General features: G+C 38.2%; 7 protein-coding genes and 1 pseudogene across 7 annotated transcripts; 5 read left to right on the top strand and 3 right to left on the bottom strand.

Annotated features, from left to right (window-relative positions):
- Positions 1–24,281: 24,281 nt before the first annotated feature.
- Positions 24,282–61,856, top strand: LOC128226340 (neuronal acetylcholine receptor subunit alpha-10-like). The gene is made up of 9 exons (XM_052936222.1): positions 24,282–24,368; positions 45,723–45,865; positions 46,151–46,195; positions 49,080–49,186; positions 49,371–49,510; positions 58,333–58,446; positions 58,580–58,861; positions 59,090–59,292; positions 61,440–61,856. Exons 1-9 carry the CDS (start codon positions 24,329–24,331, stop codon positions 61,854–61,856), a joined length of 1,491 nt encoding a protein of 496 aa, XP_052792182.1. The 5' UTR covers positions 24,282–24,328.
- A 4,021-nt stretch (positions 61,857–65,877) lies between these two features.
- On the bottom strand, positions 65,878–67,512 carry LOC128226339 (uncharacterized). The gene has a single exon (XM_052936221.1). It carries the CDS (start codon positions 67,510–67,512, stop codon positions 65,878–65,880), a length of 1,635 nt encoding a protein of 544 aa, XP_052792181.1.
- A 1,624-nt stretch (positions 67,513–69,136) lies between these two features.
- On the top strand, positions 69,137–78,481 carry LOC128226338 (neuronal acetylcholine receptor subunit alpha-7-like). The gene is made up of 8 exons (XM_052936220.1): positions 69,137–69,298; positions 69,528–69,572; positions 71,410–71,516; positions 71,707–71,846; positions 75,272–75,385; positions 75,535–75,816; positions 76,045–76,247; positions 78,065–78,481. The coding sequence occupies exons 1-8, from the start codon at positions 69,137–69,139 to the stop codon at positions 78,479–78,481; spliced, it is 1,470 nt and encodes a 489-aa protein (XP_052792180.1).
- Positions 78,482–79,046: 565 nt separating this feature from the next.
- Positions 79,047–81,714, top strand: LOC128226337 (putative nuclease HARBI1; annotated as a pseudogene).
- Positions 81,715–88,923: 7,209 nt separating this feature from the next.
- LOC128226336 (neuronal acetylcholine receptor subunit alpha-10-like) lies at positions 88,924–101,607 on the top strand. Its single transcript, XM_052936218.1, has 8 exons — positions 88,924–89,073; positions 89,373–89,417; positions 95,633–95,739; positions 95,982–96,121; positions 98,910–99,023; positions 100,119–100,400; positions 100,587–100,780; positions 101,218–101,607. Exons 1-8 carry the CDS (start codon positions 88,924–88,926, stop codon positions 101,605–101,607), a joined length of 1,422 nt encoding a protein of 473 aa, XP_052792178.1.
- Positions 101,608–112,105: 10,498 nt separating this feature from the next.
- LOC128226335 (neuronal acetylcholine receptor subunit alpha-7-like) lies at positions 112,106–124,815 on the top strand. Its single transcript, XM_052936217.1, has 8 exons — positions 112,106–112,213; positions 112,422–112,466; positions 119,495–119,601; positions 119,828–119,967; positions 121,338–121,451; positions 122,965–123,246; positions 123,430–123,623; positions 124,088–124,815. Exons 1-8 carry the CDS (start codon positions 112,106–112,108, stop codon positions 124,499–124,501), a joined length of 1,404 nt encoding a protein of 467 aa, XP_052792177.1. The 3' UTR covers positions 124,502–124,815.
- Positions 124,816–125,165: 350 nt separating this feature from the next.
- On the bottom strand, positions 125,166–129,123 carry LOC128228161 (uncharacterized). The gene is made up of 5 exons (XM_052939316.1): positions 129,089–129,123; positions 128,265–128,342; positions 126,515–126,595; positions 126,124–126,236; positions 125,166–125,581 (listed from the first exon to the last, which is right to left on the bottom strand). The coding sequence occupies exons 2-5, from the start codon at positions 128,338–128,340 to the stop codon at positions 125,369–125,371; spliced, it is 483 nt and encodes a 160-aa protein (XP_052795276.1). The 5' UTR covers positions 128,341–128,342; positions 129,089–129,123; the 3' UTR covers positions 125,166–125,368.
- Positions 129,124–130,506: 1,383 nt separating this feature from the next.
- LOC128228964 (neuronal acetylcholine receptor subunit beta-3-like) lies at positions 130,507–139,532 on the bottom strand. The gene is made up of 7 exons (XM_052940563.1): positions 139,393–139,532; positions 135,740–135,865; positions 134,222–134,355; positions 133,742–133,786; positions 132,416–132,525; positions 131,742–132,289; positions 130,507–131,474 (listed from the first exon to the last, which is right to left on the bottom strand). The coding sequence occupies exons 1-7, from the start codon at positions 139,445–139,447 to the stop codon at positions 130,639–130,641; spliced, it is 1,854 nt and encodes a 617-aa protein (XP_052796523.1). The 5' UTR covers positions 139,448–139,532; the 3' UTR covers positions 130,507–130,638.
- Positions 139,533–144,179: the final 4,647 nt, after the last annotated feature.

Here is a 144,179-nt window from a genome sequence, read left to right as displayed (position 1 = left end):
TGCACAGATTTGATTTGATTTTTCCAAACAAGAAGCGTAGAAACTTATTGCGTATTTTTTGTTTTCGTTGCTGCCAGTAGCAACGTTATCTTAAGAGCGCTTTCTAAAAAACAGTACATTGACAAGCATGTTTACAATGCAAAGCACTACCGAAATAATATCGCCAAAAGGAAAATATATAACGGTAGGGAAAAAATACGGTGTCAATAAAAATAATATCGGTTGCAAAAACAGGGTCGGTCAGGAGAGGAAGCAAACTATGTGTTTTTTCCTTTGCGATATGGAAAACGAAATAATAAGATTAATTGTATTTATCGAAATCAAAATCAAAGCTTCTCTGAAAAACAAATCAACTGAGCTAAGCACGAAATCGTTTCGCCCAATGCACGCTGTTGGGGTCGTTGTAAAGTAGTTAACCTCACCGTCTTTGATTTCTATTAAATAACTTATACCTACCTACTTAAGGTGAGTCTTCAAGCATGCATCGGTCTTGTTTGGACTGAACAAGAGCCTAAGCCACAGATGAACTCAGTAGTGCAACTGACACACTTTCTTATCGGAATCGAAACTTCGCATTGACTGCGACCTTACTAATCGCATTTAAAAGTTACAGACGATTACAAATCGTACTGTCAACATAACGTTTTAACCCAGTCTCAATATAAATATACGCTCTTCATGGCTGAATTGAGGGCATGACTTAAATCGGATTTACCCAGTCTCATCACCTGAAAGAAGCTTTAAAACAGAAAAAAGGAATGCTCGAATTGGACGTATTTTAAAGTCTCGTTCACTGACCAAGAAATTCATCATGCTGCAATTATTATTCGACTAGATTGTTCAAGGGTTAACTCATTTTACTAGATGCGGTATAATAGATTTATATAAACTAAGTTGAAATAATGAAATAAAAAACACAAACCCTTCAACTTCACCGGCGTCTGAATTCGTAGGTATCTGTTTTATGTATCCCACGTAAAACATATATTTGGTTTTTGTGCCTGATATATGTGTTATTTAAATACGGTCTATAGACAGCCATTAATGTCTTTGCATGGTATTTATTGTCTTGAGCTTTGGAATAATTTTATCAATTGACAACGGTTATGGTAACTTTCGAAGAACACCGTTTTCACTAGAGAGTTTAACCAATTTTGAGAACACCATTACTGTCAACAAGCAGTTCAGATGTGTTCTATACGTTCATTAGATCTCTTTGTAAAATCTTTTCAGCTTGGTTATGGTTGCGTGGAAGCCATATAAAGTAATTCACATCATCGGGCTGCAAAAAATCATTGTCCGGACATGAACTGTTACATTTATAATCGGATGGTATCAAACATATCAATTTTACTTTTAACTTTGGTATAAATTAATTTTCTGGCAACTATTCTCTGATAATTGGTTGACTCACATACATATATATTGCAATTTTGTCTGTATTTCTAACTATGAAATATCACGACCGAAGCTCCGGTTGTTTGAAATGCGGAAAGTGACTTGAAGCGGGCACACCATTCGATATAAGCAAATACGAAAATCGTAGATATTCAATAAATATATTTTATATTTATATCTATATTTCCTCGGATGGAATAACACAAATTAACTCCCACTCCATCAGCCATTGGATATAATGACTCAATTACACAAATACATGCATGCATGACAAATGTGATGCGTGATATGATGAAACAATATATACTGTATAAATAAATAATGGTCACTGAACGATAAACAATTGTTTTACCCGTCATAAATTAGTACTTCATATGACAGTTTTGTCGTCATTACAAAACCAGGTAACATTAATTCAGTGTTTTCAGTTGTTTTATTAGCTTCAGTGTTCAAGTTATTCACCCAAAGTTGATAGTTCGTATTGTATCACATTGATGTATAAAGATTAGATTATCTTTACACAGGAGCTGTGTGTCTCTCCTTATGGTTGGTTTACTGTATTGAGGTATGGGTTGGTGTAGCCGCCACGCAGGAAGGGATGGTATACGGGGTAGGGCGACTTCTTGTGATATGACCCCCTTGATAGCGGATTGTAGTACTGGGCGTATGTGCTCTTCTTTGGAAAGGTACCCCGGAACAGCGGATGAAAGATGCTCCCACTTCGCTTGGTCATTGAAGCCATGTCCAGTTTGCACACAGTACATGATTCTTCGTCCCCAAATATGTAGCATACAGAACAAGGGTCAGGTTTCTGGAAGTCAGAATCGAGCAGCAGTCCCTCCAGCTCTGCTGGTAACGCGGAGGCCGTTACCACGATACATAACACCAAGGCCGCCGTGGCTGCTTTTATGTTAGAACTGTTCATCTCTATCTGGAATCAGAGTGAAGAATGGAGTAGTAATTCATGACACTAAATCAGATTACACATATAGTGTGTGTTAAGATATATAAGAACTTGTCAGTTCAACGTCACACCAATATAAAAAAGAATACATTTGCATTTTCGAAAATTCTTCCCTAAGGCAAGCGGATAGGGCGTTGTTATCCCATATATCGTCTTGGCTTGATGTTAATCTAGTATGTTTAAATAACAACGCAAAGTAAAATTGATGCGATACGAGGGGCATTCAATAAACTATGCCACAAATGGCCTCCCGATGAAACCACGTAACACTTGTGAATAAGTTGATTACGAATGTTTATTTAAAATTCATGTGAATGTTTTTATCAATCCGCTTAACATAGGACCATCCACCATATCATGCCTTAATGTTCGAAAAAGCGATGTTTATCGCTAGATGGATTCCACACTTTTTGACACCAGAGCAATAGGCCAAGCGTTTCGAATGTGCCAAAATTATTTTTTAAAAATGTGATCATAGCTAAATGTCTAAGTTTGTCACTGATATGAACATTGGGTTTAGTATGTGCAAGGTCGGTCAGTTTGTCACTGATATGAACATTGGGTTTAGTATGTGCAAGGTCGGTCAGTTTGTCACTGATATGGACATTGAGTTTAGTATGTGCAAGGTCGGTCAGTTTGTCACTGATATGAACATTGGGTTTAGTATTTGCAAGGTCGGTCATTGCAAAGAGGAAAACAGGCGCCAAGAAGGTTGTATATGCTATTGTTTTTCAGTACATTGGCCCTGTTGTATAAATCACTTCGAAGAGGGCAGAACAATCACAGGTAAGTGTTAAAAAAACAAAATACTTACATATGTTTAAATACAATCAGCCAAAAAGCGTCAATTTGTACAATCTTTCTTAGGACAAGAAAATGGTAACTCTGTTTTAACACCTACCTTATTTCCCTGACCTAAGGCCCGGTACCATTTCTTATTTTAACAAAGGCTCTCAGGTTAGCGCTGTGCTACTAAAAGTTCCCCGTGGTTCTGCATTATTTCAATGCCTGAACAGTGTGTCGAAGGGAGATGGGCGTGTAAAGCAGTACTTAAAAGATGGTAAATGTGCAGTTTAAATACTTTGAAAGACTGACGTGAACAAATTTCCGATGCAGTTAACAATTTTAATCATACAAACACTCGTCACATCATTTATCGAATGCCCCTTGTTATAACAATTGATATATTAACTGGCACATAAGCGAAAACACCATAACCATATTGCTGAATAGATACCGCCAGTGTCTAGACGTATTTGTGAGGATTTCATTCCAGTAATACTATCGTGTTTCATAGGATAGCAAATGATATTTAATAAAAACGTTTAGAATGGAACCATTTAGTTCAAGCGTTCGCCAACAATTCAATAAAATTCGCAGATCAAAAAAGTATCAATATTCTAGTGTTTCAACATGTCATTGGCTTCATTTGGCAAGAGAGAACGATTCCCGACCAATTTAGAAAACTCTCTCTTAAGTCATTGGAAATGTCTCTAATAATTGTCTTATAGAATGTCATGCTTCTTTAAACTTTCAAAATCATCAAAACCTTGCATGTCAGACAACATTGGGTTAACGAAAAAAATGCTTATTGAAAATGCAATTCATCTTGTCCAATGTAAGATGAGAAATGTGTGAGATATCACCAAGGCAAAATCATAAATTACATTACCATTTCTACTGGGAGGCTAACTTTTAGAGAACATTTTCAGTTATCGTAAATAAGCTTTGCCACTACAAAAAGCAAACCACAGCACAATGGAAACGTATATACATATCTAAATGAGAAACCCGATGTACCTCTTTACACATGTGTACGGCCAAGTTAATGACAACGGCGCATTATCTATGTCGATTCATTAAAATTCACCGAAACTCGCTTGAATAAAAAACTAGCAAATGGTATCATTTATGTGTAATAATTGGCCGATGACTAAGTGAAATTAAAGATATAATGATTTGCCACGATCAAGCGATCACTTATATTTGGTATTTTGTTTGCAATAGAAATATGATAGTCGATGGATATTTGACCCTTTGATCATTCAGGCATTGACGGATAAACGTTAATGTTCGGAAATGTTTCAATAATGACTTTGTTTTGATGAGTTACCTGATCATGCTATAACAGTATTCACACATTTTCCTGAGAGTGTTATGAACGGCTGAACGATAGTGTTTCACTTTACATTAAAAGTGCATCACGCTCAAGTCTTCAAAAGTAAAAACCGGTATTTCATTCGAGAGACAATTTATACGGCTGATATGAGGTGAAGTGTTTTATGACGTGTCATTCCTGTAAATATAACTGTTCTTTTGAATGTTCAGGGTGGTGAGATTATTAATTTAAAACTAAAATCAAAACTTATTCTATACAAATATAAAATAACGACCAATCAGTCTGAATCATATTGATACACTCATCAATTTTGCATGTGACGGTAATGGCTTAAGAATCTTAAGTCTGACCAACAATAAATATCTCTTGTCAAATATCAAGGTTTGCTACAATACACATTTTGTGAGTTATGGCAACCTCAAATCAGTTGTATCATAAGATAGTGAATCATAAATGGCTTCAATGAAAATCGAAAACATACAATAGAGCTCAACGATATATATCAGCTTGGAAGAGGCTAAAATACGACATTTTAGAATAGCGTCACTTTTTGAAAACATAATTTTCCGATCAGAGTTATCTTTCATCATATTCCTTAGTGTGCCCTTTGTGTAACACCACTTGTATTGTAATGATGGTGTTGATTTCTTTTAACTGCTTTGCCCTTTTTAAGGCCAGGAATGAAAATTATATTTACAAAAAGACCATGCAAGTTTGGTGTATGGTATGACAATTGACTATGACACAAGCGTGTAACAAGCGTAGCCTGGCCCTTGACCTTGTCTTGTCCAGTATACTCGTACGACATATCTGTTTCTTGATCTACATCATTTCAGATAAATGTGTATAATTATGCTTGGAAATGGTTTCAATTACAGCTCTAGCTGATACCGATTCGTTTATTGTTCAAGTGATGTAGGGTACAATAACAGGCTAATATCTGCACTGTCAGCTTCAGATGTATTACAATATCAAATTTGCGAGTGATGTCCGTAACTGAGCAACACTGGCATGTAATGTAAGAATCCAATAAGATGGATAGTCACGACTTGAGTCCAGTATGCTTGTCATTCTGTTGTTTTATGATATCGAGGCAAACTTTACTGGAATAATGAGATAGGGGACACTTAGTGCAAATTCGAGTATGCGACCCTCTATAACATTCGAAACTAGAACAGGTATGCAATCAAAAGTCAAATTTAGTCTTTAAAAACCGCTTGATCGACCCACATCGATTTGGAAGAAGTAATCGGAGACAAATGGGTTTTAACAGTGAATTCAAATCATACCTGAAGTACTGTACGTTGTATTCATTTATGATTCAATCGTTTTATAAACAAAATGATATTTCTAAAGGTGTAATGTCTTTACGTAGATAAAATAAGAGGTGATAAAGACAGTCGGTAGTCGCCCGAAATGATAGAGCAACAGCAAAAATAAACAACAACAAAGGACCAAGATGCGGAAGGCTGTCCAACTTTTATCTACACATGTTAAGTGTTCATTTCTAATTCGAACAATTAATTAAAATGACTTCAAATATGCTTAAAGTATATAATTGGTGTAAGAAACACAACTCATACGAGAATTCTGGTTGTGTGTGTAGTAGAAATATCCTCCCAAGGTTTTTCTCTTCCGCTTTCCTCAGATAGCACACCAGTACTGACATATGGAAAGATGAGATGCACAATACATCCTTAGATTTAACCAGACTCAGGGGAAACACGTTTATTAAGAAGATTTAACTATTTTAATAACTCAAAGGGACGCCAGAATAACATGGTTTCTTGTCATACCAGGTAGTGTTAATTTATATTCCTCTAAGCCAAATGCCTTCTTTCGCTAATTGTGTTTGGAGTAATAGGATTTCACATTGAATACGTCAAAATCCCAATTACAACACAAACTAAACTAAAACTTATAATAAAATAAACATGCATACACGTTTGAAGTTGACATCGTCAAAATAGTTGACATATTAATTTAATTGATAAATTTCGAGCAACCGCAATGGTGTCGTCATGTAATTCAATAAAATTATATTATAAATGCTGTATATTTTTCAAGTTCAAATATATAAGAATACAATTGTAGGTAAATGTAATTATTTTAACTAACGCATATACTATAATTATTGTTCTGAATTTACATTTCTAATAAGTGAGTCTCCTATAATATAAAACAATAATCTAACGGTGATGATATATAATGTTAACATATAACCATATTTAGAATGTATAATTAATTTTAAACATATAATATTTAAGAGATATTAAACTGTGGTGTATTCTCTTTAATACATATATTATGTTTGATATTAATTATATATTCTAAATAGGGTACCGTGTTATCATTATATATTCTCTATAATGCCATCGAGCTTCTCTAATGTATTGCCTGTATTATTTACCTCAATAAGTCCATGTTGTTCATGAATTTTGGAGAATAAACGCTATTGACTACGACTAACAATATGGCATAATAGCGTTCCTAAAATATTTACATGTTGATAAATCATAAAGAATTGGGAGTTTCAGGCGAAAAACCTCGGTGGGCATAATTTAACAATTTAACGAACAATTTAAGTCCAAGCCTAGAGTCAGTCTCAGAAAAGCATTTTTTTAAATTACAAAGAATCATCTTTATTTCATTCGTTTTACTTCATAAATGTGAAACATTGTATGTATGTAGTAGTAATAGTAATTTAATTTAACTAGAAAGAAAGTTACAATGAAAAGAAGATTTGCGGGTTTACCACTGGAATCTGTACTCAGACTTAAGTTTTAAATTAAGCATGGTTCCAGGCGTTTAAATGAATATTTTTCATCCCCCACCCCTTACAACAAGAGGAAGATTTGTCTTCTAAGAGTGTAATCTAAATGTGACATTGTAATAAAAATTGGAAATATACCAGCCTTTAACAGCACATTAACGTGGTACATATGTATCTAGTTTTATGTTTATACAAAATCTTCCTATACAAAGTCTACCGGGAACAGAATCGATGTGCATCTCATAAGGATTACTATCCTTTATCATTACTCAAACTAAGCCATAGTAAGATATTTGTCAACTATAAGCATAATCAAGAAACTGAAACAGTCCAAGAATATATTTTCGTATAATCGCAATTTGCGAGTTGGATCTAAGAAATAACTATTACTTCATTTATATTATCATTTATATTCTTCTCAGTATTATTTGGTCTTTGTTGAATTCGTTGTTAGTGATTGTATGTTGAATCAAATATACAGTGTTTACATCTTAGTTTTAAAATTTGAATTTGCTTATTTGTTTAAATGAATACTGATATCGTATTCTACGTACCTGAAACCAAATGTCTATCTAAAATGATTGTATTTAAAATCCAGTTTGTTAAAATCACTTTTAGTCATTGCATGAGCGCTAGCCATTGGTCACGCACCAAGTGTAAAACAGAGAACTAACAATTATATCATCCAATTTACCAAGCACTTACCACAAGTAAGAATTATGTGTCACCTTTTCCGTTCAGCTGTCAATTGGTTAATGGTACTGCAAACCAGTGAATGAAATCCTTGTATAGTTGTGTCTTTATATACTTTTCGGAACGCGTCCAATAGTAGTTCATCGCATCAGAGCCGCGCTGTCATCGACTTATACTACTAACGGCCGATATTCACGCGGGGGCTTGCCGGGACACACCCTGCTGCCTCATCATAATACCCCCGGGTATTTCGAAATGGTCAAGACTATTTGCAGTTGATTGACCTATCAACTTTTGTTGACAATTAAGGGGCACAAGGGAATTATACAATTACAGACTGTGAGGAATGGCAATAGCAATTATATTGGTAAAACCATTAGGATTTTGACCAACCCAGCTTTCCTCACCGGATTATTATTGTGTTATTGTTTGGCACACTGCAAATACAGCCATTCTTCTTTTATAGAATCACAAATTGCCACAGGGAATTTGAGTTTAGATTAGTCTCATGTGCGATATTCATGCTAAAGAAATCTCTTGTAAATGCATTGTTTAAAATTGGAACTCCTATTCTTTATCGATTGTATGGAGAAACAAGGAAACACTGTATATTTATGGAAAATGTTAACTAATTTATTAAATATACATGAAATGAATTTTGCTTGCTGGTTGTATTGGCGTATTCCCTTTGTTGACAAGTGTATGCAAGTGTATTTCTATTTGTATTGGAAAATAATGGTCGTTGATTCTATTATCGTATAATGCTTCTAGTTTTATTCAACAACACTCTCTTAGGGACAACATGATGTAAACTAATATTATGACTGCAAACGGGAAATATTTAAATAACGTACCGGTTTTTACTTTCAAATAAGGTACTTTGTTGAAGGGACTGTAACCCAGATTTGCACCAAAAAAAAGTTTTTTTTCTGTAACAAATCTCAGGACAATTATCTAATAGAATGTGTTACGCTTTGATATCATAATTGTAAAAAAGGTACCAAAATGTAAAAAGATAATTGTGTCGGAGACCGGGTTCGAACCCGTGTCGCCAAAATTGCAGTCCAGCGTCGTATCCACTGAGCTACGACGACTTACTCAAATTGGGTGATATAATTAAGCTATACACCTAAAATATCACGTGATAACACCGACAAGCCAATCACGCTTAAGGAATAAATTCTACCTGGTAGACATACCCAGTAATATTTTTTAATGGAATAATACGAAATAATTGCTAAACTTATTTACAATTGTGCTTACTATGTGGTACTTCAGTTAGTAAGTTTCAATGCATTGTACACATCGATGCCAAGTTTATGTCTGTTTCCGACAATTGTCTTTTTTTTTCGCTATTTTATCATACGAACTACAGCCCCTTTAATGGTATAACTTGTATAATTGTGATAGCATATGAAAGGAAAACGGATATCTGGTCTTTAACCTATCTGTGCACATATTGCCGTAATAATATGATGTAATAATATGATAATAAGATGTCCAATGTCTAACTTCACACAGCTTTATATATCATTTCATTTTTGTTTCGTTGTAGAGGCTTAATACATCTTCTTGAGAGCGTAACCATGTGCCGAGGCCCGCAAAATAGTTGGCAGCTTTAAAGAAATTTAAGAGCCTATGCAGATGGTTACAGTGAAAACAGTGTTGTAACGCTAATATTACATAACATAAAATATACAGAGCCATAACTTTGTTAGGAACCGTTTGGAAATGAGAAGAAATGCATAAATAATAAGTTACCAAACAACAAGTTACACTTCGTCATCTGATGTCAAAATGTTTTACAAAACATTCAAAACAATGTGGATGTCATCTTTCGGTTGTTAAAATCGTGTGTTCTTTAGAAAAAGTTGGATTTATACATATGCATCAACTAACGTTGGTTATCTGATTTGGATAATTTTACTTTGGCAGTATGTTTTTGTTAAAATCTAAACCAGACGTTGACAACTTATATATGCAGATCTTGCTCAACCGTGAAATGTGTATGAATGGGGCGTGGCGAGTTTAATGCAATATAATGTTGGGGTTACTTGTTCCAATTAGTTAGTCACAAATAAGATATGTTATTGAAAGTGTGTTTTTTTAACAGATGATTTTCTTCTTGGACGAGCTAATCAAAACGATTCAACACGATAGTGAAATCTTTTGCCTGGGCTCGCAAATGTGAAACAAAAAGCCGGGCGTTAATGGAGCCAATATATGTTTTCTAGCGTTAAAACCGCTGATTGCTTCATAACATACTTATTGTGTTCAAGTTTATAAAGCCTAACTAGTTAAATATGACAACGTGTCAATATGGTATCATTCAAAAACACAGTTGGTGTGCCCATTGACGGGAATTACTGTATAAATCATATAATAAGTGTACGAATTTCACAATGTCAACACAAAATAATGGAGCGCGATCAATGCTTAAAACTAGAGATTTCGTTCAATGTTACCAGTCTGTTCAAACATGTTATTAAATATTTAATGAGTTCTTGTGGTCGACACCATATTTAAACAAGATCAGCTTAACGAATAAAGAATATGATTTATCGAATCAAACAGTGTATTGCTGTATATAGCATATATTTAAACAAATCGATTTTGCAATCGTTTTATTCGACATGCTTAATAATATATACTTCTTATAGGTTGCATCCGTGATTTCTAATGTGTGTTTTTTAAACAAAACAATCAAAACAATAATTATAAACCCTCTTTAGAGGCTCAAGACTAGGGCCTCAAGGACAACGACCTCAGACGCCAGGGCTAACAAGCAGTATTTTGATAAATATAAGAATTTGGGGACTTAACCATTTCATGTCAACACAACGTCACACTTGTCCACTTGTACCATAACATTGTGCCTCATGCCACAATCTGTTTAAGTAATTTGAAATACTCAATGACCAGATACATACATCACTTATAAACGAATAAATCCGACCGGAGCAGCATGAGTGAGTTCCAATTTTAGATGAAGCTATATTGCAGTCAATAAAAGACAGACATTTGAATAGCTCGCCTTATCAAATTCAAGGCTTAACATTATGTATTCATATAATCTCATAATAGATGCATCATTGCACAAACCAGGAGTAAGAATAGAATATAAAAGAAATGTCGATTAATAATTGTAGTAAATACAACGTAATATCAATTTACATAATTAATAAACCAACTTTGTTTCCTTGTTTCCTGGTATCTGCAGCTTTTAAGCTTACTCTTCGAATAATTTTACGGCCTGCGCGGTAAAACGGTTCCAATATTATGTAGATAGATTATAAGTATCTTTATGGCTGAGAGTGTAAAATAGGTTCATCCTGACCCGAGCGTAGGCTGTTTTGCGGAAGATGCTTTTTCTCCCAACTTAATTATTTTTACAAAATTAAGTAAAATATATTTTTTACTGGGACCCTTTGTGCTTAGTGAAAAGAAATGCGTATGGATATGTGATAATTCGTGGATGTCATGGATATGCGCACACTGATTCAGATTATGTTAATAGTTAAATCGGTCTTTAAATAGTTCTATGGAGATTGAAGCATTATTTCTTATTAGGTACGTGAACACTTTTTTATGGTGACATTTTAATCGAGACATAAGTTATAAGCATTCTGAATATTGCCACAGGATAAACTTTCTAAGATGCTTCAGACGCCATTCTTCAACAAGGGAGGTAATTGCAATGTGATGACCATTAAAAAGGAGTTCCATACGGGTATTGGTTTTATCTTTGCCCGTGGGCGAGATAAGAATTTCTAGCATGATTACATTTTTGGATTTAATTATCTGAGGTGGTAGAATGATGGTTCTCATAGAATTAAGATTTAAATAGAAAGAACGATTTGAAAAACGTATTGTTATTCTGCGTGGCTTTCAATGGGCGTCTGCTATCCATGATGCTGCATGGCTTTCAATGGGCGTCTACTATCCATGATGCTGCGTGGCTTTCAATGGGCGTGTGCTATCCATGATGCTGCGTGGCTTTCAATGGGTGCCTGTTATCCATGATGCTGTGTGGTTTTCAATGGGCGTCTGCTATCCATGATGCTGTGTGGCTTTCAATGAGCGTCTACTATCCATGATGCTGCGTGGCATTCAATGGGCGTCTGCTATCCATGATGCTGTGTGGCTTTCAATGGGCGTCTGTTATCCATGATGCTGCTTGGCTTTCAATGGGCGTCTGCTATCCATGATGCTGCGTGGCTTTCAATGGGCGTCTGCTATCCATGATGCTGTGTGGCTTTCAATGGGCGTCTGTTATCCATGATGCTGCTTGGCTTTCAATGGGCGTCTGCTATCCATGATGCTGCGTGGCTTTCAATGGGCGTCTGCTATCCATGATGCTGCGTGGCTTTCAATGGGCGTCTGCTATTCATGATGCTGCGTGACTTTCAATGGGCGTCTGCTATCCATGATGCTGCGTGGCTTTCAATGGGCGTCTGTTATCCAAGATGCTGCGAGGCTTTTAATGGGCGTCTGCTATCCATGATGCTGCGTGGCTTTCAATGGGCGTCTGTTATCAATGATGCTACGTGGATTTCAATGAGCGTCTGTTATCCATAATGCTACATGACTTTCAATGGGCGTCTGTTTTCCATCATTATGTGTGGCTTTCAATGCACGTCTGTTATCCATGATGTTAAGTGACTTTCAATGGGCGTCTGTTGTCCATAATGCTACGTGTCTTTCAATGAGCGTCTGTTATCCATGATGCTACGTGGCTTTCAATAGGCGTCTGTTATCCTTGCTGCTACGTGGAGTTCAATGGGTGTCTGTTATCCATGATGCTGTGTGGCTTTCAATGGGCGTCTGATATCCATGATGCTTTGCGGCTTTCAATGGGCGTCTGCTATCCATGATGCTGTGTGGCTTTCAATGGGCGTCTGTTATCCATGATGCTGCGTGGCTTTCAATGGTCGTCTGCTATCCATGATGCTGTGTGGCTTTCAATGGGCGTCTGCTATCCATGATGCTGTGTGGCTTTCAATGGGCGTCTGCTATCCATGATGCTGTGTGGCTTTCAATGGGCGTCTGCTATCAATGATGCTGCGTGGCTTTCAATGGGTGTCTGTTATCCATGATGCTGTGTGGCTTTCAATGGGCGTCTGATATCCATGATGCTTTGCGGCTTTCAATGGGCGTCTGCTATCCATGATGCTGTGTGGCTTTCAATGGGCGTCTGTTATCCATGATGCTGCGTGGCTTTCAATGGTCGTCTGCTATCCATGATGCTGCGTGGCTTTCAATGGGCGTCTGCTATCAATGATGCTGCGTGGCTTTCAATGGGCGTCTGCTATCCATGATGCTGTGTGGCTTTCAATGGGCGTCTGCTATCAATGATGCTGCGTGGCTTTCAATGGTCGTCTGCTATCCATGATGCTGCGTGGCTTTCAATGGGCGTCTGCTATCAATGATGCTGCGTGGCTTTCAATGGGCGTCTGCTATCCATGATGCTGTGTGGCTTTCAATGGGCGTCTGCTATCCATGATGCTGTGTGGCTTTCAATGGGCGTCTGCTATCCATGATGCTGTGTGGCTTTCAATGGGCGTCTGCTATCAATGATGCTGCGTGGCTTTCAATGGGCGTCTGTTATCGATGATGCTACGTGGCTTTCAATGGGCGTCTGTTTTCCATGATGCTGCGTGGCTTTCAATGGGCGTCTGTTATCCATCATGCTGTGTGGCTTTCAATAGCGTCTGTTATCCATGATGCTGCGTGGCTTTCAATAGGCGTCTGCTATCCATGATGCTGTTTGGCTTTCAATGGGCGTCTGCTATCCATGATGCTGCGTTGCTTTCAATGGGCTTATATTATCCATGATGCTGTGTGGCTTTCAATGTTATCAATGATGTTACGTGGCTTTCAATGAGCTTCTGTTATCCATGATGCTGTGTGGCTTTCAATGGGCGTCTGTTCTCCATGATGCTACATGATTTTCAATGGGCGTCTGTTATCCATGATGCTATGTGCCTTTCAATGGCCGTCTGTTATCCATGATGCTACGTGGCTTTCAATAGGCGTCTGTTTTCCATGCTGCTACTTGAATTTCAATGAGCGTCTGTTATCTTTGATGCTACGTGGCTTTCAATGGGCGTCTGTTTTCCTTGCTGCTAAGTGGATTTCAATGGGCGTCTGTTATCCATGATGCTACGTGGCTTTCAATGGGCGTCTGTTATCCATGATGCTACGTGACTTTCAATGGGCGTCTTTTATTCATGATGCTGTGTGGCTTTCAATGGGCGTCTGTTATCCATGATGCTACGTGGCTTTCAATGGGCGTCTTTTATCCATGATGCTACGTGGCTTTCAATGGGCGTCTGTTATCCATGATGCTGTGTGGCTTTCAATGGGCGTCTTTTATCCATGATGCTACGTGACTTTCAATGGGCGTCTGTTATCCATGATGCTACGTGGCTTTCAATGGGCGTCTTTTATTCATGATGCTGTGTGGCTTTCAATGGGCGTCTGTTATCCATGATGCTGTGTGGCTTTCAATGGGCGTCTTTTATCCATGATGCTACGTGACTTTCAATGGGCGTCTGTTCTCCATGATGCTATGTGGATTTCAATGATCGTCTGTTCTCCATGATGCTGTGTTGCTTTCAATGGGCGTCTGTTATCCATGATGCTATGTGACTTTCAATGACCGTCTGCTATCCATGATGCTATGTGGCTTTCAATGAGCGGATGTTTTCCATGATGCTTCGTGGCCTTCAATAGGTGTCTGTTATCTATGATGCTACGTGGCTTTCAATGAGCATCTGTTATCCATGATGCTACGTGGCTTTCAATAGGCGTCTGTTTTACATGATGCTACGTGACTTTCAATGAGCGTCTGTTATCCATGATGCTGCGTGGCTTTCAATGGGCGTCTGCTATCTATGATGTTGTGTGGCTTTCAATGGGCGTCTGCTATCCATGATGCTGCGTGGCTTTCAATAGGCGTCTGCTATCCTTGCTGCTACGTGGATTTCAATGGGCGTCTGTTATCCATGATGCTACGTGGCTTTCAATGGGCGTCTGTTATCCATGATGCTACGCGGATATCAATGAGCGTCTGTTTTCCATGATGCTACGTGGCTTTCATTAGGCGTCTGTTTTCCATGATGCTACGTGACTTTCAATGAGCGTCTATTATCCATGATGCTGTGTTGCTTTCAATGGGCATCTGTTATCCATGATGCGACATGGCTTTCAATGAGCGTCTGTTATTCATGATCCTACGTGTCTTTCAATGGGCGTCTGTTATCCATGATGCTACGTGGCTTTCAATAGGCGTCTGTTATCCATGATGCTACGTGACTTTCAATGAGCGTCTGTTATCCATTATGCTACGTGGCTTTCAATGAGCGTGTGTTATCCATGCTGCTATGTGGATTTCAATGAGCGTCTGTTATCCATGATGCTACGTAGCTTTCAGTGGGCTTCTGTTATCCATGATGCTACGTTGCTTTCAATGGGCGTCTATTTTCCATGATGCTGCGTGGCTTTCAATGAGCGTCTGTTCACCATGATGCTGCGTGGCTTTCAATGGGCGTGTGTTATCCATGATGCTACGTGGCTTTCAATGGGCGTCTATATTCCTTGATGCTACTTGGCTTTCAATGGGCGTCTGTTATCCATGATGCTACATAACTTTCAATGAGCGTCTGCTATCCATGATGCTGTATGGCTTTCAATGATCGTCTGTTCTCCATGATGCTACGTGGATTTCAATGAGCGTCTGTTCTCCATGATGCTGTGTTGCTTTCAATAGGCGTCTGTTATCCATGATGATACGTGACTTTCAATAACTGTCTGCTATTCATGATGCTATGTGGCTTTCAATGAGCGGATGTTTTCCATGATGCTTCGTGGCATTCAATAGGTGTCTGTTATCTATGATGCTACGTGGCTTTCAATGGGCATCTGTTATCCATGATGCTACGTGGCTTTCAATAGGCGTCTGTTTTACATGATGCTACGTGACTTTCAATGAGCGTCTGTTATCCATGATGCTGCGTGGCTTTTAATGGGCGCGTGTTATCCATGTTGCTACGTGGCTTTCAATGGGCGTCTATTTTCCATGAACCTACGTGGCTTTCAATGGGCGTCTATTATCCATGATGCTACGTGGCTTTCAATGGGCGTCTATTATCCATGATGCTACGTGGCTTTCAATGGGCGTCTATTTTCTATGATGCTACGTGACTTTAAATGGGCGTCTGTTCGCCATGATGCTTCACGGCTTTCAATGGGCGTCTGTTATCCACGATGCTGTGTGGCTTTCAATGGGCATCTGTTATCCATGATGCTACGCGGCTTTCAATGGGCGTTGGTTATCCATGATGCTTCGTGGTTTTCAATGAGCGTCTGTTCTGCATGATGCTACGTGGCTTTCAATGGGCGTCTGTTATCCATGATGCTACGTGGCTTTCAAGGAGCGTTTATCTTCCAGGACGCTATATAGCATTCAATGGGCGTCTGTTATTCATGATGCTACGTTGATTTCAATGAGCGTCTGTTCTCCATGATACTACTTGGCTTCTAATAAGCTTCTCTTATCCATGATGATACGTGACTTTCAGTGGGCGTCTGTTCTCCATGATGTTATGTGGCTCTCAATGGGCGTCTGATATCCATGATGCTAGGTGGCTTTCACTGAGCGTCTGTTATCCATGATTCTGTGTGGATTTTAATGAGTGTCTGTTCTCCATGTTGCTACGTGGCTTCCACTGGGCATCTGTTATCCATGATGCTTCGTGGCTTTCAATGGGCGTCTGTTATCCATGATGCTACGTGGGTTTCAATGGGCGTCTGTTATCCATGATGCTACGTGGCTATCAATGAGAGTCTGTTCACCATGATGCTGCGTGGCTTTCAATGAGCGTGTGTTATCCGTGATTCTGCGTGGCTCAATGGGCGTCCATTTTCTATGATGCTACGCGGCTTTCAATGGGCGTCTGTTTTCCATGATGCTACGTGACTTTCAATGGGCGTCTGTTATCCATGATGCTGCGTGGCTTTTAACGGGCATCTAATATCCATGATGCTGCGTGGCTTTCAATGGGCGTCTGATATCCATGATGCTACGTGGCTTTCAATAAGCGTCTGTTATCCATGATGTTACGTGGCTTTCAATGGGCGTCTGCTATCCATGATGCTGCGTGACTTTCAATGGGCGTCTGCTATCCATGATGTTGTGTGGCTTTCAATGGGCGTCTGCTATCCATGATGCTGCGTGGCTTTCAATGGGCGTCTGATTTCCATGATGCTACGTGGCTTTCAATGGGCGTCTGCTATCCATGATGCTGTGTGGCTTTCAATGGGCGTCTGCTATCCATGATGTTGTGTGGCTTTCAATGGGCGTCTGCTATCCATGATGCTGCGTGGCTTTCAATGGGCGTCTGTTATCCATGATGCTACGTGGCTTTCAATGAGCGTCTGTTCACCATGATGCTGCGTGGCTTTCAATGGGCGTGTGTTATCCATGATGCTACGTGGCTTTCAATGGGCGTCTATTTTCCTTGATGCTACGCGGCTTTCAATGGGCGTCTGTTATCCATGATGCTGCGTGGCTTTCAATGAGCGTCTGTTCTTCATGATGCTGGTTGGCTTTCAATGGGCGTCTGTTTTCTATGATCCTATCTATATGTAAAAGCTTCCGAAGACATTCTCACAGTTTCTCAGCGATTTATCAACGACATGGCATTTGTATGATATCTGTCTTTATTACCTCAATACAAGGAAAACCAGTTTCGCCAAACAATGTCAATTTTTGTATTTTAAATAGAATTGGAATAAACACATTTGGTAGAGCGTCCCCCAAGGAACATCTCGTTGTCTCAATGAATATTTTCCCTTTGAAAATTGGATGGAATGGATCACACCTTCATGAACAATTAATGTTTCGATTTCTGTCAAGAGACAAATGTTTACATTCGCCTACGGTACTTAGGTTTATACTAATTGGGAAACAAAAACCGTACGTGTCTATTTGGAATCAGCCATACATTTGGGTTAACCAACAAGTTGATTTTGCGATGTTTTACATGGTATTCAACATACGGATTATGTATTATCAGGACTGCCATAGTCAAATTTGTTAGAGATACCTTGATGTTTAAGATACATATATTAACAGATCTTTATATTTGTCTTTCAGAAATAGTTTTCATGATCAAGAATAATAATATTAGAATTCCAAAAGAATGAAGACTATGTGAAGTACGTCAAAATGCATGTTTTGAAAATGAATCCAACTTTTAACGTATTTATAATTTTAAGATCAAATTACGATATCGATATCTACAACACATATGTTATATTGATATGAATTATTTAAATCAGTTTGAGTTTTAAAGACTTCATATTACCTTGCTATTGTTAAAAATGTCTTCGGATATGTATGTTGTTATGCATTCAATAAAAGAAGAGCAAGAACGGGTTAATGAAATTATGAAATCGTCATAATCATTACTGAATAATTATTAAAAACCTAAATTTACTGCACTGTTGCAACGGCAATGCTGTATTTTTATACGGAGTAGGTTTGCAATAGGTTGGTGACATTACTGCCAAAAAAGGTTTGACATTGTCCTTGTCATAATTTCAGTTCATTTGTAAAAACATCGGTCAGCTGTTATGAGAAACGTTTTTAAAAGAGATCTTTCGAATGCTCAAAATGTATACAATTTAAAAAACACACAGCCATATCCGTCTTGGAATCTCAATCAAATCAGCGTTCACGGAAGACACCAGTAACCATTACTGGTGCTCTTCGTGTGTCGACAAACACACAGGAGAAGATGTGGTATTCAGAAACCTACAAAGATTTCAGCGAGCATTTTGATATGAATATTAATCATCAATAAAATAACAATGGCAAAGGTTTCCTTTTGATTGTTTCAAATTTATATATCATGAACATGTACATTTTTTGTTGACATGTTTTTATTAAGGTGTTACGATCTGGTGTATTCAATTAACATTCTTAACACAGTTGTACAGAACAGTGGCTGGGCAGAGACTTGGATGGTTGTCTGTAGGTAAGGATTGACCCAATCATAGGAACAACCATGTCTTTGTGCATTACTGTTTCTGATAGTGTAATCTAGTAGTTTTTTAAATAACATGATAAATTAAGTACCCCTTACCAATACTTTTCAAAGATTTTTTCCTAGCAAGCTTAAGTAAAACAAAATATTATTAATAACATTTTACCAACTACAAATTATAATGCCATGTTGTTATTCTATTACACATAATGCTTCTTACATCTTTGCTGATTATAATGATTTATTTTTTATTTTTCTTCATTTATGCTCTTGAGAGAACTTGCCATTTTATATTAGAATGTCAACATGCGGAACCATGCGGCACGGTGAGGACTGGCCGTACAGTCGGGTAAACTAGTTGATGATACCAGTGTAAATATTGCTGTATTCCATCTTACTTTTTGTAATTGTCTGCATGAACATGATGAGAAACGGCTTTTTTTAAATATTTTTTTCCAAGGTCACCAGTTCAGTGTCGTGTTGTGTTATGTTATGTAGGTTTATTATTCATGTCGAAAAGAGACCAAAAACGGCTAACATGTGCGTATGTTTGAAGATTCGTAGGCACATGACATTGAGAAGTTTTGTGGCCTTTTCGTTAACAAACCTCAATGGTTGAAGTGACCTTCGTGCTTTCTTATCAGCGAGCTTATTTTTCGAATCGTTTTTTGACATATATTTCAGAACAAATAGGCTAACCTGAGATATAACCCTAGTTCAATTTAGATTAATGAGTTTAATTTTGATATTTATTTTCTGCCTCTCGCTATGTGTTCTACTGAACATTCGGGATCTTATGATGTTTTACTGTACGATCAAAAATGCCCCCATGACTATTATTAAAGTAGCAATCACGTCGCGATCACGCTCACTGAAGTTGTAAAGGTGTGACTTGAAACCCAATTGACCGTTAAGGATTTTGTGATGCGTCAATATTACTATATTTACGTCGTGTTGTATTTTTCAATACAGTTATATAAGGTATATATTTCCAAGCCCTTGTGTGTCGGAGTCACACATCATTCGGGGAAATTGCTTCAAACTCGCACTGATGGTCAGTCACAATATGCAGAAAATTGTAACGGAAGGATTTTGGGCAATAATTTTTTAACCCGAATGTATGACCTTTTTGAAAGTTAATGGAGAATTTGCTTTCAACTTTCGACTGATGGCCTGTCATTCTTTATAGATGGAGAGTTTATGTGTCCTGTTTTCTCTTTATGGAGTATTATATTGCGAACAAATCTTATGTGTAAAATGCTCATACACAGGATTAATTGCGCTGACTTTCTTTCAAAGCGGCATGCATTTGGCAAATGAACTCTTGTGAAATATTTGTTATCACTAATTTGCTGGTTGAATCTTGAAAAGTTATTTACAATGACCAGACCATTGCCGTTTCAAGGCGGCATCCCAAGACATCTTGTACTTGAAACAAGAATTCTGGGAGATGGTATTGACAGTCTGAACATTCGATTATCTAGTTTATGGTGTACATTGTGCCTCAAGCTCAGTAACATGTTAGCACTTATTTCGAATAAAGCTGGTCAAATAACCTTCAATCATCTATCGTTTTTCTGAACAAATATGATATATAACACGAGACGTTTGTTTTATATGTGTTTCGGATTGGATAGAATCTGTTCAACTGGTAACAGGATAGCGTTGATTGTGATCGACATGAGCTGCCTTGTAATATGGTTCGCGTTATGGATGAATCTAGGGACACGAATAGAGTACACATACATTAGTTTACACCCTCACTGGTTTGTCTGTTTGTCTGTGTTGTTTGTACGTTGTTTAGCTCTCGTTTAATGTGAAATAGGCGGTACTCTTGTGCCTATACACAAGGTTAGTGTTATTGTTTGTCTACTGGGCTTGCTTATGTAGTTTCCAATGTAGTGTTGAAATACCAACATCAGAAAAAAATTCAAATCTTCTTCTTTAACCGTATTTCAATTGCAAAAGGTGTATCTTAAGTATATCTACAGATAAACATATATACAAAGGATTTTCTTGGCAATAAATAATATAAGTTTCATAGTTATCATAGTTGAATTCCGCTTTATAAACAGAGCAAATGCCCGGCTATGTTGTCTGCAGTTATGAATACTTTTCATGACAGCACTTTCATTCTTTGTTTGTTCTTTGCCATTTGCAACAAAACGTTTATACAGCTTTCGCTCCCCGAGGGTATTTACTGAGATAGTTTATTGACCTTCTGTAGGGCTGAGAGACTTATCATTGCCATGTTTTATTCGTGGCAATATTTCCAGACAGCAGTTGTTAATAAGGCGTTACGGACGTGGATGGATTATGGAACCATAGTAATTGAATGAAATACGAGGACGCCTCCTGTCGGCATACAAGGGTTTGATGTTAGGGAAACAATGCCGAACCAAATAATCTCCACTAATCCTTTTGTTCTGGTGAGGTTCCATTTCAGACATCGAAAGGCCCATTTAAGGTTGCTTTGATGGCTACTTTGTTTTAAATGTTAAAATGTTTGTTAAGACATCTTTAATTCATTGATGTGAACATTGACATTAATAAGATATTAAAATGAGAGGTTAACATTCCGAAGCCAGTGATACCATAGCAAGTACCAAAGTTTATTTAATTTATTTATGAATAAACAATATTCTTGCGCGAATCATCGTTTGTTAGTTCATCGTTTCAAGTCGTGTGGTCTTTGACACTTGCAAAATGAGAAGTGTGATAGATTTAGAGAATGAGAGATTAGTGCCGTGGATCGAGGAAGTTTGGCTCGCAAGGCGTAGAAGGCACTTACCTGTTATTGTATTTACCCAATCATATATATTTTGTATAATACCTGATCATTACTTTTAGTTTCACTGATTGGTTTTAACAATGTTTACAGACTATTCATATAGTTTTTTTTGGTTTTTAGTCCGTAAGTGTTTGTGTTAAAATATACAAGACGGGTATATAGGGTAAATTGACTATTGGGATTGTGTGAAGGTCTAATTGCCAATTGTTGTCGTGGAAATTTACATGGATACGTGGATACAAAAAAAAATGTAATTGCATTTCAAGCATAATAAAAACACCATCACTTAAGCACATAAGTAATTTGTTCATATATCATGGCAATGGGAGGATGCTCTTTGACATGACACAAATGCTACAGTGGATTCTCTCCCTTAGTCAGCAAACATGGTTCTTCAGTAACATGGCAGAAGGGCGCACACTCATGAGCTGATCAACGCCAAACATTTTTTAGAACCAGTCTAAACAAGACTTGTTTGAATTGAAATTTGTTTGTTTTACAAAATAAGATGTCTCTCCATTTCAAAGCAGCTTCCTATTTAAGTTCGAAGCTATAAAAATACAATCTTATATAAGAAATAGTATATACTACTTGTGACCTCCTGACTTAAAAGTTACCCTGGAGTGGACCTGAGGCTTCGGCTTCGGTCCGTTCAGTATTTTGAGGCTGTCTGGTTGGTAAGGATTATATCTTTAAGTTACAAAAATATATCCATTCAAATAGATACAGTCATCAAAAGTGTTGAACATTTAGAACACATTTAACCATTCACATGCCAGCAGCACTTCTGTATTCAATTGCAAATGCTTTTTGAGATTGATTTTATCAAACTCTTTCTCAGCTCTCACCTGAACATGTAACAAAGGATATATGTATAATGCTTATTTAGTTGTAATTTGCGGGTTTTGGCCCTTCGAACTGACTTCAGGCGAGTTCTTCGTTAGCCATCCGATTTAACACCAGCATAAATCATAACTCTTCTAGTTGCCGGGGACCGTTTCTAGGCGGTGACCCAAACATGTATTGATAAAGATTTTTCTTCATCTATTTGTATGATGTCAGTGTGTGTCTCTCGTTCAGTATATGTTACGTTTTAGCCTCGTGCATTTAGAGGGTATTTGTTGGATAGTTGACTTCCGGTCTTGCCCCAGTAGTTTCCATTGTAGTTTAGCAACCGTAAATATTTTAATAATGAAGAAAACTCAATTCAACTCCGGACAGTGGTCAATACAGCAGACCATAATCATGAGGGTATAGAAAACCTTGGTCTATCATTTTAAAAGCAAGTATACACGCACATTGGATTGTCTCAAGGTTTGTAAGAACTACCATCCCCGTCCAGAGATGAGTACTCACCACCATCCCCGTCCAGAGATGAGTACTCACCACCATCCCCGTCCAGAGATGAGTACTCACCACCATCCCCGTCCAGAGATGAGTACTCACCACCATCCCCGTCCAGAGATGAGTACTCAAAGCGGTTCAATAATCGATTTGGTAACCTCAAACAGAATTACTACAGAACAATTTGAATGTTACTCAAAACTACGTGCTTTTATTCAATATCCCATAGTCATGACTTTGTATAATGGCACGAACATTTCATATCAACCATAAACGGGACACACATAAACACATCTGCCATTTATGTTCTCACATGAACATATCTCCGCGTTTGTTCACTTTCAACATGTTTGCTATACGTATGTTCGAATTTGTCAGCAAGTTTGATATGAAAGAGAGAAAGCAGTTTTCAATGTTTTCAGAGGTGTTGGATGTTCATGAATGTTTCCCCTAGTATAATCTACTGTACCTTATCAGGAATGTGCGTCAGTGCTAGTGTTCTACGTACAGTGAGTTCAAAGAAGAGGAAAAGGCACTAGATATAATTATGAGTCCCCGAATAGTATTATTTAAATGAAAAAATGACTGTAAGCAATATTATATTTAGATCAAGTTTTAACCGAGTTACCAGAACCAAGAAAATGGTGCACGCAAGTAACGACACGAAAGAAGTATGCACTTATGGTATATGTAGCGATGATGTAAGCAGTGACAGTATTGCTTAGAGTAGAGCATTTTTTCCTATTAAAACATTCCAGACGTTTTATGTATGAATGTGAAACTTTGAGATTGTTAGCCTATCAATATCAGATTACTACAAGCAGTATTTCCTGTTTAGTGGAAGCATTGCTACTCACGTATGGTTTAGCGTTCGGTATCGTTTTATGAAGATAATATTGATATCTAATATTCTAAATAGGAAGTACTATTAAAAATGATTATCCAATTACAGAAAGGAAAAATACACCGAGGTGCGTTTATTGACGTTCACTATTAAAAGTACTGGCTCTCACCGGGCTCAACCCTATCAGGTTATATTTATGCTTGACGGTTGGAATCATATTGATGATGGCCGGTGTATAATTAATCTGTTTTCCATATCAATTTGCTTGATTATTTAAATCATTGAGGATTTGCTGCTGCTTTCATTTTGAGGCACTCATGTATATCTCTTGACGCAGTTTCACTTTTCAGAATGGCTCTATTGGTTGTGATACTAGTGGTTGTTATATTAGGTAAGTACCTGTTTTTTTGTTCTATTTGTACAATGGACACTTTGTTTTAAGGTGCACTTCAGTGTACATGAATTTTGTTCGTTAAAGATGCACTCTTCCTCCCAAATAAGATTTACCTTAATTAATATTATTGTTTTAATTTTCAAAAACAAATGAATAAATGTCGAAAACAATAGTTCTTATGAAGGATAATTTGAAAGAAATGAGCATAAAACACGTCATTTCTACCTTATAAGACTATAGTAGACCACAGTTAATATTTTAGCATTCACCAATCATTTTATATTTTTGCGCTATCTGCTATTAAATACACGGTTACAATCTTGTTATCAGTAATTAATACTTTCCATAAATGCATTATTTAGTAAGTAGTTAAAGGTTTATCTGTCAAAATTGTTGTCTGTTATAAATGTGTATGTATTGATTTTGAATAAGAGTGTCACTTTAAGTATTTGAATAACTACTAATATTCAAAAACAGTATGGGGATAAATGACAAAAACGACGCCTCGCAATTTAAAATCTATATTATTTTTTAAATAGAACTTTAAACAATACATAGCGCATATGATTTTTCGAAACAAATTCAAGATATTGCCATACCCATCTTTTTGTCGTTGGCGTCGTTGCGCAAATTATTTGGTCATAGCGAGATATCCAAATGCAACTTGCTGTTCTTTAGTCATAGCGAGATATCCAAATGCAACTTGCTGTTCTTTAGTCATAGCAAGATATCCAAATGCAACTTGCTGTTCTTTAGTCATAGCGAGATATCCAAATGACACTTATCATACTATGGTCATAGCGATATATCAAATTGCAACTTGGTGTTTTTCGGCCATAGCGAAATTTCTAAATGCAACTTGCTGTTCTTTGGTCATAACGAGATATTCAGATGCAACTTGGTATACTTTGGTCATAGCGAGATATCCAATTGCAACTTGCTGTTCTTTGGTCATAGCGAGATATCTAAATGCAGCTTGGTTTACTTTGGTCATAACGAGGTATTCAAATGCAACTTGGTATACTTTGGTCATAGCGAGATATTCAATTGCAACTTGCTGTTCTTTGGTCATAGCGAGATATCTAAATGCAACTTGGTTTACTTTGGTCATAGCGAGATATCTAAATGCAACTTGGTTTACTTTGGTCATAGCGAGATATTTTAAATGCAACTTAATATACTTTGGTCATAGCGAGATATTTTAAATGCAATCTGGTACACTTTGGTCATAGCGAAATATTGAAATGCAACTTGGCATACTTTGGTCATAACGAGATATTCAAATGCAACTTGGCATACTTTGGTCATAACGAGATATTCAAATGCAACTTGGCATACTTTGGTCATAGCGAGATATTCAAATGCAATTTGGCATACTTTGGTTATAGCGAGATATTCAAATGCAACTTGGCATACTTTGGTCATAGCGAGATATTCAAATGCAATTTGGCATACTTTGGTCATAGCGAGATATTCAAATGCAATTTGGCATACTTTGGTCATAGCGAAATATTGAAATGCAACTTGGCATACTTTGGTCATAGCGAGATTTAAAATGCAATTTGGCATACTTTGGTTATAGCGAGATATTCAAATGCAATTTGGCATACTTTGGTCATAGCGAGATATTCAAATGCAGCTGGGCATACTTTGGTCATAGCGAGATTTAAAATGCAACTGGGTGTTCTTTGGTCATAGCTAGATAATTAAATGCAACTTGGCATACTTTGGTCATAGCTAGATAATCTAATGCAGCTGGGTGTACTTTGGTCATAGCGAGATATTCAAATGCAATTTGGCATACTTTGGTCATAGTGAAATATTCAATTTTAACTTGGTGTACTTTGGTCATAGCGAGATATTCAAATGCAATTTGTTAAACATGTTAGCTGTGTGAAGTTAGCTAAACATACGACATTGGACATTGGACATTCAAAATCGAGTGTTGTGCTGGCACGAAATTGGACATTGGACATTCAAAATCGAATGTTGTGCTGGCACGACATTGGACATTGGACATTCAAAAGTGAAAGTCGTGCTAGCACGACATTGGACATTGGACATTCAAAATCGAATGTTGTGCTGGCACGACATTGGACATTGGACATTCAAAAGTGAAAGTCGTGCTAGCACGACATTGGACATTGGACATTCAAAATCGAATGTTGTGCTGGCACGACATTGGACATTGGACATTTAGAAGTGAAAGTCGTGCTAGCACGACATTGGACATTGGACATTCAAAATCGAATGTTGTGCTGGCACGACATTGGACATTGGACATTAAAATGTGAAAGTCGTGCTAGCACGACAATGGACATTGGACATTCATAATCGAATGTTGTGCTGGCACGACATTGGACATTGGACATTCAAAAGTGAAAGTCGTGCTAGCACGACATTGGACATTGGACATTCAAAATCGAATGTTGTGCTGGCACGACATTGGACATTGGACATTCAAAATCGAATGTTGTGCTGGCACGACATTGGACATTGGACATTCAAAATCGAATATTGTGCTGGCACGACATTGGACATTGGACATTCAAAAGTGAAAGTCGTGCTAGCACGACATTGGACATTGGACATTCAAAATCGAATGTTGTGCTGGCACGACATTGGACGTTGGACATTTAAAAGTGAAAGTCGTGCTAGCACGACATTGGACATTGGACATTCAAAATCGAATGTTGTGCTGGCACGACATTGGACATTGGACATTCAAAAGTGAAAGTCGTGCTAGCAGGACATTGGACATTGGACATTCAAAATCGAATGTTGTGCTGGTACGACATTGGACATTGGACATTCAAAAACGATTGTCGTGCCGGCACGACATTGGACATTGGACATTCATAACCGAATGTTGTGCTGGCACGACATTAGACATAAGACATTCAAAAGTGAAAGTCGTGCTAGCACGACATTGGACATTGGACATTCAAAATCGAATGTTGTGCTGGCACGACATTGGACATTGGACATTCAAAAATGAAAGTCGTGTATCAACTTGCAGGAGTCACGATGCACAGAGAGACGCACTATTGTGCAGTACTTCAATCAGAAACTTTTGGAAACGTGTGGAATGACGGGCTGGTCGGACAGCTAGGTCCATTACCACACGACCTGCACACTTGGACACCGTCTCACGCTATTTTTTGTCAAGTGTAGAAGCATTCAAGTTTATTTTTTTTCTCAAGAATCACATTATGTAGCCTATTAGTATCTTCCATGGCCGAGAGTGTAAGATGGGTTCAGCCCAACCCGAGCGTAGGGTCTTTTGCGGAAACGAGGTTAACCTGTTTCCGCAGAACACCCTGTGCGAGGGTTGGTATGAACCTATCTTACACGAGCGACTATGGTAGATGTTTTTCTCTCTCACCGCAGTTAAACAAAATAATGTAAAAATGTATTTTATCGCTGGAACTTTTATGTGCGTAGTGAAAATAATGTGCGCATAGATATATGATAATTCCTGGTTGTCATAGATATTCGCGCAGTGATTCAGATTATGTTAATAGTCAAATCGTTCTTTAAATAGTTCTGGATGCAGCAAAGTGAAGGCAATAAAAAAGAGTTCCATACGGGTACTTGTTTATCTTTGCCCGTTGGGAAGATAAGAATTTCACGCATGGACAAATGTTTGAATCTACTGTTCCAATGGTTTATGCATTGACAAGTTTAGCTGTGTGTATGTTGCCTTAAGTAACATCCATTGTTATTGAGAGTTGTATTAAAACAATCCTTTCGATTGATATACATACATATTCCCATGTAAATGCAGACACATTCATTAATGTAATATAATTATTCTAAAGCTCTGTAGATAAACACATACTGAAGTGCACATTTGTTGGGTTTATATAATTATTTGCGCTTCGTTTCCTTTCAACCCTTTTACCATTGTCAGTTCTGCCCAAGATGCCATTTCCAATGGCTCTGGTGTCACATTTTACATGTATAAATTGTATATTCTGTAAAACCTATAAGAACTTATGTCGTATGTGATGAAGACGTCATTTTGAATTCTTTAATGTCGATGCGATTGATTATAAAACGCTTTGTGTAATTCTGTCGACTTATAAATATCAAAAAGGTTTATCGAACACAATTATTTCATATAAACTTTATCAAATGAAGACGACGTAGCATGTTCGACTAACTGAGTCGATAAAAAAACAAGTCGACGGGCAGGAATAGGTTACTTTATCGACTCATTGACAATATTTTTTTGTGTTTACGTAAAACCAGATAAAAAAGATGTACGGACGATTACATTTATACTTGTAGGAATCATCAATGCATGTCTATATTTTCCATATGTCATTATATACTGTGGATATAATTATCTTCACTTCCTTTATAAATGGTACTAGATGTGTAGCAGTGGTGTGTAAACAATTAAGCTTATTAAAAATATGCCATTTTGAAAGCATTATCACTGTTTGTCTACATATAATCCACGACCATTCATAAGTATATTCATTTGAATCTTTCTCTGCATATGTGACATCTTATATATCTGAAGCATGCTTAAGTTTCAAATATTTCGATGGAATCGTCATGACAATGCTCTCTTGGTGCTAATAAATTTTATAATGGTTCATTGCTTTGTGATCTCTGACCCTTTTCAAATAATTTCAAGACAATATCTCAAACAAACAAAAAATCCGAATATTGCATGCCATCAAAATTAATTTAAAGTCGGTAAAAAAAACATTCATTCATAAAACATGTCAAACATTGATTTGAATGTGCTAACTGCTAGCACGACTTTCACTTTTGAATGTCCAATGTCCAATGTCGTGCCAGCACAACATTCGATTTTGAATGTCCAATGTCCAATGTCGTGCTAGCACGACTTTCACATTTGAATGTCCAATGTCCAATGTCGTACCAGCACAACATTCGATTTTGAATGTCCAATGTCCAATGTCGTGCTAGCACGACTTTCACTTTTGAATGTCCAATGTCCAATGTCGTGCCAGCACAACATTCACTTTTGAATGTCCAATGTCCAATGTCGTGCCAGCACAACATTCGATTTTGAATGTCCAATGTCCAATGTCGTGCTAGCACGACTTTCACTTTTGAATGTCCAATGTCCAATGTCGTGCTAGCACAACATTCACTTTTGAATGTCCAATGTCCAATGTCGTGCCAGCACAACATTCGATTTTGAATGTCCAATGTCCAATGTCGTGCTAGCACGACTTTCACTTTTCAATGTCCAATGTCCAATGTCGTGCCAGCACAACATTCGATTTTGAATGTCCAATGTCCAATGTCGTATGTTTAGCTAACTTCACACAGCTAAACATGTTCCAAATATATTACGCACATACAAAGCAATGTGCATACATCAGCTTTAATGATTGTCGAATTATACTTCTTGTTCTCCTGAAACTCGGCCATGGTGTTCGCTCCACGGAATGTATGTGTTTTAGTGATATTATATTGTTGCAAACTAGTGTCGCTTCTGGCCATTTTATTTGTAATGCTTAGAACTCATCCATGAGGGCTGTATAAACCACTTTCTATATATACTATATGTAATATCCTACGTTTGTAGATCTACATTTTTTTAAAAGGTCGGGTGGAAAACCCTTGTAAATCAAAGATACGCAATCTTACAAGTTTACAAGTTTTTTGGTACACTTAGCACATACATACATGTGATATAAGTATATATGCAATAGGATACTTATTACTAAATAACCAAGCTTTGGGTTGTTGCCATCAGGGGGAAGAAATAGTGTGGAAAAGTGGTGACACATTTATCAAAAGGGAATACATGCTTCTATGATTATTTTATAGTATTATTATTTGAAATGCCGGGTGGGTTTTTATAATGATTCATTATAATAGCTAAAAATTTGCCTTATTGAGTTGTTTCATTGTTTCCATTCATAAGAGATTCGAGACTAAGACAATTTGTGTTTATGTGGAATCGACCTGGAATTTGTTTTTTTCGTAACTGATTAAAACAACTACATTTGAATAAGTACTGAAATTCGTATCCGATCTCTCCAGAATTACAAACATTGCAAATTCAATTGTTACGTTAAATATTAGCCCATCTAAGTTTTTCAATAGGAAGATGATTGTTACACATTCTAAAATTAACTAATTGTTGTACAAGGTAGGGTGACAATATGTCAAAATAATGTTCATGTTTATGTTCATGTTTGTTTACGGTACTTTAGACATTTATCCATACAAAGCTTAAACCACTTTCATCTAGAATAGACTTTACGAATGTTAACCAGTTTTAGAATTTTGAACATAGTCAGAGTACATGAATTTATAGAACAACGAAGAATGTTTATCAGTATTTGATATCATGTTATATCAAAAGCCAATAATTCGTTTCATGATAACAGTAGAAATGGGATATCTCCCGAGGTTCCATATGGCATATTATATGAGGAGTACTACGCTTAACAAGCAATATATTTTTATGAAGTCGGTATGCATGTTTTCTTTCAGGTTAACGTCTGAGTAACCCCATACTTTACATCCATAAATATGAATTGAGAGAATAGTTAAATCAAACAATTTAAGATGGCAATTCATAGATAAATCTAGATTTCTAGCTTTTCTGTATAGACTAAATAAGCTTGCCCGTTCAGCTACATGTTTTAGCAGATGTAAACTGTCTGTTTTTAGGAGAAGTTTTCCAAGAAATTTAAATGTATCGAACACCTCGATTTGGTGGTTATTTATGATAAAGTTTCTTTTTCTGCGGAAACGATGTCCAAATACCACCATCTTAGTTTAATCAAAATTTATATCTAATTTCCATTGTGTGCAATATTCGTTAAAAGTATTAAACACTGATGTGAGATATCCCTCTGTGTCACTACAGTGTCATCAGAATATAATATAACAATTAGATTTATATACATGTCGAAATTATCACCAGAAAGGACTAAACTTATGTCATTGTTTGTCAATAAATAATTCTCTAGATCATTTAAAAACAGAGAAAAGGTATCGGTGAAAGATTTTCACCTTGGCGTACAACTCTAGCACAGGGAAAAAGGTATGACATCTGATTATTGACAGAAATACAAGATTTGATACCACTATACATATTTTTTATAATTGTTAACATTTTTTCCATTTACACATTAATTTACTCCAGAGGCCGGTTTTCCATATGGAGTCAAAAGCTTTCTGAAAACCAATTAAACAACAGAACAAATTTCAGCTAATGTATGTAGCACAAAAATTTGGTCAACAGTAGTGTGTTTTTTTCTTAAGCTCGCTTGATTTTCATTGAGGAGATTATAGCATTCTAAGTAATACGTATTAATTTAGCCTATTGTTTAAAACATCAGTAAATTCTTTTCCAACACAACTTAAAATTGTTATGGATATAGTATTGAGGATCATCTTTATCTCCTTTGTTTTTATAAATTGGTATAATGGAGCCAATAAGCCAAGATTCAGGAATCCAACAAGTGTCAAAGACTATGTTAAATAACTTATTGTACAAAGGCATTAACAGATCACACGAAGCTTTAATACGAGGTATATCGTATATTCATTTGATATCCTTATCAAGACAAGTAGCCTTGCCAAAATTTAATTTATTTATACAAACAATAATTTCATCAATTGTAATTTCATTGTTAAGATTATGCTCACATTTGGAAATTCAGCTTCAACATGCTCATTTGCATCTACGTTATGAGCATTTTTAAAGTCTTTAAAGAAATCGAAAAATACATCAAGGTTAACATCATCAGTCTTATTTCTAGTGTTTAAACTGTTTATGTAATTCCAATCATCTTTAGGGGACTTATTACGCATATTTCTCTGCATGTCTCTTTAATGTGCTACTACAGATTTTCTAATGATTGCCTTGTATGCGCATCTATTAAATTGGTTTATACACTTGTAGGCCAAACTGTTACATTGTGATTAAAGACATACTTAATCGTATTTGTTTAATTGAAAATAAATGATTGATTCCTTTCACTCTGAAGAAGTTCACAATAACGTTCCCTGTCTATTACCGTCTTGTGTCGCTTAATAAATGAATAATTAATTGAAATGATATTTATCAATAAGATCTGACGCAATTTGTATTTGCCTTATGCATTTCAAAACATTCCAATTTATTTTTTATTAAAATTAAACATTGTATTAGGTGCGAAAATAACTAACGTTAGCTCACTTCTTCCATATTGATGTAAGATCAAATTATATACATTATTGAACGATATTGGTAAAAAAATCTATAACATTGTTAATAGCTGAGGCTAAATTCAGACGAGTGGAAATACGTAAAATTGCTAGTCTTGGTGGTGCACTCATACGCCCTAATCTCACAAAAATCACAATAGTTAATCTCACACAGGTCACAATACCTGGTTTCACACAGGTCACAATACCTAATCTCACACAGGTTACAATACATAATCTCACAAAGGTCAAAATACCTAATCCCACACAGGTCACTATACCTAGTCTCACACAGGTCAGAATACTTAATCTCACACAAGTCACAATACTTGATCTCACACAGGTCACACTACATAATCTCCCACAGGTCACAATACTTAATTACACACAGGTCACAATACCTAGTCTCACACAGGTCACAATACCTAATTTCACATAAGTCATAATACCTAATCCCACACAGGTTACAATACCTAGTCTCACACAGGTCGCAATACATAATCTCACACAGATCACAATACCTAGTCTCACACAGGTCACAATACCTTATATCACACAAGTCACAATGCCTAATCTCACACAGGTCACAATACCTAGTCTCACACAGGTCACAATACTCAAAATACCTAGTCTCACACAAGTCACAATACCTAATCTCACACAGGTCACAATACCTAGACTTACACAGGTCACAATACCTTATCTTACACCGATCACAATACTTAGTCTCACACAGGTCACAAAACCTAATCTCACACAAGTCAATATACCTAATCTCACACAAGTCACAATACCTAATCTCACACAGGTCACAATACCGAACCTCACACAGGTCACGATACCTAATCTCACACAGGTCACAATACCTAGTCTCACACAGGTCACAATACCTAATCTCACACAAGTCACAATACCTAATCTCACACAGGTTACAATACCTAGTCTGTCAGAGTCTGTTGATGCATGAGTAGTCTGTCAGAGTATGTTGATGCATGTGTTGTCTGTCAGAGTTTGTTGATGCATGAGTAGTCTGTCAGAGTATGTTCATGCATGAGTAGTCTGTCAGAGTATGTTGCTGCATGAGTAGTCTGTCAGAGTATGTTGCTGCATGTGTTGTCTGTCAGAGTATGTTGATGCATGAGTAGTTTGTCAGAGTATGTTCATGCATGAGTAGTCTGTCAGAGTATGTTCATGCATGAGTAGTCTGTCAGAGTATGTTCATGCATGAGTAGTCTGTCAAAGTATGTTCATGCATGAGTAGTCTGTCAGAGTATGTTGCTGCATGAGTAGTCTGTCAGAGTATGTTCATGCATGAGTAGTCTGTCAGAGTATGTTTATGCATGAGTAGTCTGTCAGAGTATGTTGCTGCATAAGGTGTCTGTCAGAGTATGTTGCTGCATGAGAAGTCTGTCAGAGAATGTTGATGCATGAGTAGTCTGTCAGAGTATGTTGATCCATGAGTAGTCTGTCAGAGTATGTTGATGCATGAGTAGTCTATCAGAGTATGTTCATGCATGAGTAGTCTTTCAGAGTATGTTCATGCATGAGTAGTATTTCAGAGTATGTTCATGCAAGAGTAGTCTTTCAGAGTATGTTGATCCATGAGTAGTCTGTCAGAGTATGTTAATGCATGAGTGGTCTGTCAGAGTAAGTTGATGCATGAGTAGTCTTTCAGAGTATGTTGATGCATGAGTAGTCTGTCAGAGTATGTTGATGCATGAGTAGTCTGTCAGAGTATGTTAATGCATGAGTGGTCTGTCAGAGTAAGTTGATGCATGAGTAGTCTTTCAGAGTATGTTGATGCATGAGTAGTCTTTCAGAGTATGTTGATCCATGAGTAGTCTGTCAGAGTATGTTAATGCATGAGTGGTCTGTCAGAGTATGTTGATGCATGTGTTGTCTGTCAGAGTTTGTTGATGCATGAGTAGTCTGTCAAAGTATGTTCATGCATGAGTAGTCTGTCAGAGTATGTTGCTGCATGAGTAGTCTGTCAGAGTATGTTGATGCATGAGTAGTGTGCCAGAGTATGTTGCTGCATGAGTAGTCTGTCAGAGTATGTTGATGCATGAAAAGTCTGTCAGAGTATGTTGATGCATGAGTAGTCTGTCAGAGTATGTTGCTGCATGTGTTGTCTGTCAGAGTATGTTGATGCATGAGTAGTCTGTCAGAGTATGTGCATGCATGAGTGGTCTGTCAGAGTATGTTCATGCATAAGTAGTCTGTCAGAGTATGTTGATGCATGAGTAGTCTTTCAGAGTATGTTGATGCATGAGTAGTATGTCAGAGTATGCTGATGGATTATTGTCTGTCAGAGTATGTTGATGCATGTTTTGTCTGTCAGAGTATGTGGCTGCATGAGCAGTCTGTCAGAGTATGTTGATGCCTGAGTAGTCTCTCGGAGTATGTTGATGCCTGAGTAGTCTGTCAGAGTATGTGGCTGCATGAGTAGACTGTCAGAATATGTTTCTGTATGAGTAGTCTGTCAGAGTATATTGCTGCATGAGTAGTCTGTCAGAGTATGCTGATGCATGAGTAGTCTGTCAGAGTATGTTGCTCCATGAGTAGTCTGTCAGAATATGTTGATGCATGAATAGTCTGTCAGAGTATGTTGCTGCATGAGTAGTCTGTCAGAGTATGTGGATGCATGAGTAGGCTGTCGGAGTACGTTGCTGCATGAGTAGTCTGTCAGAGTATGTTGATGCATGTGTTGTTTGTCAGAGTATGTGGATGCATATGTTGTCTGTCAGAGTATATGGATGCATGTGTTGTCTGTCAGAGTATATTGATGCATGAGTAGTCTGTCAGAGTATGTTGATGCATGAGTAGTCTGTCAGAGTATGTTGATGCATGAGTAGTCTGTCAGAATATGTGGATGCATGTGTTGTCTGTCAGAGTATGTTGATGCATGTGTAGTCTGTCAGAGTATATTGATGCATGAGTAGTCTGTCAGAGTATGTGGATGCATGAGTAGGCTGTCGGAGTATGTTGCTGCATGAGTAGTCTGTCAGAGTATGTTGATGCATGTGTTGTTTGTCAGAGTATGTGGATGCATGTGTTGTCTGTCAGAGTATATTGATGCATGAGTAGTCTGTCAGAGTATGTGGCTGCATGAGTAGGCTGTCGGAGTATGTTGATCCATGAGTAGTCTGTCAGAGTATGTTGATGCATGTGTTGTTTGTCAGAGTATGTGGATGCATGTGTTGTCTCTCAGAGTATGTTGCTGCATGAGTAGTCTGTCAGAGTATTTTGATGCATGAGTAGTCTGTCAGAGTATGTTGATGCATAAGTAGTCTGTCAGAGTTTTTTGCTGCATTAGTAGTCTGTCAGAGTATGTTGATGTATGAGTAGTCTGTCAGAGTATGTTGATGCATGAGTAGTCTGTCAAAGTATGTTGATGCATGAGTAGTCTGTCAGAGTATGTTGATGCATGAGTAGTTTGTCAGAGTATGTTGATGCATGAGTAGTCTTTCAGAGTATGTTGATGCATGAGTAGTCTGTCAGAGTATATTGATGCATGAGTAGTCTCTCAGAGTATGATGATGCATGAGTAGTCTGTCAGGTATGTTGATGCATGAGTAGTCTGTCAGAGTATGTTGATGCATGTGTAGTCTGTCAGAGTATGTTGATGCATGTGTTGTCTATCAGAGTATGTTGATGCATGTGTTGTCTGTCAGAGTATGTGGATGCATGAATAGTCTGTCAGAATATGTTGATGCATGTGTTGTCTGTCAGAGTATGTTGATGCATGAGTAGTCTGTCATAGTATGTTGATGCATGAGTAGTCTGTCAGAGTATGTTGATGCATGAGTAGTCTGTCAGAGTATATTGCTGCATGAGTAGTCTGTCAGAGTATGTTAATGCATGCGTGGTCTGTCAGAGTATATTGCTGCATGAGTAGTCTGTCAGAGTATGTTGATGCATGAGTAGTCTGTCAGAGTATATTGATGCATGAGTAGTCTCTCAGAGTATGTTGATGCATGAGTAGTCTGTCAGAGTATGTTGATGCATGAGAAGTCTGTTAGAGTATGTTGATGCATGTGTGGTCTGTCAAAGTATGTTCATGCATGGGTAGTCTGTCAGAGTATGTTTCTGCATGAGTAGTCTGTCAGAGTATGTTGCTGCATGAGTAGTCTGTCAGAGTATGTTTATGCATGAGTAGTCTGTCAGAGTATGTTGCTGCATAAGGTGTCTGTCAGAGTATGTTGCTGCATGAGAAGTCTGTCAGAGTATGTTGATGCATGAGTAGTCTGTCAGAGTATGTTGATGCATGAGTAGTCTGTCAGAGTATGTTGATGCATGAGTAGTCTGTCAGAGTATGTGGCTGCATGAGTAGTCTGTCAGAGTATGTTGATGCATGAGTAGTCTGTCAGAGTATGTGGCTGCATGAGTAGTCTGTCAGAGTATGTGGATGAATGTGTTGTCTGTCAGAGTATGTTGATGCATGTGTAGTCTGTCAGAGTATGTTGATGCATGTGTAGTCTGTCAGAGTATGTGGCTGCATGAGTAGTCTGTCAGAGTATGTTGCTGCATGAGTAGTCTGTCAGAGTATGTTGATCCATGAGTAGTCTGTCAGAGTATGTTTATGCATGAGTGGTCTGTCAGAGTATGTTGATGCATGAGTAGTCTTTCAGAGTATGTTGATGCATGAGTAGTCTGTCAGAGTATATTGATGCATGAGTAGTCTGTCAGAGTATGATGATGCATGAGTAGTCTGTCAGGTATGTTGATGCATGAGTAGTCTATCAGAGTATGTTGATGCATGTGTAGTCTGTCAGAGTATGTTGATGCATGTGTTGTCTATCAGAGTATGTTGATGCATGTGTTGTCTGTCAGAGTATGTGGATGCATGAATAGTCTGTCAGAATATGTTGATGCATGTGTTGTCTGTTAGAGTATGTTGATACATGAGTAGTCTGTCAGAGTATGTTGATGCATGAGTAGTCTGTCAGAGTATGTTGATGCATGAGTAGTCTGTCAGTGTATATTGCTGCATGAGTAGTCTGTCAGAGTATGTTGATGCATGTGTGGTCTGTCAGAGTATATTGCTGCATGAGTAGTCTGTCAGAGTATGTTGATGCATGAGTAGTCTGTCAGAGTATATTGATGCATGAGTAGTCTGTCAGAGTATGTTGATGCATGAGTAGTCTGTCAGAGTATGTTGATGCATGAGAAGTCTGTTAGAGTATGTTGATGCATGTGTGGTCTGTCAAAGTATGTTCATGCATGGGTAGTCTTTCAGAGTATGTTGATGCATGAGTAGTCTGTCAGAGTATGTTGATCCATGAGTAGTCTGTCAGAGTATGTTTCTGCATGAGTAGTCTGTCAGAGTATGTTGCTGCATGAGTAGTCTGTCAGAGTATGTTTATGCATGAGTAGTCTGTCAAAGTATGTTGCTGCATAAGGTGTCTGTCAGAGTATGTTGCTGCATGAGAAGTCTGTCAGAGTATGTTGATCCATGAGTAGTCTGTCAGAGTATGTTTCTGCATGAGTAGTCTGTCAGAGTATGTTGCTGCATGAGTAGTCTGTCAGAGTATGTTTATGCATGAGTAGTCTGTCAAAGTATGTTGCTGCATAAGGTGTCTGTCAGAGTATGTTGCTGCATGAGAAGTCTGTCAGAGTATGTTGATGCATGAGTAGTCTGTCAGAGTATGTTGATCCATGAGTAGTCTGTCAGAGTATGTTGATGCATGTGTAGTCTGTCAGAGTATGTGGCTGCATGAGTAGTCTGTCAGAGTATGTTGATGCATGAGTAGTCTGTCAGAGTATGTGGCTGCATGAGTAGTCTGTCAGAGTATGTGGATGAATGTGTTGTCTGTCAGAGTATGTTGATGCATGTGTAGTCTGTCAGAGTATGTTGATGCATGTGTAGTCTGTCAGAGTATGTGGCTGCATGAGTAGTCTGTCAGAGTATGATGCTGCATGAGTAGTCTGTCAGAGTATGTTGATCCATGAGTAGTCTGTCAGAGTATGTTTATGCATGAGTGGTCTGTCAGAGTATGTTGATGCATGAGTAGTCTATCAGAGTATGTTGATGCATGAGTAGTCTTTCAGAGTTTGTTGATCCATGAGTAGTCTGTCAGAGTATGTTAATGCATGAGTGGTCTGTCAGAGTATGTTGATGCATGTGTTGTCTGTCAGAGTTTGTTGATGCATGAGTAGTCTGTCAGAGTATGTTCATGCCTGAGTAGTCTGTCAGAGTATGTTGCTGCATGAGTAGTCTGTCAGAGTATGTTGATGCATCAGTAGTGTGCCAGAGTATGTTGCTGCATGAGTAGTCTGTCAGAGTATGTTGATGCATGAAAAGTCTCTCAGAGTATGTTGATGCATGAGTAGTCTGTAAGAGTATGTTGCTGCATGTGTTGTCTGTCAGAGTATGTTGATGCATGAGTAGTCTGTCAGAGTATGTGCATGCATGAGTGGTCTGTCAGAGTATGTTCATGCATAAGTAGTCTGTCAGAGTATGTTGATGCATGAGTAGTCTTTCAGAGTATGTTGATGCATGAGTAGTATGTCAGAGTATGCTGATGGATTATTGTCTGTCAGAGTATGTTGATGCATGTTTTGTCTGTCAGAGTATGTGGCTGCATGAGCAGTCTGTCAGAGTATGTTGATGCATGAGTAGTCTGTCAGAGTATGTTGATGCCTGAGTAGTCTGTCAGAGTATGTGGCTGCATGAGTAGACTGTCAGAATATGTTTCTGTATGAGTAGTCTGTCAGAGTATATTGCTGCATGAGTAGTCTGTCAGAGTATGCTGATGCATGAGTAGTCTGTCAGAGTATGTTGCTCCATGAGTAGTCTGTCAGAATATGTTGATGCATGAATAGTCTGTCAGAGTATGTTGCTGCATGAGTAGTCTGTCAGAGTATGTGGATGCATGAGTAGGCTGTCGGAGTACGTTGCTGCATGAGTAGTCTGTCAGAGTATGTTGATGCATGTGTTGTTTGTCAGAGTATGTGGATGCATATGTTGTCTGTCAGAGTATATGGATGCATGTGTTGTCTGTCAGAGTATATTGATGCATGAGTAGTCTGTCAGAGTATGTTGATGCATGAGTAGTCTGTCAGAGTATGTTGATGCATGAGTAGTCTGTCAGAGTATGTGGATGCATGTGTTGTCTGTCAGAGTATGTTGATGCATGTGTTGTCTGTCAGAGTATATTGATGCATGAGTAGTCTGTCAGAGTATGTGGATGCATGAGTAGGCTGTCGGAGTATGTTGCTGCATGAGTAGTCTGTCAGAGTATGTTGATGCATGTGTTGTTTGTCAGAGTATGTGGATGCATGTGTTGTCTGTCAGAGTATATTGATGCATGAGTAGTCTGTCAGAGTATGTGGCTGCATGAGTAGGCTGTCGGAGTATGTTGATCCATGAGTAGTCTGTCAGAGTATATTGATGCCTGTGTTGTTTGTCAGAGTATGTGGATGCATGTGTTGTCTGTCAGAGTATGTTGCTGCATGAGTAGTCTGTCAGAGTATTTTGATGCATGAGTAGTCTGTCAGAGTATGTTGATGCATAAGTAGTCTGTCAGAGTTTTTTGCTGCATTAGTAGTCTGTCAGAGTATGTTGATGTATGAGTAGTCTGTCAGAGTATGTTGATGCATGAGAAGTCTGTCAGAGTATGTTGATGCATGAGTAGTCTGTCAGAGTATGTTGATGCATGAGTAGTTTGTCAGAGTATGTTGATGCATGAGTAGTCTTTCAGAGTATGTTGATGCATGAGTAGTCTGTCAGAGTATATTGATGCATGAGTAGTCTGTCAGAGTATGATGATGCATGAGTAGTCTGTCAGGTATGTTGATGCATGAGTAGTCTATCAGAGTATGTTGATGCATGTGTAGTCTGTCAGAGTATGTTGATGCATGTGTTGTCTATCAGAGTATGTTGATGCATGTGTTGTCTGTCAGAGTATGTGGATGCATGAATAGTCTGTCAGAATATGTTGATGCATGTGTTGTCTGTCAGAGTATGTTGATGCATGAGTAGTCTGTCAGAGTATGTTGATGCATGAGTAGTCTGTCAGAGTATGTTGATGCATGAGTAGTCTGTCAGAGTATATTGCTGCATGAGTAGTCTGTCAGAGTATGTTAATGCATGTGTGGTCTGTCAGAGTATATTGCTGCATGAGTAGTCTGTCAGAGTATGTTGATGCATGAGTAGTCTGTCAGAGTATATTGATGCATGAGTAGTCTGTCAGAGTATGTTGATGCATGAGTAGTCTGTCAGAGTATGTTGATGCATGAGAAGTCTGTTAGAGTATGTTGATGCATGTGTGGTCTGTCAAAGTATGTTCATGCATGGGTAGTCTGTCAGAGTATGTTGATGCATGAGTAGTCTGTCAGAGTATGTTGCTGCATGAGTAGTCTGTCAGAGTATGTTTCTGCATGAGTAGTCTGTCAGAGTATGTTGCTGCATGAGTAGTCTGTCAGAGTATGTTTATGCATGAGTAGTCTGTCAGAGTATGTTGCTGCATAAGGTGTCTGTCAGAGTATGTTGCTGCATGAGAAGTCTGTCAGAGTATGTTGATGCATGAGTAGTCTGTCAGAGTATGTTGATCCATGAGTAGTCTGTCAGAGTATGTTGATGCATGTGTAGTCTGTCAGAGTATGTGGCTGCATGAGTAGTCTGTCAGAGTATGTTGATGCATGAGTAGTCTGTCAGAGTATGTGGCTGCATGAGTAGTCTGTCAGAGTATGTGGATGCATGTGTTGTCTGTCAGAGTATGTTGATGCATGTGTAGTCTGTCAGAGTATGTTGATGCATGTGTAGTCTGTCAGAGTATGTGGCTGCATGAGAAGTCTGTCAGAGTATGTTGCTGCATGAGAAGTCTGTCAGAGTATGTTGCTGCATGAGTAGTCTGTCAGAGTATGTTTATGCATGAGTGGTCTGTCAGAGTATGTTGATGCATGAGTATTCTTTCAGAGTATGTTGATGCATGAGTAGTCTGTCAGAGTATATTGATGCATGAGTAGTCTGTCAGAGTATGATGATGCATGAGTAGTCTGTCAGGTATGTTGATGCATGAGTAGTCTGTCAGAGTAGGTTGATGCATGTGTAGTCTGTCAGAGTATGTTGATGCATGTGTTGTCTATCAGAGTATGTTGATGCATGTGTTGTCTGTCAGAGTATGTGGATGCATGAATAGTCTGTCAGAATATGTTGATGCATGTGTTGTCTGTTAGAGTATGTTGATGCATGAGTAGTCTGTCAGAGTATGTTGATGCATGAGTAGTCTGTCAGAGTATGTTGATGCATGAGTAGTCTGTCAGAGTATATTGCTGCATGAGTAGTCTGTCAGAGTATGTTGATGCATGTGTGGTCTGTCAGAGTATATTGCTGCATGAGTAGTCTGTCAGAGTATGTTGATGCATGAGTAGTCTGTCAGAGTATATTGATGCATGAGTAGTCTGTCAGAGTATGTTGATGCATGAGTAGTCTGTCAGAGTATGTTGATGCATGAGAAGTCTGTTAGAGTATGTTGATGCATGTGTGGTCTGTCAAAGTATGTTCATGCATGGGTAGTCTTTCAGAGGTTGTTGATGCATGAGTAGTCTGTCAGAGTATGTTGCTGCATGAGTAGTCTGTCAGAGTATGTTTCTGCATGAGTAGTCTGTCAGAGTATGTTGCTGCATGAGTAGTCTGTCAGAGTATGTTTATGCATGAGTAGTCTGTCAGAGTATGTTGCTGCATAAGGTGTCTGTCAGAGTATGTTGCTGCATGAGAAGTCTGTCAGAGTATGTTGATGCATGAGTAGTCTGTCAGAGTATGTTGATCCATGAGTAGTCTGTCAGAGTATGTTGATGCATGTGTAGTCTGTCAGAGTATGTGGCTGCATGAGTAGTCTGTCAGAGTATGTTGATGCATGAGTAGTCTGTCAGAGTATGTGGCTGCATGAGTAGTCTGTCAGAGTATGTGGATGAATGTGTTGTCTGTCAGAGTATGTTGATGCATGTGTAGTCTGTCAGAGTATGTTGATGCATGTGTAGTCTGTCAGAGTATGTGGCTGCATGAGTAGTCTGTCAGAGTATGTTGCTGCATGAGTAGTCTGTCAGAGTATGTTGATCCATGAGTAGTCTGTCAGAGTATGTTTATGCATGAGTGGTCTGTCAGAGTATGTTGATGCATGAGTAGTCTATCAGAGTATGTTCATGCATGAGTAGTCTTTCAGAGTATGTTCATGCATGAGTAGTCTTTCAGAGTATGTTGTTGCAAGAGTAGTCTTTCAGAGTATGTTGATCCATGAGTAGATTGTCAGAGTATGTTAATGCATGAGTGGTCTGTCAGAGTAAGTTGATGCATGAGTAGTCTTTCAGAGTATGTTGATGCATGAGTAGTCTTTCAGAGTATGTTGATCCATGAGTAGTCTGTCAGAGTATGTTAATGCATGAGTGGTCTGTTAGAGTATGTTGATGCATAAGTAGTCTTTCAGAGTATGTGGATGCATGAGTAGTCTGTCAGAGTATGTGGCTGCATGTGTAGTCTGTCAGAATATATGGATGTATGAGTAGTCTGTCAGAGTATGTTGATGCATGTGTGGTCTGTCAGATTTTGTTGATGCATGTGTAGTCTGTCAGAGTATGTTGATGCATGTGTGGTCTGTCAGAATATGTGGATGCATGAGGAGTCTGTCAGAGTATTTCGATGCATGTGTGGTATGTCATGTGTTATGATGCATGTGTGGTCGGTCAGGTATTTTGATGCATGTGTGGTCTGTCAGGTATGTTGATGCATGTGTTGTCTTTCAGGTATGTTGAAGCATGTGTAGTCTGTCAGGTATGTTGATGCATGTGTCGTCTGTCAGATTTTTTGATGCATGTGTGGTCTGTCAGAGTATTTTGATGCATGTGTGGTCTGTCAAAATATTTTGATGCATGTGTGGTCTGTCAGAATATTTTTATGCATGTGTGGTCTGTCTGAATGTTTTGATGCATGTGTGGTCTGTCTGAATGTTTTGATGCATGAGTGGTCTGTCTGAATGTTTTGATGCATGTGTGGTCTGTCTGAATGTTTTAATGCATGAGTGGTCTGTCTGAATGTTTTGATGCATGAGTGGTCTGTAAGAATGTTTTGATACATGAGTGGTCTGTCTGAATGTTTTGATGCATGTGTGGTCTGTCTGAATGTTTTGATGCATGAGTGGTCTGTCTGAATGTTTTGATACATGTGTGGTCTGTCTGAATGTTTTGATGCATGAGTGGTCTGTCTGAATGTTTTGATGCATGTGTGGTCTGTCTGAATGTTTTGATGCATGAGTGGTCTGTCTGAATGTTTTGATGCATGAGTGGTCTGTCTGAATGTTTTGATGCATGAGTGGTCTGTCTGAATGTTTTGATGCATGAGTGGTCTGTCTGAATGTTTTGATGCATGAGTGGTCTGTCTGAATGTTTTGATGCATGTGTGGTCTGTAAGAATGTTTTGATACATGAGTGGTCTGTAAGAATGTTTTGATGCATGTGTGGTCTGTCTGAATGTTTTGATGCATGAGTGGTCTGTCTGAATGTTTTGATGCATGTGTGGTCTGTCTGAATGTTTTGATGCATGAGTGGTCTGTCTGAATGTTTTGATACATGAGTGGTCTGTAAGAATGTTTTGATACATGAGTGGTCTGTCTGAATGTTTTGATGCATGAGTGGTCTGTCTGAATGTTTTGATGCATGAGTGGTCTGTCTGAATGTTTTGATGCATGTGTGGTCTGTCTGAATGTTTTGATGCATGTGTGGTCTGTAAGAATGTTTTGATACATGAGTGGTCTGTAAGAATGTTTTGATGCATGTGTGGTCTGTCTGAATGTTTTGATGCATGAGTGGTCTGTCTGAATGTTTTGATGCATGTGTGGTCTGTCTGAATGTTTTGATGCATGAGTGGTGTGTCTGAATGTTTTGATGCATGTGTGGTCTGTAAGAATGTTTTGATGCATGAGTGGTCTGTCTGAATGTTTTGATGCATGAGTGGTCTGTAAGAATGTTTTTATGCATGTGTGGTCTGTCTGAATGTTTTGATGCATGTGTGGTCTGTAAGAATGTTTTTATGCATGTGTGGTCTGTCTGAATGTTTTGATGCATGAGTGGTCTGTCTGAATGTTTTGATGCATGTGTGGTCTGTCTGAATGTTTTGATGCATGAGTGGTCTGTCTGAATGTTTTGATGCATGTGTGGTCTGTAAGAATGTTTTGATGCATGAGTGGTCTGTCTGAATGTTTTGATGCATTTGTGGTCTGTCTGAATGTTTTGATGCATGAGTGGTCTGTCTGAATGTTTTGATACATGTGTGGTCTGTAAGAATGTTTTGATACATGTGTGGTCTGTCTGAATGTTTTGATGCATGAGTGGTCTGTCTGAATGTTTTGATGCATGAGTGGTCTGTCTGAATGTTTTGATGCATGTGTGGTCTGTCTGAATGTTTTGATGCATGAGTGGTCTGTCTGAATGTTTTGATGCATGAGTGGTCTGTCTGAATGTTTTGATGCATGAGTGGTCTGTCTGAATGTTTTGATGCATGTGTGGTCTGTCTGAATGTTTTGATACATGAGTGGTCTGTAAGAATGTTTTGATGCATGAGTGGTCTGTAAGAATGTTTTGATGCACGAGTGGTCTGTAAGAATGTTTTGATGCACGAGTGGTCTGTAAGAATGTTTTGATACATGCGTGGTCTGTTAATGGTTTTTGATGCAAATGCGGTTTGTCAGGTATTTCGATTCATGTGTTGTCCGTCAGGTATTTCGATTCATGTGTTGTCCGTCAGGTATTTCGATGCATGTGTTGTCCGTCAGGTATTTCGATGCATGTGTTGTCTGTCAGGTATTTCGATGCATGTGTTGTCCGTCAGGTGTTTCGATGCATGTGTTGTCCGTCAGGTATTTCGATGCATGTGTTGTCTGTCAGGTATTTCGATGCATGTGTTGTCCGTCAGGTATTTCGATGCATGTGTTGTCTGTCAGAGTTTTTCGATGCATGTGTGCTCTGTTAGGTATTTGGAAGCATTTTGTGCTTTAAAGAGAGTATTCTATCAAGTTTATGCAATTGAGTTTATCCCTGTAATTTTCAATTTATTATTTATTGCTGCTATTAAAACTACATAAGTGTTGTTAATCACTATATGACTGGATTGCTATGCGGCGTGTGAGTGTATGCCTATTTGTTTTGTTTTTACATGGCCAGTCCCGCCGACATGGTGTATTCCTCTAAAGGATCTGATGGATGAGTTGTTCGAGGGCTACTCACCCGAAGTGCTGCCTCGCTGTAACGCACTAGACACCGTCCAGGTTCAACTCGGACTAGCTGTCCGGCAGATTGTAGAACTGGTCAGTAGATCGTGTCATAGATATAATTTTTTTAGATTGGTGTTACCTTGTCTATGTCTGCTGAGGTGTATAATAAACGTTTACGCTACAGAAAAAAAATTCCTATTAAAATGACGACATATTAGGTCTACGAATCGTTATTTATAAAGTCATCGAAGTGCTGCGAACTGTTTATTATTTGTACAATATAATTATGTTTCTGATTTTTCATGTCATTTAAGACTTGAGTTTTGACGGCTATTTTTGCATGTTCGATAACTGTTTTCTGTTACGTTTGTTTTCCAGAATGAGCCTAGGCAGATCCTGGAGACGAACACGTGGGTCAGAATGGTGAGTTATCTCCAGCAGTATTGCAAAATAACAATTAACAATCTTTCCAATCATATCAATATGTTTATTTTTTCTGACAAGTTCCCGGTAATATATCATTTAATTGCGGTGCTGATTATTTACCATAGTGTTGCGTTTCAACTATACCATCAATTTTGCGTATGCTTTTACATGTACGTCGGTGTTGGAGTTGGTAAATCAAGTCTTTCCACCATTATTTTGATTTTGGTTTTTGAGTATTAATAATTATGTTATCATGCTACCATGTGTAAGGTTTTTGGTTTTTCGTCATTTATGAAATACAATTAACACCACAATTTTACATTATTTAGCCTCTGAAGGCAAGGTTTAACGGTCAAATAGCATGGTCTGCCAAATATTTAATCAGTTCGTTACGCCTTCATGACAACACTATAATGAAAACTTCAGGGACGAGCCTAGTTTTCAGAAAAACAGCAAGTATAAGCCCGTTTAAAGACACACAGACCTATGCCCAAAAGACACACAACAAGACACAACAAGATACGATACGCACAAAACCTCAACACTTATCATTATCAATCAATGTTGCGGTTATTACCTTGGAAATGTCAGTGCAAAAGGTGTATTGGCGGATAGGTAGTTTACGATATTCCAATTTCACTTTTTCCATGAAGGCCATTCACTTGTATGTTCAATCAGTCTTGAAACAAGCCAGGATTGTGGATCTGAACACTTAATTTTGCAACCGACTTTTTGATGCACAAAAGGCCATTGGAGTAGTGAAGTGAAAACATTGCCATTGAGAACTACCGAAATGAGCCAAACAGTTTAAACTTTATTATGAGTTTACAGTTAGTCAAAAGATGTAAACGCAACATACAAATATCAAACTTGACACACGACCACAGACAACACTCATTTCGCACTTAATAGCAAGTCACCTTGATCAGTATATTCCATGGCTGAGAGTGTAAGATCATCCCAACCCGAGCGTACGGTGTTTCCGCAGAACACACTGCGCGAGGGTTGGGATGAACCTATCTTACACGAACGGCTATGGTATATCCTTTTCTCCAACCCAGTCAAACAAAATAAAGTAAAAATGTTTTTTTTCCCTTGAACTCTTTTGTGCGTAGAGAAAATAAATGCGTATCGATATGTGAGAATTCATGGTTGTCATGGATATGCGCACAATGATTCAGATTATGTTAATAGTCAAATCGTTCTTTAAATAGTTCTGAGGAGAGTGCAGCATTATATATTGAACGAAGTGTGAAAATAAAATTATGGTGCCATTAGAAGCGATAAATAATTAATTAGGATTCTTAATATTGCATTAAGACAAGGTTTCAATAATGCTACAGACGACGGTCTTCAACAAGGGATGGAATTGTGTGAATACAATAAGTTCCATACGGGTACTTGTTTTATCTTTGCTCGTGGGCAAGATAAGAATATCTAGCATGATTAATATTTTGGATCTACTTATCTGAAGTGGGAGAAAAGGCAAGCATCCATGTCTTTTTCATTTTTACCCGGTAGCTCTTTAAATATATCCAGAGTCTGTGAAATGACATTGTCTACTGAATACACCTCTTTTCATCATAATCGCATGGAACCATGACAGTGTATGACCCATTCCTCTGAAGAAGGAACCATGACGGTGCATGACCCATTCCGCTGAAGAAGGAATCATGACGGTGCATGACCCATTCCGCTGTAAAAAAAATTATGACGGTACATGACCCATTCCGCTGTAGAAAGAATCAAGACGGTGCATGACCCATTCCGCTGTTGAAGGAATTATGACGGTGCATGACCCATTCCGCTGTTGAAGGAACCATGACGGTATATGACCCATTTCGCTGTAGAAGGAATTATGACGGTGCATGACCCATTCCGCTGTAGAAGGAACCATGACGGTGCATGACCCATTCCGCTGTAGAAGGACTCATGACGGTGCATGACCCATTCCGCTGTAGAAGTAACCATGACGGTGCATGACCCATTTCGCTGAAAAGGAACCATGACAATGCATGACCCATTCCGCTGTAGAAGGAACCATGACGGTGCATAAACCATTCCGCTGAAAAGGAACCATGACGGTGCATGACCCATTCCGCTGTAGAAGGAATCATGACGGTGCATGACCCATTCCGCTGTAGAAGGAATCATGACGGTGCATGACCCATTCCGCTGTAGAAGTAACCATGACGGTGCATGACCCATTTCGCTGAAAAGGAACCATGACGGTGCATGACCCATTCCGCTGTAGAAGGACTCATGACGGTGCAAGAACCATTCCGCTGTAGAAGGAATTATGACGGTGCATGACCCATTCCGCTTTAGAAGGAACCATGACGGTGCATGACCCATTCCGCTGTAGAAGGAACCATGACGGTGCATGACCCATTCCGCTGTAGAAGGAACCATGACGGTGCATGACCAATTCCGCTGTAGAAGGAATCATGACGGTGCATGAACCATTCAACCTTAGAAGAAAATAATAACAAAGAAGATAATAGAAGGTGCCATGACAATGCATGTACATTTTCACTGTAGAAGGTGGCATGACAATGCATGTACATTTCCACTGTAGAAGATAGCATGACAATGCATGCACATTTCCCTGTAGATGGTGGCATGACAATGCATGTACATTTCCACTGTTGATGGTAGCATGACCATGCATGTACATTCCACTGTAGATGGTGGCATGACAATACATGTACATTTCCACTGTGGATGGTGGCATGACAATGCGTGTCTGCTTTAGACACATGCTGACCGTAAACTACGCCATCAATTATATCACTACCATAATGACGCTAAGCCAACAGTCCCAAAATGTTACACCGCTATGATCAATATTCTTAATTTCACTTTTTGTTCCTACTTCAAGGTATGGAACGACTGCCAGTTGACTTGGAACGCGACGGAGACGGGGATCAAGAACATCGCCGTGCCCTACAAGAGAGTATGGATACCGGACATCACACTCTATGATAAGTTGGTACTTCTTAGGGGAAATTAGGAATTCTAATTATGAATAAATCATGTCAGATGTACTGTAGATTATTGTTCGTAGAACATTACTTGTTGTTTTTTTTTTGTAAATAATTTTCATATCGAACAGACGATATTCACCTGTAAATAATGTCAATTTTTCGTCCACTTCCTGACATTCCCAAAGTGCCGAGAACGCGCTGGGCGGCCTGCAACAATACCGACCTAACGTTTACCCAAACGGCGACGTCTACTACAACTTCCCGTCCGTCATCCGCAGTCTCTGTAAGGTGGACGTCACTTACTTCCCATTTGACATTCAAGTCTGTGAGTAGTTTACACAGTAGCGTCGGTTTGATATAACTTAACATAATAATAATTAATAATTATAAAAGAAGTCCAACTTCAGCATTAAAACATTGATTTTAACAGCGTTTCCTTTCATTTTAACATCAAATTTCTGATATAACATGGTCATTCTTTTATATCTAAGTCTAGTCAAATCGTCACAAGAATACTTCAGAAAATGAGAGAACCATAAACATTGGTGTTGTTACAGCTATTCTAAACATATATTTGTCTAGATCCATGTACGGGATTTGCCGCTTTCAATGACTACATGGAATTTTGAGCAGGCTGAAAATGCCGCATTACTCATCTTAGTCCAAGGCCAAGTAGTTCTCGGAGCTGATGGAGGTTGTGTTTATAACTTATGGTTGTTCTTGTTTAAATTTTAACGCTAGTGTTTGCCATCAGTAAATGTTGAATGTTCTTAAAAATCAATTTCAATGAACAAGGTATGCACAAATTAAAATGAAGACATCATTCCACGCCTTTATGAAAAGCCAAATAATCGCTTTTCCTTGAATTGTGAATCGTCCCAAAAGAGTTTCCAAATAAAACATTGTCGAAATTTGCATTGTTCAAACGTAATTTGGCTTACGATGTTCGAAATTTAAAGAATTAGACAAATTGAACGCATTTTTCTGCTAACATGACAAGGACATGACTGTTATAAAGTTTCAAAACTGTTCAGATCGTGGTGCGGACGAATACGTCTTCGAAAAGGATCGAATAGAGAATCAGGCTAACAGTCCACTGTGACGTCAGAGGTCACATGTACAATTGTCTAACATCGGAACTTTTTAGGCACCAGCCATGTTGGATTTAAGGAAAAAACAGATAGGAAAGCATTTGGCATAAACATGACATTACGGACAAAAAGCCTAGCAGAATAAAAACATTTATAAAAAATAGTTATCGATTTAATGATGTCGTATATCGCTGGCCAATCAAGTTTGCAAAAAAAGGTTGAAACACAACAGGAATTTTATAAGTTCAAGAATCAAGTGAAGCTATTTAGCAATAGCAGTTACTGAGCTAGGCCGTCAATGGAATGATTTACATAGTAATGATGATTAATTTACCACTAACCGTGAGTAACATGGAATAAATGACAGGAAGTTTTAAATGCAATACAATTTCGTGGCATCTCATTGCATCATTGCAACATAATTCAAATAAGAATATTTTATAGAACGTAGAACAAATAATATGCACATACTTATTAATAAGGTTTCTTACTTAATGAAGCCAAATATATGAATATGTGCAAAAGCAGCTTAAATATAAACATATATAAAGTGATCCGGGATAAAGGGGCGCCTTGTTGAAAGAATTACTCAATGGCAACATGATTTTCGTTATTATTTACTGGGTAAGTACATTTTAACTACATACAGTGTAGTGTTTCTTAGTTTTGTGCCGCGCTGCATCAATAGAACAAATGATAAAAACAGAATATTTTGTAGGTAGTAACCATTGATTATGCAAGTATATATCAGCAATACATACTAAGATGTAACGTAACTCCCTCAAATGTCCTTGTAAATGCGCAGAACGCGTGTCTTAGAGAACCCTGCGCGCTAAAAAACCATTTCCTCATTCAGCATTTTTCATAATATTCTAATAGACCAGTCAATTGTAAATGGCGGCCGTAGGAATGCTATTCGTCGGACAAAAATGCTTTTCGTGGAGATTTAGGTAAAGATAATCATTGTTTGTGTCACAGAATCGGAAAATAGACCCAGAAAAAAAAACCTGGCACGTTTAATAGGACATTTTAAGTATGTAGATATTGTGATTTACGCCATAATCGTATACATATTCAAACCACCTTTACACAACTTTGTTCACAGTTGTTGGTCCATAGCGGGCTTTATATACATGATGGTTTTCTACCAGCATTGATTGGCCATAGACCTTGTGGTCGGATACCAGCGTCCGTTGATTTCCGTGACCGGTCGGTAAAATTCACTTAGTCACTCTTGTTGGCATCATGTTACGGGAGAGTGTGATCTAGTATTGTGGGGAAAACCGTAGAAAACACACTTGTCCGGCTTGGTGACCACCAACCAATGCAGCCTCATTGTAGAGGCCCTTCACCAAGATTGTTTAAATAAAGGCCATGTGGTCTAAAGTGGCCCGTCCCGTGCAGTCCCTGGTTTCCTGTATAATTATGTAGTGAAAACTTTGAAAAATCTTCTCTGAAACCAGACCCTTGATATTTGGAATGCTGTCTCATGCAGTGGCCCACCAGCAATTTTGTTCAAAATATGTCCCTAGGGTTGAAGATGGCCACTTCTTGGGGTCCCTGGTTTTATTTATACTTAAAGAGTAAACACTTTGAAAATCTCCTCTGAAACCGTAAGGTTCAGACCATTAATATGTGGTATGCAGTCTTATGTAGTTGTCATTTATCCATATTTTTTAAAATATTCCCCTGGGCTCAAAAATGGCCCCGTCCCTTGGGTCACAAGTTTTCTATTTACTGATATAGTAAAACAAGTTTGAAAATCTGAAGGACCAAGACCCTTGACATTTGGTATGCAGCCTCATGCAGGGCAATCTCATTAAAATAAGATACCAATACACGCTCAACGACATAAAGCTATGTTACATAACGTAATGAAATGAAATGAACGTCATTATATGTTTTTAATGATTGCATGTAGTGGCCCTTTACCAAGATTGTTCAAATTATGTCCCTGGGATCAAAGCCGGCTAAGCCCCGGGTTTACCAGGATTTCTATATACTCATATAGAAATTACCTCGTCTTCTTTGATTTAAACATATTTTATTCAACATATCTATATATCTATATATACATATAATTCACGTTAAATATAATTTAAGTATTTGCATTAATATATTGAATCGGATTGAAACGAAAGCATAGCTTATAAAGTTTCTCTCCGTGAGAATTAAGTTACACGTTATGCAGAGTAATGAGAAGGTTAGACAATTTTAATTACATGTATATATGTTGTTAATGAAAACATGCAGAATATTATCTTAAGAGAACGAAAGAATGCGTTTGAAATAGTGTATGAAAATGATGATTTCGGTAACAAAAAGAAGAAAAGAGAGCATGGATGAAAACAAAAGTAGACAGAGCGAGAATATATGTAAGTTTGATGATAGTTAGATTGATGATAGTTGGGTACCTGTACCGTTTGATAGAAAGGGTCAAGTCTGGGAATATAGCATAATCAGAAGCGTTTCGAGTTTTGTAAGACCCTCGATATTTTGTATGTATACTCATGTAGCCTCGTGTCCTTTACCAAGTGTGTTTAAATTATGCCCGTGTGGTACCAGGTTTTCTGTATACTTATGTAGTAAAGTTTTGAAAATCTTCTCTGAAACAACATGTCCCAGACCATTGTTTTTTGGGTATGAAACCTCATGTTGTGGCTTTTACCAAAAATGTTCAAATAATGTCCCTGGAGTCAATGCTGACCACGCCCCTTCGCTGGAATTCATAATTCCCTTCTTATGTTTTGTCAAGTATCTTAGTTAAATTTAAAGAAAAATACTAGGGCTTTTAACATGATGGTATGCAAATGATAATAAAGGTTCTAAGATATCATTAAATTAATTTATCATATGACCAGTGAGGTACTTAACTTTAACAATGACTTAAGTTAGCCAATGACTAACGATGTTTCATGAATATCGGGAGTCCCAGCTTTTCTATATACTCGCTTAGATTAATCTTTGAAAATCTCCTCTAAACCGCAAGACCAAGACCCTTGATATTGGTATGTAGCCTCATGTAGTGCTTAGAATTATTTCCTTAGCAACCAATGACGTTCTCAGCAACCACTCTCTCCCTTATCAACCAATAACCTCCTAATAAACCAGTTGAATTACTTAGCGACTGCTTACTCCCTAAGCAACCAAAGACTACCTTAACAACCAATGACTTTCTAAGCAACCACCTTCTTCCTTACAGCTACCTACATACATAGCAGGCAATCACTACCTTAGTAACAAATGATAATCTTCGCATATACCTACATTTGTAGCAACCAATTACTTCCTCAGAAACCAATGCCTTCCTTAGCCACCATATAATTACCGAGCATTCACTTACTTCCTTAGTAGCCAATATATTCCTTACCAAGTAATGACTTCCTTGACAACCCTTACTTTTATTCAAAGGACTTCCTTTGTATCCATGCCTTTCGTACCAAGTACGTTCATTCATAGCAATCAATGACTTTCTTAAAAGATTTTATTAGCATCCAATGTCTCCCTTAGCAAGCAGTGACAGCTAAGGAAACAGATAAATTATCCGTGACCAATGACTTATTTTGCAACCAAAGACTTCCTTAGTAGCATAAGACTTTCTTAGCGACAAATAGCTTCCTTAACAGCCAATGTCTTCCTAAGCAAGCAGTGACTAACTTAGGAACCGGATTATTCTCTAGCATCCACTTACTTCCTTCGTAACCAATGACTTCCTTGGACACCGAAGACTTCCTCGGCAATATAAGACTTTCTTAGCAATAATGCCTTCCTTATCAACCAATGACTTCCTTAGCAAGCCGTGACTACCTTAGGAACCAGATAATTTCCTATTATTCACTTACTTCCTTTATAACCAAGACTTCCTAAGCAAGCAATGACTTTTTAGAAGTCAATGACTTCATAAGCAACCAGTAACTTCTTTGCAACGACTTACATCCAAAGCAACCAATTACTTCCTTAGCAACATTCGTCTTCCTAAGCAACCAATTCCTTCTTTAGCAACCATTTACGTTTTTTAGAAACCATCTACTTTCGTAGCAACCAAGGAACTTCCTTACCAACTACCTTTATCCATAGCAAACGATGCCCTTAGTATCCTTCTTGAGCAACCACTTCCTTTCTTAGCAACAACGTTGAAGACAGGCATTTGCCAAAAAAATATTAACAATCATCACGTATCTTGTAGTCATGGCAACCTTTAAATTCATTTCATTTTCATACAGGTTGTTATTTTCTTACATTCATGTTTTTACGCGAGATTTATGACATGCTGGGTTATAAATAACCTTTTATTTTCCTTCTGTCAAGCTGAATAATGTGACACACATTTGATACATTTATATCGTTGCCATTGCAACCAGCCAATACAAGGAAATTACTAAATGTTATACTGATATTTACATTTCTGATTTTATTAATCTTGGTGTTTGAAAAGTGGTGTTATTGTTATACTCATCTATAATATGTCTTTTATCGTTTTACTTATTAAGACTTAATAAGCTAAATATAGTTTTGCAAAGGCAATCGCTTATTACATGCAAATTTTGCAAGTTTTTGGATATAATCTTAAACGATTTGATTAAACATATACGTTTTGTTTAGGGAAAATCATTTTTTCTACAAACAACTTCAGCAATAATTCCATTCAAAATGCACAGCTTATCACTAAAGTCGACATATCCCCATGTATTTGAAGTTACAGTAAATGCTCTTTTCAATCGCGTCTAAAGGTTTTTCGGTGCTTTGATTAGATAGCATACGTTAGACAGGTTTTATGAACTAACACGTTTTAATTCTTTGAGGAAAATTATTCTATTTTTACGAGCAACTTTAGCAATAATACCTTTTAAAATGCAGAACTTATCAGATGGTCGTTTTCCCGCGGTGAGGACAAACATGTGGTCAGTTAATGTATGTAGAAACTATGTTTAGAATACCGGTCAGTTAATGTAGTTGAATCTTTTTTTAGATTATCGGAACTTGTCTGTTTTGTGAATGAGAATATGATTGTGCTTTTTAAAGTTTATTGATAAATTTAATGTTATTAATGTTTTATGTAAGTACCTGTGTAGAAATAGTATTAGTGCTGTTATGAATGCTTCGTACTATTTGGATGTTAAACAGGTTTAAACCGAACTACTTTGCTTCACCAAACGTATGCATGACTCACTGTCGTATCAGGGCATGTGTGCTTATATAAATTGAAAGCCTAATGTCTAAATCTATGCCAAGAATACACGGGAACGAAGCTTTTATGCAAAAAATGAAAACATCTTCTTAGGAATGTAAACGCCTAAAAAATCATAGAATGAATAGTATTTTGTTATTGTATGGCAGGCAAATCATAATATATAAAGCATTAGCAACACGAAACCTGAGATACAACTAGTTTGACACTCGGCAATCATTTTTGTTTCTTATCTCAGAAAAGTAATTTAACAATACACCATTACAAATAAGCGTGCTTCATGGTCACGCCAGGTTATAATAACAAACCCTGCAGGCGATGGGACACTTGCGGTCGGTAATAATTTCTGGAACATCTTGGGCTAAACTCAGAGTGAATATCATTATGTTAACTTCCTACCAGAGCCTCCATTATTTTGACCAACATTAATCTGATAGATATAACGACCAAAAAGTAGTTATATCCTGCTAAAAATAAAACGCCTGGATACAGAAATACAGCGCGGAAATAGCCGAATAAGCAAGAACTCATACTCGGACTGCAATACAACCTAATCTATTTTTATGGTTTCGACGTCATTCTGCTAAACATAAGAGCGCTATTGAGACAAAAAAATGGGTTAAAACGACATGAATAGAAGTAGTTCTTTGGAGTTTGTGGTCTTAAGACTACCTGCGCGCATGCGCAGATAGTCTAAAAACCATAGCTCTGGCTGCAGTATTTGTGTTGTTGCCCTTTGTTAGATTTCATTCTTTTGTCCTGTGCCAGTATTCAATATTGATATTATCCTTATCTTTAACTTAAAAAGTCTTTGAGATTTTTACTTCAAACTTCATACACAGTGAGATCTCATTGAATTGAGGAGGAGAGCAGTGAATATGAACCATAAATATTTTTTTAGTTTAATATCGTCTTTTGTTAATTTTGTAACTTTTGTCCTGCGCATAACTTAAAAAGTCTTTGAGGTATTGACTTCAAACTTCATATACAGATAGATCTCATGAAGAAGAAGTGCAGTGAGCATGAACCATAACTCTGGCTGCATACTTTTGTTAATTTGCATACTTCTTTTTGTCCGGAGCATAATTTTAAAAGTTGTTGAGATGTTGACTACAAACTTTATGGAGGAGACGTGTTGTGCTTATAAACCATAATTAATACGGTTTGGGATATAGCAGTCTGTGGCTGCCTTTGTTATATATAGTTTTACTTCACTCCACAACTTTATATGTGTTTGAGGTATTGACTTCAACTGTACAAAAGAATCATTAATTTGTGTTTGGTCTACTCAATTAAAAACTGTGCTATGCTTTTTAAAACTAAAAAGAAAAGGTTTATGCCTTATTGTTCCAATGTTATAGGCCTTATCCGGCAATGAACATTCAATGAGCATACGTCACTCCGAATGATACTTATTATTACAAGAATTTGGTGTAGTGGGGATATTGATCACATCCACTGATAGCTCTAGTTTTTTTAATATTGAACCTTGAAAACATTCAATGTTACTTCTTGAAGAGTTTGTGTTTGGTCCATTTTTCGCACTGTGGAGATTCTCTACCGTAATATCTGTTTTTAGCTCGCCTATTTGAAGAATAAGGAGGGCTGTACTACTCGCCCCTTGTCGGCGTCGGTTACTTAATATTTCACACAGTTGTCCAGGGCCATCACATAATGAGGTTAGATAACTCCATGTTATCCTATATACAAATGATGGCCCCTGATTGACTAAGGAACTTTGGTTAAAGTTTTAGAGCAGGTTGGGATAATTATTAAAAAACTTCTATACCCTTCATTCAATTGACTTAATACTTCACACAGTTGTCCAGGACCATCACATAATGAGGTTACATAACTCCATATTTTCATTAATACAAGTTATGGCCCCTGACTGACTTAGGAACTTAGGTTAAAGTTTTAGGTCAGGTTAAAGTTTGAGGGCAAGTTGTGATTTTCACTTATAACTCCAATACCCTTCATTCAATTCACATAATACTTCACACAGTTGTTCAGGACCATCACATAATGAGGTTAAATTACTCCATATTATCCTTTATACAAATTATGGCCTCTGATTGACTATGGAACTTAGGTTAAAGTTTTAAGGCAGGTTGGGATATTTATCAATAACTTCTTTACCCTTCATTCAATTAACTTATTTAATTTTATTGTTTTATTACTTTTGACAGGCACATACATCATTACTGTATTCACTTGTAAGTAAAAGCGGCGAAGTCGAGCGCGCTGTCTTACGACAGCTCTTGTTATTGCTATTACCACGTTCTTACAAGTAAAGTATGTAGTAATAGTGGTGGAGTAATACAGTTCGTGCTGTATTAGTCTTTATAAGATTTTGGAACAAAATATCGTGCAACTAAATGAATGGTTTCACCAATAGTCATCTTGTGCAAACATTAACTGTTTGATAATCTGCCTGTCCAGCCGTGCTTTCGAGTTTTTTGAAAACGGAGTTAAACTGACAATCATTGATAGAAATGTTTTGATGAAGAAAATCTCTGAATGTACGAATGATTCTCGCACTAATAATCAGATTTCCGACATCCTATAATATCTCTAGTCACAGAGTCAATGATGCTGATGATGTCTACAATCATGGCAGATTTAATGTGAATTTCCTCTGAGCGAACGCTTCAAAGTAATTTGTTACAGCAGCTCTTTGAGCTCTTATGACGTCAGTTGAAATAGCATGTCATTTTATTGGGTGTTCAAAATGAGAGGCTACAAGGAGTAGCCCACTACGGGTCAAATGTTAACCCGGGGCTCTTTTTCCGAGAGACGTACATCGTTGATCGGAACCAAAGTTGTATCTTGGTGAAGCATTTATACCCTAAATTTATCTTATTTCAGGTAAACTGCAGTTTGGTTCATGGTCATACCATGGCTGGGATCTCAACCTGACAGAGAAGAGCTCGTCGGCCGACACCTCTATGTTTATTGCTAACGGCGAGTGGGAAATTTTAGGTAAAAGTGATATTCTATTAATAACGAGGATAAGTATTTTGTATGGCGTTTTATTTATAGAAAAATAAGTTTAACGTAACACATTGGTCTTCCTTAAGAACATAAATAAATCATATTCCGTATATGTATCTAGGTGTACCTACTGAGAGGAAGGAGATACTTTACGTGTGCTGTCCTGAGCCGTACCCCGACATTCGGTTCTATATACAGATGCGCCGGAAGCCGCTGTTTTATTTGCTGAACCTGATTTTCCCGTGCTCGCTCATCTCCACGATAGCGATTCTGGGCTTTCTGTTGCCGCCGGACTCCGGCGAAAAGGTGTCCCTCGAGATCACCGTGCTCCTCTCCCTGGCCGTCTTCCTTCTCGTGGTTTCTGAGACCATGCCGGCCGACTCCGAGACCTTCCCTTATATAGGTCAGTCTTCCATTGTTGTATGTGTTATTTTTCACTACTGATGGTATAGATCTTAGTACATGTTCTGTATCTTTTAAACTCTTTGAAATAAATAATTTCCGATCGCATTTGAAACATTTTTCGAATTACGAATAGCGTTCTGCTTACCTTTGTTTTTTAACCCCTCAATTAGAACTTTATTTAGAAGCTAATTTACAATGGCTATCCAATGAGACTGTTTATGTACAGGCGTGTATTTTGCGTGCGCGATGGGTCTGGTGTCGCTGTCGTGCCTGATGACGGTCACTGTGCTGAACCTGCACTTCAAAGGCGAGTTCGGGAAGCGGATGCCGCCCTGGGTCCGCCTCGTCTTCCTCAATGGGTTCGGCAGGATTCTCCTTGTCAAGTCAACCGACAAGCTCACACAATACGACAAGATAAAGGCACAGAAGGTAACATTGCTGGTAGTTATGCTCCTTTCGAAGATGAGCATATGTCGGTAGGCCAAGTCTTTTCCGGACAACGATTTGAAATGGTTTAGACCTAGGACCTCGAAGTATTATTGGTATTTTGCCTTTAGCTATTTAAGGATTGCATTTTATTAGTTGGTCCGAGTTGAAGGTCATGACCAATGTGTTCATAGTAACTCGACAACGGAATTACCTAGGACTGTGAAAATTCACTGGTAGCTTGTACTCGATCAGTCGATAACCTCTTTTGTTTTTGGACTGGGTAGATCATAGATCAAGGCCACAGTCAATATTGATGACCTAATTATTGATTATAATTGCTTAACAAGCTGCTATGCGTAAAATACATATTGTATGTCTTACCTTAAAGTGCTTCCTCCAGATATACTTTGACTCGATGACTTTTTAAAGATGCATTTAAACGAAGGTCACAGCGGTATTATTTCACATGATACATGTATGCTAGTATTTGAAGAAAACAATCTCTGCCAGATAAACTGTATATTGACCTTAACTCTCTGCGACATTAGTTCCAAACATTTATGACACTCATGCCATTTGTTCGACAGAGGTGAGCATTACGTAGATTTCCCCAAGTCCTACTCTGAGTGCAATGGTTAATGTTTACATTTTGCTTAAATTATTTCTCCGTGGATGGTCTCTTTTGTGAGGATATAGAGTTATCCTTAAGACCGCTTCCAGTACAATAACGATTCCCGCCGATGTTGCATCATACATGTATGATATTTTGTTCGTAAAATTTTCGATTCATTATGTTTTCATATCTAAAAGACTATTCGACCGCATATAGTTTGTAGTGAAGATGTATTCTATTTTTATTTTGTGTCACCTTCTGATTTGTTCAATGATTCATTGATTATGAGACTAAATGAAGACAAAGTTTTAAACGACGAATTTCCTATGAGGTCCTCTATGCCAGATTGCTGTCTTTGAATGACTATATCGTACCTCTTACGAGTTTTCACTGATTGATTGAAAGTTGATTCAGTCGTGTGCAGATGGTGTCTGCATCCGGTCGTTGAGTACTTGAAATTCCTATATCCCTTCCTTTCCCTTTTAAATTCCTTATACGTTAGTTTAACCAGTAATACCCAGCATTGTATTCAGTGTCGTTTGTACGTTTTAACGTCATGTTCAGTGTCGTTTGTACGTTTCAACGTCATGTTCAGTGTCGTTTGTACGTTTCAATGTCATTTTCAGTGTCGTTTGTACGTTTCATGTTCAGTGTCGGGTGTATGTTTCAATGTCAAGTTCAGTGTCGTTTGTACGTTTCATGTTCAGTGTCGTTTGTACGTTTCAACGTCATGTTCAGTGTCGCTTGTACGTTTCATGTTCAGTGTCGTTTGTACGTTTCAATGTCATGTTCAGTGTCGTTTGTACGTTTCAACGTCATGTTCAGTGTCGTTTGTACGTTTCAACGTCATGTTCAGTGTCGTTTGTACGTTTCATCGTCATGTTCAGTGTCGTTTGTACGTTTCAACGTCATGTTCAGTGTCGTTTGTACGTTTCAACGTCATGTTCAGTGTCGTCTGTACGTTACAATGTCATGTTCAGTGTCGTCTGTACGTTTCAATGTCATGTTCAGTGTCGTTTGTACGTTTCAATGTCATATTCAGTGTCGTCTGTACGTTTCAACGTCATGTTCAGTGTCGTTTGTACGTTCAATGTCACGTTCAGTGTCGTTTGTACGTTTCATCGTCATGTTCAGTGTCGTTTGTACGTTTCAACGTCATGTTCAGTGTCGTTTGTACGTTTCAACGCCATGTTCAGTGTCGTTTGTACGTTTCAACGTCATGTTCAGTGTCGTTTGGACCCTTACCTTGTGCCTCTAAACAGGGTTTCTATTTGTTATGTTGACTACTGGGCTTGTTCCTATAGTTTTTATTATTTTATTTAATTATTTTAAACATATTTTTATTCAGATCATATTTACACTGCACAGCATTTATTTAATTATTCAATGACATTTTTTTTCCCAGTGTGTAGATTTTATAATGCAATTAGACTCTATATATAACATTATATATATATGTTCAATATCGTTAAACCTCGTAACAAAATATACCAAATGATTCATATACTGAAAGTTGCCGTTGTTATGCTTGCAGAAGCTAGCAGAGGCGTACGAGAACCAAGGTTTCCCCGGGTTGTCGACAGTGGACGAGGAATCCAACCACAACGATCATATGGACGCGGAGCAACGCACTGTCCTGACGTCCGTCCTATCAGACCTCAGTGGCTTTAATATGGCCGACCTCAAGAAAGTCAAGTTCGACTATGACACATCTGCAGAGGTTGTATCTCTACTTAAGAAGCAGCTAGACTGTTTGGATAAGATCCAAGATCACATGGAGGAAAATCGGCGAGAGTCGCTGGGCATGGACGAGTGGCGGAAGTTGGCGCAAGTCGTGGACCGCTTGTTCTTGGTCCTTTTCTTCCTCATTCAGTTCGGGACTTCCGCTTTGATTCTGTTTAGGATAACTTCTGCAGACCCTGATGTTGTGCTTATGAATACACCTAAATAGTAATTGGATGACCAAGAACTTTCATGGTTTCTATTACAAGGCTTGCTGACATATGGCAGTACTGTTTAGTAACCATATTGGTATAAATCTACTCCGGTTTAAAATCGTAACGTTTTGTTGTACGCGCGTGTGTACGTCATGTGCATGTTTAAATCAATACCTAGATTTCATTGAAGTCATTTGCCTTTAAAAAAAAAAAATATCGATGTTTCAATTTCACAGTCTACAATTATTTTGAGGATATTCATCATAACCATGTTATGTCAATTGTTAAGATAAGTCTCCATTGAAAGAAAGTGCTGTGCTTGAAAATGATCTTCACTCATATTCAACTACATCAATTGTATGATACATTTGTAGACTGGAATGCAATGCCAGATGACCTCAAACATTTTAGTTTGAAGAAATATGATATATTTCAACTGCTGAATCAAACAAGAGAATGATTGTATGCATACTATTCCATTAAAATACTCTCTGTCATAGAAATGCCAAATGTGTCGTTAGTTATATAGAAACACTATGTTGTAACTTTCAATTTTTCAACTACATGCTTTGAATACTTTGATTAGTCTATTTTATTATTTTGTTAATTATTTGTAATTGTATACTCTTCCAAAGTAAATATAGATACCAAGATCCTCATTTCAAATAGGCTCAAGGGCATTCATGGGCAATCTTAGTTTATATACAAATATATTCTTCCGTCGAGTTACCATTTATAGTTTCTAACCCTTTATCCAAAACTGCATTAAATATTTTGTTGCATATCTTAATATCCTGGCTGTATTTTAAAATTGAGCATGGTGTGATAAATGTTTGTGATGCAATTTCAAATACTGCTGTATGTTAGCATTTAATGTCCTACATATTGCAAATTGTATACGCCTGAATAAACATCAATCAATCAATCAAAGGGTTCCCATACCTATCTAGCCTACAGCCTGTGCCCACGCCGAAATACGTTTTTATCAACGAGCAATTTTATTCTCAGTTGTGTTCTTCTTCTTTGTCAACGAGCAGATTTCCAAAATGTTGTTCTACTTATTTTGTCTACGAGCAATTTCCTTACATTTGTATCGCTTTTACGAGTTTTTTTCACCAGAGTCTTCTTTTTTACAACGAATTTGTGTTTCATAACTGTTTTCTTATTTTGTCATGGGGCATTTTGTTCACAATTGTATTATTTTTATTTTGTCATTGAACACATTTTTCACAATTTAGGTGTAAACATTCCCATCGACCTTTTGAGTTTAGAGTATCACCTTCTTTTTCCGTCGTCATCGCCACGCCATTCTTTCAGGAAACAGCGGTTTTTCACAAGATCAAAATATTCCATTTCAGACTCTTAAAGTTTTTTTTCTTTATTGGTACCATTTATGATTCGTGCAAATCGAGATGATTAAAGGTGTATTCCAAAAGTTAATGGTGAATTTTGTATGATGAAAGTCAAGAAGGCTACACCAATTGTCAAATAACGTTAGTGAGGTTGACGGAACAAAAGAGGGTATATGTCAACATACGGTGTTCCCCATACCTCCTCCCTCGACCGAGTCAAAGGGACGAACGTAAGTACAAATTAAATAAGATGAATTAATAGCCAATTGTAGCTACTTACCACTTAACAATCTGAACAGTTATTTTGATTCTATACAAGGCTTTAATACTCCAGTTTGGGCTTAACTTGCTAAATGATCGGTACTTATCTGAAAGGGTCATTCTTTTTGCTTTTTGTTTAAAAATATTTCAGAGAAAAACACTGAAAAGGTAACAGGTACATAGGGCAACGGCCCTACGGACGAAAACATGAATGAGAATATGGAGGGCAAGCAGTCAACCCGTGATTATTAATAAGGTTATAACTCAAGAACATGCAATAGCTTATTACTGGCGGCAAGTAAACGGACGGACGGACAACAGAAATGATAAGAGGCAAACTTATATGTGTTTGGAAAAATAGAACTTTAGACTGTCAGATTGATCTATGGATATTTAAACCATTCTTAAACTTTAAGTACCCCACCGATTCCCAACATCATGAGTAGTGCACAATTATGTTCATTGGTACTGATCTTAAAAAATTGCCCTCTGTTATTACTTCCATCGATCAAATCTGGCACCCTGCTTTGACACGATGAAAATAAACCAAGGATGTACATAGTTATGGATTCACAATCCAGACTTTCTTACCTAGCTATTATTCACGAATACCACCTTATCGTATCCGCTATGTTCCGTAGAGAGATCGGGACTATTCGGAGAGACTTTCAGAAATTCTCGTCAGAGGGCATGATCATTATTTGGTTGAAATGTCAAGTGGAAATCATGGAATCGCAATGGAATCCTGTTCCTCCTAGTCGTCTAAACTATCCATAATAAAAGTGTGCGTCAATACTAGTTTCCTGTGTAAGGTTCAGTGATAGGATAATGTAAAGCTGAAAATATTCGTGTTTAAGTCCATGGACAAAACAGGACTGCAAACAATCACACACCGAGCTTGAGTTAGACACCAATAATCTACAACCAAGAAAAAATACACGCAAGTAAGGACATCAAACAAGCTTGCAACAACTTGTACATGTATTGTAAACATTTACTAGATTGCTTGAAGTATAGCAATGTTCCTCTTGAGCACATTTTAAACCTTTTTCGTATGAATGCGAAACTTTTGAGTATTGTCAGCTTACTACGATTAGCAGAATTTCCTGTTTAATGGGATCATTTTGTTATGCTATTTACTGTTCCATAAAGGAAGTACAACAAATAAAACAATCGGCCTTCCAATTAGACGAAGAAGCAATATCCTGAGGTGTGTTTATTGAAGTTCAATACTTAAGAGTTCAGGCTCTCAGCGGGATCAGCTCTATCAGCACAATCAGTTTGCTCATATTGTTGATGGGGATGTATGATATATCAACTTTTCGGTATCAATTTCCCTGACAATTTAAGTCATTACGGATTTGCTCGTTGTTTTCATTCTAAAGGCACTAATGCTATGTAGACTGTCTCTTGACTCAGTTATATTTTAACAACTTTAGCATCAATAATGGCGCTGTTCGTTGCGGTTTTCGTGATTGTTTTACTAGGTAGGTTACTGTTCGTTAATTAATATTTGTTTTAGATATAATAGATTATGCCTTGTTAAGTATCCGTATATTCAGTAATATTCAACGACTATATAGGGATATAAGACAAACAAATAAACTATTGTACAGTTGCCATAGCCTTGTTGTCGTCGACGGTGTCGTTTGCTCACAGACTTTAACCAGGGTCATATCAAGGTACTCAAATGCAACTTGGGAAACATGTTACCAGACATACTACGCCCATGTTTATGAAGGCGCATACATCTGGCTTTATTTATTGTCCCAGTATGGCCTCTTGTTCGACCGAAATACTCCGACAAGCGTTGGCGTTCGCACCACGGTTCCCATGTTTTATTAGTGTTATTATATTGATTAAAACTAGTGTTATTTGTCGTTGTATCTATAATGCTCAGAACCCATCTCGGAGAGTTGCGTATAAGCCACTATTGCTTATATGCATTATGCTTAATGCTACTTTCTTAGATGAACGTATGTTTAAATAGTCGGATGGGGAGCTCTTTTAAATCCGCATCATTTTAATTACGTGTGTTTTGTATACATAATAGGCATAACTGTGATTTAACTTTTAATTAACGCGTATCTGTTGGGTAAACTGAAAATAAATGATTGATTCCTTTTATCCAGAAGAAGTTCCCAATTACATTACCTGTCTATAACAGTCTCATGTCGCGTATTCAATGAATAATTAATTGAAATATATTTATCAATAAGAACTCAAACAATTTGTACTTCTCTTACGCAAATTTAAACAATCAAATATTTGATTAACATTAACAATTAGTATTACGTGTGAAAATGCTTAAAATGTCAGCTCAGTACTATATTTTCATACCAAATCAAATTGTTTTCAAACGTTATTCATTTCGGAGATAATTCAATCTTTATCTTGTTTCAAAATTGACGCTAACTTTAGATCAGTAAATATGCCCGTACGTTTCGAGTCTTGGTGGAGCATTCATACCTCTCAAAGACAACATGTCGCCAAATATGTTGTTTGGTCGCATAAAACACAAGGGTTTAATTGCTCTTATATCATTATCGGTTAAATTGAGATGCCAGAATGGAATATATGCCTTGATACGACATGCACTAGTTTCCCTTGCGCTATGAATTGAATGCCTCGGTACAGCATGCCCTGGTTTCCCTTGCACTATGAGATATGTGTCATAATATGGCATGCCCTTGCTTCCCTTGCACCATGACCATTTGAAAGCAATCATTGGGTACAGGATAGGTAAACGATCTAGGGCAATCATTGGGTACAGGATAGGTAAACGATCTAGGGCAATCATTGGGTACAGGATAGGTGAACGATCTAGGGCAATCATTGGGTACAGGATAGGTGAACGATCTAGGGCAATCATTGGGTACAGGATAGGTGAACGATCTAGGGCAATCATTGGGTACAGGATAGGTGAACGATGTAGGGCAATCATTGGGTACCGGATAGGTGAACGATCTAGGGCAATCATTGGGTACCGGATAGGTGAACGATCTAGGGCCATCATTGGGTACCGGATAGGTGATCGATCTAGGGCAATCATTGGGTACAGGATAGGTGAACGATCTAGGGCAATCATTGGGTACAGGATAGGTGAACGATCTAGGGCAATCATTGGGTACCGGATAGGTGAACGATCTAGGGCAATCATTGGGTACAGGATAGGTAAACGATCTAGGGCAATCATTGGGTACCGGATAGGTGAACGATCTAGGGCAATCATTGGGTACAGGATAGGTGAACGATCTAGGGCAATCATTGGGTACCGGATAGGTGAACGATCTAGGGCCATCATTGGGTACAGGATAGGTGAACGATCTAGGGCAATCATTGGGTACAGGATAGGTGAACGATCTAGGGCAATCATTGGGTACCGGATAGGTGAACGATCTAGGGCAGTCATTGGGTACCGGATAGGTGAACGATCTAGGGCAGTCATTGGGTACAGGATAGGTAAACGATCTAGGGCAATCATTGGGTACAGGATAGGTAAACGATCTAGGGCAATCATTGGGTACAGGATAGGTAAACGATCTAGGGCAATCATTGGGTACAGTATAGGTGAACGATCTAGGGCAATCATTGGGTACCGGATAGGTGAACGATCTAGGGCAATCATTGGGTACAGGATAGGTGAACGATCTAGGGCAATCATTGGGTACAGGATAGGTGAACGATCTAGGGCAATCATTGGGTACAGGATAGGTGAACGATCTAGGGCAATCATTGGGTACAGGATAGGTGAACGATCTAGGGCAATCATTGGGTACAGGATAGGTGAACGATCTAGGGCAATCATTGGGTACAGGATAGGTGAACGATCTAGGTCAATCATTGGGTACAGGATAGGTGAACGATCTAGGGCAATCATTGGGTACCGGATAGGTGAACGATCTAGGGCAATCATTGGGTACAGGATAGGTAAACGATCTAGGGCAATCATTCGGTACAGGAAAGGTGAACGATCTAGGGCAATCATTGGGTACAGGATAGGTGAACGATCTAGGGCAATCATTGGGTACAGGATAGGTGAACGATCTAGGGTCATCATAAAGCACTCATATAGTGAGCATCAAAATAATATTTATTATATGTGACTAGAATGCATTGCCTTGATGACTAATGCCATCGCATGGCTTCTGTGCACAGCGTCGATTTTTGCGTTTTGAGCCGCAACCGACAGTTCGTGTGATGCGTAGAAAGAGGCGACACTGGTTGCAATGAGCACAACTTACTCGAGAAAGTTCTTACACTCAACCTGAATTATATAAATTTCAATTTGTTCTCAAACTTAAAGATGGCCGTCATATCGATTGCAAGGAAGTCTTACAAGTTGGTCGCTGGCGGGCGCGAAATGTCAATTCCCAGTCTAAAGCGTAGTAGTATGTCAGAGAGAGGAACATGGAAAGTCAAGAAGCCTACCGTTGCCCTGAATACAGTTTACAATTATAACAGATCATTTGTCCCCAAAAATAACATGTATCATCAATTTATTATGATTCTAATAGCATTCAGTGTTAATAAAAAAGTAAAAAGTTTGTTTTGTTTTTCAAGGAGCACCCATTTGGGGCTCCTCTTTTAAAATAAACCATTTCACTTTGTATTTTAACACCGTTCTTTGTACACAGCATTTGTTTAGCCAAAACTCAAAATTGATAATAAACAGCTGTCGCCAGAAAACATTCACGTTGATGTCATTTTTGCTTTCTAATCTAAGACAATGACAAGCAAACTAACATCTTTAAGGTTTATATGGCAGTCACCTTGAAATCCACTTTCTGCCAAGAACTGTCGGGCTTCTTACAATTGAAACCCTTGAACGAAATTCACTTTTTATTACCTCCTTTTAACTTAGTGGAACGGATTTTACGCAGTAACAAAAGGAGACCACAAACTTTTTTCACGAAAAGTTGGTTTGATTTGTGTCAGGGCTTTGATGATTTACATGAACAAATCGAAATAACACCAATCTGTCGGCTACTTTCTATGAAACATTTCGCTATCGATGATGAAGCTCTCGTTTATTGCCTCAGCCTTGTGCCTTCAATCAGGGAATTCATAAAAGTTTTGGCTACTGAGGTTGTAATTTTCGTTGTATTATTTATTTCCGCTCTACACAGAGTGTGTACACCACGTGATAAATTGCGTTATAAATGCTACGTTGGAAGGCAATATTTTGATTTGAAAAAAGACTTTAAACAAAGATAACTTCACTATTTCTTCACCATTTTAAATGCAAGATTACGCAGTCTCAGCCGCTTACAGAGCCCTGCCTGCGGTCTTTTACCAGAGTTTGATTGAGTGTTTAGTTTCGTTAAACACTTCGACAAACCTTTTCACAATACGGCCGTCTGACGGAGCACTGTCAAAACATGATTTTGTAAACATGTTTGTCGAAGTGTTTGATGAAACTAATGTCTTTATCAAATTTCGGTAATAAAACAAATGCGGGGCTCTTTAAGAGGCATAGACTGCCCTTTGTTTCATTTAAAAATGTGTTGTACAAGAAAAGTTATCTTTGATTTAAGTCTTCCTTTTAAGCAAAATGTTGACATCCGACGTAGCATATATATGACGTAATTTAACACGTGGTATACACACACTGTATACATAAGTGTCATCACACTATATTGCTTGCATGTAATTCAGGCTTGTTATAACATGCCTATTCGATGTATGTTTCACGGGCAGCCCCGCGGACAGACTGTATTCATCTGAAGAATTTGATGGATGAGTTGTTCGAGGGCTACTCACCCGAAGTGCTTCCCCGCTGTAACCCCCTGGACTCCGTCCAGGTTCAACTCGGACTGGCCGTGCGGCAGATTGTAGAACTGGTCAGTGTATCGTGTCATAGATAGTATGGTTCATATGAAAAAACAAAACAGATTTTATATTGTGGTTCGTGTGCCTTCAAAGGTATTTCGGGTTAGTACGGTGTATTATAAACACTTGCGCAACAGAAACTCTTTAATCATGGCTTTTTCGGACTTGATATGTCTCTAAAATAGTTCAAGGCTGTTTTTGCATGTTCAGTAACTGTTTTCTGTTGTGTTTCTTTTCCAGAATGAGCCTATGCAGATCCTGGAGACGAACACGTGGGTCAGAATGGTGAGTTATCTCCAGCAGTATAACAATAAAACAATAAACAATCACTCCAGCAATATTGATGTTTGTTTTTTTTTCTGACAAGTGCCCGCTCCTTCATTATAAAAACATGGTGATGATTATTTACCATGGTGCTGAGTTACAGTTATACTACTGTGCGCCCAATCTTATCAGTTGTGTGTGTACTTAACACGTACTGAGTTTATGTCATTTTACTATTATTTGTTTTTATAGCTTTTACCATTATTTGTTTTTATATGTTATAATGGCATTATTTTCAAGGTTTTAAAATAAAATAACCTTCACCTGTACACCTATTATTTAGCCTCCTAAGAAGTGTCCCAAATGTTAGATAACAATGTATATCAAATATGTATAATCAGTTCTTAAAAGATACAATAGAAACTACAGGGACGACCCAGTTGTCAGCACAATAAGCCTGCTTAAAGGCATGTGCATCTTATCCCATTAAAAACGCAACAAAGGTACAGGAAAGAGCCCAGCAATTAAATTTTAAACATTGGGTTTAGTTAGTCACAAGGATTAAAGCCAAACCTGAAATGTTCAATCCTGACAAACAACCGCCAGCCAACAGTTATGACATATACTAGCGACCCTTTCACAGACTAGGAAGCAACCTTGAACGAGTTCAACTCATCATCTATATCTCATTCCTACCGGTGTTTGTTTAGAGCCATCCAGAGCGTGTGAGATGGCTGCGTATACACAATACGTCTCTCGTCATCATAAACGCGTCTGAAATGATTCAATTAAGGAATGAATTGCGGGGTTGATGTCATTATCGGGGTATGAATGCAGTTGGGTTGGTCAATGTGTGTGGAGTCCGAAGGACTCCACGCGTACTTTGACCAACCCAATTGCGTTCATATCCCCGATAATGAAATCAACCCCGTAATTCATTCCTTATATTTACACCAATAGTTCATTATTTCATCCAAGAATTGTTAAAAAAAATACTTCATTTCATTTAAGAAAACCTTTCAGTAATCCGTTCTTACCCATTCTGTACATAGAACGACCATACTATAACCGGAAACATATTTTTTCAAATGACGTCACAATAACGCGGGAAAAGATCAACCACTTGAAATCACTTTAAAACGTAAAATTGAAACACTTCTGGTACCAATATATTTAAAATATAATAAACTTGCACTTTTAAAAATGTTGATCTATATTTTACGGGACCTGCAGACACAATACAACCAATAACAAGATCAATAGCTTTCATGTATATTGTTATGCAATGAATTACGATCCGAACATATCCGAAGATGTTGCGTTCATCGACTGATGAACGCAATTGACGAAATGACGTTCATTTAAGGAATGGAAGTTGAGGTGTAAATATCTGAAAATGAATAAATAACATAAACTTATTGTATACATGAGCCTTTCCACTGCAGAAGGTAGCGCGACAATGCATGTACCATTCCGCTGAAAGAGGAAGCATTACAATGCATTTTCAATTCGGCTGTAGAACGAATCTACGGTACTACTGTAGAACGAAACAGTATAATGCATGTACGGTTCCATTGCAGAAGAACGCAGGATAATTCTTGTACTACTCTACTGTATAAGAAAGATGGACCATGCATGAACCATTCAACTGTAACACGAAGCGGGACAATGGATGTTCGATTCCACAGTAGAAGGACGCATGGCAATGGATGTACGATTTCATTTGGTTGCTAACCGCTAACTACACCATCATATTGCTACTTTCACAACGATAGGCACCAGTCCCATAATGTTTCAGCGCTTGGCTAAGGATGCTAAGGATGCTAAACTCACTTACAAGATCTTGTTCATCATTAAGGTATGGAACGACTGCCAGTTGACGTGGAACGCGACGGAGACGGGGATCAAGAACATCGCCGTGCCCTACCGGAGAGTCTGGGTACCGGACATCACGCTCTATGATAAGTAGGTACTTGTACGTGGTAATTAGGAATTCTTATGATTAATGAATAATGCTGGATATATAGAGAGATGACTGAACGTAGTACATTACTTGTATTCTGTATTTTGTAACTAATTTTCATATTGTAACAGACGATAAGAATCACCGCAAAAATAATATCGATTTTTCTTCCACTTCCTGACATTCCAAAAGTGCACAGAACGCGCTAGGAGGCCTGCAACAATACCGACCAAACGTTTACCCAAACGGCGACGTCTACTACAACTTCCCGTCCGTCATCCGCAGTCTCTGCAAGGTGGATGTCACTTACTTCCCATTTGACACTCAAGTCTGTGAGTAGTTTACACAGTAGCGTCGGTTTGATATAACTTAAACATATTAATGATTATAAAAGAAGTCCAACTCCAGCATCAAAACATTGATTCGAATTTCAATTAATTTCGAATTTAAATTATAGCATGGACATTCTTGTGTGTTTAAGCATGTCGGGTATCGCTCAGTAAAATAACAAAGAATACTTTAGGAAGTTTGAAAAGCAGATTTAGAGCTATGTAGGACCTTATTATTCCCAGATCATATTCTTCACAGGTCTGGGAAAACTAGGATCCTATTCTTCACAGTTTCAAACTGAGACATATAATTATGATTGACCAAAATGGTGGTAAGCAAGAGAATCATATTCTTCACAGATTTTGTCGATGACATTGCTGTTTGATAAATTTGATATTAAAAATGTAATAACAAAAAAAAATAAAAAAAAAAATAATAAAAATAAAATAATAATAATAATAGCATGATAAAAGTAATAATAATAATAATAATCTTGAAACTACGCCTTATACAAAAACAATAAAACATATTCTTACAACAACAACAATAACAACAACACCACCACCAATTCTTAAAACTATAATTTTCTCTATATTTAACCCGGTCGGATTGTGTACCAGGGGGTGAATTGTTACACTATCGTAAATGTTCGACCATATATCAGGCAAGTTCGGAACAGAACTATCTTTAAACCAAAGCCCTTCTAGCACTGCGGTATTCACTACTACTGCTGGCCCGAAATTTAGCCGTTCAACGAAAGCGTTGGAAATACTTTTTCCAGTACATTTGTCTATGCCAACACAACTCTCGACAACAAACACAATGCCATCTACCTTTACTAGGCATACACCAACTATTACGGTGCCAACAAGAACCAATACTATTCCTACTTATACCACTAATACCCGTACAGCAACAACATAAAACAATATAAAAATATAAAACAACTATCTCTACAACAGCCGCCACTGCGCCTACAACTGCAGCCAACTAACAGCAGCAACAACAACAGAAACGACAACAACATAATCAACGATTATTTATGACTAGAATATAAACGCATACATGTATATGAAGAAATTATACCTGCAATACTGGAAATAGCAATCTGTGACAAATGTGACTCAGTTGTAAAATGTACTTTTTTTTGTTAAACAAAATGATGCAAGTTTTGAAACCGGCTTCGATCACAAATTTCCCAGGAGCTGCGACATATATATTCGAAATGTGTGACAAATGAGATCTTATTTTTCCCAGCTGTGAAGAATAGGATCCTATTTTTCCCAGGTGGGAAGAATATGATCTGGGAAAAATAAGGTCTTAAAGAGCTATTCTGAAAAAAAAATTCATCGACACCAATTTTGTAGCTTTACATGTGAAAGAATGGCGGCCATCTCCGAAAACATTGTAGCTCACGTTTCGATGTTTTTAATGTTCATTTATCATGATCCTATAACTTTTATGTTGTTTTGCCAGGAAAAATTATTAAACACAATATTTATATATTATTTTGTTATGTCAACCATGCAATACATGTTATTATCAACATATTTTTTTCTTACATTCATGACTGTACGCAAGCTTTGTATACCTTTTATTTCATTTTGTGAACATAAAATATTAATCACATATTTGATAGATTGATATTGTTTTGCCGTGGCAACCACTCAATAAATTCAAATAGCATAATGTACACGATTATTGCATTTCTGATTTTAGCTTTGTTGGCTGTAGCATGTCGTTTTTTCTGTTTGCTAAGATAAGATAAGTCGTAATATGCTTTTTGAAGTATGCTTTTTAACTATGTTTACTGTATTTATTTCTGCATCATCATAAATATCTCACATAATTGCACATGTGCCTTTTTTGAGTGGCCAATAGAACGTGACCCTGGTTAGACACGAGCCCACCACTAAACCACTCTCTCAACTAATGCTTTGTTGATCTCGGTATTCTTTTAAATGATAGAGAGGTTGGAGTCACGAATTGTACGTGTAAGTGTGGACAAAACGTTTGCACTTCCTGACCCTGAAGGGCTCATATCATGCAGCAGGCCCCTGTGGATTATCATAAACATAACTCCTTTCATAACAGAGTTGTCACAAATTGTACGGGAACGTGTACTTGTGTACAACAGTTTATCTACGTCCTGATCCAGGCGTATGCATAAAGTACACAACTGACCATAATGTTAGGCATTAGGGAGCACTCTGAATAATTTGCAAAGTTTTGTTATTTCATCGCCGTTTTCCCGCAATATCTCTTTTAAAGATAAGCATTGTCTTTTAATTTCACATGACGTACATCTTGTTTCTCAACCTTTCATATCAGTAAAACGATGTCATGTTCGGCCCTAATAGGGTGAATCTTCATGAACAGCATGTGCAATTTGTAATGTTCTCCAACAATACAAATGGGATGTGGAACGAAAAAAGTAAAACGCTTCAAATTTATTTTATTTTTTAATCAGTTTTGAGTTAACATCCCCTGCGTCATATTGTGTAGTATTATACGGAGTTTTGCAGTCTTTGAAAAGGGAACATTTTATCTAAGAATTGCAACTCTACGAAAAATATCTGCCAACATAACTGTGCTGTGTCAAAATGTTCAAGACTAACATGTCCAATTTGCTTCTTGTTGATTAATTTTGAAATAACAAAATATTCCATAAAATAGTTGAACAAGTGACGTTATTTCAAATGCAAATGTTGTTATTTAACCAAAAGCTGTTTTTTTTTGTTTTTTTTCGACGACGTTACTTACCTCTTTAAACCAATATATTAAAGAAAGTGCACATATTTAATATAAGTAAATATTGAACCTTAAATACATTCAATTGTACTTCTTTTAGTCCTGAGTCTTAATGCAACTCTTTAACCAGTTTAATATGAAGTAATAGTAAATGAGTAATACGGAACGAAACGGAACATTAATCATTAACTGCAACTTATAATAACCTCGCAGGACATACAGCGCTTCTTTGGGAGAGTGCAATTATAAACATAGCGAAAATATCTAATAACATAAAATAAATTCAAGCAATCCATTTTATTCACAGTATTATACGCAATTTAAAGACATGTTTCTAATATAAGACTTACTTCCTTAAACATACAAAATGATTAGATGTATGTATAACCGTTCTTCCTGTCAGCTTGATAAGATCTTGAAACACAATCTGTGTAACTAATGACCGGTTGTTCACATATAACCAAATTTCCTTTGTTATATAATACTCCTAGTCCCTGATGCTATGATGTTGATGATTTCTACAATGGCTGTTGTGTTACGACAGCACTTTGAAATGTAATGACGTCAGTTAAAAGAGTGGGTCAAAAGGCTAAAGCGGGTGGCATTTGCCGAGAGACGTTCACCGTTGATCGGGACTTATAATTTGTCTTCTAATCCTAAATTCATCCTATTTCAGGTAAATTGCAGTTTGGTTCATGGTCATACCATGGCTGGGATCTCAACTTGACAGGAATGACCTCGGCGGCCGACATCTCTATGTTTGTATCGAACGGCGAGTGGGATATCATAGGTAAATGTGATTTGCTTTTGATAAACAAGGATATGAATCTGGTATTTTGAATGCAGTTTCCTTCCTAAGTTTTATTCATAAACAAGTAGTTTTACGTGAAACGCTTGTCTGACCTCAAGTATTAAGTGTAAAGCAAATTCTGTATGCAGGTGTTCCCGCTGAGAGGAATGAAATTAAGTACACATGCTGCCCGGAGCCCTACCCTGACGTCCGGTTCTACGTGCATATGCGCCGGAAACCGCTGTTCTATTTGCTGAATCTGATTTTCCCGTGCTCGCTCATCTCCACGATAGCGATCCTAGGCTTTCTGTTACCGCCGGAATCTGGGGAGAAGGTGTCCCTCGAGATCACCGTGCTCCTCTCCCTGGCCGTCTTCCTTCTCGTGGTTTCTGAGACCATGCCGGCGGACTCGGAGACATTCCCTTATATAGGTTAGTCTTCCTTTGTTGCATGTGTTATTTTTCACTACTGATGGTATAGATCTTAGTACATTTTCTTCTGAGCTTTATGAAACAAATTGTGCTTTCGCATTTTCACTTGCATGACCGTAATAAAGTCCGTGTGGTATTTTAAAGAACGCTCTTATCTTTCCATTCTAACATCTCGATTATAACTTTGCTGAACAACAAATACTGCACACTGAGACTGTTCATGTACAGGCGTGTATTTCGCGTGCGCGATGGGTCTGGTATCGCTGTCGTGCCTGATGACGGTCACTGTGCTGAACCTGCACTTCAAAGGCGAGTTCGGGAAGCGGATGCCGCCCTGGGTCCGCCTTGTCTTCCTCGACTGGTTCGGCAAGATCCTCCTTGTCAAGACAACCGACAAACTCACACAATACGAAAACATAAAGGCGCAGAAGGTAACATTGATGGTTGTTATGCTCCTTTCGAAGATGGCCCGTTGGTCGGTACACCACGTTTTTTTCCGCACAACTATTTGATTTTTTAGACCTAGTTGGACCTTGAGACACTACTGTGCTGTAAGCTATTTAAGGACCCCCTTATGTTATGTGCTAGTATGTTCAATGTTAAGGTCATGGCCAGTTTTTATATAGTAATTAAACATAGGGATTGACCTAGACTTTGAAACCCTTTTTCCTTCAAATAGAATTACTTAGTGTAGTCAACGATCTTTTCAATACTTATAAAACGAAGGTTATAACGGTATATATCACAATGGTATGTTTGTGTCTGAAAAAGAATCACCATAGAAAAAAACTTCATGTTGATCTCAACGCTCTGCGACATAAATTCGTTGACATTAATTACACGCTTGTCTTTTTTTCATCAGAGGTGAGCGTTTGAATGCCCCAAGTGGTGCTTTGTTCTCTTGCTCTGAATTTAGAGATGAATATTTACCTTTTCTTCAATTACTTTTTTCCGATTTTATTTTCCACCACCCATTTTAACCAAGGTTGGCATTGTTTTTTTCTTAGGGATATAATGTTGGTTATTTTCAGACCGTTTTCAGAACAATAACAGCTGCCAGCCGTTGTTGCCTCAGATATAAGATTCTGTTTGTAAAGAATTTGATTCGTATCGCTATGGTATGTCAAATTAATTCGAGATATACTATAAAAAAATAGTGTAGATGTATTATATTTTATTTTTCCTCCAGGTTTTTACAATGACACATTGATTATTTTAAGACATTGTTTAAACGCAGCATTTGCTTTGGCGAGCTATTTCAGATGGATGTCTTTGAATGACTTGATCGTACCTTTTAAAAGATAGCTACGTTGCTCCAGTTTGATTCATTAGTATGTACATATTCAGACTAATTATCCGTATCAGTACTATATGGAAATATGAATTATTATTGCACCCAAATATATAGCAATACAGTGAAAAATGACCCAGCTTTACCAAGACATTGGAGTATGAACGCATTATGTTTGCAAAATATGAGGTATACTTTAATGGATACTGAAGGATATAAGTTCTTCCATCTAACAAACAATGCTTCTTGCTATATTTCGACCATTTAGCTAATTTCACTGCTAGAGCAATGCAGAAGGGAGAAAACCGCACTGAATTAACTATGTCTTGTATATCTGAATTTCCTCCCCTGTAGTATCTTATTTATAGAATTATTGTGCAATGTAGCTCCAATGAGATCAAACCCTAAACTGCAAGGAATTGTCCTGTGTATGGGAGTTTCCCTTTCAAATCCGTCTTTTATGCATCTATTTTACTGTTATATATATGCATATACATGCAAAATATAACATATTCGTACATGAACTTATTTTATAACTCAATCATTATTCTGGCTATGTTTCACAGACTGATTTTCTTTGAAATCTGGTACTTTCAAGTTAGATGTCCAACTCTACATGGACTCAGGTGAAATTTTAGTGATCTATTACAAATGTCTTGAGCTAAAGCTCAATCCTAAAAACCCAGTTAACTCATGTTCTAGTGATCGTGTTTCACTGACTGTTCTAAGGCGCCACTTTGACTTGTGGTCTGCTGTGATGTTTGTACGTTTGTGTTTCTCGTTAATTGTCGTTTTGGCCCTTACTTTGTGCTTCTTAACAGGGTAATTATTTTTATTTTCTAAATACCGAAATCTTCCCGTAATTATCATTGTTTTATCAAATTATTAAATGGCATTTTCTTTTCACACTTTTGTATGTCGTCGGAACAAAATCTCCGAATTGTTTTATGTTTGTAGACGCAAGCAGAGGCGTACGAGAACCAAGGGTTTCCCGGGTTGTCGACAGCTGACAAAGACTCCAACTACAACGATCCTTTAGACGCCGAACACCGCACCGTTACGACGTCCGTCCTCTCAGACCACAGAGACGTCAAAATGGCCGACCTCAAAGGCGTCAAGTTCGACTACAACACATCTACGGAGGTTGTGTCCCTACTTAAGAAGCAACTGGACTGTATTGATAAGATCCAAGATCACATGGAGGAGAAGCGGCGAGAGTCGCTGGGCATGGACGAGTGGCGGAAGTTGGCGCAGGTTGTGGATCGTATTTTCATGGTATTCTTCTTCCTCTTCCAGTTCGGGATCTCCTCTTTGATTCTTATTAGGATAATTTCCGCTGATCCGGATGTTATGCACTTTTACTCAGCGGAATAATTATACGATGACATAACATACTGCAATGTTATTTACTGTAAGGATTGTCGTGATATGACGGTATTGTGTTACCGTATATGTTGAATGACTTTGGCCACATGTGGGTGCGACGTATGAAACACAAGGCATCAAGTCGTAGCCCTTTCTTGTACGCGTGTATGTACGCCATGTGTATTTTTATGTATGTAAATATCAATGTTCATTTGAAGTGTATATATGTTTAAATTTCATAGTCTTCAACATGTTCAGCATGTGCATCATAAACATGTTTTTAAAATAGATGATGAGAACAGTTGATCGTATTTGATTTTTTTTTAAATACTGATAGGAAAACATGTCTTCATTTGGTACTTTTTGATTGTTTATCTGCAGCAGCCAATTGTATAAATGTGTATAAGTCCTAACCAGCGGTTATCTTTTGGTTATCTCCCTGGTTTGGTCAAGTTATTCAAAAACCGATTGTATACAAATTAAGTTATCCTAGCCAGCGCGTGATTCGGCTAACTTTTGGACAAAATTTAACCGAACTCGAAGAGTTTGGTTAGCTGATTTAACCAAAACAAAGATGGCCGACCTTGACATAGTGAACGCTAGGCGACCTCGACAATTTCGCAGGATATGTAGACAAATGGACGAATACAACGACGAGGAAGTACGTAAACGGTATAGATTCACTCCGCACAACATAGACATATTGGAACGACTGATAGGCCACAGACTTGAGCGACCTACTCGCAGAAATCAACCCTTGACACCACGGCAACAGATTATGATTGCTTTACGTTTTTACGCTATATGGATTTTTTTACAAGTAAAATGTGATACATTTGGGGTAGATGTTGCCACGATTTCAGGGGTTGTTACTGCAGTGACCGACTGTATTTTTGACCTGAAGGACAGCGCGATTCAATTTCTGACGACAGACAGACATCGACACAGGACTAAGACTGGAATTCATGCCATAAGGGGATTCCCGTCTGTGATATCAGCGGTAGACGGAACGCACGTTAGAATACAAACGCCCAGTGAGGACGAGGAGCAGTATGTCAATAGAAAACATTATTAATGTGCAAGCCAGCTGCGACCATAGAGGTAACGAAATTTTCATTGTACTGTATAATGAATTTCGTTCTGAATAACAAAAGCAACTTTATTGCAGTAAGAATGATATAAAATATAGTACCCTTTTTTATTCTTATAAATCCATGTTTGAATAGTATTCGTAAGATGATGTAGTGGCGATGCCTACAAAATTTCCCAGGAATCGCCACTACAGTCTACAACAATCAATTTATTTTTTCAACTGATGTAAACGTGTAGAGGTTGTGACGTAATTTTTACTGAATTCCATGTAATATTTTTCAACAGCTATATATAGTATTTTTCTATAAATGATAGGGGCACCACATGGGGTATTTGCATTGTACTATTGTTTAAGTACTATGTACAATTTACAGTATGGTAATCTTGAAAGAAAGAAATTCTGTGACATATGATAATGTATTGTTTGTGTTTCGCAGGTGTATTTACAAGCATAAATGCCATCTAGCCGGGCAGTACGCACGATGCCCATGTATTCAGGACCTCGGAATTGTTCCACTTCATGGAGACACATCATCATGATAATTGTTATTGAATATAAATAAGGCATATGTCACATTCATGAAGTCTGTTTCATGGAAATAAATTTAATTAAATGTACTTAAAACATAGAAATTGTATTTACATGAATATACTTCATTTCCAGGCCTTGAAGATGGCATACTGCTAGGGGACAGTGCCTACCCTTGCTAGCCTTACATGCTTACCCCATACCTGCACCCAGGTAATGTCGCATGCACTTGTGCAAAACATTCCTATTACTGCTGAATTTTATCCTTCTTATTTCTTTTATTTCAATTTGGATTAATATTTCATTATGATACCCAAGAATTAAGGCAGCTAAGTTACCATTGTTGCTGCAAGCTGCTTATGTATGTTTGTTATAATGATGATGGTGGTGATGGTGGTGGTGGTGATGATGATGATGATGATGATGATGATGATTAAAACAGATCCGGATGAAGCCACTGAAAGTAAGTAAGTAAGATTGTGGTATGTTGTGTTGTGCTACACAACCTTGCAAAGTTGTGGGGAGAACCCGGGAATTTCCTCCCGAGAATGACCAGCAGCCCCCTACCGTTCTGAGCCATGATGATGACATGTCTGGAAAGGCAGTTCGGGAGTACATTACAATGCAATACTTCAGGTTTGACTATTTTTATACTGGCTTCCTTTTGCAATTTTAAAACATTAAGGCATTACATTTCCAATAACTTACCAACAACTTATTTCTAACATGTATAACAGTTGTTATTAGTTTAAAAAGACCTTTTGAACTTTGTTACAAATTAAAGATTTACAAGTTTCATATTGGCCCTGATAATTAAAAATTATTAAATTAAACAACACATGTATCATCAAAAAGTCATACATTTTACAAACTTCTTACAGGAAACTATATGCTTTATATCTGCAGCAGATATGAACTGCAACAACTACAACACAATTATAATATGGGTCTGTAATTAAGATACACTGACATTTTTCTGTGTTGCATGTATATTTTTCATTAAATTTTAAGGCCAGAAATGCAGACAATGCTGGAAGTATTTATTACTGCTACTGAACACTACCACTGTTTTACTCTATTTACAGTTGACCAGGGTCATTTGACAAGGATGGAGGCCACTTTCATGATCATCATTTTCCACCAGATTGTTTAAATCGATATAAATAAGTGTCTTTTATCAATGACCCTGTGTATGTATTTATTTTAACAATAGTGGTGACCACGTTTGATAAAACTGAATGCTTGTGTCTGAATTGAGTTTCTCTAGTTCATGGCATTTTATAACACTTTATGAACGATACTGTGATACTTTGTTGAATGTGTGAAATTGTAGTTACAGTGTATGTGATCTATTTTTGAATTTAGAGTTATATGGCATGGTACAATTGGCTGCATCATATAATTTGAATTATTTCCATAAAAAGGACAAAAATGTACAGATCTTTACATTTTTAGTGAATAAGAACATGCATAAAAATAAAATAACTGCAGTTAAAATATTTGACACTTAGATTGAATAGTATATATTTACATAATGTTTTCACTCAGTAAAGTCAGCACATTTGTTGCTGCATCAAAGAACTTCTTCTCTGACTTCTTGGCAGCAGTGGCCTCAACATAATCTGCTGTCTGCACTTCCTTTAAGGTTCTTGGTGTCCTATATAAAACATTTAAAGAAATATCACACAGTGCATATTGGTGAATAATCCTGAAAAAACTGTTAGGCAACATACAATAAAATTGTTTTTAAGTATTCCATTATTACTCATTAATACAACAGTTAAAAATGCAGTCTTACTCCCAAATGAAATTTACCACAATTGATACAAAAAAAGGATTAATAAATGTCAAAATTAATGGTTCTTATGAAGGGTACCAAGTTTACTTTGAAAGAAAGGTGCATAAACCGTGGTATATCCACCATATGAGACTATAGAAGATCACAGTAAATCTTTTATCATTCACCAATCGTTTAATATGTTTGTGTTTTCGACTTTTAACATGCACAGCTACAATATTATCAGTAATTGATATTTTCAATAAATGCATTATTTTGTAAGTATGGTATGGTATTCTTTCCATGTTACATGTTGTACTGTTTTGTGGTAGGTATAATAAGAACATTGAATAACAGACCATTGTGTATGTAAAGGGGTGGGTCATACCCGAAACAGGATTCATGCTATAGGTGTATTCTGTACAACCGTTTAACAAAAACTAATTACAATTCTTGAAATACATGCACATAATACGTGAATTGTATTCGCTGACTACTAGCTGGTAGGCTGAGCTTATTAGATCCTGCATAGCTGATCAGAGACCACTACACATGTATGTCATTGCCGAAAGAGAAGGCAATTGTATAAACGTTTGTAAGATCTAACCGCTGGTTATAGTTGTCCAGCGGTTAACATTAACCAAGTTGGCCATTTTATCCAAACTGTTTATTTACATTTAGTTCTTTAAACGTTTTTATATGACTACCCATGTACATTGAAAGAAGAAGAGACAGACGGCATCTATTTGTCTTTCGATAGTTTACATATTTCTAATTATCTAAAGAATTTAGTTCCTGGGAACTGAAAGTTCATAATACGTTTATTCACATGCACCGTTGAAAACAATTATATCAATCTAAGTCCTTTTTTAATTTTTATGTAAAAATATTTCCTCAGAATGTAAAATTACATTGTATTTGACTGTGTAGTATTGGTTTATGGAAATTATATGTTAAATACTGTCGAAGTACTCTTATTTTGGATTTTTACTTACTGAACTCATAGATTTTAATAATTCAATAAAGGCGATCGCTTGGTTTCCTTATTGCTATATATAAAAGTATGGGAGGTATATCCTTTCCTGTATGTAGTAAAATTAACTCTACGGTGTGATTTGTAATCTTTTATGCATCAGTTATCTGGTGCGTTAAGTCTTATGTTTGTATAAATGCAGTAGAGAATAGAGCTCTTCGCTTCTTCTTGGGTCTTGGAAAATACACTTCATCTGCCGCAGTAGTTGGTGATACAGTTTGGCAACAACCTCTTGTCAAACAGTATAAAACTGTTTGTAGCATGCGGCACAGACATGGTAAAATGAATTTGAACTGTATTTATAGAGAAATTGACAACACTGGACTGTTGGTGCTCCATGAGTGAAAAGTAACAACGGGGTGTACAATGATTCTGCCACAAAGAGTGTACAACGTCTGGGAAAAGTTAAAGGATTTAGATCTTGAAGTGTTTTATAACTTTCAAGTTTATACGTCTAAGAATAAGCTATTCGATAAGGTTAACAGTGCTGTCATGTAGATTTGTAAATCAATGATGGGAAAGATACTCTTTCAAGACCAAATTCTGCAAGACATGCTGGTAGAAACCAATTGAGAACCTATTGACAGTTTAGATATGACTATTGTACTGAAAGCATTGTACAACGATTCTGCCACAAAGACATAGAGTTGCATTTGCTGTTGTGTAGCCCCTATTTTACTTGCCATTGGGCGAGGCTTAAATTTGCCAGTTGAGAATCTAGTTTGCCAATGTTGTGCTTAATGTGTTGAAACCGAGCCTCGTGTTATTGAAACACTTGAAGTCATTGTTATTGAGCGTGCAATTCACTATTAAATATATAGATATTTTGTCTTCTATAACATTTAATTGTGTTTAGGGTGTTTATAAAACTACCAAAAAATGACATATTACCATTTTTGCATTCCAACAGTAGATGTCATAATTATAACCGTTTACAGCGTTTAAGTATGGAATTTCGTGTTATATTTTTGGTATTTTCGGAAAAACAATATGGAAGCGCATTGACTTTTAATGCCATTTATTTAACATTTCATTCAGTTCATTCAGTTAATGATGTTAAGAAAGACCGTTTATGAAAATTTGTACAATTTCTGTTTTCCCTCTTTTCGTTGCAAAAAGTCGATTTCGAATGTGAGTATGGCTATTTCTGGAGACCCCTAAAAGATTTGGAATAAAACTTCAACACCAAATTAGTTTTAATTTGATACGATTTACACACAGAAATAGTGAAGTTTCATAAAAAAGCGAAAAGTTGAATATTGATCTTTTAAGGCCAAAACTATGCACACTCTTTTCCTTACGCATAACCCTAATTTTTAATAATCCAATAAAGATAGAAAGTAAATTTGGTACTATGCTATGCCACAAGGAAAATCAACAAATGTATTGAGCAGAGGATTAACAAGCCATTATTTCTGACCTAATTAATAATTACATCGGGACAATTCGGAAAAGCATTCGGAAATTCTCTAGAGAAGATGTGAAACTTTTAGGTTGCCGTCCTCTTAATAACAGATTACTACGAACAGCAAAACTTCATGCTAAATAGAATCGTTTTATCATTTGATTGTGCGTCCTTAAATTCTTAATAGGAATACAACAAGTAAAATGATCGGTCATCCAATTAGATAAAGAAACGATATACTGATGTGCGACATGTTCAGGCTCTCGCCGTATCAGCTGGATCAGAAAATCATTTTGCTCATATTTATGATGCTGCTGCATAATAAATTTGTTTCACCGCATCAATTTGTCTGCTTATATAAGGCATTCTGGATTTGCTGCTGCTTATATTTCAAAAGGCCTTCACGTTCGCACACTGTCTCTTGGCGCAGTATCTCGTTTACGCCAAGAATGGCGTTGTTGGTTGCGATAATTATGCTTGTTTTACTAGGTAGGTTTCTAATTTATTTTTCCATTTGCACATAAATTTTCATTTGCCAATTCCTTTTATTTCGTTATTTCCTCTTTGTTGAAAGAGTACCGACTTTATCTCCGTTTAGTGTTTGTATATCTTGTTATATTTAACAATTTCAAGGATATAAAAAACGCCGCGCATTGCCAAATAAGACATTTACATTTTAAAGAAAAACAGTCTAGGAATTGTCATGTTTTTAGTGTTGTCGGTGTCTTTATAAACATATGCAAAACACTATTATGATGTGGTTTTAAAGAGAGTTTATCGTTAATTGAGAATAAATGAATGATATCTTCCATTTTGAAGATGTTCCCAATAGCATTACATGTAATAAGAACTGCATCAATTTGTATTTGCATTAATTATATTTTAATAATTGGATATCTTTATAATAATTAGACATTAGTATTTAATTTAAGTATAACGTGTGTATTAACTTTATAAACGAAAGCTCATTACTGCAAAATAAAAAAATGTCCATATTACGTGATTCATTTTGATCAAACGATCGTAAACATATTATATAGCTGATGCTTTATTCAGATCAGGGTTATGCTCAAAATGGGTTGTCGCAGAATTTCTTTATTTGAACTTTTGAACACAAAACATTACTTGCTCTTAGGTCTTTGTCAGTTTATAGAAGAATTCCCTTTTATTACGCTCTCGCAGCAGAATTTAGGCATAAGAATATTTCGCTGTTTTATTTATAAATCTATATGGTTCTGGTGTTAGTTGGGGACGACCGTACATCATCATGGTATGCCCAGACTTTACTGAAATGCAGCCTCACATGTACCAATATCTATCAACAATACGCTTAAATGTACGATTAAACAGCATATTGGTAATACATCTCTAAATGCTTTTACATAATTGAATGCAATCATCAGACACACCTGTTCAGTGGCGTGATGACAGATGGCCTATGTTTGGCTTATATTTGCGCACCCATGAAATGAGCCTGAGATCATATTTTCTGACTATAACGAAAGTCCATGTTCGTGAATCTCGGTCCAGCTTTGTTTCAAATATCTGGCATATCGTCCATGGCGAATCAAGACACCCGGTCATATTTTTACGCCGTAAAAACGGTCTGTACAGCTTACGTAAAACAGTTTAGTCTCGTACAACAAAGATTAAACACATAATGCTATATAGTATATATAAATAACAACTAATGGAAAACTTTTATGGATTTTTACAAATTTTGGCAAGGCAATGTTCTAATAAGGTGAGTCTTAGATGAGCTGTATGATTCCCTTCTACCAAAATATTTTACTTTTTAAAATGCATCGACTTATCTACCCTAATAAATGGCTTTTAATAGTGAATCGACTCACGTACCCCCAAAAAAGCCTTTTAAAAGTGATCGACTAACGTACCCCCAAAAATGCCTTTTAAAAGTGATCGACTAACGTACCCACAAAAATGCCTTTTAAAAGTGAATCGACTCACGTACCCACAAAAATGCCTTTTAAAGGTGATTGACTAACGTACCCCCAAAAAAGCCTTTAAAAAGTGATCGACTAACGTACCCACAAAAATGCCTTTTAAAGGTGCAACTACTAATGTACCCCATGGACATATGTACCAAAATGCATGGCTTTTATACGTGCATGAACAAATGTACCAAAATGCAGGGCTTTATAGACGTGCATGGACAAATGAACCAAAATGAATGGCTTTTAAACGAGCATGGACAAATCTACCAAAATGCATGGCTTTTAAACGTGCATGGACAAATCTACCAAAATGCATGGCTTTATAAACGTGCATGGACAAATGAACCAAAATGAATGGCTTTTAAACGTGCATGGACAAATCTACCAAAATGCATGGCCTTATAAACGTGCATGAACAAATGAACCAAAATGAATGGCTTTTAAACGTGCATGGACAAATCTACCAAAATGCATGGCTTTATAAACGTGCATAGATAAATGAACCAAAATGGATGGCTTTTAAACGTGCATGGACAAATATACCAAAATGCGTGGCTTTATAAACGCGCATGGACATATGTACCAAAATGCAGGGCTTTTGAAACGTGCATAGTACAAATGCACCAAAATGCGTGGCTTTTAATCGTGCATGGACAAATGTACCAAAATGCATGACTTTTAAACGTGCATGGACAAATGTACCCAAATGCATGGCTTTTAAACGAGCATGGACAAATGTACCAAAATGCATGGCTTTTAAACGAGCATGGACAAATGTACCAAAATGCATGGCTTTTAAACGAGCATGGACAAATGTACCAAAATGCATCACTTTTAAACTTGCATCGACAAATGTACCAAAATGCATCACTTTTAAACGTGCATGGACAAATTTACCAAAATGCATCACTTTTAAACGTGCATGGACAAATGTACCAAAATGCATCACTTTTAAACGTGCATGGACAAATGTACCAAAATGCATCACTTTTAAACGTGCATGGACAAATGTACCAAAATGCAGGGCTTTTGAAACGTGCATAAGACAAATGCACCAAAATGCGTGGCTTTTAATCGTGCATGGACAAATGTACACAAATTAATGGCTTTTAAAAGTTTATCGACTGGTGTCGCACAGCTGTATTTAACTTTACAGGTGCTCAACATGCTTGAACTTCAGGCAAATACGCAGTAACCGAATTTACTAAAACTAGAACCGATCTTTGGAAATCATCACTCGTCAAAAGGCGTGAGACCACAGTTATTTTTACTATATGTTTCATATAGACACTAACCTGGCTTTTGACTTTATACACACCCCAATTGAAAAACAAGGACATGGCATCTCTAGAACAATTCAAGACACAAAATATAATCACAAGAAAACACCATGTTGACCATTGACCCGACTGTCAAAATTGAGTTCAAATACATAACCCTTCCGCCAGGGAGTCAATCGGCTACAAACAACTAATTTTCAGACTTCCACAAGCTATGATTTTTCCAATATTTACATTGAAAACTATCAATTTCTGCAATAGAGTGTCAAATTCAGTCAAGTTCTCTGCTAAAAGAACATTTTTTGCTTCTTTTTCTTTCAATTTTAATAAAATATTGATACTTGAACACAAGCACTCTTTTTTTCTGTATTCACATCCGGATCTTGGTCAACGGGGGGCAGATAACTGTGGTCTTGAGCCAAAAGAGCCTTCTATACTGCGCTATTAAAGCGCACACAACACAGAAGAGAAGAGATGGTTGATAAGGTCGAATCAAGTATTTTTTACGCAAAGTGAATGTTTCTGTCTAAAGATTTTTAACCAAAATCGCAAACTTTTTGAAAATAAGATGTTGGCAAGAATATGCCATGTGTTCCAGCACTGAACGGTCTTTCAAAAATATCCTGCTTGTAAACCTTTGCTTGGCTATAGAGCAGTCTGTTAAGACTAGAAAAGAAATATGGCAAGAGATATGTAGAAGCGCTTAATAACTCCATAACAAGATAAACAATGTAGATTAATGCCAAAATATAGTTGAACTTTTACCTGTTTATTCCTTACAGGTGTCACAGCAGGGGTCAATTTCCTGTGTATTTGTTTATTGGCTCAGGGCCATTTAGAGTTGACACTTTTAGAGAAAATAATCTCATTGTATGACTAAAACATGACGAATTATTGAATAAATAATATGCATAGCCAATGTTTTTATTAATTTGACCGATGGGAAATAAACAATGAACAAATAAGAGTACAAAATGTTTCATTCCATTTATAGTGAGAAAATAAATCATGTTAATGGTCTATTTAAAAGTTTAAACCAATTAAAACCATTAGATAAAATGTTTTGTTTATTACTTAATAAAACCTTTTGTATCGCATAACAGGAAACTCAGATCGAAGTTCTGATAGACAGAAGTTGTGTACTATATACGTTTTTTAGTAGTAGTAGTTGCTGTAGAGGTGGTGGTGGTGGTGGTGGTAGTGGTGGTGGTGGTGGTTGTGGTGGTGGTGGTGGAGGTGGTGGTAGTAGTAGTAGTAGTCTTTCATATGTGTGGCTAATTTTCATACAAGATGGCGGGTTATTATTATTTTGTAGGATGGCACGTAGATTTGTTGCATTACACCGGCGTGTATTTGTATGTCTGTTCGTTTTATATCAACATGCCAGTCCCGCCGACACGATGTTATCCCCTTACGGACCTGATGGATAAGTTGTTCGAGGGCTACTCATCCGAGGTGCTGCCTCGCTGTAACCCTCAAGACACCGTCCAGGTTCAGATCGGACTCGCTGTTCGGCAGATTATCGAACTGGTCAGTAGATCGAGTCATAAATATAATGGTTCATATACTTAACAATTTTTGGTTGTGTTTGCGTGTGAGTACTGTCTACTCAATTAGTATGTCAACGCTTACGCTACAGAAACTATTTGTTTTAATTTAGATTTAAGACATACACGGTTACAACATTACTATATATGAACTCATTTTGTAATCAGTAAATTGTTTTTGCATTATATATACGTTGCTCCTTAAGCATGTCGTTTCTGACTATAGTAAATCTGGCTTGTTTGCAGGTTCTTTTATTGTTTTGTCCAATGTCTGTTTTCCAGAATGAGCCTATGCAGATCCTGGAGACGAACACGTGGGTCAGAATGGTGAGTTATCTCCTGCAGTATAACAATAAAACAATCAATCCAACAATACTATTATCATATGTTTTTTTTTTTCATTTTGGCGGCGTTGTATCATTTGCCGTGGTGTTGATATTCAGCTGTGATATACTACTCAAACTTTGCTAAGGACCACCTGTAATTCTATTGTTTCCAACGTATATGCGAAACCGATGAAATTTAGAAGACCGCGGGTAATCATATATAAATAATGAATTATTCGTAATATGATCATCTTTTTCAAATTTACTCATTGTTGACTGGTGATGGCATTTTAAATTATTTTTTTTACAATATAAATGTCAATACGAATCAATTTCATGGAACTGACGTTCTTAAATGACGTTTATATACGAAATGAAACATATATCTGACATATCGAAAAGACGCAATTGGAATTGTATTATCATAGTTAGAAATATACTGGACTGAAAATAAAGCTGGTTATTGCAGTTTCATAACTCTTAACTAAGTCTTACCTGAAGTCCTTATGCATGATCACGTGATCAGCACATATGAGTGAATTCCTGGTAAGATTCCTGTAGTGATCGGCACATATGAGTTAATTCCTGGTAATATTCCTGTAGTGATCAGCACCTTCGAGTTAATTTCTGGTAATATTCCTGTAGTGATCAGCACCTTTGAGTTAATTTCTGGTAATATTCATGTAGTGATCGGCACATATCAGTGAATTCCTGGTAAAATTCCTGTAGTGATCAGCACCTTTGAGTGAATTCCTGGTAATATTCCTGTAGTGATCGGCACCTTTGAGTGAATTCCTGGTAAGATTTCTGAAGTGATCGACACATTTGAGTGAATTCCTGGTAAGATTCAAGTAGTGATCGGCACATTTGAGTGCATTCCTGGTAAGATTCCTGTAGTGATCGGCACATTTGAGTGAATTCCTGGTAAGATTTCTGAAGTGATCGACACATTTGAGTGAATTCCTGGTAAAATTCCTGTAGTGATCGGCACATTTGAGTGAATTCCTGGTAAGATTCCTGTAGTGATCGGCACATTTGAGTGCATTCCTGGTAAGATTTCTGAAGTGATCGGCACCTTTGAGTGAATTCCTGGTAAGATTCCTGTAGTGATCGGCACATTTGAGTGCATTCCTGGTAAGATTTCTGAAGTGATCGGCACCTTTGAGTGAATTCCTGGTAAGATTCATGTAATGATCGGCACATTTGAGTGCATTCCTGGTAAGATTTCTGAAGTGATCGACACATTTGAGTGAATTCCTGGTAAAATTCCTGTAGTGATCGGCACATATCAGTGAATTCCTGGTAAAATTCCTGTAGTGATCAACACATATGAGAAAATTCCTAAAAATATAACTTTAGTGATCAGCACCTTTGAGTGAATTCCTGGTAAGATTCATGTAGTGATCGGCAAATTTGAGTGAATTCCTTGTAAGATTCCTGTAGTGATCAACACATATGAGTAAATTCCTAAAAATATAACTTTAGTGATCAACACATATGAGCGAATTTCTGAAAAGATTACTTTAGTGATCAGCACCTTTGAGTGAACTCCTGGTACGATTACTGTAGTGATCAACACATTTGAGTGAATTCCTGGTAAGATTCCTGAAGTGATCGGCACATTTGAGTGAACTCCTGGTAAGATTCCTGTAGTGATCGACACATTTGAGTGAATTCCTGGTAAGATTCCTGAAGTGATCGGCACATATGAGTAAATTCCTAAAAATATAACTTTAGTAATCAACACATATGAGCGAATTTCTGAAAAGATTACTTTAGTGATCAGCACCTTTGAGTGAACTCCCGGTACGATTACTGTAGTGATCAACACATTTGAGTGAATTCCTGGTAAGATTCCTGAAGTGATCGGCACATTTGAGTGAACTCCTGGTAAGATTTTTGAAGTGATCGACACATTTGAGTGAATTCCTGGTAAGATTCCTGTAGTGATCAACACATTTGAGTGAACTCCTGGTAAGATTCCTGAAATGATTAGCACTTTTGAGTGAATTCCTGGTAAAATTCATGAAGTGATTAGCACTTTTGAGTGAATTCCTGGTAAGATTCCTGAAGTGATCAACACATTTGAGTGAATTCCTGGTAAGATTCGTGTAGTTATCGGCACAATTGAGTGAATTCCTGGTAAGATTAATGTAGTGATGAGCACCTTTGAGTGAATTCCTGGTAAGATTCCTGAAGTGATCGGCACATTTGAGTGAATTCCTGGTAAGATTCCTGTAGTGAGCGGCACAATTGAGTGAATTCCTGGTAAGATTCATTTAGTGATCGGTACATTTGAGTGAATTCCTGGTAACATTCATTTAGTGGTCGACACATTTGAGTGAACTCCTAGTACCATTCCCGTAGTGATCATTTCTTCAAGTACTTAACGTTTCAACTGTGTGTAGAGGCAGGGTAGAAGAATTAAAACGATATACGACCAGCACCATTCCAAATACCACCATTATTGTCAAAAAGAGTTTTTATATTGTCTTTTCATTTGTAACATGGAAATATAGTTTTATGTGAGAGAGTCAATCGAGACGCGTGATTTTTTTTTTGTACCAAACACCGTGATACATTTGTAATTAGATAGTAAGTAAGTAAGTAAGTAATTGTTAATTATTGTTATATTGTTATATACAGAACAAAACATGTCAATATAAAACCTCGAACAGATAAAAACAAGCCCTTTGGGCCTATAAGTCACAAATTAGGAACGTTTACAACAAATCAGCTTTAAGATGCATATTGACATATTTTAACAATCAACAATTTAACAATGAGACTGTTACTGAATTGCAAGACATAAATAATAGGGATGTAAACGAATAGCAAAATTGATATTCGAATATTCGGTAATTCCCTCGATCGAATATTTGAGTATTCGATTACCGAAATACATATTTCAGAAGATGTAGTTAACTACTATTATTATTCGCCAAATTCATAGCTGGGGCATTTTACCCTACTTTGCAGTAGACAGAACGCGGAGCGGACCCTGATTTACCCAAATGAACCTTTGAAAATCTACATTTTCAGGAAGAAAAAGGCAATACATTATAAACAAACAAACAACAAAATCGAATAATTTAAATTCCACTGCCTTTATATTTGTAAACAATGTGAAATCAGATGGATTTTATGTCAAATAGCGTTATGCGCCGATGGAGGCTCTTTCCGTAGGACAAGCAGCCTCGTTCTGAGATTGACCTCTAAATTTACTAAATATAACTATGGAAAACCCAAAACCAACTCGGGACCTAGTAAAACATTAAAACAAAAACATATGTTGATTTGACTCATCTATTGTACAACAATAGAGGAAATATGTTCTAAAACGCTAAACAATACATTTAAATTTCAAAGCACGAACATTCTATCGATACATGGAATACCGTTTAAAGCACATACATGTAACAACATTATTGCAGCACATGGCCTTCATATCATCACGGCGATTTGAGCTATGTTGCACAGCTTAATTTGCAGCCAAGAGAACACACTGGTGTTAAATCTGATTCCTACCCGGTTATTGGTGGTGGTGTTAGTAGTTTATACTCCGGGTCCCGGCGTGAGCACATTGAAGGGTCCCAGAGTGACAGTTCAACCACCGCACACCTATCCTGGGCAGACTATTAGGCGGTTAACCAGTACTAGGTGCCTTCACCTCTGAAAGGAAGGGGCAGTGGTACAGGGAGAATAGTCGTAGAAAGGATTTCATAACTAATCACAACAGAAGTAACCTGGTCCGCCCGGGAATCGAACCCGTGTTGTCCGATTCACAGTCCAACGCTCTACCGATTGAGCTAACCGGGCGGACACCCGGTTATTGTAAAAGTAGGGGACTTTTTATAGTGCCAGACGATATGTCCCAAAATGACATATGGCACGTGTCACATTCACACTTCTGGCATTAGGGGCCAATCGTTGTAACAACAAGACAAACACAGTTTATAAACAACAAAAGTGTTGTAGGTAAAAGGTTTTTTATTATTTTTATTGATTTTTTTTCGAATATTCAAATACCGATTTTGACATTCGAATACCAAACGTTTGATCGAATATTCGTTTGCATCCCTAATAAATATGGAACATATCATAAAACAAACATGTTATAGAACATATTATGTTTGAACCTATATATACATAACACCTTTTTTAATGAGGAAGGCATGAATAATATGTGAACTCATGAAGTGTGAAACTGTCAATGTAATACTGAACTAAAAATTGTTTAGACCACACAAGAATTATTTCTACACGTAAAAGAAGAAATACCACACGGTGTTAGCACACATGTCATTGTTCTCGTAAAGGTGTTTTAATAATAACACAATGCAACTATGTGGTTTGTCGATAAACTGTATATGACAGAAAGTTATCTGCTTTGTCGCTACCAGATGGCAGTGACGAATACGGAAAATATACTTTTAACGTGAGCTATTAATGAAGGTTGATTGTCCGTCGTCCGTCGTCGTCTGTCCTTTCGAGATTAACATTTTCCCTGAAATAACTTCTCCACTTAAACCTCAATATCAACAAAACATGCAGGAATGTCCTCTTCCAGATTCCTTTAAAATTTGGTTCCATGTAGAACTCTGGTTTCCATGCTTACCTAAAGGAAAAAAAACTTTAAAATCTTCTTCTCAGAATCCGCTGGCCCGATTCGAACATAATTTCACAGAACTGTTTCTTAGGTTACCCTGTATCAAATTCCTTTACCGAATGTTGAATTGTAAAAAACAATCATGGCCGCATTGGAGCGGGGCTACGTTTCACTATCCACTGTCCAATATGCTCCTAGGCCCCAGTCGCCAAACTCTACAACACTAGGCCCCAGTTTCCTAATTCTATACTGCTAGTACCCAAATCGCTAACTATATGCCGCTAGGCCCCAGTTCCGTAACTATTTACCGCTAGGACCCATTCTCCTAACTCTACACTGATAGGCCCCAGTATCCTAACTCTATACCGCTAGGACCTCAGTTGCCTAACTATATGCTACAAGTCGCCTGTTCGCCGAACTCTATACCGCTAGACACCAGTTTCCTAACTCTATACCGCTAGGACCACTCTCGCGTAATTATATCACTGGCGCCGGATTTTCAAACTCAATCATTTTTTTTTAAACTAAAAAAATCTTATAATTCCTTACTAAAATTTATAATACCGAATATGTGAAAAAATATTGAACTTTATACTGCATAATATGCATATTAAAAAAAAATATTTTTCAATATTTTTTCACATATTCGGTATTATAATTTTTAGTAAGGAATTATAAGATTTTTTTTTTGATTTTTAAAAAAATGACTGAGTTTGAAAATCCGGTGCCAGTGAACTATTATATATATGCCGCTAAGGCCTCAGTTTCCTAACTCTATCCTGCTAGGCCCCAGTTTCCTAACTCTATACCGCTAGGCCCTAGTCTCCTAACTCCATACCGCTATGACCCTAGTCTCCTAACTCCATACCGCTATGACCCTAGTCTCCTAACTCCATACCGCTATGACCCTAGTCTCCTTACTCCATACCGCTATAACCCCAGTCGCCTAACTATATGCCGCTAGGCCCCAGTTTCCTAACTCTGTACCGCTAGGACCCTAGTCGCCTAACTATATGCTGCTAGGCCCCAATCTCCTAACTCTATATCGCTAGGACCCCAGTCGCCTAACTCTACACTGATAGTACTCCAGTCACCTAACTACATGCCGCTAGGCCCCGATCTCCTACCTCTATACCGTTAGGACCCTAGTCGCCTAACTGTATGCCGCTAGGCCCCAGTCTCCTAACTCTATACCGCTAGGACCCTAGTCGCCTAACTGTATGCCGCTAGGCCCCAGTCTCCTAACTCTATACCGCTAGGACCCCAGTCGCCTAACTATATGCCGCAGGGCCTCAGTCGCTTAACTCTACATCACTAGGCCCCAGTCGCCTAAGTCTACACCACTATGCCCCAGTCGCCTAACTCTACACCACTAGGCCACAGTCGACTTACTATGAACTGCTAGGACCCCGGTCGCCTAACTCTATACTTTTAGGACCCCAGTCGCCTAACTCTAAACCGATAGGTCCCCAGTCGTCTTATTATATACCGCTAGGACCACAATCGCCTAACTCTATACCGCAATGCCCCCAGTCGCCTTATTATATACTGCTAAGGTCCAGTCGGTTATGCAAGGCTCTTCATTCTCGTATATGCATTGCGCCAAGGTATGGAACGACTGCCAGTTGACGTGGAACGCGACGGAGACGGGGATCAAGAACATCGCTGTGCCCTACCGGAGAGTCTGGGTACCCGACATCACGCTCTATGATAAGTAGGTACCTCTAACGGAAAGTTTTGTATAATACTAGTAGTGCTTGTTGTGGCCTTTGATACCGAAGCGATAATTGTGATTATGTTCTCAATACAGATAATTGCCTTAAATAATTATCAATGTCCGGTGTATTTGATGACAGTTCATGATTGTCGCAGTACATTACTTACACGTTGTAGCTGACAAGTAGAATCACCTGACAATTATCTCACCTTTCCTTTCACTTCCTGACACCCCGGAAGTGCTCAGAACGCGCTAGGCGGCCTGCAACAATACCGACCTAACATATACCCAAACGGAGACGTCTACTACAACTTCCCGTCCGTCATCCGTAGTCTCTGTAAGGTGGACGTCACTTACTTCCCATTTGACACGCAAATCTGTGAGTATATTTTACACATGCATTGATGTAAGTATGCTATGACTTTACCTGAAGGTCATTACACTCGTGTCTATTTTGAGAAGCCAGTTAAACGTAACATTGGTTGAGCACGAACCTATAACATAGTTAGTAAGAGGCGGACACCTACACCACTAGACCACTCTCACTCCTAAATGGCTTCATTGGGTTACTTATATATCTTTTTGATAAAAAGGACATTGCAAATTGAAAATTGTACGAACATGTATACGTGTTGATTTTTGTGCAATACACCCAGGTACGTGGACAAGGTACACGCTTAAAATGGCATGTACAAAAGAGTAAAGAGACCAACTCAACCTACAACTGCACATTTAAAGAAATATTTCTTAGTCAACGTTTAGACTCGAATGTAACTTTGAAACCTGTGGCAACACGTCCGAGCTTTTATTTGTATTCTGGTCGCTTGTAGATCCACCACGGGCAAAAATAAAGCAAGTACCCGTATGGAACTCGTTTTTATTGTCTTCACACAATTACCTCCCTTGTTGAAGACTGTCGTTTGTACCATCTAGGAAACCTTGTATTGTGGCATTATTTAAAATCCAAATCAATTATTTCTCGCTTCAAATGGGAGCATGAACAGTTTTCTCGCTGCATTCAAGAAATAATGCTGCACTCTCCTTAGAACTATTTAAAGAACGATTAGGGTTAGGGTTATGGTTAGGGACTATTTATTTACATAATCGGAATCACTGCGCCCATATCCATGACAACCGCAAATATCACATATCTATACGCACATTAGTTTCACTACGCACAATAGAGTTCCAGCGATAAAATACATCCTAACATTACTTTTTTAACTGAGATGTGATGTGTGGCATCTACCATAGCCGCCCGTGTAATATATGTTTATCCCAACCCTCGCGCTGGGTGTTTTGTGGATACTTGGTAAACCTAGTTTCCGCAGAACACCCTACGCTCGGGTTGGGAATAACCTATCTTACACTCTCGGTCATGGAAAATAAGTATATTCATATATGATGTGTGTTGTCTGTGGAGTTGTGTGTTGTTGTTCCGTGTTTTTTGTTTGTGAATGTTTGCATTTTCTGTTCTGTGTCGTTGGCGTTGACTCAGAACCATTGAACGGGGATAATGTATTAATGGATTAAACTTACTTTTGTAGGTTCTTCATATAGCTATCGTATCGGTTTTCTAAATTCACCGGTTTATGGGCGTACCTCGGCTGAATAGCATTTTGGGGCACAATAAAGGTTGTTGTAAAAAGACCTTCTCATTTTAATGCATTATCATGTTAAACTCATTTGACTCAGAAAAATGGGAAAAGCTTGAATTTAGACCCAACTAATGTTAAAACTCTGAACATATTTTCACCTAGACTCGTTTTGTATTCGATACTTTAGTCGAATATCAGCCATTTTCGAAAACACCCGCCAATTGGATTCCATACTGCCTTGTTCTGAATCTTCAACTTCAGTTTTGATGCATTTAATGTGTTATACAGTTTTCACTTACAGCGTTTTTTATTCTTACGCGAAGAAAAAGGACTGAATATCATATTTGCCGTATATTGTTGTCATCTCAACAATATATGTATTCCCAATTTAACAGACTTTCTTACACTTCAATTTTAATTTGAACAGATTGTGTGAGTTGGTGCTTTATATTGCTCAAGTATAACCTTTCATATCCTTTTGCCAATAGAAGGTGTTAAAACACATTTTCTATAGCAGTCGTGTTGCCATGACAAGCACTAAATACAGGCATTATAATTCACAACCCTGTATTACCTTTTCTAGCTTTGGGTGATCCGGAAATACAACGTGTGTCATGAAAATTATGTGTTAAATTTCGTGAGAAGACACATGGTGTATTTGTTTGTTAACTATTTTTTGTATTGTTAGTTAACACATTTAAGCAATAGAATTTTGATAAAATAGTAAATTTACAATTCGAATATGATGTTCTGGTATCCATGACACAAGGACTCTTTTCAGCTCTTTTAGGCTGCATTTTTCATGCTTTTTTCACTCAAATAACATATTGGTTAACATTACGAGATACAGTTACACGTGCATTCCGATTGTATAACCTCTAATCATATTTTTCTTCATGCGCTATGTCTTGTTACCATGTAGCTCAGTTCAGTGATAATAAAATTTGTATAAGGTACTATGTTAAGATTCCTGTTGCCTTTTGTCACTTTCACATTGTTTGAGAAATGTACCTTTACAAACAAACTCGCTAGATGCTATGGTTATATTGACGGGTAAGTCAGATCTGTTGGACACCTAAACTTTCATTCAAGACTTGGCGCGAATAGTTATTACTTTGTTTTTGGTCTTCTAAACAAGTCCGCACCGGGCTGTGAAACGAGGGTTTGATTTGTCAGCAGCGCTTAGCATTTGAATATATCAGATAAACTTAATTGTAAATATAACTTGTTTAAATTTTGCTTAACTAATTCATTGACTCGGCGCGCTGACGAATGAATTGTTTCGTAATGGAAAGATATGGTAATAACTGACTAAGTGTTGGTGCGAATGCCTCTATACTTGACAGAGTGCACTTAATAATACAATTTAATAACGTAATAGGAATAAGGTAGTTTTTTAATCAGAATCCGTCGGCCATCCAATTGGTAGAGACATAGACGTAAACACTAAAATGTTTTTGTGAATCAAAAAAGTAGAGGAAACACAATGTTTAACCCGAGTAAAGAAGCAGTACACATATTAATGTAACATTTTAATCTTTAATTCGTAATGTGTTGTTTTTTTTTCAGGTAAATTGCAGTTTGGTTCATGGTCATACCATGGCTGGGATCTCAACCTGACAGGAAAGAACCCGGCGGCCGACACCTCTTATTTTATTTCTAACGGCGAATGGGATATCATAGGTATATGTGCTTATGTTAATAGAAGAGATTGATTTTGGTCGAACGTTTCGGGGTTTTTTATAGCTCACTTGATCAAGAAGAGGTGAACTGTTGTTATCGCCGTTTGTCCGTCGTCCGTAGTCAACAATTTGGTTGTTCCCAATCTAGCATTCATATATCTGAACCAATTTTATCCAAGCGTGGGCACAATGGATTCGGGCCCAATATCTTGGTGAAGTTTGATAATGAGCTATGTCTGACCAGTCGGCCAAGAGTAATTGACCTTGATTTATGGAAAATATCATATCGAACATCATCAACACTCTTGCACCGTCATCCCTTCACGAATCCTTATCATATATAGAATGAAAATGTATAACCGTCAGATCTTGTCCAAGTTTGTCAATTAGCAAAGTCTGGCTCATCGAGTTATAGCCCTTTATTTATAAAAAAGGCGATATCATGTTTCCACTCTAGCACCTTCATTTATTTACAGATTCTATTTATATTTAAGATCTCGGATTTGTTTAAGTGATCCTTATCAAATTTATTGTCCTTATTAAATCTAGTTCAAGTTCGAATATAGGTCATGTTTCATTTTTTTTATATTTTCATTAACTTATTTAATCTTTATGTAATCGATGTCAAGCTCGGAAATGGGCTGTGCGGGGTCAAAATAGGTCAACAGGTTGAATCAAGGAAACATTAAAAGGATGTCATTTTCATCTGACCGACATAAAAGCTAAACATGATTATTTGCAGTTCATCAAGGTCTACGAAAATGGGCCATGTGGCTAATGAACTAGATCAACGGGTCAGCTCAAAGGATAAATTTGGGAACTTAATAGAAGGTTTAATTTCTATCGTAGCAAAACAATGATTGCATTTATCAAACCTAAGTAAAATTTGATTAAAGGTTTTGTCACAGGAAAAAGAAACCATAGAAATAGTTCATGAACACCATACAAATGCCATTGCCAGAGTTCCTTATTTCAGTTGAGCCATCTGAGACCCCTTTGTTTTATCTATGATACTGATGAAGTAAACTAAATTCAACGTGACAAGTTGTTTGTACGTTAAGAATCAATAATAAAGCATGTTTCGTCCGTTTTTTAGGTGTACATACTGACCGGAAGGAGGTCATATACCAGTGTTGTCCGGAGCCGTACCCCGACTTTAGGTTTTATGTGCAGATTCGCCGAAAGCCGCTATTTTATGTGCTGAACCTGATATTCCCCTGTACGCTTATCTCGACAATGGCGTTCCTTGGTTTCCTGTTGCCGCCGGACTCCGGGGAAAAGGTGTCCCTCGAGATTACCGTGCTCCTCTCCCTGGCCGTCTTCCTCCTCGTGACGTCCGAAATCATGCCGGCGGACTCGGAGACCTTTCCTTACATAGGTCAATCTTTATATATTTATCTAAACATGACGTGATAAAACGTGGCACAATATGACTGTGATGTAGGTATACATTAAACGCCATAATAAATTGTTATAATTCATTTGTTACATGTTCGCACTTCATTTTAGCAATTAAATTGCGCTCACCGAACATATTATATCCAATGTGACTCTTCATATCCAGGCATTTATTTCGCGTGCGCGATGGGTCTGGTGTCACTATCGTGCCTGATGACTGTCACAGTGCTCAATATGCACTACAAGGGGCTGTTCGGTAAGCGGTTGCCGCCATGGGTCCGCCTCGTCTTCTTCGATGGTTTCGGAAGGATCCTTCTTGTTAAGGAAACTGACAAGCTCCCACAGTACGATAAAATGAAGGTAACATGATGGTTTTATATTTTATAATATTTTCGAAGAAAAGGGTTATGTGCATTGACAAGCATCACTCGGTGCGATGGTTCGTTGGATGGAAGACCGCAAAACGCATTTAGGAGCATGGAACTTCAGTCCTTTATGCCCCTATTGATACAGTGTCTGATATGTGGCAAATATCAGAACAAAAACGGAAGTCCAGGCCACACAGTCAATGTGTGTTTTGAATCTTTTTCTCACAATAACTCGACACCGGTTTGGCCTAGTATTTGATTAGCAAGCGTATGTACCTGAAGTAAATAGTAATATGCCTTAATGTATCCGACCAGCTTTTCTTTGCCAATGTGTCGCTTTCATTAGGAGTGTAGATGTTAATGTACTTTCAATGTTCTTAAATTGCGGAACAAAATTCACGAAAAGTTCTTAAAATAAATTTCTTGCAGAGATGTTCAAAGGCGTTTGAGAACCAAGGTTTCCACAGAATGTCGACAAGAGACGACAATTCGAGCCACATCGGGCCCATTGACGCCGAGTGCTGCACCGGCATGGCGTCCGCACTCTCCGACCACAGTGACGTCAAGTTTGACTTCGACACATCTTCGGAGGTGATGTCCCTTCTAAAGAAGCAGTTGGACTATTTGGATAAGATACACAATCACATGGAGGAGAAACAGCGGGAGTCGCTGGGGATGGAAGAGTGGCGGAAGTTGGCAAAGGTCGTGGACCGCATCTTCATGATCCTCTTCTTCCTCTTCCAGTTCGGGACTTCCGCTTTGATTCTAATCAGGATAACTTATGCCGACCCTGATGTGTTGCACCTGCTAAAGGAATAGTTTTCATTTGCAATCATCTGTCTGGTATATGGTCCTCCTACATGCCGTTAGCTTGCAATTGTAAGAATTATTTGTTCAACTTTTCCAAATGAGCAATTGTACAATTATTTAATTATATACTAGAAGTGTAATTTAACTAGAGCTGTTTTCAGAGAACTTTCAAAACAAAACAAAAGCTCAGAAAATGAGACAGAAGAACATTTCCTGTCAATATTGTACTAAATACCAGTATATAAAAAAGTTGTATACGAATAATTATTCATTGTTAATTTAGTATTATGAGCAGTGATTAGCATTCGTTGTACAATAAACAGCTTCTGTATTATGGCAAGAAATCTTTGTCAAACAAAGAACATAATGTTGCTTTTTTAACAAAAAAGTGCATATATGTGTTCCATATAATTAAACTTTGAGCAAAACACACATTTTCCATTTGTTATCACAAGAAATTGATAATGTCCCAAAACATGATACAGTATGACTGTGCAGAAACTGAAGTAAATTGGCAAAGTTAGAAAAATATATATAATCTATGAATGTTTGAAACATGACGATACATTCAAAAGTATGCATGCATTTGAGTTAAATAAATAGTGGGTATTATGATAGGACGTTTTTCTGGTGACCTATATCTCGCCGAGTTCGGTGTGTAAACACGTATCCGTCGAGATCGCATGAGGCTACTACAGCGAAACGATGTCAGAAGTTACATAATTCACTTTATTGAGCAAAATAAGAACGAAATAGTTTGTGTTTTAGCAAAATTAACAAATTGCTAATACGAGAACAAATATTAAATATCACAGCACAAAAAACGGTACTTATTTTACGAGTATACATTAATTGCCATTTCCTATATACGTAACGCGGCCATATTTAACGAAGTAAATATTCGTGGGATTTTTGACGATCATAATATGCAGAATTGAGGGATGTTCGTGAGTCAATCGCTATTTCTACCGATGACGCGAATTCGCCTTCTTATTATTATTAGTCGGCGCCCAGAAGGGCGCCGACTATATTTGATATTACTTTAGAAATATTCCAACTTAGGGACTAGTTCATAAATTGCAGAATAATGCTTTCAATAGTTTCCACGTTGCATGATAAAATATGAAGTTTAGTTTGTTTTATAAAACTTGACACTTTAATTGATCATGAAACCTTGAATTATAATAGCCCTGCTTATCGTTTTGATTTTAAATACCAACTCAATCATAACAACTCGGCCATCTCCGAGATAGAAACGCCGAGGTGTTCCGATTGATATAGATGAAGGTTACACGGTACTATTAAAATATCCTTTATGTCTGTAAACCTCCTACGCAGTAATCTCCCTTGGTGACAGCAAAAATGCCGAGTTTTGAAAAATTAACCTTGAGCTTATTTGTTTGTTTTGAAAATTCCATTCGAAAGTATGAACTCCAGATAATTCCCCTTTGATATATAGTATTTTAACCCCCATTCTATATACTCATATGAGTGAAATGTGTTACATAAACTTGTACAAAATATAAAGCAAGGAATTCACAGAACATGCCGGTACAAATAAAAGGTGAATTTCATGCTATTGAAATCTATGTATTAGACTATTGACTCTATTTAATCCGAAGAAACGTTTGTATATTTTTGTTATCATTCAGTTTTAACCGGAGGATTAGCTTTGGGGAAAAAATAACCATAATGTCCTTCGAGCATATGTACACCCAACATAAAACAAAATATTATCATTGAAATAATAACCATTTTTGGTTATCTGCATGCACGTTTTTCTTTTAATTTCATTGCGCCGACTTGATGCTATGCATCAACTTTTTTCTTGTTTGTATTTGTTGACAGGGTTTACCAGTTATTTTGGTCACGCTATTTTTAGCAACGCGAAAGTAGTTCCGAGATTACACACGGTACTCGCATGATACGGAATCAGAAAACGACAGTATCATAATGTGGATTTTTCAATACGGCGTGCTGAATTTTCACTATTGGATATGGAAATGGAATTTGATAGGCATATAATAAATTGTGATACGCGTCCACAATGTATGGCCCACTGCTTTACTGTGGACTGTAATGTACAGCTCGGATAACACGAGACATATTCATGAACATATAAGAGTCATCCCACGACCCCAACATCAGTGCATCTTCAGATGATCGAACTCACAGATGGGTACAGGCGCGTGTGCATGGTGGGGGATGTAGTCGCTAACGCTGCAATGGAAAGAACGCCGCAGCCTATTTAAACCACGACTTCCAAACACAATTATTTATATTTGCACAGCCAAGTTTCCGCAGTTCGCAGTTTGTGGCAAAAGGGAAAAGGAAGAGTAACTCCGAAATGGTTGAAAATGTCTGGCAGATATAGATTTTGCCAGACGGATTTATTTTTTTAAGTTTTAAATTAGGAAAAAGGTTTGTAGAGTTTAAAAAGCGATCACAAAGTTGGACGGCAAACACAATTATTTCCGCATTCTCGCGTTCAGCCGCGTGCTCGACGTCTTACATTTGCAGTTTTTCTATATTTCCAAAGTAAATTTTAGAACGAGCTGATGATTCAAACCTTAGCGTCGATTAGTATCTGCTGGAACTTTTCAATCGTCTGCTCAATATGGACGCTCTGCTCTGAAAGTATCTTGGAGATCACGTCAGGGTCGCCAGTCATCAGGTTCACAGCTACAAAACAATTTGGTGCTTATAATTACTTATTGCTTGAATATCACCATCATTACATCGTTATCACTCTTTACTGTATTTCTTAAGTATGAACAAAAGTTAAACTTGAGAGGGCGAAAATACAAAAGTGCGAAAAAGTACAAACTCTTACTCCTTCATGAATATCACATAAGCGTTAACGCCATATTCCGAAACTCCATCGGGACAATTAGGCATTCGGAAGCTTGTTTTCTTGACGCCTACGTTTAGTTAAACCAAGCAATCGCAATGGAATCCTGTTCCTCATAGACCAAACCAGGAATTCAGTACCAGTGATCTATGGAAAATCAACATAACAAGACTAATTTTGTTGCAACGCATCGAAGACGTCGCGAATGTTTTTGATACATGAATAAAATGAAGCAGATGTATTAAATCAGGGTACCAAGTTACGTTGTCAAGTACGTGTATACAAGCATTTTTCAATTAATGAATTAAATAAGATTTTCAGCCTAAAGTTCACCACGACCTTGACCTTTGACCAACTAACCTAACAATAGTTAGGGTTCTGGTCATATTTGAGGATCTCTTCCAAGTTTGAAGTCACTAGGCCGAAGCCATTTTCATATGCATGTATTGATCGTTCACAGATTTTCAGCTGAAGGTAATCTTAAGGTTACCATGACATTGACCCTGAAGGTCCATATGTCGACCATATCTCATCATCCGGGAGTGGTCTCAGACCATATTGATGTGAAAAGTTCACTTCGCTAACATATCCATGTATCTTTTTTGAGTAATTATCACTTCAGATCAATAAGATTTACCTTCAATTGTATCGCAAGTGTACAAGATACATTTTTTTATCATTTGGAGTCGGGTATATAATAACAAGAAAGCATTAGCTCAATGAGCTATGTTCCAACATGAATAACAAACATACATGTACATAACATATCAAAAAATAACAATGAGCTTGTGACCTGGAAGTAAAAGTAACTAGTTTAAAATAGGTACAAATATTGGAAAAAGTAGTTATATTATATTCACGCATTCAGTTACAAACAGTAAGATGGATTTGAGCACAGTGATAACATCAACTAGTTTTATTAGGTGAGTAGTTTTAAGAGATAAAGGATAAACGTTTATATTTAAGTAGCAAAATTGTAAGTAACTTTATAAACAGGAATTACAGCTAGGTCCGTTATTGTGTAGTTGGTAACAATTTTATAAGTAATCTAGCTTTACGGGAAAAATCTTAAGAATGTGTTTCTAAGAGGAGGTATTGCATTTATTATTTAATTTAAATACTACTAGATTTTGCTGATATTTTCAGAAACAGTAGCGTGCAAAAGCAAGGTTTGTCCCATGATTAGTTCAATCCCTACCCACAGGTAACCATCCCAACCTCTGCCCGGCCACTGTTCTGACAGTATCAGCACCTACCACTGTGTAACCATCCAAACCTCTGCCCGGCCACTGTTCTGACAGTATCAGCACCTACCACTGTGTAACCATCCAAACCTCTGCCCGGCCACTGTTCTGACAGTATCAGCACCTACCACTGTGTAACCATCCCAACCTCTGCCCGGCCACTGTTCTAACAGTATCAGCACCTACCACTGTGTAACCATCCCAACCTCTGCCCGGCCACTGTTCTGACAGTATCAGCACCTACCACTGTGTAACCATCCCAACCTCTGCCCGGCCACTGTTCTGACAGTATCAGCACCTACCACTGTGTAACCATCCCAACCTCTGCCCGGCCACTGTTCTGACAGTATCAGCACCTACCACTGTGTAACCATCCCAACCTCTGCCCGGCCACTGTTCTGACAGTATCAGCACCTACCACTGTGTAACCATCCAAACCTCTGCCCGGCCACTGTTCTGACAGTATCAGCACCTACCACTGTGTAACCATCCAAACCTCTGCCCGGCCACTGTTCTGACAGTATCAGCACCTACCACTGTGTAACCATCCAAACCTCTGCCCGGCCACTGTTCTGACAATATCAGCACCTACCACTGTGTAACCATCCAAACCTCTGCCCGGCCACTGTTCTGACAATATCAGCACCTACCACTGTGTAACCATCCCAACCTCCGTCCGGCCACTGTTCTGACAATATCAGCACCTACCACTGTGTAACCATCCAAACCTCCACCCGGCCACTGTTCTGACAGTATCAGCACCTACCACTGTGTAACCATCCAAACCTCCGCCCGGCCACTGTTCTGACAGTATCAGCACCTACCACTGTGTAACCATCCAAACCTCCGCCCGGCCACTGTTCTGACAGTATCAACACCTACCACTGTGTAACCATCCAAACCTCTGCCCGGCCACTGTTCTGACAATATCAACACCTACCACTGTGTAACCATCCAAACCTCTGCCCGGCCACTGTTCTGACAATATCAGCACCTACCACTGTGTAACCATCCAAACCTCTGCCCGGCCACTGTTCTGACAGTATCAGCACCTACCACTGTGTAACCATCCAAACCTCTGCCCGGCCACTGTTCTGACAATATCAGCACCTACCACTGTGTAACCATCCAAACCTCTGCCCGGCCACTGTTCTGACAATATCAGCACCTACCACTGTGTAACCATCCAAACCTCTGCCCGGCCACTGTTCTGACAATATCAGCACCTACCACTGTGTAAGAATGTTAATATGTTTGTATATGTTATACACACCTCCAACACAATAAAGTATGAAGCCCAGCCCCACCAACCCCATTTGCACACTTTATTTTATGTTATCTAATTACGAAAATTAAAGTGTTTTCCGTTGTTGTTTTCCGGTAATTCCACCGACTCCTTTTACCACAAGTTTTAATTGTATGTAAACTCAAACCGGAAGTAGCTAAACTAAAATTCCTGCGATTTGATTGGCTCGTGGGTTACCGTGTGAGCCTATAGATGTAATCGTTGAGTTGAGTGCAGTTCCTACATTATATCACTGATAGTCTTATATGAGAATTTTTATTGAAATAAAAGGTCATTGACTTTTCAAGTTGACGCATTTATTAAAAATCAGAATAGTTTGAATAAGAAAATATTCCTTCGAAATGTTTTGTCTGAGTTTTGATGAATCGGGTCCTAAGGTTCGTAAACCAAGATATAAAAAAGACCTTAGCTTACGAGTTTGAGGACAAGTTATTAAATACCCATTAAAGGGGCTGTACTCCGTATGATAAAATAGCGGGGGGGGGGGGAATTGTCGAAAACTGACATAAACTTGGCACCGATGTGTACAATGCATTGGAACTTACTTACTGAAGTACCACATAGTTTACAATGTATTTAAGTTTAGCAGTTATTTCTTATTTTTCCATTAAAAAATATTACTGGGCATGTCTACAAGGTAGAATTCATTCCTTACGCGTGATTGGCTAGTCGGTGTTATCACATGATATTACCGAGGTAGGTATATATGGCTTAATTATGTCACACAATTAGAGTTAGCCGTCGTAGCTCAGTGGAAATGACGCTGGACTGTAATTTTGGCGACACTGGTCCGAACCCTGTCTCCCCATTTTTTTTTACATTTTGATACTTTTTTTTTACAATTATGATATCAAAGCGTAACACATTCAATAAGATAATTGTCCTGAGATTCGTTATAGAAAAAAAACTTTTTTTGGTGCCAATCTTGTGTACAGTCCCTTCAAATGTGCCCAAAGGTTTGTAATAAGTACAATAACGGTATATGACAAACGTTCTTTTTTTGGTACCTTGATGTTTCCTTTTCCAGTTTATTCAAGTGTTTATTCATAAAGGTTGTTTTCATAAAACATATTTTATAGTGTTATTCTACAATAATAATGTTGGTGGTCCATTTCGATAACGTGATCATAACTAAATTAAGTTTATATGTAAATATCTGGTTATTTGTACTTAAATGAAAACAATTGACTGCAAACGATAGCACATCCAGATCGAGTGTGATTAAGACGCCAATATACAACAACAAACAAAGGTGCACGCAAGTTTGATCACCAAACAAACATTCAACAACATTTATATGTATCATTGTATGTAAGCAGTGTGATGATTGTAAAGAGTTGAGCAATGTGCACCTTAAGAGGCTATCATCTAAATATCAGATAACTATAAGTAGCAAAACTTAATATCAAGTGGAGTCATTTAATAGCTACCCAATTTCCTAATTAGGAAGGACAACATACAAATGATCGGTCATCCAGTTAGATAAAGAAACGATGCACTGAGGTGCGATTATTGACGTACAATACTGAATTTTTCAGACTCCCATCGGGAACAGCTTTATCAGAAAATCATTGAGCTCATGTTGATGATGATGCTGTATAATAAATCTGTTCCATCGTATCAATTTGCCTGATTGTTTAAGTCATTAAGGATTTGCTGCTGTTTTTATTTCAATGCACTCATGTATGTAGGCTGTCTCTCGACTCAGTTTCACGTTTACATTCAAAATGGCTCTATTGAATGCGATATTAGTGATTGTTTTACTAGGTAGGTAACTGCTTTATCTTTTTATTTGCATTTTTTTCACTTATTAATACGTATATGTAATATGTTTTCGTTATATATGTGAACTTTAATGTTACTTACTTCCTCTTCGATTAGTACTCGTAGATGAAGTCATATTTAGCGACAATATAAGGTTATTATTAAAAAAAGACGTCGCGCAATGTTAAATCAAATCCTAACATAAACGCTTTTTAAGAAAAAAGATGCTTTTTGTTTTTACCCTTGAGCTTTCGTCGGCGTCCTTGTGCTGATACTTTATACCGTCAATGCAAAAATGACATATTGTGATCTAAAATTACTGCATCGATATTTGAAAATATATGATTGATTCCTTCCATTTTAAAGAAGTTCCCAATATCAGTAATAAGAATTGCAGCGATTTCTATATTTAACAATTTGATATTTACATCAGAAATGTGTATTTATAATACGTAGTAGTTTTACGTGTGAAAAAGAACATTTATTCTCAATTTTTTAACCTGTAAAACCTTTTTTTTTAAATTAGTATTTTGAAAAGAATAAACATGAATAAGGAATCAGACTATTAACTGTATTAACGTAACAAATGGTGCTTTAGCAACACCAATTGAATCTTTAGTTTGACAGATTTTTGCGGGAAAAATGAGTTGAGCGAGCGAGAAAAATACAGATAAAAACACACAAATAACATTGCGTTTAGAAACAAGAGCGGACAAAGGCAACACCATAATTTATAACTTAGTATGATAACCCTTAATAATTATAACTTTTTTACCATTCTAAGTAAATAATCAACGGACAGTATTCAATTTGTGTAACTGTTTTCTGGCAGATATCTTAAAAAGACAAATCATTACTTTTACAAGAAACATCATTGCCGCAACGCATCAAATGGTGCCATGAATTAGTTTGTAAAGTTAGTAAATTAGTTGGAAATAACAAACGAATTATAAATACAGGTGTATTTTTATTTAAATAATTTTTATCGGATTCAATATAACACCACGTGACGGCTCTCGTCCATTTAAAGTGTACAAGTTGTAACGATACGCCGAAAAAAAAAAACGGATCACGATGTATGTTGCGATATTCGAGATCCGAATTACGAAATAATGAGATTTTTTTTTAAATATTCTTTTATCGGTTTCAATTAAAAACAGAACGTGACTACTCGTGTCCAGTCAATATGTATATTGCGATTTTTATATTTTATTTGATGCACTATTCAAGTAATTGCAGATATACACGTAATCTTGACTCATGGCTCATCAATAAAGACTTTTCAATAACATGCTTAACTGTTTACTTATTTAGCTGTTATCTTATTCAAGATTTTTTTTATTACAGTTGCAGGCAAGTTTAATTATTCATGTGTTGCAAACGGCGAAACAATACCAAAGTTTTTCAAGTTTACATGCAACAAATAATTACAGTAAAATTGGATTGTACTTTCAAAGGGATAATGCACTATAAAAATACATTAACTACTGTCAATGATATAAGCAAGTATTTGCTTTAATTATTCTTAAGTTATTTTGCATTATGTCTGTCATCGCATCTCGTTGGGAAAGCTATAAACTATATGTATTCAAAGAGGAGTAAAAGCCGTGTAGTCAACCACATCAGTAACACCAGACTGTCGAAAATGTTGCCTGCTACGCTTCTCTAAAAATAAGTTATGTCGTCATGTTTTCAAGAGAAATATACAACAACGGGACAAACTGTTAAATTGTGCTAAGCGTGCTAATAGAGGGAATGACACATGTATTTTCTTTCTTTACAATATTCTTGTCGTGTTTCAAAAATGTCATCACTAAACTGAATTAATTGAACGAATATTTTAAATGAAAAAAAGGGCAGTTTATGCCGCCTTTGTTTTATTACCGGAGTTTGATAAGGTGATTAATTAGTATCATCAAACACGTAATCAAACTCCGGTAAAAGACCGAAGGCGGGGCTCCGTAAGCGGCGTAGACTGCGAGATGTTTCATTTAAAATGGTAAAGAAATAGAAAAGTTATCTTTGTTTAAAGTCCTCAATCGAAGCAAAATATTGCCATCCAACGTAGCATTTATGACGCAATTTATCGCGTGGTATACACACACTGAATATGTCCAATGAAACATGGCTTTGCAAGGTAATTTTTTGCCATTACTCTTAAAACAAATGTTCAGATGTTGCGAAATAGGAAAACAAAACTGCAAAACACATGCTCTCAACTCAAAATTCTTTTATCACATGTAGGTGCGAAAATCGTGTTCAGATATCAAATTGAACGGTTCTTGAGCATGTCGACTTTGCATCCATTTTTATACTGTGCAATAATAATAAAGTCAAAATGCCTTGAACGCTGTAATACTTGAACATTGTTAAATGTTCATTAGATGTACCCGAAAGAAGACTAGTGATTGCACGTAAAATAGAGCGTAGCCCTGTAAGTTTCGAATGCAATACTAGACTACATGTAGTATAAACTAAGAAATCTGAATTAAAAGAAAACATCACTTAGAAACAAAGTATGTTTTAATAACATGTATTTCTTAAAAAAGTAAAACATATCAAATGTGCACATGAAAGTCGTCCTGATGGTGTCATTTGACCTGATGCTTTATTATGTGAAATGTTTATTCATGTATATAGCACGATATTGCATGCCTCTGTTGATTAGACATCATAGCCATTGCCAATCTCATTAAAATCATATCGTGACGTTCACTTCATTTCATTCCGCAATGTAACTGACACAGCAATGCGTGGTAAAGCGGGTACTGGGGATCTGATTCTATATAATGAGATTGAGCTATTGCACATTTTGATACACACATGTATCACCATAGTTAAGAACATGAACAGAAACTCAACCTCATCCCATGGAGACGCCGAACAATAAATATGCTTTTAGTTTTAATATTTGAACTGTATACGCGTCCGGAATGTTGTGTTGCAATTATCATAAAGCAGGTAAAGTTGTAATAAAGATAAGTTTAATTCAGTTATTATAATCCCATTACCCATAACGCCTGTGGTGACATTCTGCTCTCGGGTTGACAATATCAATGTCACACATGCTGCCATATGATATTTATATAATATGTTTATTCACTTTTCTACATAGAATTATGAAACCCAGTGTTCTATGTGTGTTGAGTCATTTTCTACGTCTACTGGTCGTTTTACTTTACGGGTTGTTCATTGTTCTATTTTAAAAAAAAGTCCGGTCATTATTCTATTTGGGGAGGGTGGGTCATTATTTTGTATTACGTCGATATGTATTTGAATGTATGTTGTTTTATATTTACACGACCAGTCCCGCCGACATGGTGCATTCCTCTTAAGGACCTGATGGATGAGTTGTTCGAGGGTTACTCACCCGAAGTGCTGCCTCGCTGTAACCATCGGGACGCCGTCCAGGTTCAACTCGGACTCGCCGTCCGGCAGATTGTGGAACTGGTCAGTAAATCATTGTATAGATATAATGGTTCATAATTATGTAGCTTTTAGGTCGTGTTTAGTTTGCTTATAATGTATAACGGGTTATTATTGTACAACAAAGTATCACGTAAACGCTTCCGTGTCAGAAACTCTTTAACCATGACATTTGTGATTTGGCATATCTCTGAAATGTTTCACGGTTGTTTTTGCTTTTTCTGCTTTCCAGAATGAGCCTATGCAGATACTAGAGACGAACACGTGGGTCAGAATGGTGAGTTATCTCCAGCAGTATAACAATAAAACAATAAACAATCACTCCAGTAATATTGATATGTTTATTTTTCTCACAAGTGCCCAGTATGCAGTGTTTGTATTATTTGCCAAGGTGTTGAGATTTATAGCTATGATATACATGTACTACTCAGACCATTTCAGTACAATACTTTGACACCACGCAAGCCCTGTGACTCGACCACTAGAGCTAGCCTACTGTCATTTTCTAGGTTATTGAATTATATCTAATTGTAATATGTGAAGTAATTGGATGACGAGTTGCCCCATAGTATTATGATAGTATTGTCAAAACTTTAGTATCAATAGAAGTAAAATGGCGTGCTACGATGACGTCAATATACTTCTAAAATGTTCGTCATATAAAAAAGAAGCTTAAATAAGTCGTACATGAGCTATGCTCCTTGGCATCTAGTGTTCAGCACACTTGAGTGAATTCCTCGTACAATTCAGGTAGTAATAATATCTTCTTCCAAAAATAAATACCTATACGAATGCCACAAAAGTCGTGATACATTTATAATAAAATATAATGTGAGCTCATGAGGTGTGAAACCGTAAATGTTATTTTGAAATAAAGATTGTTTAAACCAAAGAAGCATTATATCTACATATAACAATCACTGGAACCATTTGGGAGAAACAAGACCTGGAGACAGCACGTGTGGATTTCTCATGTATTTACAATAAGTCGAATAGAATGTATACGAGTATTTAGAAAATACGATCCTGTTAAATCTTAGGTAGAATGGCATTGACATAAACATTTCTCGCAATTGTATGGCGTGTTTCGATAAACAGGGCAAATTATTATCATTATTCTTTTTTAACGGGCCTTGATTTTTTTTTTACAAGTTGTGATTGAATCAATGACAAAAAAAAACAGTCAGGAATTTGACGATCATGGAAATGACGGTAACGTTTCGTTATAAGATCATCCGTTAATAGTATATCGCTGATGTGCGTTTTTGCAACTAACCACTAGCTTTCACTTGGAGGGAAAATTACACCAAAGTCGGGTATGACGACTCAGTGTTACAGTGTTTACTTTTTTAAACACATGCATGCCAGTGAATCAAAACATGGTTATACCATCTCAGACCGTTGGTTACTTTCCTTCTTTATATGTTTTGAAGCTGGATGGTTTGCGATTTAGAGACTTGCAGAACATGCTGGATCTACTTGATCTGCTTTCTTGCTTACATATCACCGCACTGTTTGTTCTCGTAGTCACTTTATCGAACACATAGTGGTTACGTTCAACTAGTTTTAGTTTTATTTCGAGATACGTAATTATTTCTAACGTTGTATATTCCTCCTTCCAATACATGGTGTTGCAGATCGTGAAACACTGGAAATCAATACTAGTTCGTGTGCAAATTAGTAAATTGACTGTAATATAATTTATGAAGAAGCCCATGCGTTTACACAGTTGCAAACACGCGTGTCTTGTAATGGCTGACATGGCATTTGTCTCAAACGTTCTACAAAACAACAACACTTTATTAAAGCGGCATAATTTAGATTTATCACTTGATGCACGGAATAAACGCATTTATTTCAATGCATTCTTGTGTAAAATAATATCAGCGGTATTATGGCGCACTTGTGGTGTAGAGTTAGGCGACTGGGACCTAGCGGAGGAACCCGTGGCCACGTTAAAAGCCCCATCTTCAGATGCTTATATCTTTTATCCGTACACAAATATAATCTTTTGATTTGGTAATTTAAATCAAATGAGTTAAACGTAATAATGCATTAAAGTTAATACGTTTCTTTTACACATGTTCCAACAGAACGAAGATTATGTATTTTAAGTACGTCTATTTGTATGTATTGAAGATAAATACCACTTTCTACTTGTTTGTGACTTCTACGAGGATCTGTTACCCGTGAAATATTATATTAATCCTGACGTTAACAAGTTTTGAAAACTCATGTCATCATCTTATGTTGCTACAATTAAAGGTGTCTCTACAAATTTGCATACTGCATTTAATAAAAGAAAAGTACGATTTAAAGAGTGATATTCTAAAATCACTATCCATATAATAACCATTTTACTATACATGTAAATAATTCATTGAAATTCATTGTACTGTTGCACAAAATTGTATAATATGTATTCTGTTTGTCTGTATAGTGTTATGGGTCGGTGGTCTGATAGCAAATAAACTTTCCTAGGCCTAAGTCTGATAACTCAATGTTGCCAGACCCCGACCCTCCCCCCTCCAGTCGCCTAATTCTACACCATAAGTCCTCAGTTGCCGCACTCTATACTGCTAGACACCCAGAAGTCTAACTCTGCACTGCTAGGCCCCAGTGGTCAGTCTAACTCTGCACTGCTAGGCCCCAGTGGTCAGTCTAACTCTGCACTGCTAGGCCCCAGTAGTCAGTCTAACTCTGCACTGCTAGGCCCCAGTGGTCAGTCTAACTCTGCACTGCTAGGCCCCAGTGGTCTGTCTAACTCTGCACTGCTAGGCCCCAGTAGTCAGTCTAACTCTGCACTGCTAGGCCCCAGTAGTCAGTCTAACTCTTCAATGGGTAGGCCCCAGTAGTCAGTCTAACTCTGCACTGCTAGGCCCCAGTAGTCAGTCTAACTCTTCAATGGGTAGGCCCCAGTAGTCAGTCTAACTCTTCAATGGGTAGGCCCCAGCAGTCAGTCTAACTCTTCAATGGGTAGACTCCAGTAGTCAGTCTAACTCTTCAATGGGTAGGCCCTAGTAGTCAGTCTAACTCTTCAATGGGTAGGCCTCAGTCGCCTTACTCTACACAGCTAGGCCTAAGTCTCCTAACTCTATAATGCTAGTCTCCTCGTCGCCTAATTCAACACAAACGTACCCAACTCGCCCGACACTACACCACTAGGACCCGGTCGCCTAACTCTACACAGCTAGGCCTAAGTCTCCTAACTCTATAATGCTAGTCTCCTCGTCGCCGAATTCTACACAACCGGACCCAACTCACCCGACACTACACGAATAGGACCCGGTCACCTTACTCTACACAGCTTGGCCCAAGTTTCTTAATTCTATAATGCTAGTCTCCTCGTCATCTAATTCTACATAACCGGACCCAACTCGCCCTACACTAAACCACTAGGATGCGGTCGCCTAACTCTACACCTCTAGACCCAAGTCTCCTAATTCTATAATGCTAATCTCCTTGTCGCCTTATTCTACACAACTGGACCCAACTCGCCCTACACTACACCACTAGGACCCGGTCGCCTAACTCTACACAGCTAGGCCTAAGTCTCTATAATGCTAGCCCCCGAGTCGCATGATACTAAACCACTTGGCCCCAATCGCCTTACTCTATCTCGACAACACTAGAGTGCCTAACTCTTCACCTGTGGGCCTAAGTCTCCCAGCGCTATAATGGCCCCCAACCAGTCCCCTAACTCTACACCACTAGGCCCCTGTCTCCTACCTCTACACCACTAGACCCCAGTCGCCTAACTCTACACCACTAGACCCCAGTCTCCTACCTCTACACCACTAGACCCCAGTCGCCTAACTCTACACCACTAGGCCCCAGTCGCCTTATTCTACACCACTTGGCCCCAGTCGCCTTACTCTACACCGCTTACACAGCTAGACCCCAATCGCCTAACTGTACGCCACTAGGCCCCGGTCGTCTACACAGCTAGGCCTCAGTCACCTAACTCTACACCGCTAAGCCCCAGTCACCTTACTCTACACAGCTTAGCCCTCACACAATTTAATCTACACCGTTAGGGTCCCACTCGCCTTACTTTACACCGCTAGGCCCCAGTCGCCTAACTCTACACCACTAGGCCCCAGTCGCCTAACTCTACACCACTAGGCCCCTGAAGCCAAACTCAACGACGCTAGGCCCCAGTCTCATAACTCTACGCCACTAGGCCCCAGTCGCCTAACTCTACACCACTAGGCCGAAATCTTCTAACTCTACACCACTAGGCCCCAGTCTCCTAACTCTACACCACTAGGCCCCTGAAGCCAAACTCAACGACGCTAGGCCCCCTTGTCATAACTCTACGCCACTAGGTCCCAGTCGCCCAACTCTACACCACTAGACCCTAGTCTCCTAACTCTACACCACTAGGCCCCAGTCTCCTTACTCTACACCACTAGGCCCCAGTCGCCCAACTCTACACCACTAGACCCTAGTCTCCTAACTCTACACCACTAGGTCCCTGTCGCCAAACTCTACACCACTAGACCCTAGTTTCCTAACTCTACACCACTAGACCCTAGTCTCCTAACTCTACACCACTAGGCCCCAGTCTCCTAACTCTACACCACTAGGCCCCAGTCACCTTACTCTACACCGTTAGGTCCCAGTCGCCCAACTCTACACCGTTAGGCCCCAGTCGTCTAACTCTACACCGCTAGGCCCCAGTCTCCTAACTCTACACCTCTAGACCCCAGTCTCCTTACTCTACACAGCTATACCCCAGTCGCCTACTTCTACACCACTAGGCCCCAGTCCCCTAACTCTACACCACTAAGACCCAGTCTCCTAAGTCTACACCACTAGGCCCCAGTCGCCTTACTATACACAGCTAGGCCCCAGTCGCCTAACTCTACACCACTAGGCCCTAGTCGCCTAAATCTACACCACCAACCCCCAATCGCCTAACTCTACACCACTTTGCCCCAGTCACCTAACTCTACACCGCTAGGCCCCAGTCGCCTTACTCTACACAGCTAAGCCCTCACACGCTTAAATCTACCCAGCTAGGGCCCAACTTACCTAACTTTACATCGCTAAGCCCCAGACGCCTCATTCTACACCACTAGGACCCAGTCGCCTAACTCTACACCACTAGGCCCAAGTCGCCTTACTCTACATCGCTTTTACCGCTAGACCCCAGTCCCTAGCGCTACGCCACTAGGCCCTAGTCGCCAAATTCTACACCACTAGGCCCCAGTCGCCTACATCTACACCACTAGGCACCAGTCGCCTAACTCTACACCGCTAGGCCCCAGTCGCCTAACTATACACCACTAGGCAACAGTCTCCTAACTCTACACCACTAGGCCCCAGTCTCCTAACTATACACCACTAGGCAACAGTCGCCTAACTCTACACCACTAGGCCCCAGTCTCCTAACTATACACCACTAGGCAACAGTCGCCTAACTCTACACCACTAGGCCCCAGTCTCCTAACTATACACCACTAGGCAACAGTCGCCTAACTCTACACCACTAGGCCCCAGTCTCCTAACTATACACCACTAGGCAACAGTCGCCTAACTCTACACTACTAGGCCCCTGTCGCCTTACTCTACACCGCTTACACCGCCAGACCCCAGTCTCCTTACTCTACGCCACTGGGCCCCAGTCGCCTAACTCTACACCTAACTCTACACCATTTGGCCCCAGTCGCCTTACTCTACACCACTAGGCCCCAGTCGCCTAACTATACACCACTAGGCCCCAGTCTCCTAACTCTACACCACTAGGCCCCAGTCTCCTAACTATACACCACTAGGCAACAGTCGCCTAACTCTACACTACTAGGCCCCTGTCGCCTTACTCTACACCGCTTACACCGCCAGACCCCAGTCTCCTTACTCTACGCCACTGGGCCCCAGTCGCCTAACTCTACACCTAACTCTACACCACTTGGCCCCAGTCGCCTTACTCTACACCACTAGGCCCCAGTCGCCTAACTCTACAAAACTAGGCCCCAGTCACCTAACTCTACACAACTAGGTCCCAGAAGCCTAACTCTACACCACTAGGCCCCAGTCGCCTAACTCTACACCGCTAGGCCCCAGTCGCCTAACTCTACACCACTAGGCCCCGGTCGCCTAACTCTACACCACTAGGTCTCAGTCGCCTAACTCTACATTACTAAGCCCCAGTCACCTAACTCTACACCACTAGGCCCAAGTCGCCTAACTCTACACCACTAGGCCCCAGTCTCCTTACTCTACACCGCTAGGTCCCAGTCGCCTAACTCTACACCACGAGGCCCTAGTCGACTAACTCCACACCACTAGGTATCAGCCGCTAGACCCCAGTCTCCTAGCGCTACGCCACTAGGCCCTAGTCGCCAAATTCTACACCACTAGGTCCCAGTCGCCTACCTCTACACCACTAGGCCCCAGTCGCCTAACTCTACACCACTAGGCCCCAGTCGCCTAACTATACACCACTAAGCCCCAGTCTCCTAACGAACACCACTAGGCCCCAGTCTCCTAACTATACACCACTAGGCAATAGTCGCCTAACTCTACACCATTAGGCCCCTGTCGCCTTACTCTACACCGCTTACACCGCTAGACCACAGTCTCCTTACTCTACGCAACTGGGTCCCAGTCGCCTAACTCTACACCTAACTCTACACCACTTGGCCCCAGTCGCCTTACTCTACACCACTAGGCCCCAGTCGCCTTACTCTACAAAACTAGGCCCCAGTCGCCTAACTCTACACCACTAGGTCCCAGAAGCCTAACTCTACACCACTAGGCCCCAGTCGCCTAACTCTACACCGCTAGGCCCCAGTCGCCTTACTCTACACCACTAGGCCCCGGTCGCCTAACTCTATCCCACCAGGTCTCAGTCGCCTAGCTCTTCATTACTAAGCCCCAGTCACCTAACTCTACACCACTAGGCCCCAGTCGCCTAATTCTACACCACTAGGCCCCAGTCGCCTTACTCTACCCCGCCAGGCCCCATTCGCCTCACTTTACCCCGCCAGGCCCCAGTCGCCTCACTCTACCCCGCCAGGCCCCAGTCGCCTAACTCTACACCGCTAGGCGCCCCCCCCCCCCCCCCGTCACCTTACTCTACACCGCTAGGCGGCCCCCCCCCCCAAGTCATCTTACTCTACATCGCTAGACCCAAGTCACCTAACTCTACACCGCTTACACCGCTAGACCCCAGTCATCTAACTCTATCCCGCTAGGCTCCAGTCACCTAACTCTACAACGCTAGGCCCCACTCAGCTACCTATACACGGTTTGGCCACTATAGGTTAATTTACGTATATGTTCTTCTTTTACTTCAAGGTTTGGAACGACTGTCAGTTGACATGGAACGCAACAGAGACGGGGATCAAGAACATCGCCGTGCCTTACCATAGAGTTTGGGTACCGGACATCACGCTCTATGATAAGTAGGTATATGTTTTTTCAAATGAAAGTTTGGGTTAAATTGCGCAATGTGGTCATTGATACCACAACAATTATTTTCTCAAAATTGGATATTACCACAAATAATGATTATTGCTCGGTTAATTTGATAACTGTACATGGTTGTCGCATTACTTACACCTTTAACTGACAAGTAGAATCACCTGACAATTATCTCACCTTCTCTTTCACTTCCTGACATCCTGGAAGTGCCAAGAATGTGCTAGGCGGCCTGCAGCAATACCGACCTAACATATACCCAAACGGAGACGTCTACTACAACTTTCCGTCCGTCATCCGTAGTCTCTGTAAGGTGGACGTCACCTACTTCCCATTTGACACGCAAGTCTGTGAGTATAGTAAACATACAGTTATGTCAGTATGCTATCACTTAAATAGTTTACATTTATTACACGCAAATCATTTCACTCGTGTCAGCTTTACGAAGCCTGTAAAATGTGACACTGGATGGGCACTTATTAACTTATAATATATCGAGTAACAAGCGGACACCTATACCACTAGACCACCCTTACCCCTTAAAGGCTTTTCGTGTTACTTATATATCATTCGGCAACCATAGTACTTGATTCGGTAAAACTGAATGACAAAATCTCGTTTCAATGCATATGCATGAGGCAGAAAAAGACAACTCTTCTTCCAATGAAATCGTATGTCACAAATACCCAGCAATAACCTTATAGTTACAGTTGAATGAACGACCGAGCGTTCACGACGCTGTTATACAATTTGCAGGGAACTGTCAAAACAGGTTCATTCCCAGCTTTCGCCATATTTTTTCAGTGTCTGTGCATATTTCCGCATTGAAAAGAAACGTAACGATCATATTTTAGCAGGTGGGATTCATATTAAAATGCAGGTAACAGAGGAATAGAATGTCGCAGATTTGAAGACCGCAGACAGATTGGGGAAAAATGCAGATTATATGCGTTAACACTGGGAGTAATACACAACAAAAAGATTGTATGGACTGTGTAATAGTAACGGAATGGACAATTACCGCACAAATATGTCGATTTTTTGCCATCGGCCAAAACATTTATTGTTATAGTGTGAAATTTGCTGTCTTCTGGTCTGTGTCCATGGAAACGATAATGTTTTGGATTTTTAACTACTAAAACCAACGATTTGTTGAGTAGTGTGATAATAAGCAGTACGTACGGTATTCAAACGTACTCTGAAACGTAATCAGCAGAATACATGTTCATATTATTTCCGTGATATACATGTGCGAGCCAAACTAACATCCAAATCGATCTCATATAAAAAGGATTATTTGGGATCATTGGACGTGTACATAAATTGTTATTAGTCTCTATGTGGGGCGTTCAAAATTCAAAACAATTCTACGGAGGGTTCCCCGCTCCTCCAGTTAGCCCTAGTAGCACTAGTCCATCAGTACTTTCAGCTCTTTGATTTTCTTTAAGCTTCAATATTAATGCATTTAACTGTTCTATACAGTGTTAACCATAAGTATATGTGTGCGTGCGTGCGTGTGTGCGTACATACGTGCGTGCGTGCGTACGTGTGTACGTGTGTATGAGCGTGCGTGCGTGCGTGCGTGCGTGCGTACGTACGTGCGTCTAATAACTAATACTAATGTATTTGTGAATCAAAAACGTGAAAGAAGTGTGATACATACTTACATCGAGTAGCGAAGAAGTTTACAGATTTAAATGCTGAATTCATCCTATTTCAGGTAAACTGCAGTTTGGTTCATGGTCATACCATGGCTGGGATCTCAACTTGACAGGAAAAAAACCGGCGGCCGACACCTCTTCGTTTGTAGCTAACGGCGAATGGGATATTATAGGTATATGTACTTTTGTTTAAACGAAAGATATTAATTTAGTCGAAGTGTTCATTCATTTTTGTTTCACTTGAACCACGTAAAGGTCAAAGGAGAACATTTGTGATCATCGTTTTTCCGTTGCTCGTCGCCAGCCGTCAACAATAAGTGTGTTAATGTTCTAGCATCGATATATCTGAGCCAATGTTATTCATACTCGGAAACAATGGATTCTCGGTGAAGTTTGATAGTGGGCTATGTCTGAACAGACGATCAACAGTTATATTTTACTTTCTTATCACTATTGCACCTTCAGTCATTCACGAATTAAGAATGGAAATGTATGACCTTCAGATCTCGGTCAAGTTTGTGTATTGGTAAAACTGACCCTTAGAATTAGAGCTCTTTATTTATTTTAAAAAAGCATGCCATATCTAACATTGTTTACAACGACACCTTCAATAATTCACCGATTCTAATTATATTAAGATGTAATATGTATGACCATGGCATTATTTATTTATTTTATTATTATTTTATTTTAATAAGGGGGGGATATATTAGAAAGTCAAGAGTTATGTGCCTTTGAATTTGAAACAAATGGCATATTAAATCTTGATTTTTTTTCACTCTCACTTTCATTTCTCCATAATCTCTAATTATATTTAGAATAAAATGTACGACCATAAGTTCTGGGCGAATTTCGATTATGAGCCAAATCTGAACAAAAGAGTTATGTACCTTTAGTTTGTAAGAAACACATATTTTACTTTGTTTAATATCTACAACTTCATGTATTCACAAACCCTAAAATATTTGAAATTATATGTTTGACCATTTGATCACGGTCAAATAATATTATAGGCCAAATCGGATAAGAAGTTCAGGAGTCAAGTGCGCTTAATTTATGCAAAAGAAACCCCACATATTTGAACTGTTTATAATCTAGCACTTTCATTCCTTCACCAATCCTATAGTTTTTACAGTTACGAAGACGATGTACCTTGTACAAGTCTGAATAAGTTATAGGTTCTGTTCTGTTTCGTACTTTATATCGGTATAGTTTGATAATGGGCGAACTGGGAAAAGTAGGTCTTCAGTTGTGTGCCCTTCATTTAAAGAAATGGAGAAATTGTCCTTGACTTTTCCGAGAATGCTTTTTTCAATATGTTTACACTCTAGCACCCATCCCAATTCCAATCATCATAATAATATGGTGAAGTATATAAAAGGTTAAAATTCAATCGAAGCATGAACACGATTGCTTTTATCAAATACAGGTCAAGTTTGGATATTAGTACATGTATATGTTTTGTCGAGTGAAAACGTAGGACAATAGCCCAAACCATGGGGAGATCTTGTAAACACCCTATAAATGCCCTGGCTTGAGCTACATGGACCAGGTGAGCGATCTGAGTCCCTTTGGGCTCTCTTGTTTTATCACATTGATAGACCATTGATGGTAAAATAAGTTGTACGTGACACATTGTTATTTCGTTAAGAATCAACAATACTGCATGTTTCGTCCGTGCTTAAGGTGTACCAACTGAGCGGAAGGAGATCATATACCAGTGTTGCCCGGAGCCGTACCCCGACGTTAGGTTCTATGTGCAGATGCGCCGGAAGCCGCTATTTTATGTGCTGAACCTGATATTTCCGTGCACGCTCATCTCCACGATGGCGTTCCTCGGCTTCCTGTTGCCGCCGGACGCTGGAGAGAAGGTCTCCCTTGAGATCACTGTGCTCCTCTCCCTGGCTGTCTTTCTACTCGTGGTGTCGGAGACCATGCCGGCGGACTCGGAGACCTTCCCTTACATAGGTCAATGTTTTATCACATCTATATGACAGGATAAAGCCTGGTACAATTTGACTATGATCAACGTATTGAACTCCATAAAAAAAATTGCTATATTGCATTTTAAACATTTCACCCTGTTTTGTTCTCACTTAATAATCTTAGCATTTTAATTTAGCGCACCAAAACTATTCAATCCATATCCAGGCGTGTATTTCGCGTGCGCAATGGGTCTGGTGTCTCTGTCGTGCCTGATGACGGTCACGGTACTAAATCTGCACTTCAAGGGGCAGTTCGGGAAGCGGTTGCCGCCCTGGGTGCGACTCGTCTTCCTCGATTGTTTCGGCAGGATCCTTCTTGTTAAAAAAACTGACAAACTTACGAAGTGCGATGATATGAAGGTAGCATGCTGGTTTTACATTTAATAATAAGAAAAAAGGGCATATACATTTACAAATATCGGTCGGTTTGGTGGTCCGTTGGATCGAAGACCGCACAACACCTAGGACCATGAAACTTCATTGGTGTGTTGCTCTTTTAAGTAGATGGCGCCTATTGTCCACACAATAACTCGACATCGGATTGACTAAGGACCATGAAACTTCACTCACGGGTTACTTGTTCTAGACCATGGAATAACCCATATTGTTTTAGGATTCAATCTGTCAAAAGTCAAGACTACAGCCAATATGCATTTGGAAAATTTGTCTCACACTAACTCGACACCGGTTTTACTTATATAACAACCAGATTTTCTCTTCCAATGTGTCGCTTTCATTATGCTTTTAGATGTTAAATATGTTTTATATATATAATTTACTTAAATACTAGTACCCGAAATATGTCTAAAAATAATTCTTTGCAGAAGTTAGCAAAGGCGTATGATAACCCAGGTTTTCCCGGACGGTCGACCATAGACGAAGATTCCAACCACAACGGCCCCATAGACGCCGGGTACCGCACCGCCATGACGTCAGTCCTCTCCGACCACAGTGGCGACAAAATGGCCGACCTCAAGGACGTCAAATTAGATTTCGACACATCAACGGAGGTGATCTCTCTACTTAAGAAGCAACTAGACTGTTTGGATAAGATCCAAGATCACATGGAGGAGAGGCGGCGAGAGTCGCTGGGCATGGACGAGTGGCGGAAGTTGGCGCAAGTCTTGGACCGCATATTCATGGTGCTCTTCTTTCTCTTCCAGTTCGGGACTTCCGCTTTGATTCTCGTCAGGATAACTTCCGCTGACCCTGATGTTATGCATCTGCACATGGAATAGTTTTCATTTTCCATCAAATTTCTGATTAATTTCCCATTTGCATAGAGCCTGCAGCCTGTTATAATAAATTGTTCCTCAGAGTCATCGCGATAAGTGCACAATTATTCAATTTAATCATAAAATCAAAGGTCCTGTCATCAGAGAATTCTCAAATAAAAAAAGAAACAGAAAAATGAGCTAGTTAAATATTTACTCTACAAATTGTACTTAATTTAAAGCAATTTGTACTTTACCACCAAAGCGTTCCTGTTTATTCAGAAATATGAGCATTGATGAGCGTTCGTTATACACGGTCAATTAACAGCTTCTGTATTATAACAAGTAACATTTGTCAAGCAGTATGCGCCACATTGCCAGAAACATGTGGCAGACAGAATAAAGATGAGGGATTTTTAAGAAAAAGGGCAACCTACAACTGACGTTTGTCCTATGACAAGCCTTCTTTAGTTGTTGTGTTACAAAAGTGTTCATAATACTGTTTTCCATGACCATTACTTTTGACCTACTGAACTTTAAACAAAAGTGATCATCTACTGGTCAGTGGCAAAACATCCGATGACGTCCTAGGTGAAACAGTTCTTAAGTTCTTATGCGGACAATACTTGGTCTACCGACCGACCCACTAATACACCAAATGATACGTAAACCGAACTAACTGTTAGCATATAAATCAATCAACTGTATTTGTATCTCATCTATACACGTGTAAAAACAATGACATTCGCAAAAAATGATTTTAACGAATTATGCATGATAAAAAATAATTAAACATGCACAATGTCAGGGACAGGTCTACACTGTCGTCTGTAATTTACAGATCGGATAACACGAGACGTATTCCGTCACTATAAGCCAACCCGCACAGCATCAGTGCGTCTGCAGGGGATCGAACTTACAGACGAGGACGGGCACGTGTGCATGGTGGAGGATGTAGTCGCTCACGCTGCCCATGAACGTGCGCCGCAGCGTGCTCAGGCCACGACTTCCGCACACAATCATTCCCGCGTTCTCGCTTTCGGCCGCGTGCACGATGGCCGGGCCCGCCTTGGCTTCGTGCAGCTGAATGACACGTCCTTCCACCTGAAGTTTGGATAATGTTGGAAATCAGCTCTGGTCACACATTTACATTTGTACGTATTTGTGAAGTTTTTGTTTCTATGTAATTGTATTATGTTGACGCAATAGTTAAAGCGCAATATGTCAAATATCTTTACTTTAGTATACATTATTGTAGCTATTTTGCAAGTTTATAATATCAACTTCGTTTAGTTATTCAGTACATGGATATAGTGCACAAGTCAGGTGTCATTTATATGTTTATAAAATACTACCGAAACTGTTGTTAATACTATGATACAAATATGCTTGTTTATAGTTCAATTCATTTAATAGTTATAATATGTATATTAAACCCTATAGATACTATTACTTTAATTCAAATATACGTGTTTATAGTTTACATGTTCGCTATTTGTATACGTAAGCCATTTTATCCTATGAATTTGAGCACGGTTCATGTTGGCCTATTTCAAATATATATATTGTGTGTTATATTTCCTCGAATAAACTTGCTCCTTCTACTATTACCAAGTTAACGTTAAGAATGAGCTGATGATTCAAACCTTAGCGTCGATTAGTTTCTGCTGGAACTTTTCAATCGTCTGCTCAATATGGACGCTCTGCTCTGAAAGTATCTTGGAGATCACGTCAGGGTCGCCAGTCATCAAGTTCACAGCTTCAAAACATAATACAATTGATTGCTTAGCATATAAATTGTTGGTATTCGCTGCCTGAATTTCAATAAAATAGTTTTATTGCTAAAGAAAATCATTCTGGCATCATTGACATTTTTCACCATTACTTGAATATGCACTATAATTTGACTCGAGAATTAAAGCGTGATTGGAGAATTAGACCTAGCATAGGAAAATGGAAAAGCAGAGGTCAAACATGTCCGCTTCGGCCGTGCACAGATGGTTGAGTGTTACGATTGGGTAATATAACGGTACAAACTGCCGAAAGTTGCCGGGTGGGGCTCTACGTTCCAAGCCAGCAGCACCTCGTCCCCCGGCCGCCACACGTTTTTCGCGTACCCTGCAGCAAACGCAACATTCGTTACCATTACTTTAAAAGCATGCGAGTGATGTCTGCTGATAATCACTAGTACCATTATCAAGTTAGTATCTAGTTATTTTTGTTGAGCAGCTTATGGTAGCATATTTCTGTATTTTGCAAAACTTGGTAACACGCAACATGGTTAGGCAAACAATCGAAAACATGTCTAATCGTTTTGCAACATTCGATAACACGCCACATGGTTTGGCAAACATTCGAAAACACGCCACATAGATTGGCAAACATTCGAAAACAAGCCACATGGTTAGGCAAACATTCGAAAACACGCCACATGGTTAGGCAAACATTCGAAAACAAGCCACATGGTTAGGCAAACATTCGAAAAATACACCAAGTGGCGAGGCGAAAATGTGCCGCATTATTATTTCGCATTTTCAAACCGTCAGCGGGCGCATTTTCGAACCTCCACCGGGCGCAATTTTAAAAAGTCAGACTATCCGTTAGCCCCATTACTGGGCGGATTTTAGTGCACCAATAGGCCAAACACTAGGCGTATTTTTGCCCCACCAATAGGCGCATTTTTACCCACCACTAGGCGCCTTTTCGCTTCATCATTTGGCGCATTTTTGCCCACCCTCATGGCGCATTTTTGTCCAACACTATTTGCCCCACCTCTTGGCGCATTTTGCCACACCACTAGGCGCATTTTTACCCAACACTATGCGGATTTTTGCCCCACCTCTTGGCGCATTTTGCCACACCACTAGGCGCATTTTTATCCACCATTAGACGCATTTTTACCCCACCACTAGGCCAATTTTTACCCACCACTTGGCGCAGTTTTACCCTCCACAAGGCGCATTTTTACCCACCACTAGACGCATTTTTACCCACCACCTCATTTTAACCCACCATTGGGGGCATTTTTGCCCCACCGCTTGGCGCATTTTTACCCACTACTAACCTACTAACCTCATTTTAACCCACCAATACGGGCATTTTTGCCCCGCCTCTTGGCGCATTTTTGTCCAACACTAGGCGCAATTTTGCCCCCCCCCCTTGGTGCATTTTGCCCCACCAACTGGCGCATTTTTACCCACCACTAGGCGCATGTTTACCTAGGCACATTTTTGCTCAATACTAGGGCGCATTTTTGCCCCACCACTAGGCGCATTTTTGCCCCACCACTAGGGCGCACTTTTGCCCAAGCACTTGGCGCATTTTTACCCACCCCTAGGCCCATTTTACCCACCACTAGGCGCATTTTTAGTTTTGTCCCGCGACTAGGCTCATTTTAAACCCAACAGTAGGCGCATTTTTGCCCCACCACGAGGTGCTTTTTGCCCCAGCACTTGGCGCATTTTTACCCAAGCACTAGGCGCATTTTTGCCTACCACTAGGCGCAATTTTGCCTCGTTACTTGACGAAGTTTCGCCACTTCGCGCCGCGAAAACTTGAAATGGCAGAAATTAGCAACCATATCATCAAGACTGAATTTAAATGATTTCCTATTTCGTCGTGTATTACATAACATGCGGGCATAACACCTATTTCGTATGAAAGTGTCCAAGGAAGACAATCAAATTGTTTTTCAGATATTTTGAGCAACAGTTCTCTATCTGTATGTACATGTATGTCACATATAAAACATCTTTGATTTCCTTATTAAATGTTAAAATAAACTTACAGTTCATTGTGAGATTCGAGTAAACGCTGTCGTCTATAGCAACAACGACCCTCCGCGTGCCGCCCGTCTTCTCCATGGCTACAAGAAACGGTCACCTCTTGTAAGCTGTTACAACCACACTTATTTGTTCATATGGGTGCTTTGTTACATACACAGGATCATAAACACAATCATTTCCTTCACCTTGTCCCATTTGTAAGTTATATACAAGTCGCGAGATAACCGTGGCCCTGAACGGACCATTCAGAGCTGATCGAACTGCACACATACGGACGGATGATAGGTGATTAACGCGTGGTATCATTATCACTGCAGCTTGTCATGAATATTGAAAAGTTCAAATACTCTCGGTTGAATATTAAGATTATAAAATGCTCAAATTTCCGGTCAAAATTGAATCATTGAAGGTTGGTTTCTATTTTTTTCTTTGCAGTAGTAGTAGTAGCAGTAACAGTAACAGCAGCAGTAGCAGTAGCATCAGTAGCAGTATTATTTGTAGCAGTTGTATTAGTAGTGGCAGCAGCAGCAGCAGCAGTAGTAGTAGTAGTAGTAGTAGTAGTAGTAGTAGTAGTAGCAGTAGTAGTAGAAGTAGTAGTAGTAGTAGTAGGTAGAAGTAGTAGTAGTAGTAATAGTAGTAGTAGTAGTAGTAGTAGTAGTAGTAGTAGTAGTAGTAGTAGTAGTAGTAGTGGTGGTGGTGGTGGTGGTGGTGGTGGTGGTGGTGGTGGTGCTCAAAATACTTCGAGCCTTGGGAATATCGAGCCAAGCAGGAATGTAAACTGAATGTGTATTATTCTTTGAGACGTTAAATATAGCGTTATGTTTACCTTCTTTGTTTTTTTCCGACAATACCTCCACTGGAGAAGAGTATTTATTTGACATAGTTCCCGTTGCCGTATCGTACTGTTCGCAAAATTACACATTCGTTACTTTGACAATACCATGTTTTTATATCTGATTTTTTGACGCAATAAAATATAACATAAACATTAACCCATAATAAACCAAAAACAATAATCAAGCATATTTCACTTTAACTTAACAGGGGGGAGGGGGGGGGGGGGGGTAGTCGGTATTTAAAAAAAAAATCAATATTGTCAAAAAAGATTATTCAGGGCCGTTATCAATTAAAGTATACTTTTTAAACACAGTGTACTTACCATTTTATCGTGCAACTTGGAAAATACTAAAAGCATTCTTTTGCCATTTATGAAGCGGTCTCTAAGTTAAAGCTACGTCCTGGACAATTTTAAACATAGCCAACCGACTAATAATTAACATAGCATATTTACATGATTCCGACCACTTCGCTTGCTTGCGCTCGGACGGTTAGGAATCTGGCTCTTACTTGGTCTTTATGTTTCAACCAAGTTACAGATTGCCGAAGTCGTCTGATTACGAGATTACATTTTTACAGTAATGTAAGCTCTTTTTTGCCGATTTTATGTGAATGTGAATCTCAAAATGCATTGAGCTTTATTTAATAATAATTATGATACCAATCAAGCAAAGCTAGACGATTAGCGCCTTGTGCGAAATCGAGCCGAGCAATCAAATCAAAGGAGTGATATTCCTACCGGGCACCGCGAAAATGACATCGAGCCATGCAATCAAAACAAAAAAGTGCGAAATTCTTACTAGGGGCCGTGACAATGACGTCGAGCGTGGAGAAAAATTGACCCTCGACAAATCGAGACATCCGATCGAATTTTATATGAACATATTATGAGAAATATTGAAAAGGGCAGTCCTTTAAATCCAGTTGGAGCCAACGAGGATATCGAGCCAAGCGATATCGAGCCAACGAATTTTGACTTACATACTTATTTTGATTTTATTAAACAAGTATCAAACAGCAACTCGAAGATAATAATTTAACTCTCATCTTGTATTACAAAGCCTAAACAATTCAATAACGTTCTAATCGGATGATTCGATCATTTCCTGTCATATTTTGAGATCATTATTTATTAAAGCTCTTAAGCAGCACACTTCCGTCGCAATCTTACTGTCCCGTTTCATTTTAATCCCTTCAGTACATTTCGAGTTATGGTCCAGACAAGATGCTTACTTGCATATTGTTGAAGAGAAAGGTTAGGGGGGGGGGGGCGGGGGGGGGGCGGGTATTCTCCGGAAAAGGTTGTGACGGACAGACGGACGCGGTGACTGTGTGCTCACCATTCCGGGAGATAATTATTACGACTTTCTTATTGCTTGATGTTTTGTGACCATCTTTCTTTTGATCATTATCTTGTATAGTTACGTTGTTGTTTTTTCACATATAGGCGCATATTATTATATTTATTATTATATGTTGCATTGGCATACATCAGTTTTCAAGATCCCTGCTAAAAGTATCATTATTAAAACAAGGTAATCAAGCAAAAAGTGGAATAATGACTAGAACTGTCACAATACTGAGGAACATGACGATTACGTATATTAGAAATGCCGTAGTGTCTATAACATCGGCAACGAAGTACCACTGATACTTCCGGCTAATATTCGACAGTTGGGATTCATTGTATCTGATTTTAGGCTTAGTTGAATGGCGTTTAGACGTCACAGTGTGACCGGATTTTATTGCTTTTTTGTATGAAGGTCTGTGTTTTGAAAATCGTCGTGGCCGAGTATATAATGACGTCTCCGCAAGCCCGCGTCTTTCGTCACGCGACGAGGTCACAGTGCACGTGTCCGATTCATCACCCTGGAATGAGTAGTTTTCGTGACTCGCAGTATCACAAGGCCCTGGTTTTAACAGGCAATCCGTGCAAGCGACATCATTCAGAGAGTTGTCATTGGCACTTGATGTTGAAAACGATGACTCTGCAGTTTCTGTTCTGTCGAGTGAGGGGGGCGGTTGTATTTCAATATCCTGGGAGTTTTGAAGATCTGCGGATTCGTTTGAGACGTCTGACATCATTTCCTGTCGCTGCACGTACTGGCCACACGTTTCCCCTGAATCCGACACGTCGTCCGCCGGCGGGAATATCATGATCTGCTCTACTACTTCGTTAGGCGTAGAAGCAATCCGTTTCCAGTTGGTCATGCGTGCGCAGACGACACGAGCCAGGTACTTCTCGCACACGTGCATGAGAATACGCGGCACGGGAGGCGGCGGATCCGCTAAAGATCGGCGCTTAATGTTCATGATGATGGTCGCCGTTATGAGGGATATGCTGTTTAACGACATGACAAGTAGAATAAATACACCTGAAACAGAATAAAACTATTCAAAACGAAGGAGAAGGGGACCTTAAGGATATTTATTATTATTATTATTATTATTATTATTATTATTATTATTATTATTATTATTATCATTATAAAATAATAATTATTATTAATCGTTCATAAAGGGAAACATGCATAAAGGTATAGATATTATATGTACCTACAGTAACGTAGTATGTAAAATATAGGATTAAAAGTGAATGTATCTTTTTCTGTAATGACCTCAGCAAAGCAACTCCTGCATACTTATCAAAGGTGTAGAGTTTGTGTCCGGGACGTTTTCCGCGATTAGCAGCTGCAATACGTATAGGGTCAGGAAGACCGTGAGCCCGATCGCGATCTTCCAGCCGCACTCACACGGAAGTAAGAACGTTGCAAGCGTCAACACACACAGATTAAGCGTCGGGGCGATGACAATGTAGTCATAGTAATTGGTTTTCCGCTTCAGCTGGATGCTCAAGTGAACCATGGGATGGCTTTCATTGCCTGGGCAACAACTGGGACCTTCGATCGTCCGCCGCAAATAAGCGTGATAGAGATCAAATTCATTGTTTACGACATAGTTTGTTACGTCCGCAATATTGGATTCCAGGGAAATGTCTATCTGTGAGAAATCATATATCCACGAGCCGAAATGTATGTCACATGACTGTCTGTCGTAAGGGAAGTACGTGGCGTCCACGGGGCACGCGCTCCGGATGCGGAGCGGTATCGACCACGTGACCTTCCCTGTAGACAGCACGAGCACTCGGCTTCCGGACACGTTCACAAACCCTTCATTTGCGAATCCTGCACTGAAAATGAATTGAGCATTGGCTAGCTTAAGAGAGTTGTATCTTTTTAAAAAATGCAACCTTGTTAAGGGTGTTGAGTTAAAAAGCACGGTAATGCAAACTATATTTCGGGAGTATTGTACTTACATGTTGAAGATGAAGATGTCCGGGAGCCAGATCAGGGCGGCGGGGAACATGAGTCGCTCAATCCCGTCGAAGTCCTCCGGTCGCCACCGCAAGTTCGCGTCATCCCACCGCTGTCAATATATACAGGGCTAATTATCAGTAGTTAAAGTCTTTAAAGGGCGGTCGATATTCTCGTGAGGCGGGCATTCTTAAATCCATGGACATAATTAAATTAATTGAATATACTGAACATTTGACCTTTAGGGAAATCCCCCTCCCCGTGGGTGGCCGTGGGGACACATATACATATGTTGGAACATTTTTCACTTGGGTATATTGTCAACGCGTTTATATGGCAATTGAGAATTATTTTTTAATTTATGCCAGTAGTTTGAAATGTACGTTAGACATTATGATGAAGATAATATACTAACATATTATATCAATATCTAGTTTTATCAGTCTTATTCACTTAGCGATATCATGTTGTAGTATTTCCAGGAAAATAATAAAGATCTGTGTTTTCCAAATAAAAGAAAGAAAAAAGTCATACTGTAAGAAAACACACTTAACGTATTCATATTTGTTTCATATTAGACAAATAATCAAACATATGTTTAACGTTAATTATTCCAGCTGAAATAAGAGGGCGATAGGTTCTGAAAATTAAGCGCTCCTATTGAAAGCAAATGAGTCTCAACGACAGACAAATTGGCCAAACTTGGAAACAAACTACTTCAACCAGACATAAACCTGGCATTGCAAACATTTCAGTCCCCTGATGAAACAGTCTGCTGATAATTTAAATAAACTTTGACAACAAAAATATATATATATATATATATATCTTTAACAATTTAGTTCCTTTTATTTGCCAATTATTTACTGTAAAACCGTGTCAAAATTTTAATATCCAAAACGAAAAGAAATCCAAATACCCCCAGTGTTTATACACCCTAATTAGTGTGTTTATATGGCATGGAATACCCTCGGGGTTAATCTTCCCCATCTTAAGACTTGGTGTAAATTTGCCTCGAGGGAAAATCTCGTCATATAAACGCAACAAAGTGATAGAGGACAAACACAAAATATAAGACACCCTTGAGCTTAGCGTAATGGACGGGAGGATTTAGGAAAGTTTCTCTATGTGAAGCAATGACCAATTTTTAAGCAATAAACTTAAATATTTATATTTATGATTTATGTTAATAATTTGTATGGAGACGATTGAGACTTTGCCATGGTGTGGGTATTTCCGATTGCATAAATGTATCATCCGCCAGCAAAACAGGTTGAAAGCCTTCATGTTGGAGAGCACCTGTACACGAGGACCACGTGTGTACCTACCTCGTTAATCCAGACATACGTGGTGAGGATCTGGTGCTTCTCGTCCTGCAATTAAAACAACACATACATCAAAGAACACCTGCCAGACGTCTCAGACGCGAGAATTAATGTTACACGCTAACTTTCCCTTCTTAATTAGAATGATTTGCAGACCCGCACTCCACTTGCAAAATGTTTCTGATGCCATTACGTAACACAAGCGGTTTAATGCTAACACATACTATGGAGCTTTGTTCCGCGGAACAAGCTCCAAATTGACAGAATGGTTTTAAATTATATTAAAAAACAAACATATTTATAAGCATTTGAAGTACATGTATATAGTATACATGCATGTATGCAACATTATAACATAATTAATGAAAACGCGTGTAATTGACCACCAAATGACATGACTATCTTGTTAGACACTCCCGAAATTCAACTACATTATTAAATATTAATATCATATATGCATAAACAAGATGGCCGTTAACGTACAAGATCAATGACTTGGTTGAGACTGAGGCTGAAGTTGAGGTGCACGCGCTGGGAGGCGCTCATGACGGGCCGCGAGAAAGCGTTGTAATTGGAAGTGAGATTCGCGTACAGTCGCCGCTCCCATCCAGCCAACTCTGAAACGTCAGGAATTGTTTCCTGTGGATAAGTTTTGCACACACGACAGAGAACAATAAATGTCAATGTTTTATGCATGACATGTCTATGCAAAAGTGAGTTTGAATCACAAAATGTACAATAAGTAACACAATTGCAAATATGGTTTTGAAAGACTGTCTACATGGTTCAAGCATGTGTGCCTTCTTACATGTATAACGGGTGTTATATACAAAATTTAGTTCAAAATACATTTTGTATTCAAACAGAAAGGTGTTGCAATATTGAAAATAGTTTAAGGAATATTTGCCATTATCCAATCAACATCATAATGTGTTTTATGGCTAATGCTCATATTTTAAGAAATATATTAGAATTCCGGTCACTTTTTCAATAGATTAGTTGTCAAAGATGTCATAAAGAAGCCAAAGGACATTGTTGATTAGATAGACTGGAACCTTGACATAAATATACAATTATTTTTCCGTTTTAATGCAAAATGATTTATTTCTGATGACGCATATATGTTCGTTCGTAAAATTCCCTCAACGCCTTAATTCACAATTCGATGTTTTTAAAACAAAACCTGAAATTCGATTTGTCAGAGGAGGAGTTTTGAAGATTAAATAGTTCGTTTATGCTTTTAAACAATTAAGAAATAGATGAGTATGGCAAGAACAAATATAATTTCTTATCGCTGGCTACATTTTATAGTGTGGTCGATTCTACAATTCTATGAATGTGCCTACTTGTTATCCCGTCTATCTCTTAACTTGATGATCATACATGAGCCGCATCGCACGAATTATGGCCTTCGGACATGCATTTACTTATATTGTGTAGTTTGATAAAAAAAAACATTTCAGGAAGGAAAACTGAGAACGGCATGAAGGTATAAAGATACAAATGCGTAGATACCTGTTTACAAGTTCGACTTTATCCTAGAACGAATCTTTATGGAACATTATAAAAAAATGTTTGATTATTTATTCCAGTATTTTAAACAATCGACCGTTTAAAACGAACAAGATGAATGCATTCGAAAGTCGGAACAAAACCGTGACTGCTATGGAAGCAAACGGGAAATATTTGTCACGAATCGTCAAAAAAATGGTGCTCCAATGACCATACTTAAACAGGAAGAAGTTTTTAAGAAATTAACCGCTGGTGAATAATGTATCTAACATAACAGCAATAAATGTCTAGATTATATTTAACAGATAAAAGGTTTTTCACTGTTCCTAAGTTTAATTTAGAGAAAATAATTATGTAGGTATTCATCTTTACATTATCATTGATACGTGCATTTCCTAATTCTCGTTGATTTATATTATCAGCAATCAGATCGCATCAATTAATGTAAGTGGATGGATTTTCTCCTGGTGGAACAGTTCGCCAATTTACCTGGCGCGATATGTTCCTTGTGAGAAGCCAGGGCGAGACACAGGGAGGTGAGCGTTACAAGGCAGCCCGGGGCCAAGGCCACAGCCCGGAGGTCCATCGAACAACAACTATCACCACCGTCACTGTCTGAAACGATAACTAAGTGTTATTGGAATAAATTGTTTTATTTTTTGTGTCAAGCTTTGTAAATATAATACTGCTAAAGCTCTCTTCTCTGCAAGCGTCTACACTTGCTAGTAAATAGTCACTGCATTATACTAATTTATATATGTTTTTCAGTTATAATTTGTATGCACTGAAACATGTTTTACAAGATCATCGTAATGAACATGTTATGAGGTTAGTGTAATACATGTTTTACAAGATCATCGTAATGAACATGTTATGATGTTAGTGTAATACATGTTTTACAAGATCATCGTAATGAACGTGTTATGATGTAAGTGTAATACATGTTTTACAAGATCATCGTTATGAACGTGTTATGATGATAGTGTAATACATGTTTTACAAGATCATCGTAATGAACGTGTGGGTATGTTAGTGTAATACATGTTTTACAAGATCATGGTAATGAACGTGTTAGGATGTTAGTGTAATACATGTTTTACAAGATCATCGTAATGAACGTGTTGGTATGTTAGTGTAATACATGTTTTACAAGATCATGGTAATGAACGTGTTAGGATTTTAGTGTAGTACATGTTTTACAAGATCATCGTAATGAACGTGTGGGTATGTTAGTGTAATACATGTTTTACAAGATCATGGCAATGAACGTGTTGGTATGTTAGTGTACTACATGTACACGATCATCGTAATGAACGTGTGGGTATGTTAGTGTAATACATGTTTTACAAGATCATCGTAATGAACGTGTGGGTATGTTAGTGTAATACATGTTTTACAAGATCATCGTAATGAACGTGTGGGTATGTTAGTGTAATACATGTTTTACAAGATCATCGTTATGAACGTGTTGGTATGTTAGTGTAATACATGTTTACAAGATCATCGTAATGAACGTGTGGGTATGTTAGTGTACTACATGTTTTACAAGATCATCGTAATGAATGTCTTGGTATGTTAGTGTAATACATGTTTTACAAGATCATCGTAATGAACATGTTATGATGTTAGTGTAATACATGTTTTACAAGATCATCGTAATGAACGTGTGGGTATGTTAATGTACTACATGTTTTACAAGATCATCGTAATGAACGTGTGGGTATGTTAGTGTAATACATGTTTTACAAGATCATCGTAACGAACGTGTGGGTATGTTAGTGTAATACATTTTTTACAAGATCATCGTAACGAACGTGTGGGTATGTTAGTGTAATACATGTTTTACAAGATCATCGTAACGAACGTGTGGGTATGTTAGTGTAATACATGTTTTACAAGATCATCGTAAGTTCGGAACGTGTGGGTATGTTAGTGTAATACATGTTTTACACGATCATCGTAACGAACGTGTGGGTATGTTAGTGTAATACATGTTTTACAAGATCATCGTAACGAACGTGTGGGTATGTTAGTGTAATACATGTTTTACAAGATCATCGTAAGTTCGGAACGTGTGGGTATGTTAGTGTAATACATGTTTTACACGATCATCGTAAGGAACGTGTTGGTATGTTAGTGTAATACATGTTTTACAAGATCATCGTAAGGAACGTGTGGGTATGTTAGTGTAATACATGTTTTACAAGATCATCGTAATGAACGTGTGGGTATGTTAGTGTAATACATGTTTTACAAGATCATCTTAATGAACATGTTATGATGTTAGTGTAATACATGTTTTACAAGATCATCGTAATGAATGTGTTGGTATGTTAGTGTAATACATGTCTAACAAGATCATGGTAATGAACGTGTTGGAATGTTGGTGTAATACAGGCGCGTAGCTGTCTGTACGCAAATACGCAGTTGCGTAATGAAATTTTGACAGGTCGAAGTTTTTGTCATACCAAAAAACCCGAATTTGAAATACCCCGTCCCACATCTACCCCCAAGGCATCGATCTGTACAATCCCAAATTTGCCCTAGATACGCGCCTGGGACGGTAATACATGTTTTCTTATAGCATTGTAATGAACGTGCTATGATGTTAATGTAATACTACATATAAAACTATATATCGAAAACTGAATTCTCAACTGCTACAAAATGGTTATAATATAACTAAACTTGTGTGCACGATTGTTGATCATATTTGTTGCTGTTGTCATAACAGGCCGGAGACAGCCAGTCAGTTTTGAGGCAGCATGTCACCAACCTCCATTATAAAGCACAATTTAACATGTCGATATTATGCTTGTCGGAAAACAATCTGATTTCCCGCGGGATATATTCCGTCTGCTATGTTTTTGCTTAAATACACACGCTTTTCGGCACCAGTGTACTTGCTGAAATATTTGAATAAATCAAGTCTTCTTCGAATAATTTGACAATAAATCACTGCACAAAAGTCTCTACAATAAACGTTAAAAGCTGTACTGGGAAGTTATAGAACAAAGCAGAACACAAATTGATTTCATCACATAACATTACATCTTCATCTTTGAAATATGTTCTTACAACCTGTGATCATTTATTTATGGTTAAAGGTTGTTTGTGCGTACCAACAAAAATAAATGGTTGGATATACAAACAGTCGCATAACAATTTATTTTGTGAAAGAAAACAGTAACAACCTTTAACTTTCAAGTTGTCTACATTTTATTGCGTAAACTACCTACTAAATAGGCCAGCCACTGTTTATATCTATCGCTGCATCTGATTTAAATCAACAACGGCTGAGTGCTGATTTACTGAAATGAAAGTTTTAGACAACTTCAGAAATGATGTCTTCTCATTGGAGAAAAGAAAATGTTGAACACTAAAGTTATTTTAACTGTTGCCTTGCGGTTCTTTTTGAAATTCATTTAACATCAGATTTAATAAATAAAAATGTATAAGCAGAAATAATCAGTAATATTATTGAGAGTTTCTGGTATTATCTAATGCTACAGGTACGGCCATATACTGTCTTTATCTTCATTCGACATATTAGCTTTGCTTAGTACTAACAAATTGATAATTCGTAAACTACAAAGTGATAAAAAACGTTTGTCTTTGTATACGGTAATACGACTTGACGTAATAAAGTAGTAATTTAACCTTTCCTTTTTAAACAATTAAACTGAGCATTAGAAATTTACGGACAAAAGATACCAATGATTAAATTAAATTAAATGCAATGGCCATGCAACTAAAGATCACGTTTACTGATGGATGGACTACTGTAGAACACTGAAGCCAGTTTACAGCGAACAGCGAATTACACCAAGCTATTATATCGATCAAACTGTTACTTTTACCATTTTTAACAGGCAAATAGTTGTTTAGCTACAAAAAAGCATACACATAAAAACTATTCATGATACGAAGGCACTCGGATCGTGTATGTACGTATATCCGTGCAGCCATTGTTGGAACTGGGGTTCCCTTAGTCTCGACATGTGGAATTTTCGGTCTAATATGAACCTACATTAGCGACAAAGATTGCACTTCCAAATCCATTTTTTTCAAGAGTCTTAACTTCATTTCGCCAATTTAGAGTACAATTAAGCAATGGCTTCTAGATTCTAGTTCTGACTTACCTACTCTTGTAAAAAAGTAAAATAAATCCTGATCACTTTCCCAACACAGTTGCATACGTCTGCTATAAGATCTTATACGTATTCCAATGAAAACAAACAAATGGCGAGAAAACAAGCCGATATCTCCCCTAATTGTGGCAATAAAGCAAATAAAACTTATCCAGAACAGCCGCTTTATTGGTACCAAACGTATGAATTCCTCGAGGCGGCCTCCCAATCTGATTATACCAAGACTGTTCTGAGGAGATATTTGATTATACAGAACCACCAGGATAGTTCTCTCTCTGACTTGATTGTCTATCGAGTGTAACCTAATAATAAAAGTGACGAATTTCAGTGCACATTTTTTGAATTGTTATACATTTGTATTTTCTTAATCCTAGATGTTTCTATGTTGTGTGATACATTTTGTAAATAGCCTACCTTAAATGTCATTGAACGAGCCGACTTTTGGGAAGTGCATGAAAACCAGTCATATAAGACTGCTGACAAAAAATTAGATCGCAGATTTTTGCATTTAAGTTCAAAAATTGATGTTTTATGCATTTTTCTTAAACCGTTAGTTTCCAAGACTTCTGGACCCTCTTACATGTTTCTCAACCCACGTGACCCTCTCAAATTTTTCCAAGCCCTCGTGACCCTCTTACATGAATCAAAACCCTCAGGACCTTCTAACATGAATCCAAACCCTCGGGACCCTCTAACATGTTTCCAAACCCTCTGAACCCTTTTACATGAATCAAAACCCTCAGGACCCTCTTACATAAATCAAAGCCTTCTGGACCCTCTTACATGAAACAAAGCCCTCTGGATCCTCTTACATGCATCAAAGCCTTCTGGACCCTCTTACATGAATCAAAGCCCTCTGGACCCTCTTACATGATTCAAAGCCCTCTGGACCCTCTTACATGAATCAAAGCCCTCTGGACACTCTTACATAAATCCAAGCCATAAGGATCCCCTTACATGAATCCAAACCCTCAGGATCCTTTTACATGAACCGCAGCCCTTAGGATACTCTTACATGAATCCAAACCCCCAGGATCCTTTTGCATAAATCCAAACCCTCAGGATCCTCTTACACGAACCTAAGCCTTCAGGATAATCGTACATGAATCAAAGCCCTCAGGATCCTCTTACATAAATACATGCCCTTATGATCCTTTTACATGAACCAAAGCCCTCAGGATCCTTTTACATGAGCCGAAGCCCTCAGGATACTCTTACATGAATCCAAGCCCTCAGGATTCTCTTACACGAACCGAAATCCTCAGGATCATCGTACATGAATCCAAGCCCTCAGGATCCTCTCACATAAATCCAGGCCCTCATGATCCTCTTACATGAACCCAAGACCTCAGGAACCACTCACATAGATCCAAGCCCTCGGGACCCTCTTACATAAATCCAAGCCCTCAAAATCCTCTTACATGAATTTGGACCCTCTTACATGTTTCCAAGCCCTCAAAATCCTCTTACATAAATCCAAGCCCTCAGGATCCTCTTACATTAACAGAAGCCCTCAGGGTCCTCTTACATGAATCAAAACCCTCAGGATCCTTTTACATAAATCCAAGCCCTCTGGATCCTCTTACATGAACCAAAGCCCTCAGGGTCCTATTACATGAATCAAATCCTCAGGATCCTCTTACATAAATCCAAGCCCTCTGGATCCTCTTACATCAACCGAAGCCCTCAGGATCCTCTTACATGAATCAAAACCCTCGGGACCCTCTTACATGAATCCAAGCCCTCAGGATCCTCTTACATAAATCCAAGCCCTCAGGATCCTCTTACATGAACCGAATCCCTCTCTGAGGTTTCCAAGCCCTCGGGACCTCCTTGGATGTTTCCATGCCGTCATGACCTCTTGGAAACATATTTTACGTTGTTTTGTTGGTGAATTAAGTTGAGTTGAAGTTGATTCAATATGAAAGTAATCTCTAGGTCAACGCCTTCCATCCAGGAGGTATGGGTTAGAGCCCCTACTAGTGGTAGTTTCTCATGGCCTACCAGAATGGACATCAGAACTGGATTTATCGTGCGTGCAATTATAGACTTGTGTATTCACATAAAATCCATATACGTATGGTATAAACATTTCTTTAACATACAACCTTGAAGAGATCGGGGTGCTCTGTTGGTATTTATACGCAATTATACATTCACATTTTCTAATAGATTACCAAAGCAAATTCTTTTGAAGGTGATATATTTTATGTATTGTGCTTACTTTATGTTTTTGTTATGCTCAAATTACCTAGTTTTTCAAACCGAATCATATAATTTAAGCTTTACGTACATATTTTTCCTAGGCATGTTTTTATTGATTAAGATAATTCAAAGTTCCTTTTATGTTCACATTCCTCTATAATTTGATCTTGTTTTTTATGACCCATAATTGAACTTGACCTAGATGTTGTGTATTAAAGGAATCATATAATAGCGTAGTTGCTGGAGTATTCATTTTGACATATACAGTAATTGGTTAGCTCACATGGAGCGTATCTTGAAACAGAATCATATGGAGGTCAAAAATCTCCTCGAATGTGGCGATACAGTCCTATTGACCTCTCTTTGGCGGGTACTAGAAAGTTGCGAAACTCCTCCATGGCGTATATCAGATGTTTGCCATACAATCCGAAACTCCTTAATGGCGCGTTATTTCCACAAAACAATATACCCAGACATTTCTCTAGTAATTGCACCAGTTTGTTAAAACTAGGGCTTGAAGTGAATTATATTCCGGGATTTCTTGAATACAAAAATTGCGATCTGCAATTGGCCTTTCAAATAAGATAGAATTAAGATTTCCCTAGAGAAAATGAATCTTGTTCTTAATACAGTATGTTTCTTTCAAGGAGCGTACTTAAGCAGGGAAATACATTTGTCAATGTAATAATTAAGATCCTTGATATCGATATTATACCAGTGGATACTTTTTAGCTTAGAAAGGCCAGTATATGCACATGTTGTAATATTTGATTTCGGTGATCGTACAATGAAACAAATAGTATTTCGTTTTTTAGTATGCATGCATAAAAAGGATATAAAATGACTTCTGATTTTAGATTTCAGAAAAGCGCGCCAAAATTATTGCGAACCTTATGACGTGGTTGAAATCGTGTTACAGCCCATGTGCGCATAGATGTTTGATTTTGACGTGAGATCGGGCTTCATGTTCAAGTGAATATCAAATTGATATTTGTTTTCAACAGTGTTATATAATTTTTGTTCCTATATGCATCTCCTTAAACCACAAGAAAGCATATGTTCAAAGTCTTAATCTTCTCCAATGACATTCGGATTTGGCTTGAGGGGTATTATTAGATGTTTAGAAAGTTTTTACCTAATAGACTACTTTGTTACTCGAACTGACTATTATTTAAACTTAGTCTAGAACTCCTAAAGACAAACATGATGGATAATTTTACGAACATGGTGTAGTATATGATACCTCAAAAGTGTTTACAAGATTTGTTCTAATATTTGACCAATTTTCTTGATTCCATACAGGGTTAACATGTTCTATGTTTTATTCAAATGACATATTTTTAAACCCGAAAGATATCATCCAAACTTGACAAACATTATATAGACATATGCATTTTGAGCGTGCTTTTGCGTGGTCTGCAAATTGGACCTTTTTGGACCTTGACCCATAATCCAGCCACTAGAGTATTAATGTCGAAACTCCCTACATTGAGCGTACATCTTCTTAAGTATCGAAAACACCTTCCATTCTGACCCATTGTCGACAACCACGGCACTTGATTCCGTTAAACTGCATGGCGTAGTAGTGTAACGGGATAACCAACGATGCCGGACTCTGTATTTCAAAGACATAGATAAACTAAAATCTAATAGCTATATCAATAATCTCAATGTCAACCAAGCTGAGCAGATATTTTATTATAATTCTGATCCCTATCCATAGACATGTCTTAGTGACTTTATTCAGTCTGTTTGCCAATTGATTCTACAGTCCAATCAAAACATTCAGATTGCACTCTTACATTTAAGTTCAGTCTAAGTTTGTAATTGGATATGGCCCATGGCATTTTTTATGTAAGAGTTCTTGAGATAACCCTTTTCAATAAACGTTTTATCCAGATCTTTCATAAAACACATTTTCATGTGTTTCTATTTGCAGCAGTTTGTTAAAAACTAGGGCTTGAAGTGACTACTGCTTCGAGAATTCTTCAATACAAAACTTGCGATCACACTTAATGTAATTTGCCTTTCAAATTAGACAGATTTAGGATTTTCCCCGCAAAATAAATCTCATTCGGTATACAGGATGTTCAGTTCAAAACTCGTGCGTAAGCAGGGAAAGATATTTGTCAATTGAATATTAAGGCCCTTGATAACGTTTCTTTAAACAAGGAATCTGCATTGAGATATTTTAAGCTTAAGTTTAATAAATAAGCTGAATTTGAGCTTCTACAAAAGTAATTTTGCTCGAACTTTTAGAATGCAATTCAGCGTGCCATCATCGTAGTAAATCATAGTGACACTGATGCCAGTGACGTTCACGATGGTAGTACATGTACGTTGCAGCCAATATCTGGACTAGCCGGTGCAATTCAAGACGCTTACACATACATGTCCCTTACTTCTCTTATGAATTTCGGATGCTGAGCGAGAGATGGAAACAGCTACTACACAGATAGGCAAATAATGCAGTACCGGAGTTGTAAGCAATCCCTTTTCGTAAATTTGTAAATGTATGGCGATAAAGGTGACCACGATTCAATGTAAGAAAATTCCCCCATATATGCACAATG

The sequence above is a fragment of the Mya arenaria genome, chromosome 3, assembly GCF_026914265.1.
Source record: "Mya arenaria isolate MELC-2E11 chromosome 3, ASM2691426v1".
In the NCBI taxonomy this organism is placed as follows: domain Eukaryota; kingdom Metazoa; phylum Mollusca; class Bivalvia; order Myida; family Myidae; genus Mya; species Mya arenaria.
Note: the sequence above shows the minus strand (reverse complement) of the source record. Positions and strands in the feature narration are given on the sequence as shown.

Excerpts from the sequence above, each read along its gene's own strand:
- LOC128228161 (XM_052939316.1), bottom strand. The coding sequence starts at position 128,340 with ATGGAGAAGACGGGCGGCACGCGGAGGGTCGTTGTTGCTATAGACGAC. Across the intron at positions 126,596-128,264 it reads CTCGAATCTCACAATGAACT|GGTACGCGAAAAACGTGTGG; the intron begins GTAAGTTTATTT and ends CGTTTGCTGCAG. Across the intron at positions 125,582-126,123 it reads AGAAACTAATCGACGCTAAG|GTGGAAGGACGTGTCATTCA; the intron begins GTTTGAATCATC and ends TCCAAACTTCAG.
- LOC128228964 (XM_052940563.1), bottom strand. The coding sequence starts at position 139,447 with ATGCAACTGTGTTGGGAAAGTGATCAGGATTTATTTTACTTTTTTACA. Across the intron at positions 132,526-133,741 it reads CGTATGTCTGGATTAACGAG|CGGTGGGATGACGCGAACTT; the intron begins GTAGGTACACAC and ends ATATATTGACAG. Across the intron at positions 132,290-132,415 it reads GACATCTTCATCTTCAACAT|TGCAGGATTCGCAAATGAAG; the intron begins GTAAGTACAATA and ends ATTCATTTTCAG.
- LOC128226339 (XM_052936221.1), bottom strand. The coding sequence starts at position 67,512 with ATGACCCTAGATCGTTCACCTATCCTGTACCCAATGATTGCCCTAGAT.
- LOC128226336 (XM_052936218.1), top strand. The coding sequence starts at position 88,924 with ATGCCAGTCCCGCCGACACGATGTTATCCCCTTACGGACCTGATGGAT. Across the intron at positions 89,074-89,372 it reads TTCGGCAGATTATCGAACTG|AATGAGCCTATGCAGATCCT; the intron begins GTCAGTAGATCG and ends TCTGTTTTCCAG. Across the intron at positions 100,781-101,217 it reads CACAGTACGATAAAATGAAG|AGATGTTCAAAGGCGTTTGA; the intron begins GTAACATGATGG and ends AATTTCTTGCAG.
- LOC128226340 (XM_052936222.1), top strand. The coding sequence starts at position 24,329 with ATGGCTCTATTGGTTGTGATACTAGTGGTTGTTATATTAG. Across the intron at positions 58,862-59,089 it reads CGAGACCTTCCCTTATATAG|GCGTGTATTTTGCGTGCGCG; the intron begins GTCAGTCTTCCA and ends GTTTATGTACAG. Across the intron at positions 59,293-61,439 it reads ACAAGATAAAGGCACAGAAG|AAGCTAGCAGAGGCGTACGA; the intron begins GTAACATTGCTG and ends TTATGCTTGCAG.
- LOC128226338 (XM_052936220.1), top strand. The coding sequence starts at position 69,137 with ATGTATGTTTCACGGGCAGCCCCGCGGACAGACTGTATTCATCTGAAG. Across the intron at positions 71,517-71,706 it reads GACATCACGCTCTATGATAA|TGCACAGAACGCGCTAGGAG; the intron begins GTAGGTACTTGT and ends ACATTCCAAAAG. Across the intron at positions 75,817-76,044 it reads GGAGACATTCCCTTATATAG|GCGTGTATTTCGCGTGCGCG; the intron begins GTTAGTCTTCCT and ends GTTCATGTACAG.
- LOC128226335 (XM_052936217.1), top strand. The coding sequence starts at position 112,106 with ATGGATGAGTTGTTCGAGGGTTACTCACCCGAAGTGCTGCCTCGCTGT. Across the intron at positions 112,467-119,494 it reads CGAACACGTGGGTCAGAATG|GTTTGGAACGACTGTCAGTT; the intron begins GTGAGTTATCTC and ends TTTTACTTCAAG. Across the intron at positions 123,624-124,087 it reads CGAAGTGCGATGATATGAAG|AAGTTAGCAAAGGCGTATGA; the intron begins GTAGCATGCTGG and ends AATTCTTTGCAG.